This window comes from Dermacentor variabilis, chromosome 4, assembly GCF_050947875.1.
Source record: "Dermacentor variabilis isolate Ectoservices chromosome 4, ASM5094787v1, whole genome shotgun sequence".
NCBI classification, from domain to species: domain Eukaryota; kingdom Metazoa; phylum Arthropoda; class Arachnida; order Ixodida; family Ixodidae; genus Dermacentor; species Dermacentor variabilis.
Window position 1 is genome coordinate 159,824,186 of NC_134571.1, and position 144,179 is coordinate 159,968,364.

General features: G+C 45.6%; 1 protein-coding gene across 1 annotated transcript; it reads right to left on the bottom strand.

The window, feature by feature from the left end:
- Positions 1 to 18,580: 18,580 nt before the first annotated feature.
- Positions 18,581 to 107,535, bottom strand: LOC142579904 (uncharacterized). The gene is made up of 9 exons (XM_075690577.1): positions 107,390 to 107,535; positions 78,085 to 78,472; positions 63,023 to 63,319; positions 52,818 to 53,195; positions 43,169 to 43,416; positions 36,746 to 37,086; positions 30,120 to 30,331; positions 23,520 to 23,717; positions 18,581 to 23,108 (listed from the first exon to the last, which is right to left on the bottom strand). Exons 2-9 carry the CDS (start codon positions 78,469 to 78,471, stop codon positions 22,875 to 22,877), a joined length of 2,295 nt encoding a protein of 764 aa, XP_075546692.1. The 5' UTR covers position 78,472; positions 107,390 to 107,535; the 3' UTR covers positions 18,581 to 22,874.
- Between the last annotated feature and the right edge of the window lie 36,644 nt (positions 107,536 to 144,179).

Genomic DNA, 144,179 nt, shown 5'->3' on the forward strand with positions numbered 1-144,179 from the left:
AGGGGCAAAGGGGAAACACCTAAAACATGTAATGTGGGATGAGGACCTAAATCTCCCTTGCCCCTCGTCACCACCCACGCCACCCTACACCTCTCAAATAGTTCCGCCGCTGTCCTTTTCATAGAAAGAATGTGCTGCAGTGCCCAACAGTGCCTTCTATTCGACTTTTCTTTACCGTGATGGCAATTCGGGCGGGGGTGGATGAGTCTGATAGCAGATGATGATGAGTCTGATGGCAGAGTCTAGGCAGGAAAGAAAAGAAGACGTCACGCGTCCGCATGCCGTGGGGCATGGAATGTTCACTGTTCGGGCTAGGGTTGTGGAAGAGTGAAGGGGGAAGTTGGAGAGCTGGACACAAAGACCTGCCTCCAGGGCCCATTCCTGCCTCGTGGCTGCGCACCCTCGCGTGCCCTCGACGGAAACAGTAGGTCATACTGGCGCCGAACTTTCCAGAAAGTAGAAAATGATAACTCGGAGGCGACGGAGGGCGCGTAACTTCGCCCGCGCTAGGAGTCGCCCTCTCCCCTTCGTTCTCGCGCTCAGCGTCGACGGGGCGAAAGAAAAATCGGGAACCTCCCTGAACAGACGATTGCTCTTAGCCAATAGAAATACGAGACCAGAAGGTGAGGAGTGAGTTTGTACGGAGAAGGTGGGAATTTTTACAAGGAACTCCATGCGTATGTGAACGCCGGCTTTGGCGCTAGTAACAGACAGACGCGGCGTGCGTCTATAAAAAGAAGTTGATCGGGGGCTGCGATTCAGCCCCGAGCCGCCGGTTAAGCTTGCGTAGGCCCGCCCGCTGAGGAGCTGAGGAGCAGAGGAGGGGGACGCACCACTCTCGGCCACCCACGGACCATCCAGGCAGCGTGCGCCAGTCATCGGGACGGCCACCGTTGAAGAGCTGCGGTCGCGTCGGACTGAAGAAGTTCCCGGTGAACAATTAGCATCCATTCATGCGAAAACGCTCGGTCGGAAGCATCAAAGTGGTGCGTCTAAATGAAAGGCGAAGTTAGAAAGAGAAGAGAGTGAAAAGAAGCTACCAAAGATGACAAAGTTTCTACTCAATGCAGCTTCCGCGGAGCAGTATGATCGCTCTACCCAGAGTCCGTGTCAAACTCCCAATAGTACTGACTGTGCTGCTGTGGAGGACTTGCCAACTCCATCACCACGGTTTCCTGGCAATAAGCAAGGTTTGACTCATCTTGGTTCTCTGGATCCTGTGAAAACGGTGCCAACCTCGGTCGTCCATATTTCTGAGCAACCGACGCTAACCGAGCCCTGTCCTGTTCCTGAATCAGCAATGTCTATGCTACTCGGCCGGGCCCCTGCCACAGAGCTCCGGGTGTCCGGTCCGCCAAGCCCGACTTCTGCTCCTGCTGACCAACAGGTACCAAACCTCCCCGATGAGCCTCCTTCTACTCACGAGCGCCAGGAAACAACACTCCAAGAACCGACTCAATTGTTTCCTGTTAGTTTGGCTTCAAATAATCATTTTCACACCCACAAAGTGTGCCTCGAGTGGGCGAATGAGACAAGTTCTCGTTGCGGCAACAGACACCCCCGCAGGTACAGACACCCCCGCAGCAAGAGGTACGTTGCGAGATTCTCCGAAGTGACCCTGCTAAGTGGCCGGACGTTATTACTGACAGCTTTCGGAGTGTCGGCCTTGAGAAAGGGCCATTGTATTTCGAAAATCGGGCAGAAAATTTTCCGTCTTGCGAAAGGCAATACAAAACTCAGAAACGCTATATGTCACCTCATCTTTTCGTGCGAAAGGCTGTAAATGGGGAGGCGTACGAGCGACACTGGTTAACGTACTCGGAGACCAAAGGTTCCGTTTACTGTTTCATGCGCAAACTGTTTTCGATTTCAAGCTAACCCAGTGCTCTCACCACGCACGGCTTTTCTGATTGGAAAAGAGCCCAATAAAAGGTTTGCGCAGACTAAAATAGCGTCGAGCACCGGATCTGCGTGGCAGCATGGCGCGCCTGCTCTAACTCGAGCTGCACAATTGACAAGGAGCTGGTTAAGCATCTTGTCACTGAGACCGCTTACTGGACAGAGGTGTTGAAGCGCGTAGTTGTTGTAGTTAAGCATCTAGCTGAGCGTAACCTAGCGTTTAGGGGCAGTAAGGAGATTTTTGGTCCACCGAGAAATGCCAATTATATGGGAGTGCTAAAGGCCATTGCTAAGTTTGATCCCTTTCTAGAGGAGCTCATCAAACGCTACGGGAACAAAGGAAAAGGTCACCCATCGTATCTGTCAAAAACCATTTGTGATGAATTTATCGAGCATATGGCAAAGGCTGTCAAGGAACGTCTCGTTGACGAAGTGAAACGCGCAAAATACTTCTCTTTAATTGTAGATTCGACTCCAGACCTCACTCACGTTGATCAGCTGTCAGTTGTTTTACGATACTATTTGAATGGCAAAGTGTATGAACGCTTTCTTGGAATTGTTCCAATTGAATCGCATACCGGCTTGTATCTTTTCGATACCATGATGTCCCTCTTGAGGACCAATGGCATTTCACTTGATGATTGTAGGGGTCAAGCTTATGATAATGCGAGTAATATGTCACGAAAATACAAGAGACTGCAAGCTCAAATCAAACACCTGAACGAATTGGCAGTCTACGTGCCGTGTGATGGTCATTCACTGAACATAGTTGGCGCGTGTAGCGTTGACAGTTGCCTTGAGGCCGTCAAATTTTTCACTGTAATTCAGAGACTGTATGTGTTCTTTGCTGTCTCACCTAAGCGATGGAGGTATCTTTTGGACAGCATGGACGGAACTGGCCAGTAGCTTGTTTTGAAAAGTCTCTCTGAGACCAGGTGGACAAGACACGCTGAATCATGTAAGGCCATTCTGAAAATTTTCTATGCAGTCTTGTGTTGCCTTGAAGCTATATCAAAGAACGAGGAAGAAAACGGTGACACCAGGAACGAAGCGCACTCTCCAAGAAAATGACAAAACTAGAAACTGCGTTCATGGCGATTTTCTGGAGTGAAATCTTGGAGCGCTTTGACAAAAGGAGCCTAGCACTTCAGAAACCAAGCCTAGACATTTGAACTGCTGTAGACCTGCTGAGCTCTCTAGAAGGCTTTGTTTATTCTTTGCGACCTCTCTTTGATACCTTCGAAGAGAGAGCCCACACGCTAAGTACCCACCAATGTTATCAGGATGAGGGCAAACGCATCGTTTTGAGTAAGCACCCCGATGGAAAAAGCGATAGTGCGCAACAAGGTAGAAAAAACTTTAACGTAGAGACCTACAATGTTGTACTTGACAGTCTAGGCTCTGCTTTGCAAGTGCAAAAAGCTGCCTACATGAACTCTGCGAAAATTCGGATTCTTAAAATTGCTGACAGAAGTTGGGAGCAAGGCCTCTCTGGCACAGCAGGCTGAGAAGTTGGTGAAAACTTACAAAAATGATTAGGAGCCAGTAATTTCCGCTGAAACCATTCAGCTTGCGAACTTTCTGCACAACTTTGTGTGCCAGGACACGAGTCCCCTGGGAATAATGAAGTTGCTGCACGAATGAAAGCTTATTGTTGTGTTTCCGAACCTTTCTATTGCTTTGCGAATGTACTTAAGCATACCCGTGGCAAACGGTGAGACCGAACGATCGTTTTCCAAGTTGTCGCTGATAAAAAATCGCCTTCGTTCGAGCCTCCTTGACGACAAGGTGAACTCGCTTGCTATCATGTCCATTGAAATTGACCTCATCCGCGATCTATCCTTCGAACAGACTATATCCGATTTCGCCAAAGCGAAGGCGCGAAATATGCCATTTTAAAAGAGGACTGTTTGCGCTATACATTAACAGTTCCAATAAGTTCGTTGTGTCGCCTCCCAGCCTCTACGTTGCCAATGAAACTCTGAGCAGTGTAACTCAAGATATGCAAATCTTCGTTGTTCGTCTCTTGTTTGTTCTTCTCGTGATATTTAGCGTGCTTATAAAGAAGTGTGTTTTTGTTGTTTCTGATAGTGCCACGTTTATTTGGTGTCGTCCTTGCTTGTCTTACCTTCAACGAAAATATTTTCAAATAATGTTTTGCAATTACAGTTTGTAATTTTCGTCTGTATTCTAGTGCATTTTTATGGTGTTTGTATTGCCTTAAGTATTGTATATATCTATTGCATATTTATAGAGTAACGTGCATAACGATTACTGCAGTCTGATGCTTGAATTATAATAAAGAATGTTTTGGATACAACCATGCGTCTCCTCACGTGATTAAACTTAGTGACGCAAACAAAGCCTAGCTTCAGAAGGATCGACATCTGAGCTGTGTTGTCTTTTCTACGTTGTTGTTCGTCTTGAGTGCACTAAACTTTTCCTTGAAGCCTAGGTTTTGCTGCAAACAGAATGCAGATTAATCACACAGAGAACATATGTATTGGTGTTTACAACAGCACGCATTTCAAGCGTTTTTTTTTTGTTTTCCTTATAATAATAACGATAATAATAATCCCGTTGATGCACTTCGTTCTTTTTAATTTGGTGGAACTAAAATGAAACATGGCATATTTCCAGTAGCGTAGCAGGCGAAAGGGGGGGAAAGTCAGTATAGGGAAAGGGGGCCTGCATGCGCATTAGCCCAGGGCTCCCATTTTTCTTAACCCGGCCCTGAGGAAGCCACGTATTTGGCTACGCTGGTTGCAAGAGAAGCAGCTGCGGATTCGCTCATAGGTTTTATGAAAACCAAAGTGACTGGCAGTGTGGTCGTCGTGAATGTTCTTCAGTATCTGGGCCTGAAGTGATCGGGGAATGACAGGAACCCAAAGGTGTCCTTCGGGATGAAACCCGTACCGGTATAACATCGAATTTTCGATCTTGAAATTCTTCAACTGCCAACAGAGCCGAGCTTAAGGTGTGCGAGATTATCCGCGAATACGTTCCATAACGGAGTGGCAGTAGGAGTCATTACGTTGGCAAGAGGCAAACGTATGAGAATGGCTGAACGGGAGCCGGTCGAGAGCTGCGAGCGAAGGGAATGCAGGCGATGCGTCCTGCGGTTTCCTCACGGAATGTAGCGAGCATGCAAGCAGCGTTTGAATACGGTGGTAGGGGACAACGAGAGAGAGCATCGGCATCCTGGTGTTTCTTTCCAGACTTGCAAGTGACGTCGAAGTCGTATTCTTGTAAACGAAGTATCCATCGGCCGAGACGTCCCATTAAATTCTTTAGCATCGCCAACCAGCACAAGGCGTGGTGATCAGTAACGACCGTAAAGTGGCGGCCGTGCAGATAAGGCCGAAATTTTTGGACGGACCAAACAACGGCGAGACACCCTTGCTCTATAATCGCATAATTTTTCTCTGCAGCTGTTAGCGTGCGGCTTGCGTATGCAACCACACGTTCTTCATAATTTTGCTGACGTTGCAGAAGAATAGCGCCGATACCGTGGCCGCCGGCGTCAGTATGTGGAAGAGTGGATGCGGTGTTGTCGAAATGACAAAGCACAGGTTCGGAAGTGAGGGCACGCTTGAAGGCGTCAAAAGCAGTTTGGCATTCGTCCGACCATACGTAGGGAGCTACAGAAGGAAGGAGTTGATGGAGTGGCGCCGCAATGGTGGCAAACTTACGTATGAAGCGCCGGAAATACGATGCTAGGCCAAGGAAGCTACGCAAGTCTTTGGCACGTTGAGGCCTGGGGAAGCGGAGGACAGCGGTGATGTTAGTTAGTTAGTTAGTTAGTTAGTTAGTTAGTTAGTTAGTTAGTTAGTTAGTTAGTTAGTTAGTTAGTTAGTTAGTTAGTTAGTTAGTTAGTTAGTTAGTTAGTTAGTTAGTTAGTTAGTTAGTTAGTTAGTTAGTTAGTTAGGGTTTAATGGCACAAAGGCAACTAAGGCCATGCTGCGCCAGACACAAGGCAAAATGAAATGCAACGTTAGAGTAGGTAAACCTGTATTGCATTAAAGTTGGTGTAAATCACCAGTTTTTTTCTAAAAAGTCGAACAGGTTGGCAAATGGCACTAGGGGGTCATCTGCTATAGTAATAGGGCATGGTGTAATGGGGTGTGCAAATTATACAGGCTGTGTAAAAACTTCCGTCTCGGTGTGTCGATGTGTGGACATGTTATTAGGATGTGTATGACTGTAAGAGGTTCAAGGCATTTTTCGCAGGTTGGCGGGTTTTCTTTTTTCGCAGGAAGAAATTGTGCGTCAAATGTGCGTGTCCAATTCGAAGACGATACAAGATCACCTCGTAGAACCGTTGCTGGTGACTGCATGATTTTCACTCGACGATTATAGGTTTAATAAGATGCAGCTTGTTTTCTGTACAATGGTCCCATTCGTGTTGCCTCTTTGACGTTAAGGCCTTCCTAATGGCGCGGATACTATCTTTATATGGAAGCGCCGTGTTTGTTATGTATTTGCACGCTGCCATTGATGCACACCTATCCGCTGCTTCATTTCCCGGTATACCGACATGGCTTGCTACCCAGCGAAACCTAATTGACCGGCCGTATTTGTTTAATGTTACCAAGTTTAAAATATCGCCTATCAGCGGTTCACATTCGGATTTCGCGTGTAGAGAGCCTTCAGTGTGCTTAATGAGTCAGTGTATATGATTTTGTTTTCGTGTTTTTCAGCGATGATCTTTTTAACCACAATCCATAATGCATAGACTTCAGCTGTGTAGACAGAGGCGTGCTGTGGCAAACGAATACTTCTTTCCCAATGTTTTGTTACGGCCCCAACACCCACGTGTTCTTTTGTTTTAGAGCCATCAGTGTAAAATTTCGTGTAATTTTCATATTTGTCCTGTAGAAAGCGGAATTCTTGTATAATGTGTTCGTGTGGGGCGTCTTTTTTCTTTAAATGTGTCAATGTCCAAACACATAACGGTGCGAAATCGTGCCATGGGGGCCAACACTGTGGTTTTCTCGCAACCTGAAGGACTTCGCGAGGAATGTTATAATCCCGAATATAGTCCTCATATCGTAGGACAAGCGGCTTAATCATGTTTGGTTTGTTTGTATAGTGTAAGCGTGAGTTACACTGTGTGACAATGTGTTGTGGTGAGGACTGAATTCTGAGTACGTAAGAAAAGTTAGTAGCGCTCTGCAATGCTGTAAAGGAGGCTCATTACATTCAACATGTAAGCTCTGCATAGGTGATGTTCTGTAAGCACCACTTGCCAGTCGCAGTCCAAGGTTATGAATTGGATCAAGTCGACGTACGTAAAACTGTCTGGCTGAGTCGTATATGATGCTACCATAATCTAATATGCTGTGCACCAAAGTACAGTAGATGCGTTGCAGGCATTCACGGTCAGAGCCCCACGCTTCCGGGACAGGACTTTGAGGACGTTAAGTGCATTGTTCGTTCTTATTTAACAGATCTCTATGTGAGCGAGAAATTTCAACTTTTTATCAAACAGAACACCCAGAAACTTGTGTTCTTGTTTTACTGGTAGTGTGGCTTCTTGTAGCTTAAGGGTGGAATCTGGTTGTAGGCCTTTTTTTTTGTGTAAAGACAACACTAGCAGTTTTTTCATTTGAGAAACGAAAACCGTTTTCAGACGCCCACTGTGTTAGTTTGTTTAATGTAATTTGAATTTGCCGTTCGCAGGATGTTAGGTTGGATGCACGACACGCAATTTGTAGATCATCCACATATAATGAATGCATTACTGAGGAAGGAATTACCTTATTGAGCGAGTTCATTTTCACCACAAACAATGTAGTGGTTATTACGCATCCTTGTGGCACACCATTTTCCTGGATAAATACACGTGACAGCGCCGTTCCTAAACGCACCTGGAATGTGTTCGGTCCGACATGAAATCGGCAAGACATTTGAGCATTCTACCTCGGATTCCTAAATCTGCTAAGTCCCTTAAGATACCAAACCTCCATGTTGTGTCATACGCCTTTTCTAAATCAATATATATAATAATAATATTTGGGGTTCTACGTGCCAAAACCACTTTCTGATTATGAGGCACGCCGTAGTGGAGGACTCCGGAAATTTTGACCACTTGGGGTTCTTTAACGTGCACCTAAATCTAAGCACACGGGTGTTTTCGCATTTCACCCCCATCGATATGCGGCCGCCGTGGCCGGGATTCGATCCCGCGACCTCGTGCTCAGCAGCCCAACACCATAGCCACTGAGCAACCACGGCGGGTTTTTCTAAATCAAAGAAAGCAGTGAGATAATATTGTTTGTGTAGAAAGGCCGCACGCATCTCGTCTTCTAGCCGGACTAGGTGATCTGTTGCGGAGCAACCTTTCTTGTATACACACTGATGGTTATCTAGCATGTTCTCTGTTTCAAGGACGTATGTCAATCTTATGTTGATGATGGCTTCATAGAACTTTGCAACGGCCTTCCTGCTGACATTGTTAGCATAACTTGCCCATCTTCATTCCTGCAGCGTGTGATTGATCACATTGAATATAACTTATGAAGTGTACCAAATGTGGAACTTATGTTAAACCCACCCCTTATGTAATACCCCTCCGGGGGTCTTTAAGGACAATAAACTGAACTGAACTGAACAACTTGTGAGTGCTATGGGTCTATAGCTGGTTGCTGTTGTGGGAGGTTTTCCAGCTTTCAAGAAAGGGATAATAATAGCTTTCTTCCACTCTTTCCGCATTTTTCCCGTTTCCCAGATTTTATTAAAGAAACGAAGCAAGGTTTCAACTGCATTAGGAGATAGATGAGCGAGCATCGCGTAATGAACTCTTGCCGTACCAGGTGCCGTTTTTTTTTTTGTCAGTTGTGAGTACTCTATTGATTTCCGGTAGTGTTAAAGCGGCATTATGGAGTCTTTCTGAACTTCCTGTGGTTGGAAGCTTTAGTTTTTCTGCTAATTGCTTGTGTTTTAGAAATGCAGCTGAATAGTTTACCGAGCTTGATATATCATGGAAGTGTTGTCCTAATATGTCTGCTTGTTCTTCTATATTTGTTTGCGTGCCTGGAGGTGATAGTATGGGGATAATGTAAGAAGCGTAGTCGCCTCTAAACTTACGAACCTGATCCCAAATTCGTTTGGATGGTATTGAGCTATTTATACACGAGACATAATTTTTCCAGGGCTGTCTTTCGGCTTGTCTGCGTGTGTACCTGGTTTTCGCTTTTGCTTTTTTGAAAGAGAGTAGGTTATCTTGTGTTGGGGGGGGGGGTATCGCCGCAAGATACCCCACGCTTTGTTTTGTAGTTTTTTTGTTTGTGTACATTCCTTCATCCACCAGGGTTTCAGGTTTTTCCTTAAGCCAGAGGATTGTGGGATTGTCTGTTCTGCTGCAGCGAGTATGCAGGTGGTAATCTTCTATTCATATCATCTATGGTTAACTCATCTGATATGTCATCCAGAGTGGCCTTTTCAGTAAAGAGAGGCCAGTCTGCTAGGTGGTGTTTCCAACGGGGTGGTCTTAATGGTATGATAGGAGAAGGACATTTTCTTTCAATAATAGCAGGCATATGGTCACTACCATAGGGGTTGTCAATAACACTCCCATGAAAATTATCAAAGAGAGATGGAGAGCACAGTGCCAGATCTAAGCAACTTATAGCTCCTGTGCTTGGGGAGCAGTAAGTCGCCGCACCGGTGTTTAAAAGGCATATGTCATTTGTTAGGATAAAATCTTCAAGCGTTTGACCCCTAGTGTCAGTTGTTTGACCACCCCACAACGTGTAATGTGAATTAAAATCACCGGCTAATAAAAATGGTTCGGGTAGCTGGTTTAAAATTAACTCTAGGTCTCTTACGCTAAAATGTGAATGCGGCGGACTGCATACTGAACAAATGGTGATGGTTTTGTGAGCTAAAACGGTGACAGCAACGGCTTCTATGTGAGTGTTAATGGGAACTTCTCTGGCTGCTACACCACCTGGCAGGATAATGGCTACACCACCTGACAGCCGGTTAGCCTGAGTACGGTCGTGCCGTACAACAGTGAAACCTTTAAAAATGTTTTTGTTTTTCGCCTAGGTTTGTTTCCTGTAAGCACAGGGCTACAGGAGAGAAGTTTATTAATATGTCTTTGTCACCTAAATTGTGCAAAAAGCCCTCTACAATTCCAGTGGATAATAAAAGCCATCTTAAAATGGAAAGATAAGAAATGGAACTACGGAAAAATTAAGAGGTGAGGTATAGGTGACATGGATTTAAAAAGGCTAATATAAATGAGCGATAACCTTTAGGTTAACGCTTTCTTATTTTTAGTTGTTATTGGGATTTTGTCCCTCTTACCGCGCTCGAGAGCGCTTCTCCTTCGGTGTCAATGACACCGGGGTTTTTGTGTCGACCTCCATCGCTCTCTCCGAGGCGCTGGAGGACCGAGAGTTAGGCGCCGAGACACGTGCCTCGGGCCTTGGGGTTCGCTTGATCTTAGGGTCCTGCGGGACTGGTGTCTGCAGGGCCGCTGAAGAGGGCGGAGCCGTACTGACTGCTTCCACCACGGGGGCGGGAGGAGTCACTGCGGCACCACTGCGTGTGGGCTCGGAGGATTACGGAGGCCTCTGTGACGCTGCCCCCGCCCGCGTCACATCGGCATAACTTCTTCGGGGAAAGTACGACAGTCTCTTTCTGGCTTCGAAGAACGAGATTCTTTCTTTAACAGTGCAATTACTTGTTTTTCTTTCTTCCAGCAAGGGCAAGAGCGCGAGTAAGCGGGATGATCTCCTTTGCAGTTAACACAATGTGGCGAAGAGGTGCAATTCTCTGATTGGTGGTCGTTGGAGCTGCATTTCGCACAAGTTGTTTGCCCTCGGCATGCATGTGAAGCATGTCCAAATCTTTGACAGTTGAAACATCGTCTGGGATTCGGGGTATATGGTCTCACATTGACTTTGACATAACCTGCATCGAGTGAAGTAGGCATTACGCTTGTTCCGAAGGTGAGTATAACATGTTAGGTGGGGATTTCTTGGTCGTTTCTGCGGATTACTATTCTTTGTGCTTTGGTAACATTTTGTTCCTGGAAACCTTCCAGCAGTTCCTCGTCGCTTAAGCCAATAAAGTCTTCTTCAGATATTACTCACCTGCTTGTATTAAGTGTTCTGTGGGTTGAAACAGTCACTGTCGCCTCGCCAATACTGGTAAGTTCAGACAGCTTATCTGCTTCTTTATTATTCAGTTCTAGGAGGAGGTCCCCGCTAGACATTTTGGAGGCTTTGTATGTCGGTCCGATTTTATCTTTCAAGCGTTTGGCTACAAGGAATGGGGAGTTTTATTACTGGCATGTTGCTTTCGCTGTGTACTACATAGTATTTGGGGAAGGATGGAGCGTTGCTCCGAAAGGAGAAATGAAATGGTACTTCGGTGCGGCATCTCTTCAGGCGCCGATCATAAACAACAGAGGCTTGCGCTGCCATAGGAAAATATGTATGTTCGGCAACAGCGCCGACCGCCCACCACGGAGCCCAACGAGGGGACGCGGCAGAGCTTGTGTTCAAGCCTGCACGACGCCAGCCGTACGCCGTCACTATAACCAAATATGGCGTACCCAAGGTAGGATAGCCACACAAGGTTAACCCTTGCCGCCGTGGAGAAAGGAATAAATGGAAGAGAGAAGAAGACAGGAAAGATCAGAAAGTGAGCGAGAAAGACGAAGATTCGAGGAGAAAGAGACAGGAAGAGGCGACTGGCGATTTCCTCCGGGTGGGTCAGTCTGGGGGTGCCGTCTACGTGAAGCAGAAGCCAAAGAGGTGTGTTGCCTCCGCCGGGGGCCTTAAAGGTCCAAACACCCGGCATCGGCTCAACCTCCAGGATCCCCCTTTCCCCGGACACGGCTGAGCCGCGCACGGCTACACGCGGGAGAGTCCAACCCTCGTGTGCTCGGGTACGTGGTGTCGCAACAAACCAAACGCCTGCTGACGCAGACGCCCTGCGGGGGACAGCGGTAATCTCGTCGGGGTCGGGTCGAAGGCCTTCCTTGCTGACAAGGTGTCCGAGTACTTTAATGGTTTTGTTGGCGAATTGGCACTTTTTTGTATTCAGCTGAAGGCCAGCAGCTGAGAGGCATGTCAGGACTTCGTCGAGGCGCTGCAAGTGCTGATGGAAGGTCGACGAAAATATGATGATGTCGTGAAGGTAGCATAAGCAAGTCTACCACTTTACGCCCCGTAGTACGGTGTCAATCCTCCGCTCAAATGTGGCGGCAGCATTACACAGGCCAAAAGGCATTACGTTAAATTCGTAAAGTCCATCGGGCGTGGCAAAGGCAGCTTTTTCCTTGTCTGCTTCGTGCATGGGGATCTGCCAGTATCCGGAGCGTAGATCAAGGCTGGAGAAATACTCCGCGCCTTGTAATGAATCTAACGCATGATCGATTTGGGGCAGTGGATATACATCTTTGCGGGTTATTTTGTTCAAGGCACGGTAGTCTACGCAAAATCGCACTGAGTCGTCTTTCTTACGCACCAAAACGATAGGTGACGACCAAGGGCTTGAGGAAGGGCGAATTATGCTACGTTTCAGCATGTCGGCAACATGGGTATCGATGATCTGGCGTTCAGCGGAAGAATCGTGATATGGCCGCCGGCGCACGATGGAAGTTCCATCTGTGTGTATACGATGAGCCGTCGCAGAAGTCTGTCCCAGAAGAGGAAAGTGGACATCGAAGGAGTCTTTACGCTTGGATAACAACGCCAGTAACTCCCCTGTCTGCTGTGGCGTTAGATCAGAGCTGATGGCACTAGCGAGAACAGAAGCAGGGATCAGATCTATAGCTGTGGGTGGTTGTGAAACAGCAGTAGTCTAGGTAAGCACAGAGACAGGCTGAGTGTCCAAGACGCACATGAGAACGGCGCCTTTAGGAAGCAAGATTGGATCAGTGGTGCTGATTACAGCCAAAGTGGCCGTGCCGTTGGTGAAGCGAACAAGGCTGGATGCCAGAGCAATCCCTTTGGATAGGCAACGGGCTGACGGTACAACTAAAACGTCACCATCAGTGATGTCAGAGTTAACTACAAGGAATTGTTCGCGGCCAGGTGGCACCATACAATTGTCAGCAGTTCGTAAGCGAAGGCGCAGTTCATGCACGCCGTCGGAATTGTCGGTCTCTGTCAAGTTACCGAGACGTTGACGGCACGAGATGAAAGCAGACGCCGAAGAGAGAAAGTCCCACCCTAGTATAAGCATGTGAGCACAGGAAGTCAACACTGCGAACTGGATATGGTGGCGTATCCCGTCGATCGAAACTCAAACGGTGCATTGCGCCGATGGCCGAATAACAACATTATTTGCACCACGAAGAGCTCCACTGTAAGGTGTAGTAACTTTGCGTAGACGAGAGCACAAGCCAGCGTGAATAATAGAAATAGCTGCTCCCATATCGATCAATGCTAGAACTGGTGCACCTTCTACACACACGAACAAAGTATTGACCGGGCACGCTGGAGGAATTGTAGTCTGTGCGAGCCATGCAGCTTACTCCAAAAACTGCACCATCTAGTTTTCCGATCGGTAGTCAGGAGTGCGGGTGGCCGGTTGCAGTGGTGATGTCCAGCGTCGGAGAGGGGAGGGCGAGCGGCGGGGCCCTGGGCGGTAGTTGCGAGGCGCTTTGGGAGATGGAGAAAGTGAGCACGGGGGTAAAGCCGGCGCTGGTAGGAACTCGGAGGCAGCAACGGGTCTCTCATAAATATCGTAGCCAGGGCGTTCGCGCTGTTGTCGTCTTCAGCAAAAACACGATATATGCCCGTGAATACCGCGATAATAACAAATCGGGCGGGGCGTAGGCCGGGTAGTGTAAAATGCTGTGGCAGGCGGACGGGGCGCTAGAGTCGCCAGATGGTTGGGAGAAGTAGCAGGAGCAGGAGGCGGTGTCCGCGCTAGTTGCATAGCCGCAACCTGAGCAGCGCAGGTCATGGAGGACAGCTACTCTCTGATGATGCCGCGCAGGCCAGGAACCAAAGGTTGAGGCTGGAGAACGGGAGGACTGAGCAGGCCACACGCTTGGAGCTCTTCGCGTATGAGAGCCCGAATCAGCATGCGCAGGTCCGCATCCGAGGAACGAGGCGCGTCACCAGCGACAGGTTGGTAACGGATGGCCTGCAGTGCGTCCAGGTGTTGCCAAGTCGCGATCACAGCGTTAACGGTATTCGGATTTTTGATCGTCAGTGTGTTGAACGCGACGTGGCAAATCCCCTTTAGGATATGACGAACACGATCAGATTCCGTTATGGTGGCGCCAACACAGCGACAAATGGCGAGAACGTCCTCGATATAGGTGTACGTTTCCCCGGGAAGTTGCATGCGTCCATCAAGCTTTTTCTTGGCGACCTCAGAGCGGACGTTGGGGGCGCAAAAAATCTGCCGAAGCTGGTGTCTGAATGTCGCCCAGTCAGGCAAGGTGCTCTCGTGGTTAAGAAACCAAGTCCTGGCAACGTCAGTGAGGCATGCGACGTTGCGAAGCTTGTGCATATAATCCCACCGGTTAGACTCACTCACGCGGTCATAATTGTCCAGCCAGTCATCAACGTCGTCACTACGAAGGCCAGCGAACATGGTGGGATTGCGCTGCCGCGTGCTGACGGTCCATGAAGGAAAGGCCGGTGGGGCAGCGATGGTGACGCCGGAGGCTCCTGGTGGATCTTCCTGGGGCATCGTGGCGGACAGGCGGAGAAAGCCGCGACCTGAACGAAGCTCCAAGGAAACTCGAAGGCGTAGAAGACCAAGGGATAGAGGGCAGCCTCCATCACTTGCGAGACAGCTGTTAAGCTACGACGGTTTATTTAGCAGGTCGCGCGCTGAAGACGACGACGCTGACGCCATGATGATGAATATATACAAATGAAGATGAAGGGGTAATATAATGCTCACTATATATATATATATATATATATATATATATATATATATATATATATATATATATATATATATATATATAAAGAGAGAGAGAGAGGGGGGTGACTTGATCCCACCCACTCGAAAATAGTTGGCACGCCACTGTGCGTATAATCTCTTTTGCACCATCTCTGCACGCGTGAGGCGCGTGGCCGCGAGCTTTCGTGCGCCAGCACGCGCACATGGTTTTGCCTTTAGAAGAACGCCAGCAACACCTCAGACATGGCAAAACAGCGCGTCTCCTGTGCACTTTCACGCGACAGCGCCCAAGTCTCCCGTTTAATGCGAAGTCACGACGTGGCTCCTGGCCATCAGGGGCCCGTGAAAGTGTGTTGGGTGTGGAGATGTCATTCACTGTTGAAGAGGCTCCAGTTAAATCCGCTTGCTAATTGTGTGAAAGTGCTTTAGTTTGTTTTTATTTTTTGAGTTTCCGGGCGCAAATTCATTCCAATTAACTAGTTTGTTTTGTGTGCTTCGTTGAAGATTGCTACACTTCTGGTGGTGCCTATGACTGGAAGTCTCCAGTGCGCAAGAGAGCAGAGCCCCGACCCTCAGCAACTGGAACCCGGAGAACAGACTCCAGTACACAGGGTGTCTACCAATTTGACGTTTCCAAATGCCCCGAGTTTTCCAGGTTTACCCTGAGCGCCTTTGCGAAATTCCCCGAGTGACACAGAACGTTTTATGTCAGAACTGGCTGACAGGACAGGCTGATCTTGCCCGATGCTGTCAATCTAGTAAGCATGCTAAAAATTTTTTTTTTAAATACGACTTAATCCAGTTTGAATAGTGAGGAGTAGCATTTAGTTTACTTAAGAAGAGATCAGAAGGGAGGGGTTATTAAAATGCACAGCGAATAAAATATTTTTGAAAAAGAATCGCGAGACTTATTGCACATCGAGTTGAACATTATTAAATATGAATAAAAAAGAGATGCATAGAGAGCCAAATATTTTTGAATGTTCCCTTCAATCACGAATTATGATCGACTGTCAATGCATGTGCAAAACATAGATGTTGCTCGAGACTCCACTGAAAGCAAAAGAATAACTCTGAGGATTTTATGATGAGTCATTATAATTGCAGAGTAACTAAATATTTGAATATTGTAAAGCCAGTCATGCTACATTTCTTCATAAGGATTAAGTGCCCTGCTCGAATTACATGCGCAAGTTATTCATTGGCCTCAAGCATGTGGACGGTGTGACTGAAGGGGATGTTAGCTATTTCTATCAACTGATAGCCAGCTCATTGGTATGAGGCCCGAACTTTGTCACAAGTGAGATTCTCTTGCAACATCTGGTGGGTCAACTTCGACTGCCCTGACATACTCTCAGCCCGCGCACAACGCCTCAGTGTTGCGTTTCACTGCTTTAAAGAGTTTATCTTGGTTTGGATGAGGGACACGTGCATCTCAGCATCGGCCAACAATGTTTTTAGTCATGCTCCTTGAAAGAAGCGGCGGCAGGCTTCCTTTCCCATTAATTCCTCAATGTGTAGGTCCCTTCTGTTCTCGTCTTTCCACCGCGCATTCATCCCATGGACCATTTGAAGCATCCTCTTGGTCAGTTTTAGTCAACGTCCGATTTTTAGGACTAGGGGCACTGAAAACAAGTAACACAGCGGACCAAAGCAGGAAGCATTTGCGACGATCCACTTCAGTGATATTATCGCCTCGGCCCTATGTTGAAAGCGATCTGTGACAGGGACAGTCTACTGCCTGCTACGTTTTCGACGCTTATAGTTCGCTTTGGAGTGAGGCAGCTGCTGCCACGCTTCCTCACTCCAACATTTTGACAGCGAATTTCCACGGTCATCAAATGAGATATGTTCATGTTTGCTTGTGCATGTGACAACCATGTTTGTTAATTTAGTTAGTATTGAATTGTACGGGCGCGCACTAGAATCGAGTAAATATAGTATTTGTGCTTTGCGCGACTGTAGCTTCGACATATGGTATCAGCATGCATGGCAGGGCATTTTGGTTTGTGGCCTTGCCCTTTACGGCTCCGGTGCCAGCTCTGTTTCAAACTGGAACTCCATTAGCTCAATACTTTTGCTAGCTTTGGTCACGAATATAGGTCGATAGCTAATTACGAGTAACATTTCTGAAAAAAAAAAAAGGTTGACCAATATTTGAATAAGTACAGTAGTCAGCCCTTGGAAAGTGCACTTAGTACCTTAAAGATGCTAATCACATTTAAAAATCAGTAGACCTCATCTGACAATAACCGTTAACGATAATACATTTAGCATTGAATCAATATAGCAACACACTGTATTGCCACCATTGAAACAAGTTATGTATGAGGCATGTACTGCGTGGGAGTCGACTTTCCTGCTTTCCTAAGAACACTCGGCACAATGTAGCGGTGCTGCTGCGGAGCCTCCGAAACGCATGGCTTGCCAGTGCAAGTGAGCACTGAGAAAAGCGCAATGAGGCAACCTGGCTCCTCTCTCGCACTTCTCTCTAGACATGCTGTGTCATCTAGTGGCAAGTCTGCGAGTGGCCTCCGAGACACAGCGTGGCACGCCAATGCTTTGGAATGCTGAGAATTGCTCCTTTGCTTGCCATACACTCAGTGGCGCATACTCTGTGACCCAAGTCGGCGAGAGGTTCATTGAAGAGCGGCACACACCCAGCGCATTCACAGTGCAGCTTGCTAAAGTGGTGGTGTGAAAGATGTTCACTGAAAAGCAGCACAGACCCAACGCATTTGTGGCACAGCAGCCTGCAAGGACGTCGGATTGCTGCCCTTAAGGAAACCTTGTGATGTGGGTTCGTTTCCGCCCAGTATCAGGGAAATTTAAAGGATATAATTATTTCGTCATTGCAGAACGGCACATTTGCAGTGGCACATACCTAGTCACCTAAGTTCACATGAAAGAGTGGCACTCATCTGCTGGCACATAACCAGTCACCCAAGTAAGCGTCAGAATTTCTCCAAACTTTAGTACCTAGTCCCGCACCTACAATGACCCATGTCGGCATGGAAAAGCTTCATCGAAGAGCAGCACATCTGTACACATTGCCATGTACTCAGTGACCCAAGTTGGTCTTGCGGTTGGTTATGAACTCTGTTCCCTCGGCACAACAGCCTGATGCTCTACCCATTCGACCATGGACTACCCAGTGACCCAGGTAGGCCGGTACATGGTTAGAGACAAACATAGACATATAGTTAGCCCCTGGAAAGTGTGTGAAGTACCCTAATAATGCCAACTCACTTAGAGTACATCAGGAATCAAACCTACACTTTCTGCATGGGAGGCAGAGATGGTACCATTACAAGAAAATCCAACTCAAGATGGCAGCTCTCCGACGGATGTTTTGGCACACTGTAAAGCACGTTCAAGAGCGCTTTCAACACTTCATTTCTGGATCTCGGCCAGCTAGCATATTTTTGTGTTATCACAGTGGGTAAATCACATACAAAAATCAATTTTCTGACAAATGCGGAACTTATGGTTACCACTAGAAGCACCTTCCTTTTCAAAACTGTGGGTGATCGCTATGCTGACCAAGGAGGTTAGCATTGACACTGACGTGTAGCGCTCGCAATCTTCAACAGGGCATGGTCACTGCTGTTGACTCCCTGCACACACCTGTAGTGCAAGATGAGCTCAGTGCAGTGGCAGTACCATTTAGGTTCCTGCCGCCAAAGGAGACATCGTTGCTTATGTGAGAAGCCCTTGGCACCCCATCGGCCGTCAATGCCAGAGCTGTAGCAGACGATCCGCATTCTCAGGTGGAAGTGGGCGAATGGTTTCAAGAAACGTTGATTTATTGCATTTGTGCACTTAGATTTAAAGGTACACAAATAACAATGCATATATATGCTATTAAAAATAAGCTTCTATCAACCACTCCAGATGACTTAAAGGGACACTAAAGCGAAACAATAAATCAGTTTAGACTAATGAAGCATTGTTTGAGAACCCCGCAGGCAGTCATTTCAAAAAAATATTTTGATTATTAGATGAGATAATGAATCTACAAGTATCTGTATTTGAATTTCGCGCCGAAACCCCAGCGCCGGTACGTCAGCGTGACGTCAGGGATTCCAAAGTATGTTTTCGCATTTGGGCCGCGTTGGCTGAATAAAGGTTCCTGAAACTTGCCATGTTTAATATTTGGTTCCTTTAGAACACAATGTAGTCAATTTGTACCGCTATATATAATTAACAGGCCCTAGAAGATGCCATCCAAATCCAAGACGTCACAGCCCCCAGGTGCGAGAACTTAAGTAGGCGTCGCCACCCGTATTTCGTTCTTGCTCTTTTTCTGGCTTACCAAACATCTTTTCGTTGTAAGAGTGGCGTTTTTGGTGTTGTAGAACGGTAATTTATTGATGCAGAAGAAATCATTTTTCACTTTAGTGTCCCTTTAATGTTGGAAGCCAACCAGATCGCTTGCCTGAGTGACATCATTCACGCCACATAACCTAGGAATGGGCAGATGAAAATGCAGAGGAGCAGCACCGCTGCAATGGGCAGTGATGCACATTTTTAAAGCTTTGTAAAAAATGACATGGTTTATGCAAAGTGCTTAAATCTGTCTCTTAGTGCTCAGAAAGACCTTCCCTACCAACTCGGCACATATGTACACAATCGTCAAAATCATTCCAGGGTCCTTTTAATGCGAGCATAGTGTATTTACTAAGGCTTGAAGTTTTTCTTTGGCACAACAGCCACCACAGAAGAAAGATGACTACCCACTAAATCTGTGGACGATATCACAAACGATGTGCAGAATCACAATGAAAATGCTTGCTGCACACTACGCAAACACACACACACATTCATAGAAGATTCAAATTTTTTTTTTTGCTTTTACTCCCGAAGTTGCTCCCCTCTTCACTGGAGCTTGCTTCATCTATATCTTCAAAGATGGTCGTACTTGGAGCCATCGAAGCTATTAGATATTCCAGCAATCTTAAAACGTTTAGCGACGATGGAATTCTCTACAGAACACCCTTGGCCTGCTCCCATCTCGTGTGACAAAGGATGCTCATTATCACAATGTTGTGGCCTTTAGTTATAAAAAAGTTACTACACAAGTTACGTTGACAGTGTCCTGTACTTCCGTATAAGATATGGAAAATGTAATTAAATGTCTTTAAATACCGCACAGCACAGAGATAAAAAAATACCATGTGAGAGTAAACGAGTGTGTATGGCTCTGCTAACCTGCAGGGCTTCATGCTTTGACAGATTAGCATGTGGCCTAGCACCATCTGGCAACTACAGCCACAAAAGCAAGATGTACTGTATGGCTTAGCACAGAACAACCACCATATGATGTCACACGACCCAGGCAGGAGCAGCCTGACACAGTATGCACAATAATATATACAATGTGTTTCAGTGACGAGTGTATGACCGTCTCGAGTTACTAATAGGATGAGATTGCAGTGAAACGATAATTATTTTTGCTGGCCTTAATGCAATGCATTGGAAGGTTCCAGAAATTGTGTGACAACTGTCAATACACTATGTAAGTGATGGAAGTATGCAAATAACTTTTAATTAACAATTAACCCTGTAATGCCCCCACAGTTCCACATGAAGAAAAACTGGAATTGTTGGCATTTATTTCTGGCCTGAGAGTAGACCATTTGTAGAAAAGCAATCAAGAAATGTTTTTTTGATACAACTTAATTACTGTACTAATCAATTAGCAAATGGTTTGTTACACTATTCGCAGCTGAAACTTCATTTCAGCACATTAATTAAAAAGGCAACTATGAGCCTTGGATTAGGTTTCCCGCACTACAATCAGCATTTTCAGGCCTCAAACTCAGCGTAGCATATATGATACGTACTACATTGGGCATTACAGGGTAAAGCGCAACATAACGTAATTGCAGAACTGAATCCAGCCGGTGCTCGAGACATACAAAATTGAATATATCGGTATCTATAATCAGTGACAAAATACGCTGGCATTCGAGGCAGCTCTGCGACACTATGCTCAAGGAAAGTTTTCTCATAAACTCATAACTAAAACACAAATCCACATAGCCGCAAGCCTGAGGAGGGTCATCACAGTGGTGCCACCAGTGACGAACTGAGATTTGGAGCAATTTTTGGAGCAGCAAAATGTTAATTTTGGGGCAGTTTGGAGCACCCAAATACATATTTCCGAGTGATTTGGAGAAAATAATTGTCAACTTCTGGACACATCCTAGGCAACTTAAAACACTTAAAATTGACATGCATTATTCCAGAAAGTATATGCTTGCCGTAAAACAATGCTGCCCTGCCTCTACATAAAAAGAAAAAAAGAAAGGCTTAGACTTGAGTATCTGCTTAGAACTGAAGTGAAACAGCGCGAAAAAGATGAGGACACAAGGAAACAAATACCACAGACAAGCGCTGTTTCACTTCAGTTCTAAGTATGAACCAACTAGCCCTCATCAAGATCTTACTACTGAGTATCTGCTTACTTAGAATAAAGACAGCAAACCTGTTGATAAAGTGTGCTGAAATTAGTTTATTTAAAATTGAGTGAAGCTGCCGAGACATTGCCTTTTTACACCTTCTGAATTTTTTGACAGCTGCCAGCTTGGCCATGTTTTCAGCAAGGCTAGAGCTAGCATCAGTGAAAAACACCTGGCCAGACTCAACGTCATCAATTTTGTCTGAGCCAAGCCAGCCTTGACAAGCCCCTCGTGATGCTCATGCATTGCTTTAGACGACACCAGGAACTTTTCAATGGTCTGCTTTTAGTCATAAAGCTGAAGCCTCTGCTCGGCAACTGGTTGATTTACAACTGGCACAGACCGATTATTTTGACACCAGCTATTCAGACAAGCTTGATTATTCGGACTACCTTGAGGCACCATCACTGGCCTGTAAACGAAATGTACACGTATGACAGAAATTCAGGATACCTTAAGGCACGACGTTCAGTAATTGGGACTTCGCCTGCACGACTGCGTGCTGCTATGACAGCCGAGTTGACTGGTAACAACAATATTTTGGCTTTGATATATCACTGCAATCGCTGCTGCATGGTTGTCGGCCATCTTGCTGACATCTTCTCGAAACCAAAACTACCGGCACCAACTGCACCCAAACCGTAGGTAAAGCAAACTGCAGCGAGCCATTTGTTTAGGCAGTGGCGACTCCACCCTTGATGCCTGTGCCGACATGGACAATGACTGTTGCTAAAGAAACCTGTCGTCCTTCAGCTATGACAGCGCAGTGAAATTCTGTGCCGCAATTTTGTAGTGGTGCAATCCGCCAGATTCTATAATTCTAGTGCACTTCGTTACAAAAATGTGTTTCTTTATCAGGATGGCACAGGAAATCTCACTTGCTGCAATTTGGCGCATTTGAAGCATAAGTCCATCACAAGAGTAAAAACAGCACTATCCTCAGGATTCCTGCTTCGAGCTCCGACAGGTTTCAATTTCGCAATTCCAATATGTGCCTGAAAATAATTATTAATTAACTTAGTTAAATAACTACGTTATAGCCTGTTCACATTCCACCTTTGATGCCGGCCACTGCCATATATCTTTACCCTAAACCTTCCACTCTGTTTTCAATCCCTTCTGCTTGGCACTTCCGAGGCAGTTGCCACTGAAACAGCCGGTATAGATACATTTTGACAAAAATGCCCCAAGTTGCTTGCATTCACTGTCCAAAAAGCAAAGCCAGTTATCTGCAAGTTTGGCTGCATGTCCTTTGCTGTTCACGCTCACACTTAGGCAACAAGTCAACATTTAAAAAAGAAGTGTTCACAAGAGGAGGAGCATCGGCGAACAGTGAAACTGCTACAGGGACTCGTTCACAGTCCACAAACACCACTTCCACTGAAAACATATCATACAGCTACACACGGGTGTTTTCACAACAAGAAAGCTGCGAGAAAAAAAAAAAGGAAAATCACACACAGCTTTGGCACTTGACACAGCTTGACAACATCGCACACACAACAATGCGTTCCGCACTTCGGCTGCAAAAATGCACAGTGTTCTGGCAGCTTCCATAGTCAAAGAGCACCAGGGATCTCTGCAGGATTCCACAGAGCCCTGCCAGGATGTGTGCGCTTCTTATCCCGTCTTCTTGTGCCAGGACTCTTTCTTCGTGAAGCCATCATTTGCTCTTGCCTTGTCAACATCTTTGGTCACCAGCACGTCGCTGACCTTGAGGTAGGAGCAGATGTGCTCCAAGACTCGGCTGTTGAGTTGGTCGAGCTGCAGCGGGCGCCGAGCCGAGCCAGTCAGGTCGGGTGGCAACTCGTGGCAGACTAGTTCCTCGCACACGATGCCAGCAAGCTGCCAGAACTGCATGTCCCCGATAAGCACATTAACACCAACGTTAGCTAGGGCTGTCGCTACAGCAAATGTGTTGGAGAGGGCAGAAAATAGAATAAAAACATTTCCTCTAACTGAGAACTCGGTGAATGATCGTTTCTACATGATACCGCGAGAGCCCGTCAGATAACGTTTTTAAGTGCTTCCTTAGTTGCACTAGCAGCTTCCGTGGCTATTTACCTTGCTGGCACTTCTTTCGAAAACCAGCCCACGCACAAACCCTAGGTGGTTGCACTGAATATTTTGCAGCAACTCTGGTACATTTCGCAGCTGCTTTGCGGTTTTGGCGCAACAGGTTGGAAATGCAGCAATTTGGTGCAATCGGTGGAGCTGTACAACCCCCGTTAATCGCACTAAGAACATCTGTCAAAGTGCCTGTACCTTGGCATGAATGCGCCTGGCAGCGCTCTTGATACGCTTCTCTGCATCGATTCGAGTCAGAGACCCCATGCGCTGGACTGCTCCCAGCAGCTGCGGGTGCCATGGTGCAACTAGTTCGTAGCCCAGCGCAGCACGCGTCAACTCTGAGCCGAGGGCAAATCCGGCCGCACACTGCACCAGACCTGCATTGCGCTGTACCTGCAACAGGTGACGACAGTTTGCGTGCACAAGTTCACTTCCAGCAGATGCAGTGTAAATAGCACCAATGAATGAGCACAGGGTTTAATAAAGTACACTGACCAGAGGCCGGAGGCCATAAAAAAAAACTGACCACAACATGAAAATAAAAAGCAAAGACTAACCATCACAAAGCTTAATCATCATCATCAACATCATCATCAGCCTGGTTATGCCCACTGCAGGGCAAAGGCCTGTCCCATACTTCTCCAACTACCCCGGTCATGTAGTAATTATGGCCATGTCGCCGCTGCAAACTTCTTAATCTCATCCGCCCACCTAACTTTCTGCTGCCCCCTGCTATGCATCCCTTCGCTTGGAATCCAGTCCGTAACCCTTAATGACCATCGGTTATCTTCCCTCCTCATTACATGTCCTGCCCATGCCCATTTCTTTTTCTTTATTTCAACTAAGATGTCATTAACTCACGTTTGTTCCCTCACCCGATCTGCTCTTTTCTTATCCCTTAACGTTACGCCCATCATTCTTCTTTCCATAGCTCGTTGCGTCGTCCTCAATCTAAATAGAACCCTTTTCGTAAGCCTCCAGGTTTCTGCCCCGTAGGTGAGTACTGGTAAGACACAGCTATTATACTTTTCTCTTGAGGGATAATGGCAACCTGCAGTTCATAATCTGAGAATGCCTGCCAAACGCACCCCAGCCCATTCTTATTCTTCTGATTGTTTCCGTCTCACAAAGTTTACTGCAGTACTGTGCCTAGAAGAAAGTTTTGGTGCCGCCATCTATGCGAGTTTCTTCAAATGCACTGCAACACCATACGAATACAGCTGACTTCTGTTAATACATTCCTGGCGGGACCGGGAAAAAAAGAAGTGATTGAATTATCCGGCAGGTTGAATTAAACAAGATGCAGAAAAGACGACAAAACACACCACTGATTCATTTGGCAGTATTTGCCTGATTCTAACATGCGACCCAAATTCAAACGCATGCCCCCTTTCTATATGTCTAAAGTAGAAATCTAACATAGTGATAACAAAAGTAGAAATTAAACATGACCTGCTGTTATGGCATGTAAAATAGGCAAGTGTCTACTATGCATCGCACTATGGCGGCCAGTTTCCTAAAGTCAGCTTCACCACAGTGGATCCATGTTATATGGTAAAGCACAAGAGTGCTGGAAAGGAGATTCTGGTTTCGTATCCATTGCACCTTGAAATCAATTTTCGGTACAATTTTACAACTATACGGGCACTCCAGGCGAGTTTCTGTTGTCGCTGTTGGCGTGAGGTTCCGCATAAATTCCAAGTGCAATAAGATAGTGGCTGCTTCCCGTATGCTGTACATGCGAGGGAAAGCACGCGATGCTGAGCTTGATGTGACGGCATCATCTCGTGTGCTGCACAAGAGAGGAAGGCGGGGAAAGGGCATGTAGACTTTTTGCATGCGCAAAGGTGAGAGCGAAATGTGCACATGCTAGGAGGGGGGGGGAGGGTAGCACATGTCTCAGCTTGTACTCCGGCTGAAACTCGTCCTATCTTGGAGAAAATGTGCGTTGGGTTCGAAGACTGATGAGATAGCTGTTGGCGTCATGCACGCTGTATTCTTGCACGCCTAGTTCGTGTTGAAGTGAGAGGCAGCACAAAGGGAAATTCGCTCGCCACTGCTGCCACTCTTCATGATGCTAGCATTCCGACAGTGAGTCTCCAAGATCATTAAGTGAGATGTGTTCATGTTTGCCTGTGCGTGCATGATACTATACTTCTTAACTTAGTAAGCGAATGTTTGCAGCAGTCGATGCTTTCCTTCGTATAGCTGTCTAAAAATTTGTGATCGCAACGAATACTTTGCCTTTCGGGTGAAACTGCAATATTTTCTTTTTAAAAAATCGGTCTGTATTAAAATCGGGTAAACACTGTAATGACAGATTGTGCATTATGGTCACTGAAAAGCTTCCTGGGGCCGGACGAAAATAGGAGTTTTCGAAGGGAGATGACGCATGTTCAACACAATCACTGACCCCTATTCTCCAACGAGACAGATACTGCCACTAAAGAGCTCCATCCAGCCGCAATGTCTCCACAATTATTGCAAACAGTCAGCTTCACTGCAAGGCCATAGTCGCTATCACCCCTCACTAGCTGCAGTGGTCTGCTGCACGTTTCACATCCCAAAACTCAAATGAGCGAGTTGAGGGACTCCAGGTTCACTATCCTGTAAGGAGTGGTATGTTCATCTGACACTGGCGTCGTCGCTGCACCGTTTGCCTCTGCAAAAGGCTCAACCTTCCATGCCGTTGCCAGTACCGACGAAAGCCCTTCAAGTGCGGTTTTCCCACGGGCGGGCGCCTCACGCACTGCTCCGAAACCGATAACACTGGTGTCTATTCTCATGCAGATATAGGTTGAAATTGTGTGCACAGGCATGGGAATCGTCTTCGTGCACTTCGCAGTCGCCGAGAGTATCGCTGTTTATCCTAATGCGGCCAGAATCCACGCTGTAAGGGGAAACAATCTCACGCACATCCCCGCCGCCGATAACATCGACAGTTACGTGGCTGGAGTCCACACCGCGCATGCTTTCCAGGGAAACATCCTCGGTCACAACAGCGTTATCAGATGTTGTAGCTTGATTGTTCCTCACATGCTCCCACGACACAGTAGCAGCTCTAACACGCTTTCTGCCCCTGCTTTTCTTTCATGTACAGCAGAAATGATGAACAGATCAGTTCCTCACACCGCCATACATGGTGAACCTCACGATCACGTTAGAGGTAACACACCTTCGCAAAATAAATGCCTCTTCATAATGGTGGCGCAGGTGCGCCAATGTTGAAAGCAAGCTTCCCAACCAATCAAAAACTGCCATTTTGGTCATGTGCACCAACCAACCAATAGAAGCACACGCTATTTTGTTGTTTTTTTTCGCTTTCGCCTGGTGAGCATGGTTGCTTACTGAAAAAGAATGAAACGCTGGAAACACAAGCTTTCTAACAAGACCAAAATGGCGGTGGTGGAGCGCGTAGTTTGTGGGCTGTGGGTGGTTGAAATAGGGCGAGTTTAGACTTCAATTTAAAGGTCCGGGTGGGTGCATTCGCTGTTTTTATCTCATAACTTGTAAAATAGGCGTAACTCTGAAACCAAAAGTGGCAGATCGGTGCGGAAGGGTCTCGAAGAAATGAAAATGAAGAGACTGAAAAATACGATTTTCAGGTCGATTCTTGTCTTTCAAGTGCCGGGTCCCCCCTTAAAAGATGGCAGTATGCTTTAACGACACCACCACACACCATGTGAGGCAGATAGGTGAAGCTGTTTATCACAGTAGTGTTGGCGGTGATAGCTGCGAATGTGAAGTGCGACCACTCACAAGGAGATTTGCTTACACTAGAAGAGGAAACAGAGTTTGCTGTCATTGTCACATGACATGGGCGATTGAGTACAGTGGGGAAGTTGCCGTAATGGGTGCCTATTGCTTTCAATCGCACATGCCTCACGCTTGTTCTTTTTCATGCGTGGTCTCGTGACTGGAAAACATGTACGATCGCAGTTTGCCAACGTACTGAATGTTGATGCCAGAAGATTGTGTTCACCAGGGACATATTACCAGCAAAGAAGCGCAACTGTATCGGGTCACTTTTTGGTGCTCTCGATAACGAACGTTTGTGCAGGGAAATATGAAACAGCATTGTATGAAACGAGAGAAGCCAGCTCACTTAATAAACTTCGAGAGTCAAGCCCTCTGGCTTTGAAGTTTGCCCTGGGAACTCTCGCTTCCATAGCAAGGAGCCATGCTTGTTGCGTGGCCATAAGCAGCGACCGATCGCACATTTCCATGACATGTGCTGCAAGCTTGGCTTCCAGCTGTAGAAAGAGTGCTGGCCGGCGGAAACCTCTTCGCATGCTGTTACAGCTGAAAATTTTGCCTTGATGCAGGCGCTACTCCTGCATCACCCATTCTGAAATTTCAAGCTTGCTACTCAATGTGAAGAACCGGCAGGCTTCTTGAACGTTGCCGTGAATGAGTGCATAGAGCTTACCGAATGCGGAGCACCCATGACAATTGAAGAAGCACGACAATAAAATGCAGTCAGTAAACAAGGCAAACGCAACACACAGTGAGACAGAAGTATCAACTGTTCCATCAACTATCGATACTCCCTGAATGCATCGCCATTCCATGTGTCAGTGTCACCGCAATGGTAACAGCAGCCCTTCTATCAACAATGAAACTCCCATGTATACTGCGTGCACAGTAGAAGGTTTAAAACATAGAAAAATTCACTCAAACAAGCGCGCAGAATAGCCAAATGCTCCGGGTAGAGCTGTAGAGGGAACATAAGATATCATCCTCGCCGTAACGTCCCTAATATCTCACCAATATTGCCGTGCCATGAAGTGGTTTCAAAGGTAAGTTGACAATCCCCCCCCCCCCCCCCGCCGACTTTGGATTCCGAAATTTAGAAATAGAGGTGAAACTTACAATTTTGTAAACACGGTTACTGGCTGACCACTTAAACCTTAGTGAATCATCGTCTGCCTTGTGTTGAGACTCACCGTATTTACTCGATTCTAACGCGCACCTGTTTTCCGTGACAAAAAAAAAAAAAAAAAAAAAAAAGAAAAAGAAACTGCCCTCGATTGCAACGCACACCCGTTCCCCGTGACCTAAAAACAAAAGTCCACTACACCACTGCGCGCCTCATTTTTTCATACAGAAATACAACTTTCTCTCAATTGGAAAATCAAACATTTACTTCCAATGCGCTAAAGTTGCGATAAATAAAGAAAGTCGTGGTTTTGACGGAAAGGCACAGCATCGATTACGATAGCAAATTAGTAGACAGCTATACGAAAAGTAGGGATAGTAGTTTTATCAGCCATATAAACTTTTAAACATTCGCTTACTAAGTAAATTAACAAGCATGGTGTCATGCGTGCACAAGCAAACATGAACACGTCTCACTCAATAATTGCGGAAACTCTTTAAACGCAGGAGTGAGGAAGTGCGGTAGCAAGAGCGAGGGAATTGACCTTTGTGCAGCCTCTCGCTTCGACGCGAACTCAGCGATGAGAACACAGTGCGGTGTGCCTAGATGCGTAGATTTTTGTCTCCCTTGCAGATCACTTTCAAGATAGGGGATGTGCGGCAGCGCCGTAGCAGCCGCCGGTGCAGAACGCCTCTACTGTTAGCGTGAGTCCCGCACACAAGCTTTGGGAACTCCGAACGCTCAGGACGTGGCCCGATTTCCATCCATCTCAGCATACGTGATCACTTTCCTTTTAATTGCGGCATCGTGATGAACTCAGCATGTCTTTGCAGTCGGCACTTTCATGCTGACAGAGCAAACGCAGAAAACGAAGACAGACGGTGCACTAACCTAAGCTATGCCTAAGCCAAAGGAAGCATTGCCTAAGCACACATACTATAGCACATGGAGAAAGCTACGGCAGCTAGGCAATGTTGAAAACGTACGAGATGGCAGTGTTGAAATGCTGATGGCGATATGGTAACGCAGATTTAGGGTCATACTCGATTCTAACGCACACGCAATTTTTCAGCCTGTTCTATCGGAAAAAAAGTGCGTTAGACTCGAGTAAATACGGTATTGTGCCATCTCGACACATGATGTGGTTTCCCATTTTCTGTCAGAGAATGCTTCACAATGAAAAATTTAGCAAGCTGGTATGATGCACAACCTTTTCTGCTCTTCGAGGTTCTTAGGGAAAGTGAAGAGACGATGTGGGGATGCGCGACTCTCGTGCATCCCCTGATATGTTTTTCCCGCATGGTGCGTCCCCTGTAATCCGGCTTCGCCGCGTGGCCTGCGTGATGCCCACGGCGGTTGATGTGGTTGGGGCGCAGTGCGAGAGATGGCGCGAGTGCTGCGTTGCTAATGCCGCCTCACGGCAGGGTTACTTGGGGGCGCAGGGGAGGACGGGCTGTCTCTTCCCCGGCGCGTCAACGAACGGCGTGGACGTCCCGCACGCCGCCGACGGATGCTTTTGCGAGACCGCCTCGCGTGGCCGCCTTCGAACGCGCCACGATTCGCGTGACCATACACACGAAGGACCAGGCGTTGGGGTCCAGCATGGGGCGAACATATTCGCTCGCTTCCGGTCGCGGTGAGTCGGACTTCTAGATTTGTCACGCGCCCATCGGCATGTTTTGCGGATAGCAACTCGGCTAGCAGGCACTGATCTATGAAAGGTGCAATAAATGCCCTTGTGATTGTTTGCACTACTGTGTTGTCGTTCCTTTGTCCCAAGAGCACGGGTGTGAGAGACCCCACAACATGCATGTACCATACCAGTGATTCTGACTTCGGAACAGTGAACACTAGTGCCACAATTCTACCTAGTAGCCCTCTCCCCAAAAACTGTGCCAACAGCAATGATCACCAACCAGACTCCTAACTCGTTGCCACGACGACTTGTTCTTCCCGCATTCGACGACTTTGAACCACGTCAGCGTGTAGCTCTCCTCCAGTGACTCGGCCAGTGTGTCCACCAGCAGTCCAGCAATCGCACTGGTGGACCAGAACTCCAGGCTGTGCACATTCTGGCTTTCTGCCAGCCAATCACACAATTTCTCCACGTCGGCACTTGTGAATATACCTGCACAAGCAGATGCATGGTTCAGAATGATGACACGCTGAACTCACAATTAAACACATATAGAAAAGCGCAATATCAGAAACATTTATATGCTGAATGAATATTTTTAAAAAAGTGTTCCAGCAAGCTTGACGTGCTGGCTTTTCTACACAACAAGCAATCACTTTTATATTTTCAAACAGGAGAAGCACTGAAAGCACAACTTTCATGCAACGAATTTAGTCTCCATTCCCTCTCCAGGCAAAAATCAATGGTGTTACAATTATTATAACGCAAATTTTTTCATGGGTTGACCCCTATGTCGAGCCTAAACAATTAGGGGAAATTAAAGTTTTTGCTTTATGGTACAAAGTAGCTTTGTTTTTCTTTTTCAAATGCAGTTTGAAGAATCACAGCAGGATGTTTGGTTCTGCCCTTCTGTGCATAATAGGGGTGGACCCAGGGCAGGCTCAGGGGCTAGCCTCATCAAAGCATACATAGTAAAAGGGGGAGGGAGGGGCTTGCCGCATGCTCTGAATATGCAAGCAGTGTTAAACTGAAACTGTTCTTACACACACTTGTTTGCTTGCAAGGTACTGAACGTTACCTTAGTCTTTTGGTAAGAGTCAATAAAAGAAGTTATAGAAGATAAAGGTAAAAGAAGAGAACAAAGAAGACAGTCTGGTAGAGTAGAGGAAGAAGAAAAGAGTATCCATGAGACGATGGTGCAAGAACAGTGGAAAAACAAGAAAATCCACCTCCATTCTGCCCTGTGAAAGTGGATGTATAGCAAAGCTGCTGTAGACGTTAGACAAGTAACACCACCCCAGTGATATTAAGCGATGCTACACAGGCACCACCACCACAAGCGACATATGTTATGCATGCACGCACGTGTATGGAAGTGCGGCATACATTTTCATTCTTCTAGATCATCCACCAAGCGCAGGTGCCTGATTGAACTAAACTGACGTTTAAAATTAAATTGGATCAAAAAATGCATAAAGTATAATTTACACACAAGCTGCAGACATGATAGCTTCAGATTGTTATTCAAACATACGAGAAAACAAATCTGTTACGCAGAAACTGAAAGTCAAAGCGCTTTTCCAGCTGCCATTTGAGGTCTGTCTGAGTGGCCATGGCAGCTAGCTGGCGGTACCGTTAGCACAGCATACATCCTCATTCTTGCAGGCCCTTCACCTAGTGCAAGTGCATTATTTAACTAATTAGAATTTCTCAAGATAAAATACATCAGAAATCTGTAAGGTGTGACTTGAAGACAATCTACAGGCATGATAGCACCAGTATGTAATTTGTAATTTGAATAAAAGAAAAAACATAATTCTGTTACATCGAAACTTAAACACAAACCCCTTTTACAGTTGCCATTTTTTTGGGTGAGCACACCACAAAAGATCCTAACGAACTAGAGGCTAACAGTTTCAATGTAAAAAGGCTGCCCAAGGTGAGTACAACAAATAAACGGAAGACATGTTCAGGAATACGTACAGTTAAACCTGGATGCAACGAACCTCTACATAAGGAATTCCTGGATTTACTCAATTTTTTTCATTCCCCAACACCACCACCATAAAAGCCCATGTATATCTGACCTCCACGTAATGAAGGTATTGTGATAACTGACCTTGTTGTAACGAATTTTCAATGCTCATTGTTTATTATTGTGAGCAGTAGCTCTACTGAACATTTCTGCAAAAAATGCATAACTTTTGTGATTGATAAATAAGGCAAGCGACTGATCACAAGAGGAACACATGCGATTTTGGCAAGCCAGAGCAATCAACCGAGTGTGCCGCAATGATGATGGTGAAAGCCACCAGCTCCCTTAGCGCCACTTTGTGACAATCGAATCAGCCTCTGCATTTTTCGTTTATGGATCGGGACACCAGGTGTCACTACCATGCTGGCCTGTTTTAGTTTTTTTTTTTAGGCTTATGCATGTTGGCGTGGCACAGTGGCATGTGTGCGAACATGAGAGCTGAATAGATGCTAGTGTTAACTTCAGCAGTGTATCGCAAATTTCTCACAGTGTTTGCTTCGAAAATGAGTTTGGCAAGAAGTGCAATGTTTTGTCTTTTGAGGGCAAGCTTTCAATTGTGAATGCAGTTGCCAAGGGCACGAAGGATGTCGCTGCCCGGTTCAACATCTCAGCCAGTACCCTGTCAACTATCCTAAATGCAAAAGAAAGCATTCGCAGCGCAGTGGAGTCAGATACAAGTTCGCAGAAAACAAGATGAAGTTATTGACTTACGCCGATGTGGACACAGCCGTTTACGTGGCTTTTGGACACACGGGCACAAAACATGCCCATAAGTGGCACAATCTTGCAGCAGAAAGTGAAGAATTTTGCATGCATACTGGGCCACGACTTCAGAAATAGCAACGGCTGGTTGCAAGGATTTAAGAGCCGAAACAGAGCCATCAGGAAAATCATTAGCGGCGACTCTGCCTCTGCCGACAGCAATGCTTCTGCATCTTGGGTTGCCAAGAAGCTGCCTGGCATTTTTAGCTGCTACGAGGTGGCTGATATCTACAACACTGATGAGACAGCTCTGTTTTATCAGATGTTGCTAAATCGCACGCTGGCACTTAAAGGAAAAGACTGCCACAGTGGCGAGCAAAGCAAACTCTGAACGAGTTTTGCTTTGTGCCAACAACAGCGATGGTGGTGACAAATGAATCCCGTTATCAGGAAAAGTGCCCAGCCCAGATGCTTCAAAGGAAACAAGTGAATGCCAGTTAAATAAGTTGTCACTTCTAAAGTGTGGATGTTGTGAGCGATTTTTTCCAACTCGTTGAAAGAGTTCACACAAAACATCAAGTGACGAGGCTGCCAAATCTGCTTGCTGCTCAACAATTGCTCCGCGTACCACGTTGACGACCTTCAGCTGACAAACATCGAGTTGATATATTTTCCTCCCAATTGCACATCCCTGATACAGCCATTGGATAAAGGAATCATCAACAGCTGCAAATGCCGCTACCACTGTTGGGTGATAGACAAGATCCTTCTCGACATCAGTTTTGAATGGTAAGATAAGCATATTTAGAACATCATGATACATTCCCACCACATACATTTTCTCAGCGCTAACGTTCGCAATCGAGAAAACAAAAAATGACCCAATAGAGTTGGACTTATTTTTTACCAGTTCATACGTTCCCAGAACTCACGACCTTCTGGCACCAACGTTCAGTAAGTCGCAAACTGCGATCGTATGATACATTTTCCAGCCGCTAGATCCCATGTAAACAAGAAAATGCGTGAGGCGTGCGCAATTGACAACAGTATATAGCTGCCTGCTATGGCAGTTTCACCGCAATACTCGCCCATCCATCTAGCATGAAAGCACCAGTGCCCACCTAGTTTCTCATTTCGGTATCAGCAAATCTCCAGGGCCATTGCATGTGGCATTCACAGCTACCACCGCCAATCCTACTGCGACACGCATCTTCGCTTATCTGTTTCACAGTGCGTGGTGCCGTTGGAAACATAGCACATGCTTTCAATAGGCAATAACCGAAACACGACATTCCCTGCTTCAGACTGTGATCGTGTGTTTTCCAGCCGCTAGATCCCATGTGAACAAGGCACGAGGCGCATGCGATCGAGAACAGTCTATAGCCATACATCTCACGTGAAAATTACGGCGCCAGTTTCTTATTTCGGTACCAGCAAATCTCCGGCTGGGTCGTCACATGCTGCATTCAAAGCTATTGCTGTCAAACATATTGCAACAAGTGTCTTCACTTATCTGTTTTACAGTGCATGGTACGCAGTGCGTTGCACCATTGGTAGCATAGTGCACGGTTTTAGTAGGCGATAATCCAAACGTGCTGCTGTTCCCTGCTGCAGGCGGCGCAATGAGGGCATCGCATTTCACTTTGCTGGCATCTGATGTCGCCCACCAGCTCGATTTCATTTCGGTTTCTCATTGGCCTCTTAAAACACCACGCAATAGGAACACAATAAAATGCATCCCTGGCTGCCAGAGCACCACCATCTCAATGCACGTCGGCATCTCATGCCGTAGCGATCCGCACGACGCTTTGCATTACATAGATTTGAACAATAGTCGAGTCTGTCAATTTTTTTTAGTTAGTTCGGATGGTACATTTTTCCGGTTATTACATTTTATTTCTCACGGTTTTTTCAAAACGTATGGACAAGGTTTAACTGTATATGAAGCGATCGAGATACTTGCTACGTGGTGGCAGGAAGTTGGAACCTAGATGCTTTCAAATTGCTTTGCCAAGGCTCAAATAAAGGTAGTTCAAGCTGGAATCTGTGACGACGAAGAGGAGCCTGAAACCCCACCTGATGTCACCGAAGCATGGGATGTGCTACGTGTGAATGGCGTTGTGCCCGATGACATCGAACTTGGCATATTTTTGTATGCTGATAATGGTGCCGCATGTACTGAAATAATATCAGATGTGGCGCTTCTTGAAATCATGCAAGATAGCGGTGACGAGGAAGGTACATAAGAGGCAGATCTGCTGTTTGCTGTACCTGCCACAAGAGAGGTGATGGAGACGTTGTATGTCTTGCATCGTTCCGTTGGAGTGCAGGATGATGAAGCCGCATTGCATGATTTAGCTTCATTGGAGCGCCGCATGACGTGATCAATCATGCGGAAGAAACAATCTAAAATCACGCAGTTTTTTTTTTCTCCTGAATAAATGTTTGAGAGGTGAGCTCACATGCAGCAAAATTCATCTCATTCTGTTTTTGCATGATACTGCCCAGTTTTCATGTAAAATTACATGTAACGAAAACCTGTATTTATCAAATATTACATTAAATCCAGGTTTAACTGTTTAACTGTACAAAGAAATTGGTGCAATGACAGAAGAGAGAAGGAAGGAGCCCAGAAACTCTTAAGACACTTATCGTATTTACTCAATTCTAACACTCCCTCGCTTGTAACGCACCTTTTTTCCGTGACCTAAAAAAAAAAAAGGTCCTTCACAGTACCCCACACCTTATTCTTTCATACGGAAATGCAACTATCTCTCATTTGGAAAGACAAAGATTTACTCCCAATGCACTAAAGTTGCGATAAATTAAAAAGTTTGCAGTTTTGGCTGAAACGCAAAACATAGATTGCGAGAGCAAACTAGTAGATAGCTCTACGAAAAGTAAGGATAGTAGTTTTATCGGTCGTATAAACTTTGAAACATTCGAACTAAAGTAACAAGCATGGTGTCACGCGTGCACAAGCAAACATAAACATGTCTCCCTCAATGACCGCGGAAACTATCTATCAAAATGTGGAGTGCGGACGCAGAAGTGAGTGAATTGACCTTTGTGCAGCCGCTCGCTTCAACACGAACGAAGACTAGAACACAGCGTGGTGCACCTAGATGCATAGACTCTTGCCTCCATCGCAGATCGCTTTCGAGACAGGCTGCACGATACACAGCAGCCGCTGAAATAGAACGCCTCTCGTGTTTGCACCAGTCCCGCACACAAGTTTCAGGAACTCCTAATGCCCGTGACACAGACCGATTTCCGTCCGTCTCCGCGTACGCTGAACTCAGCGTGTCTTCGCAGGCGGCACTTCATGCCGATAGAGCAAACGCTGAAAACGGGAAGACCTACTACAGCACATGGAGGAAGCTACGGCAGCTAGGCTCGAAGTGCGTATGAGGCGGCCATTTTAGAATGCCAATGGCGATGTGGCAACGCACCATTTAACGTCATACTGAATTCTAACACGCATCCAATTTTTGGAGGACCTGTTTTATTGGGAAAAAAAGTGCGCGTCCGATTCAAGTAAACACGGTAGGCACAGCAGCACTCTAGCTCGGGCCACGGTGGTGCTACAGTTGACGCAGTCCTTGGTACGACTGTGGCTATAATTCGTGGGCCTGTTCAGGGACACAGCTGTCATCAGGAGTGCTCACAACGACTTCCCTTCATCGGGCGGCGAAGACATTGCCGCAGAACATGGGTTCCTTCCGATGCCATCTCATGCAATCACAAGCTTTTATGCAGTCCGGAGTTTTGTCAGAGCACATGCCAACATCATCAGAATGGCTCACGTGACAGAATGCAAAAGCTGCATCAAATCACTGCTTTCCAGCAAGTGCAAGTAAACCAAATTACACTTTTGCAGTTAAAACTTACTTTATGTATCACTAAAACACGTTTTATGGTTATTAGTAAATTTCACGTCTACAAGCTTGACACACTTACTTCAAGTTATTGCACGTTTTGTCTATTTAGGGCTGAAGGGTATAAAATACACTATTTTAAAGAATGCCCAGTAATTTCCTTGGCTTTCCTGTAACACTTGCTCCTAAAGCCCCTCGTAGCCATAGCTTTGAGAAGCAAAGTGCTTTCCTCTAAGCTGCCAAAAAATGACCCAACCACTACGTGGCTCCCCTAAGGATGTGGCCCAGCACCTTTGAGCTTCAGTTTTCGGATGCTGTTGTTCTGAGCAAGGCCAGCGGCAACCATGTGCGACCAGTGAGACAACTTGGGGAGCTTCAGGTCCAGCTCTTGCAGGCACTTGGTCGAGGCCAGGTAGGAGCCCAGCTCTTGTGCCGCCTCGGGTTCCACGCACAGCGTTGTGTTGTGCAGCTGCAGAGAGGTGACGCGCTGGCTCGAGTCGCTGGCCAGGGCCCAGCAGGCGTCGTGCAGGGATTTGTTGTCCACGCAGTTGAGCCGAAGCTGCCTGACGGCTGGAGGTGCCTTTCCTGCACCAATCACCATCGGCGCTAGGTACTGGGCCGATGAAGTGCAGCTGCACAAACAAGATTTCACAGTATACTGCCAGAGGTGCAAGCAGTGATTGCGAGAGCTAGGGAAATATGGGAATGCGTGTTGAGCACGAAACAAATGTCTTGCACTTAAGACTGCTCTGTTCTCGCTGAAATTTTGCAGCAAGATCGATTTTACAGTTGCAATTGTTACGTATACTATACGGCACTGTTACTTCCGTTCACGTCAAGAAAAATAAACTGTATTCGCCTTCACCTACGCCTCTCGGATGCACCATTGGGCTAATATTATAAGCTAATTTCGAAGGCCACGCTTTGCCATGCTGCAAATGCCAATACTGACCAGACTTGTAAAGTTACAGAAAAAAAAAAGTTATCGATCACAATTACTTAGTTCAGAAATGTAATTTATTACAATTACTAGTAACTGCCCCATAATAGTAACAGCAATTTCTAAAAAGTAGGAGTGTGCGAATACTCAGATACAGTATCACCCAATCGAATACATAGTGAACATCATCTTCTACTGTTTCATTTACATAAGAACAGGCTGTTTGCCTGCTTTTTGCATTGTTGCACGAGTTTTACATGACGTTGCAGGAGACTGTTGTCCCGGCCGCTACAGCAAGCCAATAATGTTAGCAACTGTACAGTTAATTACCATTTAAAAGCAAGGGCTAACACACGTGCAGCAAAGATGCCAAGTCCACAATACATTCAAGATTTATTGGTTTCTGTACAGGAAAAAGAACCAAAGAATTATTCATCAGAGAGAAGATACAACTTAACATGCACCAAGTATATGAAAATAAATTGACGACGCTGTTTATTCAAACCAAGGAGTTAAATATGCTATTGTAGAAAATTCATTACTATTGACTGCACCTTTGGCATGTCAAATTTATTAAGCATGTGAGGTAAAATAACCTTTCAAGATGCATTGGGAAATTTATGCGTCACAGGAAAACTGACAGGAAAAGAACGCAACTAAACAGTAGCACGTTGAGCGGCAATGTTGAAGCTTCAGGTACCTTGATGTGTTATCATTTACCCTTGCTGAGGTTGCACTTATTTAAACTCCTCCATACGCACAATTTTTGTCTGCTACTAAATTATTTTAAGAGTGACCGGGACCTTGTCAGGCTCTTGCCTTTTGCCTTGGTGCCCTCTTTTCGTTGAAAAGAAAATAAACTTTCACTTTCACTTTTCCTTATTTTAAAAACTGTGATGACCCGAAAAGGCAATTTTGTCTCATGGGGATTGAACATCTCGTAGTATTGGCAACTCACAAAGGTGTGTACTAAGTACTAGATCTACAGCATATGAAGCCAACGTGAAAATGCATTTCATTTGCCACGCAGTGTATTAACGAATGCATAGAAATGGCAGAAAGGAATCTGCGGTACAAGCTTTCATTCTCCCTTTGTGTGTCGATACAACCACGAAGGAATAATTTTTCTTTTCGCTTTGCATGCTAGTTGGTCGCAGTCAAAAAGGGGGGCGGGGGGAGCCGGCATTGCGACTGCAATTTCCACTGCATGCAATGAAAAGTGCATTTCCTTTGAAACTGCAGAAATGCACTTTCTGACGGGACCAAGATAGCAGCATTTAGTTGCGCCATTCTGCAGATAAAGTGGCTTGAGAAACGTCATTTTCTCGTATTTCCACAAAGCTCTTGATCACCATGGCTGATGCAACAAATTTTTAGAGCACTTCTACTTGGTTTTCCATTAAGATATTTGATACCAAATATGTGATTTTTAAAAAAATCCTCTTTTTTTCCATTTTTCAAAATGCATAAGCCAAGTCTCCCCCTTCTAAACGGTCACTGAAGGCAAATATTTATCAAGCTGAAGTGATTGATTAATGCTCAAGGAAGCTTAACGCACCAATATTATTGCAAACAAAGGTTTAGTAATCGAGAGATAGTGGTAAATGCAGCACACAATTTGCAACTCACCAGGGACATTCAAGAAATAGACCGATGACGAAGGCACTCCTTATTTTATTTACTTGTACTCAACTTGTTGTAATAAAAAGATAATTCTAGGTGTCTACCAAGTTGACATCTTCAAGTTCCCCGAGTTTTCCAGGTTTTCCACGAGTGCCTTTGAAAAATTCCCTGAGTGACACAGAACTTTGTTTTATGTCAAGACAGGCTGACACCATGTTACCCAATGCTGTCACTCTCTAGTAAGCTTGTTAAAAAAAATGATTTAATTCAATCTGAATAGTAAGGAGTAGTGTTTAGTTTATTCAAAATAGGAAATGAAGGGAAGGGTTAGTAAAATGCATAGTGAATAAAATATCTGAAAAGAAAATGGTAATGCCCATTGCAAATCAAGTCAAATATTCTCAAATACGAATAAAAAGGAGATGCATACAGAAGCAAACATTTTTGAAAATGAGCTATTTCTATCATATGAAAGCAAGCTCATCATTATGGGGCCTTTTCACAACTAAGATTCTCTCTCAGCAGCTGGAAAGTCAATCTCAACTGTCCTGACATACTCTCAGCCCGCGCACAATGCCTCAGTGTTGCATTTCATTGCTTTAAAGAGTTTATTTTGGTTTGGATGAGGGTCACCTGCATTTCGGCATCAACCAACACTGCTTTTTGAGCTCAAGATCCTTTGAAAAAGGCGGCACAGTTCCTTTCTCAATCAATCCTCAATGCAATAGTCCTTTCTGTTCTCATCCTCCTTCCACCACGCGTTCGTCCTACGGACCATTTGAAACTTCCTCTTCGTCAGTTTTACAGTCAACGCCCGATTTTTCGGACTCTCTAGGGGCCCCGAAAACGTCCGAAAAACCATGTATAAAAGTTCTAAAAATTTGTTAGATCAGCCAAAGTGGCAAAACAGTTTGACGAAATCACGAAAGAACAGCGTTTTTCAAGCCACATATTTCCTGAACGGCACAAAGGAGCGGCATCTTGGTTTCGCCGGAAAGTGCATTTCTCAATCTTCAAGTCTGCTGTTTCGGTGATATCCTCGATACAGAGACAAGTGCACAAAAAGCAAATGATTGAAGGTCATTCTGGAGTCCTCGATTGTCTGCAACCGCCACATGACTCCACTGCGGTTCACCCTTGGTCCAGCGCTCGCTCCGTAGGCGCGTCGCCTGCTCTCTGCACCTCGACCACTGTTATCTCAAAAAGTGTTGAAACGGGCGCAATGCAGACTGTGCCGAAGCGTGGCTGACCCCTCCGTTGCTGGATGTCTCAAGCATACGGCAAATCATTCCAAGCATCGGCAACGCAGACTTCGCGAACAAGTACTTCACACATGGTATCTTCGGACTTCGCTTGCAAGTTTACATCCAAACACATCGTGCAAGCAATCCTAGGACCCACGGCTAAGCATTTCGTACATCGGCCTCTCGGACTCCACCATCGAGCGCATTGCGCAATGATGTCGGGCATTTATTTCACTCATTTATGTATTACTTCGTTACTTATATTTATTGCTTGCGATATTTTGACCTATAGTGCAGGTTGGACCTTCATTATTTTTCTTGATTACTTTAATTCGTTCCCACCCAAAGTGTGAGTCTGATGTGAAGGTGCTAAGAAAAATGAAAAGTGCAAATTATCTTGGGGGACTAAGAATGTAATTTAGCCACGCTAACAATATATAAAAAAGATGAAATCTCATGATGAGGCACGCTGTAGTGGGGGGACTCCGGAATAATTTAGACCTCCTGAGTTTCTTTAATGTGCACCTAAGTCTACTTTACATGGGCTCTTTCATATTTCACCTCTATCGAAATGCGGCAATATGGTAATATGGTAACTGATCCAAACATTGTAATTGTACTCTATTGTAACGCCAGCTTTTTTTTTTTTTCAAGCTTTTCGCTGCTTAAACTTGACCTACGCATTACACTCCAATAACAGTAAAATTCACAATTTGAAAACAATTATCCTAAATTGCTCAGTTTTCAGCATTGCGTTCGCAACCCGTACCTTTACGTCTCTATCTAATCCATCCACAAGCCAAATGAAAAGACAAACTTGTTTTTATTGCGACAGCAATTATACAGACACTCCAGGCGCATTTAAGACTTCACCGTCACCATGAGGTTCCGCATAAAACCGAAGGGCGACAAGACCGCCACTGCACGCCAGATGCTGTACGTGCAAGGGAAAGCGTGCACGAGTGAGCCGGCAATCACTGCTCAATCTTGCGCGTGCAACAGAGAAAAGCGGAGAAGTGCACCGTCTCCTGTCGCGCACAAGGTTCAGGCGCATTCTACTCCGGGTGGACCGAGCAGGTGGGTGCTTGCAGCTGCTCGGACCGCCTGGAGTACAACAGTCCACGCCCAGCGTCCGTGCACAGGTCTGAAGATTGCCGAGTACAGTCCTGGTGCATTTTGATAACTTGAAATCTAAGCTACTATATTGAAAGTCATTTTCTCAAAACTGTTTTTCTCGCCTTCTGCTCAGCTTGTTCCACTGATTTTTTCACAACTGCTACGTCCATTTCAATTCTTTTTTTTTTTTACTATGTTCTTTGCGGTGCAGTTCAGGGCATGACATTCTTGCTTTTCCCATGCAACTTTTTCTGGATTAATGATTCAACTAGTTTGTTCAGAGTTTAGATGCCTGTTGTACAGTTACCTCACAAAACATTATGCAGAAACTCCACTGCAGTTGTCTAATTATGTGTAACCCCCGCCCCCCATGCCCCCAAATTTAAGTTGGCCCACAACCAAATTTCAAGTTGGCCCAACCCCAAATTTTATGTTGACCTACCCCTATATATCAAGCTGGCCCTACCCCAAATATTTATTAAGCTAGCCCTCCCCCAAATTTCAAGTTGTCCCAAACCTAAATTTAAAGTGACCCACCCCTACCATAGACTTCCCTATGCATTTTCTATGGAGCCCTATGTATGCCTATAGGTATGCATGAATGTCATCATATAGGTGTTCTCTCTGATCATTTCTCTTGTTGTTGTTTTTTTGGTTTCAATTGTTCCTTATCGTTTATAAAGGTGCAAATCATCCACATTTACACAGTATAATAATTAAATGCGTTAACTTTGCAAATTACACATTTTTATACAGATACAAGGCGTTACACTTTATACTTGATGGATAGATTTTGCTGGGGTACTGGCCAAAGAATGCTTAGGTGGCCTCTTATTCTCTGCACTGGGGCCTTAAAACATAAAGTAATCTTATTTAGATACATTTGTTTTTTTTTTGGACATTCAATAGTTTGCACTCATTAACGTTTCCGGTGGAGTTAGAATTATCGGTTGTCGACTGTAGTGCAGTACCACTTAGGGCACGGATATTCACGATTCCGGCGAGTTCTGTTATAAGCGGTCTACACTGTAAATGGCACTAGCTGTCCAAAAGCGCTTGGAAAGTGGCGAAATACAAATCTGCAATCATCGATAGCCCGCTATCGATGGGATAGAGGCGGACAGGAAAGTGTAAAAAGGGAGACCATTCATGTCACTGAAAATTGGAGGCAGTGGACACGTGGTACCACAAACTACTCAAAAGGACATCAGTCAGCCCAGTGTAGTGGTCGAAGGTCATGCAGTGACCGCGTTAGCAAGAGATGCCAGGCTGGCTCGTCCAATCGTGCACTTCTCATGGAAACGCAGGAGAACCCGCTCTCCCCTCTCGTCCCGTTGAGCACTAAAAGGACTCGGCTTTCGGAAGCACTCGCAGTACGTTTAAACGCATCAGTGCTGCCGGGTACAACAACACTACCACAACACTGCCACATCATGTTTCAGTGAGGTGAACAGTCTTTTCTTTTATGGTCGGAGATGCCCTGCATCTGGCATAAGTTTTTAAAATAATTATTTGCTGGATTCTCAGGGCATAGAGGCTAAACAATACAATCAGGTATCCCACAAAGAAATAAAGATGGTAGAGAAGCTTTCTGTCAGTACTCCTTCAACAAGGCAATGTTAACACGGACAAGCAGGCTGGCTGGTTCCTTATTTCGTAGTGCATAGCAGATTCAGTGACACTTCTTGTTCTTTTTTGGTTGTTGTTTTTTTGTGCCGAAACCATCGTGCACTCGGAGCCAAGCCCCTTACTGCAGGTAAGAGATTAAGGCCAGCAGCAACTTGTGCTCACCTCCTGACCTTCACCTTGTGGGACATGCCTGTCTCTTCAAGAGCCTGGCAGTACGGCTCCAGGTTGGTGAGGCGCAGCGAAGCAATGTGCAGTTCCTTGAGTGACGCGCAGTCGCGAGCTGCTTCTAGCAGCAGGCGGACCTCGCGCAGCGTCAGGTTGCAGTCGACGTCCAAGCAACGCAGTGACCTGGTGCGCTTGAGAGCGTCGGCCAGGGCATCCACATGCCACGACATGCGCACCTTTTCTCCCTGGATGCACAAAGTTATCCTTATGTAGCACTGAACACTTCTTCGGGTCTGACAGCTATGTCAGATGCTGCTGCCATGTGGCTAGGAGTTGAGATCATCATCAGCCTATGTTATGTCCACAGCAGGATGAAGCCCACTCCCAGCTATGACCAACTACCCCTGCCCTTCACCAGCCGACTCCACACCCACCCGCAAATTACCTAGTTTCATAACACCTAATTCGCCGCATTCCTTACCTGCGCTTCGCTCTCCTTGGCACCCAATGTGTTACTATACACAAAACTAGAAGCTATATGCCCTATGCATTATGTGATTATGTGACCTTCCCAACTCAACCCGAATATCAGCTACCCATGTTTGCTGTCTAAATCTTAACGGAGTACTGACACAAAAATTTTCCATTTTGGTTTTTCTGCTGCAATAAGTAGCTAATGACCCAGTAATCAGGACACGAAACATCATTTGCTCCATTTCGAGTTCGAGTCTTGTTGGTAGCGATCAGTCTAAGTTTTGGTTTCAGAGAGCAACGAGATGGCCAAAGAAGGAATGTAAACACAGCTGGGCACGTGATCGTACAAAACTGTGAGGCCCGCACACCAGCGCGCTCGCCGGCGCGTGAGCTTCGTGTTGCTAGTTCGTCTGCTACTTCTACGCGTGCTTTGCGATGCCCTTGCCGTCATCATCGTCCTTGTTTTTGTCCTCCAGCAGTGACTATTTCCTGCAGGCGGGAGTTGCCACCATATTAGATGTGGCCAACCATTTTTGATTGGATCCACCGCAAAGCAGCGACTCGGAAAGTGCGGCCAGCAACAGCTATCAATATGCGTATGCACTGCTACATGTAGTACAAACCATTCGTCGAGGGCACTTTGGGAATGAAGCATATTCCGGAGCAGGACGCAAGGCAGGTAAAAGTCGGCACAGCATCAGTCTTGGGGGTACGTAGTCTTGGTGGAAGATCATCGGACTACTCTAAGCTCGGTGGGTCTTGTTTATACCAGCAGGGTTCGTACAGGCTTTGAAGTCACAAATTCAAGGGTTTTTAAGGACTTTCAAGGCCCCCAAAAATGTTTCTTTCGAGGACTCATTTCAATACTCAATTTAGTACCCTTTATAGTAAAACAACTTTTTTAAAACACGCTGCAACAAATTTATCGAACACAAAGAAAAAGACACACTTACAGACTAGACTAGTTTAATACTAAACTAAGACAGGTCGTAGCAAGCATTCATGAAAGCTCCTGAAGCTTTGTGATTATTTCTTGCTGATGTTTAGAAGTTCTTCCGTCTTGCTTTTTGCCGTTTTCCTAATGCAATTTGACTTCACAATGTGCACGGCGTCGCCTGTCTCTTCTGCTTTCTCAGCCAAGTTGTCTGCTGAAGCTGTCAGATCAGCAACGGTTGCTTCAAGTCTTGCTTTGTTTTGCTTTAAGGTATCAATTTCTTCCTCAACAAGGCGCCTCTTTGACTCCTCTGCTTCTTCAAGTTGCTCCTTCTTCTGCGCCTCCAGATATGCAATCCAGTCTTTGTACTCGTCATGGCTAAGCCACGATCGCTGGAAATTGCGCTTCCCGGGCATTGCGCGCACACACAATTACGTCCACGTCCAGCGCGTGCCGCAATACACGTGCTCTGAATAAGCCAACGGGAGGCGATTAACAAGCGGTATGAGGACGGTAACTATAAAAAGTGAGCGACTGCAAAGAACAAAAAAAAAAGAAAAAGACACACAACACAACAACATGAAGGACGAATGCCCGAACCCGACTGGATTTTCTTGGCTTGGATCGGGAGGCAACCCTCGCTTTCAATGTGGCCAGTTGATCAACGGGCAATCGCTGAACGGCGCCAATGACTATCATCAGGGAATTCAAGGGTTTTTCAGGCACCACTAAATATTTCAAGGTTTTCAAGGCCTTGAAAATCACATTTTAGAATTCAAGGGCTTTCAAGGTTTTCAAGGACCCGTGCAAACCCTGTACCAGGCACGCTCGAAACGAGCAAAGCTGGCTGCTCTTCAACGGGGTCCATTCTAAGCGTCCTGCGGCGCGCACAAACTCGGACTACTTCTGCCACTCGGCGACGCTGACAGCAGCGAACAAGCAAGCCAGGCGAGCTGGCGATCGCTAGGAAATGGCACAGGCCTAGCTCGCTGGCCGTCAGATCCGAGGCCGACGGCACGTCCAATCCGTCCGCAGCTCGTAATAAAGCACCTATATTCATCAACACAATCAATGTGTGCACATTTATGCCGCTTATAAGTGACAATACAATTAGTTTTCCTGACGCCGTTGGTAGCGATAAGAACAAATTAGCCAGGCGAGTCGCTTTGCAGAGACGATTGCTACGGCGGCTGAGCTGACCACTTACGTGTCAAAATCACGCCAATGATTAAAGATTTCGTGCAACGTTTTAGGACATGCACACTTTCGAGGTTACTTTACTCCGAGTTATTTCGTGTTGGAAACAAACTTTAGCTGATTTTCCACGCTGCCGTCAGCAGTGAAAAAAAGAACATCGGAGCTACCGGAGCGGCAAGAAACTTGCTCACAGGGCCCGCCCCGACGGCAGCGCAAACTCATGACGTAGTGTTTCCTCGCTTGTTTACATTCCTTCCTTAACGTCGATGTTGCGAGGTGCTACATTTTGCAGTTGGCTGTGCGCATGTGCACTTTAAGATTGATTTTAAATATGTTCTAAGCTATATTCGCCATTCATATATTTTGCAGAAGATGTGTGGGTGCCCACATAAATCAATCTCGCACATTAACTTGACCTCGAATTTTTGGGTCAATACTCCTTTAATGTTAGGCATGTCAATTTAGTTCAATCACTTGCACTGCAGACCTTGGCTTCATTTCAATTTTCTTTTTTACCCTCCAAGTTCATGCTGAACTGAGATGCCAGTTTCCCAAATCCACTGCTCAGTGAGGTTTCATGCTGTGATCACAGCAGCAGCTCAGAAAACTAAATGATTGGTTATACTGACACAACAATGCGAGAGCCCTTGACTTGCGTAAAGTAACCCTAGGTCTATGGCCCAAGAGTTACTATTTGTCCTCAGTATTGCAGGAGTGTCTATAAGTTTCATCACAGAATTTCGACTGCCGACTTGACAATACAGTCAAACCCACTCGTAACGATATTAAAGTGCCAAGAAAATTCCATTTTTATAACTGCTAATTGTTATAAATGGGTTACACAGAAAAATCAGAGAGAACAGACATCCAAACATTTAAATTAGAAAGTAGTACTGTCCAACCAACTTATAACATTACTGGTTTTAACCATACCACTTGTATGTAACAAGGAGCAGTCGCGGCACCATGAACATGTGTGCGTATTTTATGGTAAAATAAACTGCTTATTACAATGTCCCCATGCCGCGTAATTGATTATTATAATTAAATGTGAGGCTACTAGGTACCTGCACCAAAAGGAAAAGGAACACAATATCCTAGAAAAGAGAGATAAAAAAAGTCACAGGCCTGCGCAGTACACAAAGCACAGTCACACCGTAAACTGGAGGACCACCTCCATAGCAGTGCCATTTTCGGCAGCACGCACTTGAGGGTTTGTACCTTGCAAGAAGGAGCTATAATGTGCACCGAAGAGTAAACACAGGTATTGATACTATGCGGCGCACATATCAGATCCCTTGACCCATGGCATGATATGATACTGTTGATGATGATGATGACGATCTATTTGCATCCCCTTTGAAATGATGCGGTCGCAAACAGTTACCCAGCCTGCTTGAGTTGACCAGGTCCAGCTATAATGCTACAAGCGACTGCTACATGTCGGGACACATGGTGGAATAAAACGCAACTGCAATGCAAAATTTGCACTTACTGACACTACGCAGCATGCATGTGAAGTTGTGACATGTGGCACGATACAATGCAAATGATGATGATGATTTATTGGCATCCTCTTTGAAACGGGGTCGTGACAAAGAGTAACCTAGCCGGCTTGATTTATTCAGGTAAGCTATACATGTTTTTCATTCCAGCTTTTTTGTATGTGTCTCCCTAACCTTCCTTATTTCCTCAATCCTTCTCTATCTACCTTGTACTGCTACCCAGCATTTTTGTATACGTCTCCTTAATCTTTTTCTTCCTCAAACATTCTCTATCTACCCTGCTGCATGGCATGCCACCTGGTGTAATATGCAACAGCAATGCAAAGTGTGCATACATTGAAGCTATGCAGCGCGCATCTCACATCTTGTGGCATGTGGCACAATTTTATGTTAATGATGATGATGATGATTTATTGCCACCCCCTTTCAAAGGGGGTGCCGACACAGTCAGCAAGCCAGCTTAATTTAATAAGGTATACTGTACATGTTTTTCATTGCAGCATTTTCGTATGCATCACCTTAATATTCTTTTGCTTCTTCAAACCTTCCGGATGGATGGGTGGATGGATGTTACCGAGCGTCCCCTTTGGAACAGGGTGGTGGTTTACACCACCAAGCTCTTGCTATTATACTGCCTATTGTCCTACCTAGGTTAAACAATGAAAGAAGAAAAAAAAAAAGTCTGAACTACCACACCCAAATTTTCTGATCCCCTATTGCGAACTATGCTTTTGTACGTCTCCCGTCTTTTGTCGTTTCCCTATCTTTCGTCCACCAATCCTCCAATCGCCTCTTACTAATGCCTATTGCGGACATGTTTGGTTTACCACTGCTGCTGCTGAACCCAAGGGCTTGAAGGAGGCCAGTGGTGCCTAAATCGACCGCTGGGTAGACGTATTCACATTCTAATAAAACATGCTTCGTCGTTTCCCTAGCTTTACCGGAGCAAGCACATGCTTCTTCTTCCTTCTTATATCTCACTTTATAGGTGCGTGTTTCAAGGCATCCCGATCTCGCTTCAAAAAGTAATGAGCTTCCCTTTGAGTTATCATAAATGGTTTCTTTCCTGATTTCGCTTTTTCCTCTGAAGTAGTTACTCACGGCAGGTTTCTTTTCCATTGCCGCCACCCATGAGATTATTCCAGCCTCTCTGACTTTCCGCTTGACCTTCTTTGTTGATGTGTTGCCCACCCTAAGGCCGCATACTTGCTGGTAAGCTTCCTAGTTCTTTTCCTCCGCTGTGAATCAATGTTTTTCCTGCACAGATACCTGAACACACACCCAGACCATTTACTTTCTTCCATAATCCTCAGCAGTTCTTCATACTCAATTTTACTGCGAGCTTCCCTCACTTCAAAACTAGTCCAGCCCATATCACCCTGCACAGCTTCATTTGTAGTCTTCTTGTGAGCGCCCACTGCGAGGCGACCCACTGACCTTTGGTTCCCGTCGAGTCCTGATTGTACCCCTGATTTCAAGCAAACAACCGCATTTCCAAAAGTAAGTCCTGGAACCATTACACCTTTCCACATACCTCGGAGTACCTCGTACACCTATTCGATGCCCACAGCGCTCTGTGCTTCCCCCCCATTATGGCTGCATTTCTCTTCCCCTTCACTGTTATGGTTTTTTCCTGTGTTTCCATATATCTGTTGCCTTCGTTTATGCATATACCAAGGTACTTATATTCTGTTACCCGAGGTATTTCTTGGCCCTGCATCTCCACTGTCTGTTCACTGTTTTTATTGAATACCATAAGACCTGATTTTCTAACACTAAATCTCAAACCTAAATTGTTGCCTTCCTGTCCACAGATATTAGCCAGACGTTGCAAATCACTTTGCTTGTTAGCTGGCAACACAATACCGTCCGCATAAAATAAACCTGGAAGCTGCTGCTCTACTACTCAACCTGCCTGTTTGTATGAGAGATTAAACCCGATATTACTTCCTTCTAGCACCCTCTCCATCCTCACCATGTACACGATAAACAACAGTGGGGATAAAGGGCACCTTGCCTCAGTCCCTTGTTGACATGAACTTTCTGCTCGCTCCTCATCCCTTCCCATTCAACGCAAATGGTATTTTCTAGGTAAATCTCTCTCAAAAGGTGTAGACAATCGTTACCTAAGCCTTCCCCTTCCAGAATATCCCACAACATGTTGTGGTCTACGTTGTCGTAGGCTCCTGTAATGTCTAAAAAGGCCACATACAACTGTCTGCTTTCTGCTTTCGATATTTCAATACACTGAGTAAGAACAAGTTATCATCCAAACGTCTACCTATTCTGAAGCCATTCTGAAGCTCTCCCAAAATGCCATTATTCTCTGCCCATGCTTGAAGCTTTACTATGATTGCCTGCATTGCTAGCCTGTATATTCCCAAGGTAATGGTCAACAGTCTACACAAGTGAATTCTGTCTTTCTCCCCCTTACCTTTATAAATTAAATTCATTCTACTTTGTCGCCAACTGTCTGGTATTCGTCTATCTTTTAAAGTTTTTTCCACTGCTTGCACCAGAGATTCCTTACTTTTTGGTCCTAGTTCATTTATCAACCTAACGGGAACCTCGTCCAGCCCTGTGCCTGTGCGCTTAGGAATTTTCTCTTCCGCTTTCTTCCAGTTTAAATTTGTCAGCAGCAGCTCCTTTTCCACTTGGGTCTCTTTCATGCTCTTTTTTGCTTCAAATAGAACCTCGTCATTGCCTTGGAAAGATTCGGGTGCTAATTTTCGGATGTAATTTATTGCCGCTTCTCCTTCCAGTCTATTTTCATCTTCGTCTAGGATATGTTGTTGTATTGTTGTTGACTTCCTGCCTCATAGTTTTATGTAGTTCCAAAATATTCTAGGTGCAGCCTTCTTTTTCTCACGTATTTCTGACAGCCAACGTTCACTTTCACCTTTTAATTTTGCTTGCACCAGTTTTTGAACCATAGAGTTTTTCTCTCGGTATATTTCCCATTTACTGGTTACTTCATCCTGCGCCAACTGCGCCTTCCTTGCTTGCATGTGCTCTCGAGATGCTTTCTGTCATTCGGCGATCACTTCTCGTATCTCCCTGTTCCACCAGCTTTTCGGTTTCTTTTTTCCTTTCCAACGAACATGTTGTTTCTCTTTCCGTATTTCTGTCGTTATTACACTTAAAAGCTCACCATATTCCCACTCTTGGCCATTTGCCAAGTTCTTCCTCAACTCTAGAGACTATTTTGCTATTTGTTCAGCGTTCAAATATGGACTGGCAATTTTGCTCTCCTTGCTCTCTTTCCCAACTACATATCCGATTTTTAAAAGGATGCGTTTATGGTCACTCCCTATGCTGCTATACCCTTCCTCATCGATAACCCTTTCACTCAAGTTATCATGAATTCCTTCTGTCATCAGACAGTAATTAATGGTCGATTGCCGGTTTCCCACTTCCCATGTGATCTGCCCTTCACACTTAGGCCCTGTATTCACGATAACGAGGTTATGTTGCTCACAAAGGTCTAGCATTGATTTCCCAGTATTGTCAGTATAGCTATCTAAATCCTGTATGTGGGCATTCATGTCATCTAATAGGACAATTTCAGCACCATTCCCGAAACCCTTAATATCAGCGCTTATGCATTCCACTAATTCTTTATTCTTGTCTGTGCAATTTTTTCCGGTCCACATATAAGTAACGCCCAGCCAAGTTTTTTTCCCACTCATTGTACCTGATAACCAAAGATGCTCTTGACATTGTGAATTTACTCTTTTCCATTAGGCTCCCTGATAGATGAGCATTCCGACTCCCCCACCCTTTCTTTCCGGCTTAGTTCTGCTGCACCCTTCCCAAACATAATTCTCAATAACTGGCGGCTCTTCTGAGTCTCCAAGGTTCGTTTCTGTTTCCCTGTTTACCTTGAACCGCTACCTATAAACTGCTACATGGTGCACCACCTGGTGCCGTAATTTGCAACTACAATGTGAAGTGCGCATGTATCGACACTATGCAGCGGGCATTTCACATCGCATGACAGCTGGCACAATGTGTTGCTAATAATGATGATAATGATGTTTTATTGGCATCCTCTTTGAAAGGGGTGACGACGAGCAGTTACTTAGCCTGCTTGATTTAACCAGGTATGCCATACATGTGTTTAATTCTAGGATTTTTTATACATCTTCATCTTCTTTTTCTTCCCCAAGACTTCTCTATCTACCTTGTATCGCGCTACCTGTGGAACTGCTACACGGCGTGCCACCTGGTGTAATGTCGTGCAACTGCAATGCGAAGCATGCACGTATCGGCGCTATGCAGCGTGCATCTCACATTGCATGTCTCCTTGCATGTTAGACCATGTGTGCAGGGCATTTTTGCGCTACAAGCTAGCAAGCGTTGGCGTGACTCAGTGGCAGGGCAGTTGACTCTCTCCCGTGAAGCGGGCAGGGTTTTATATTGGAGGGAACTAGGTTTGTTTTTTTTTCGCATTTCCGGCGATAGCTGCAACGGACACCGGTGGGGGCAGACACCATCGCCAACCAAAACGGCTATTAGAATGAGCCCATAACAGCTTACACTGTAAAACATTAAAGCCACCACACCCATTTGTGTGCAGCGCATCTACACCTCCGTCGCACTACTAGCCTCGTGCACCTCTCTCCTGTCCCTCTTGGATCTGTCCAAAGCACGAGTCCACAGTGCCAACGCGTGCTGGCAAAGGCTGCTACCGGCGCTGTTGACTCGTGTTCCAGAGGGCTGGAACGGAGACACGAGAGAGGCACGCGACCCTGGCAATGCAGCAAATGCTCACAGCATGTGCAGCACACAGATGGATGCAGCAGCGCGAGTTTTGTTTGTTTGTTTTTTTTTTCGTTTTTTTTTTCCTTTTGGCATGGACACCCAGTAGCCGCACATTCAATTGTTGCAGTAAATTACACAGCGTAGGAAGACTGTGGTACAAGTAGTTTAGTTTATGAAGCGAAGGTGGTTTTGGTTTCACATCCAAGTGCACTGCGCAGATAATTTTTGGCCGAATTTTCTGGATAAGGAGCCCTTCAGAGTCAGGTAAATACTGTAATCAGACATTGTGAGCTATGGTTATTGCCTGAATACCTTCCTACGGCAATCTGGAAATAGGCATTTACAACGAGAAACGATATGTGCTCAACCCATTCACTGTCCCTAAGCTCTGCCAAGACATACACTGGTTATTATTGGAATCATTACAGGGATCAAGTGCATGTGCGCGGACTGGTCAAGCTTTATTTATTCAGTGAAGGCCACTTCTAGGATAGAAACAACTAAATTTTGGTTCCAAAGAAATGTGTAGATGCCAGCTGGGACATTCAGTCGAGATCGAATTAACCGAAAAATTGAATTAACAGTAGTAAAATTATTGGAAATATACTGTAGTTTAAAAATAGTAAGGAAGGTGCTTCAGAATAATTAAAACATTTTAAAAATATTCTTAGGATGTCATCATCCCTAGTGGCTCTTCGCACAAGATGGAACGTTTTGACCCAACAAATATGTCCAAGTCAGAAACACTGGGACTAATTTGTGCGACAGTTACCTGCTCATTACGTTCCCAGACGTCCCATGTGCAGTCAGTGAAGCAGACCCCTTTCAAGGTCCTATTCCTAGCAAGCAACTTGACAAGGGACTCTCCATCAGGCTGGCTCATGCTGAAGCCTTCGAGGACAAGTTCAGTGATGCTGGAGTTGCCGGCCATCGCCTTGAAGACTGAGCTTGCGTCATGGATGCGCCTAGCACACAGCACGCTGAGCTCGCACAGGGACGTGGAATCAGCCAGCAGTTGCTTGAACGTTTCCTCATTCTCGTGCACGGTGAACCAGCTGTCTACGGCGAGGCTGCACACGCTCGTGTTGGCAGCCAGACCATCCAGGATTACTGCGGCAATGCTGGCCGAGCCCCCTGCTGCACCTTCTCCCTGCAGGCAACAAAAACTAGCGCTAAAAGCGCTTTGTTTTCCTTAGCTTTGGCTGCACATCCATCACTGAACTTCTGTTCGTTCTATCTAAGCCGCTAACCCTTAGCCAGAGAAACCATGGCTCTAGTCTGCAGTTCCTGTGCCAGTCAACTGAACAGCATTAAATAATCAGCATAACAAATATAGTTAACTTTTCATCTGGCTATGGCACCCCGCAATAACATCACTTTTCAATAACACCTGTTAGAGAGGGAATTATTTTAAAGGGGTGCTCACACAAAATTCCGACTCGGAATAACTGATAGATTACAATGCTTCGAGCTCATAGGTATCATCTGTAGAGTATCAATAACAAATGCAGCTTAGAGCATATTTTAATTTTAAAGTTTGTGGGAGCGATGAATCGGAGAGTGCGCCGCAAGCTAGCCTACAGCTCCGGAAAGCGTCCAGACTTCGGCACGTGGGAAATTTCTCACTTGCCGTCACAGGTGAAAATTTCGCTTCGCTGCAGTCGCCACCTACTGACGTAGTCACCAGCATAGGTCATATTTGTAAAAAATTTGAAGTCATGAGTCCTAACGAATTATTTTGGTGACTAGCAACGTCATTGGCTAGTTTCACCATTCTGAAGATGTTTCAGCATTGTTTGCATTGAATGTCTCGCACTGACCACATCCGAAGCATCCAGCAAGCTACTTCTTGTTTATGGATTACCAGGTTAGTAGTGCCATGGCCGGCAGCAGCAAAGCTGGTGGTGCCATCTTGTGACGATTTGCACAACTACAACCATTCAAATAATTTTTGTGTTGTGTCAGTGTTATTGTCGAAGGAAATTATCGTAATAGTATGATATGTTAACGATTATGTTGCTACCAACGCTTTACAGCAGCCAGTCAGGTAGGATGTTAATTGCAGTATTAGTTTTGCATGCTCTCCAGTTAGATGCTGCATAAGCAGATGTCACAACCAGCATTGTTCTTGCCGTACATCTCTCCAGTTGCCCAGCAAACTGCGAATGTTAAGAAGTTTGCGGATACACAAAGTATGGCTAAAGCTCTCTAATGTGCTTCATACTAATGTCAAGATCATACTGCATAGAGGATTTCTGTCCAACGAAATATCACGACAGTGTAACAATGCAGAGGTTTCCGACCAAATTAGCAGACAAAACAGGAGCACAGAAGGCATTGTAGATGGTGTGCTAGCGTGTGTCACAGGTCTGCACACTCAAGTGGTCATTGTTGCTTACAAGCATGCTGCTTGCGTCATGGGGCACAAAGAAAGAGGGCAGAACCATAAACAAGGCAAAGTGTAGACGCTCCCAGCTGCCACGATGGTAGGCACCATGAAGCAAAGTGAGAAATTAGTTCTAACAGGAACCGCGAGGCAACGTCATAATAGAAAATCTATTTTGGAAGTCACAGGAGGTAGCAACAACTCCCACAAGATGCTATACTCCTAAACAACTTTCTGTGGGTATAAAGCAAATGCTATGAGGCTTGCATGTGTGTTACTGTGCCAATTATTCTGGTAGCATTTGAGAGTGAATTTGTTTTCTTGGAAAAGACACCGAATCAGTATAGCTTCCACGTGCGACGATTTTGCATTCAACCAAACGTAGAAATAAAGAGCAGAAAAAATAAGAGACATTTAGCATTTCGTAGCCCATTTTGTCTTACTATACTGTTGTAAATAGCATGTCCATGTTTTCTCTTCCCCAACATACAAATGAGAATATGGGAAATTTTTCAGGAGCACTCTTAATTGTGCATGTTTGGCCTCCGCAGCTTTCCCTCATTGCCACAGAATATTGTCTGCAAGCATAGGGGACACTTTCTACTAAAAAGGTGTGTTCTTTCAAATATACAGCCATTGATGTACAGTCATGTTCAATGTGAGCTGCAATGCAGCGCCCATGGTCAAAGGGGCTTCTAGATAGCACGGAAGCACCAACATACTAAATACTGGCTTAATGAATACCAGCAAGACCATCTCTTATGTAACCTAAAAGACTGCTCAAGAGCCTGCTTACTTTCTATATAAATGTGCAAAACATACTGAGAATAACTACGATCAATGGAATGACAAAATATTTTGCAGAAACTTTTTAGCAGTTGGGGAGGAACCAAAGACAGAAGACTGGAAGTGGGCTTTACCCCAAGCCACCTATGGTTTTGTTTAAAGGGCGCCCTCACCAGGTCTGGTTATATTGAGCTGACAAGTGCGGAGCATACAATGCGCACCAACAATCATGTTTGTAAAGAATTACATTGCTACGTCCCACGGAAACATCTGAAATATCAATCCGAACGCAATTTTCTCTTCTGCTCACGGCCACTGCGCTAGAAGCCGGACAGTGACGTACTCGCGTCCCTGCGCCTATTTACTCGGGCCCGCAGTGCCACATTGCTCGTGGTGACATGCAACTTTGAGAATTATTCAAGGCACCATCGTGTGCTCTGTTGCTTGAATTGACAAATTAAAGTTTAGAGAAATAATAAAGCACACAAACAGAATGTCTGCGTGTTTTTTGTTTTACTTTGCACCGAAGCAAGAGAGATGTACTTCCGCTTCGTCTGCTTGTTCGCACGGTCGTGCAGTCACGTGCGCAGGTACCGAAACTGCCATTTTCTACCGTGTTCTAGCGTGTGACCATGCTCTGCGATCCGCCTGTTCTGCCTCAGCATTACCAGACAATCACAACAGCTTGTGCGCGGTGCCAAAAAAGAAAAGAAAGAAAAAGGTGAGGAGAGAAAAATAATCAAGGCGGGGCCCGTGTTGTATGCATCACGCAATCCTCGAGGTCCGGTATGGGGCAACACAGGGAAGGAATTTCGCTTGCGGAGGCTAGACGGAGCGAGTGGAGAGAGCGTCTCGCTGTGCAGAGGAGCTCACCTTCTGAAATCATGGGTTCGCGGCACTGAACTATTTCTATCTCGGCTATTAAAGAGCCAATTTGAAAAATTTTTGCAGCAGAACACTCCCTAGAGGACATGTAACAACTTTCACTGTACAGTAATACATCATTACTACGAACACCACATTAACAAACTTTTCAGATTTACAATTTTTTTTAAACCTTGCCAATATGCCTATATTTTCTATGTGAAAAACTTTCATTACTACGAATTTCACATTACGGAATATTTCAGAATAACGTACGTAATTTAATCCCGTAATCACCAAGATGCTTCGTTATTATGAAGTTCCATAGAACTTTTGCTACCGAATCCCTGAGGCCTACACCTATCAACATCATTCGCAGCAGCAGCAGCAGCAGCAGCAGCAGCAGCAGCAGCAGCAGCAGCAGCAGCAGCAGCAGCAGCAGCAGCAGCAGCAGCAGCCATGAGCTGGGGAACCCGTTTCAACGGGCACAGCCCCAGAAGCATTGGCATCAGCACGAGCATCGCGTATGGTCATGTTTGGACTCTCCTACTAGAGTGTACTACACTGGGAGAGTGGGTCCAACGAGGGCTCCGTGCTAAGGAATTTTTTATTGAAAATCCAGATGGCGCCACCGTCGCATTCTTATGGACGCCACGCCCCCGCGCGCGGTGGAGGCCGTGGAGGCACCGGTCGGCAGCGTCGCGTGCCGAACAGAAGCACGGCCGCAGTCGAGCGCAGCGTTGCAGTTGCGTTCGAGGATGACCATGCCCGGATTAGCCGGAGCCACGCAGTCAGATGGATCGCGTTCGCAGTTTGCTTTCCTTTTTAAACCTTATGTGCTTGTTTTCACTGAGTCAAGAGATAACGAAATGCAGAGCTCATATTCCGAAGAAATGGGGATCATGCGCAGTAATGGGATGAGGCACAGGAGTAAATGAACTGTGGCATAATTAGGGGTAAAATAAAAATTGGTAAACCTCTGTTTTCTTCCTTTCTCAAGGCGATATATTGAATGCCAACAAAATTTTCCTGATGCCCTCATAATGGCAGCAATTTGACATTTAGGGAGAATGTGGGTCACGCACATTATTCGTTAAGTGCAGCCCATTTATTTTTGTAGGTTAATTGTGTGTTTTGAAAGTATTTACGGAATAGCCATTTTCTTCCCTATTTTCATGTGTCATACGCCTGAGATGTAGTTGCTTTTCCAGTTACCCTGGGTGAATAAAGCAAAACACATTGTTTATATATATTTGTTTGGATTAGAAAGCATGTTATCAGTTGTCTATGTCTTCGAGCTCACTCAGGTTTCCATTGTTACATGCCTCCAATCTGAATGGTGGTTCAACTGAGAGGAGGAACGTTCTCTTTGATGACCGGCCTTTATCTGTTGCATACGAGGCCATTCTCTTTCACGTGGGCTGCTTGGGTGTAGGCTGCTTGTAGAGATACTCCGGAAAATATGACAAAAGATTGTGGGTATCGCATTAAACCGAAGTGCAGGCTTTCCACGCTGTGTAGATACTTCCTGGCCTTCGATGATATGCACATAATGCCTCAGTATCTACTTTGCATCAAAGTGCAGCTCACAAATGGAATCGATGACTTCCAAAAAGCCGATCGGTGCGGTGAAGATTGAGCTCTAACAGGCGTCGCCTTTCTTCATCTTTAGGGACTCCGAAGAGCGAGAGCTTGGCCTGACCTTTCACAATCTACTGTATACGGTTTTGCAACCCACTACACGACAGTAGTTCTTTCGCCGAGGTGTGCTCATACTCTCCTTCTTCGAACACTCTGCCAAGTCGCCGAGTTACGAGACAAACTATAGACATATGCGAGGGCCATCTGCGTGCGTAAACATCGAGCAGACGGCATCGTTTGACGGAAGCGAGGAACCTCAATTCATGGCAAAGCAGTAATTTTATTGTATTCTTTTTCTTTTTCGCACGAAACAAACACAAGAACGACGGTGCGTCGAGCAGGCGACGGCACGTCGAACAGACGACAGCTCAGCGCCGCCGTAACCACCGTCCGTAGGAGTGGTTCCGCCAGGCCGCCAAGGCACAGGATAGGCCGGAACGCCAGAAGAAGGAAAGGCTTCAAGAAGAAGGCGGCGGTAGCACCGTCGCAAATTTCATTTTTTTGGCTTCACTCTTGCCGCTTGCCATGGCTTCCATTGGACCCACTCCTCCATTCTAGTACACTCTACTCCTACCACGTCGTAGGCCTAGGATCACCACATTGACAGCGATAAGCAGGAGCTGCAAAGTTATTGGTGTTGTGATTGTGTTGTGCGTTTGCTTTGCTGACAATGAGTTCTCCTGGGCCCCGCGTTAAAAAGATGCGATGCCAGTTTTCGCTCAAAGAAAAAGTGGACATTTTGACGCAGCTGAATGCTGGAAGAAAGCAAGTCGACCTGTGCAGGGAGCGCGCTATTCCCCCGTTAACAATGGCAACGATGCTCAAGGATCAGGAAAAGATCATGAAATTGCATCGAGAGTCACAGCTGGCTCCCTCAAGGAAACGCTTGCGGCTTGGCTACCAGAACGTCGACAACACCGTCCTCACATGGTTTAAGGATGCCACACAAAATGATGTGCCCTTGTCAGGCCCGATTATTCAAGAGAAGGCGCTACAGTTCACGGCTGCCTTGGACATCTCCGGTTTCGATGCAAGTGCCGGATGGCTTTACCACTTCCAGCAAAGAAATGGCATTTTGCGTGGCAGGTTGCTTGTGGCGAAGAAAAGGCAGCAGATGCCGAGAGTGCGATTGCCTGGTGGAACGAGTGCTTTCAAGAGATTATCGAGTCTTTCTCTCCAGATGATGCTTTCAACGGCGATGAAAAGGCTTTCTTTTATCAGTTGTTGCCTGATAAAACAATGAACTTTAAAGGTGACAGGTGCAAGGGCGGAAAAAAAATCACGTCTTCGCATATCGGTTCTGTTCTGCTGTAACTCCATGGGCACGGAAAAACTCAAGCCGCTAGTTGGCAATTCCGCTAAGCCGCGTTGCTTGAAAAACATCTCATTGCCTTGTGACTACCAAACCAACAAAAAAGCATGGATGACGCGCAAATTGTTCACTCAGTGGCTGCTGCAGCTCGACGATGCAACGAAGAAGAAAGACAGAAAAATTCTCCTCATCGTTGACGATTGCTCGGCGCATATCGTGAACGTGCGATTGAGCAATATGCAACTTGAATTTATGCCCCTGAATTATGCTTCTTTGCTCTTTTGGACCAGGGCATCATCCGATGTGTGAAGGCCGAATTTCGGAAGCGTCTGGTGAAGCGCCTCCTGATCAATATTCGACTGAAGCTGCCCACACAGGTAAACATCCGTCAAGCTGCAGAAATGCTTACAGAGTCGTGGTGGAATGTGAAGACAAGCACAATCAGCAACTGCTGGCGAAAGGCAGGCCTTTCAAAGGCTTCACCTATGTCACAAGACTGCGAGGACACAGAGGAGCTCAACCCAGAACTGTGGAATGAGCTTACCGAGAAGCTCCCCGTAGACACCCCGGTGACCTTCGATGATTACATTGACAGCAACTCCGCGACTGCATCCACGGAGCTCACCAACAAAGACATCGTGAATAAAGTGCATGAGCAAGAAGATTGCAGTACAGTGGAATCTCGATGATACGAATCTCACGGGGTCACGAAAAATATTCTTATTAGCCGAAATTCGTATCATCGAAACAATTAAAACTAGCTAAATTAAAGAGTCAGAGGTGAACTCACTCGGGCACACATACGTAAAAAGCATTTATTTCTTGAAGAAAAAGTCTTTAATGTAATTCTGCTCTTTTTCTTTGTCAGGTCACTTAGCAGACTTCGTTCAAATCCATAAAAGCGCGTGCACATGTAGTCGCTGATTTCATCCGCGGCCATAGCACGCCTCAGAACTTTGAGCGCGTGCAGCGTTTCAGCCGCCGGTGATGGACCTTCGCCGTCGCCCACGAGTAACACAAAGAACGCGGTCCGAAGCACAGCAGCTACTCCGTCCGATGGCACGAGGAAAAGGAGGAAAAGCAACAAAAGTGCCACCGCTTCAATATCTTCGCGCCCAGTCGCGGCCTCCGCGTTGTCCGGCGCCGCGTCCGCGCCTCCGAACCAAAAGAGAGGAGGGGAAATCGGAGAAATCGTCTAACACAAAGAACGCGGCCCGAAGCACAGCAGCTACTCCGTCCAATGGCACGTGGAAAAGGAGGAAAAGCAACAAAAGTGCCACCGCTTCAATATCTTGGCGCCCAGTCGCGGCCTCCGCGTTGTCCGGCGCCGCGTCCGCGCCTCCGAACCAAAAGAGAGGAGAAGAAATCGGAGAAATCGTCTAACACAAAGAACGCGGCCCGAAGCACAGCAGCTACTCCGTCCAATGGCACGTGGAAAAGGAGGAAAAGCAACAAAAGTGCCACCGCTTCAAAATCTTCGTGCCCAGTCGCGGCCTCCGCGCTGTCCGGCGCCGCGTCCGCACCTCCGGACCGAAAGAGAGGGGGAGAAATCGCGTGACTGCGTGCTGTTCTCTTTCGCGGCAGTCGGTGGGGCGGCATTTATTAAAGCGAGAGCTTTGGCTCATGCTTGCGGTCGCGTTCGTCCGTGCGCTGGAATAGTGTCAACTGTGGCCTCTCCTCCGCGCAGCGGCGCAATCTCCTCCCCTCTTTAGCAACCGGCGCGCCGGTGGGGGGGCGCCGCTGTGCACAGCAACTGTGACGTCAAACAGCGGTAGTGGCAGTAGAATGAGCACGCATGCGTCGGCCATGCGTCGGCGTTGGCAGCATGATGGCAGCTGCACCGCCGCTACTTTGACAGACATCTCGTTGCAGTCGAGTGAGTGAGACACATGGCTCCGAAGCGGCCCAGTGATTCCGCCAAGCGGTTCGGGAAAGCGGCAGCGGATGCTAGAAGAACAAGGAGCGAATGCGCATGCGACGACTGAACATGTCACCAGATGCAAAAGCAAGGGAGGGAGAACGAAAGCGGCAGCAGCGACAGGCGATATCGCCGAACAGCAAAGCCAGGGAAGCGAAGCGCAGACAGCAGCAGCTTCTGGCTTTCGCCAAGCACACTTCAGAATTTCCAGTGCCTTCGGTAATTTTCGTATCAACCGACGCGGGTGGAAAATTGATTCGTAACAACCGTTCTCTAGCATGTTGCAAAGTAATGGGGCTCGGCCGGAACCACAGAAAAATTCGTATCATCCGGAAATTTGTATTAGCCGTGATCGTATCATCGAGATTCCACTGTAGTGACAAAGACAATGCCAACACTGGACCAACACATGAAGAGGAACAGACTGCTTCCAGCTCGGATGTTTCAGTTTTTCTAGAAAAGACGTGATCATTCCTCGGGCACTGTAAAGATGCCTCCGATGACGTTCAGAGGAAGGTCGAGGATGTGGAGGCATTCGTCCTGCCGCGCTTGCTGTCTACTCGCCAGAAGAAGATTACAGACTTCTTCAAGCAATAAACTGTAACGAATTTGCAACCATCGATAGTGGGTTATCTATGGGAATTGGCAAGGACAGGAAAGTGTTAAGAACAAGCACAGTCAGGGTGTCTACCAAATTGACATTTCCTACTTCATTCCCGAGTTTTCCAGATTTTCCCTGAGTGCCTCTGCAAAATTCCCTGAGTGACCCAGAACTTTATGTTGAGAGGGGCTGGCACCATGTTGCCCAATATTGTTACTCTAGTAAGCATGCTAAAAAACAAAGAAAGCTACTTAATTCCGTTTGAATAGTAACAAGTAGTGTTTACTTTATTCCAAAAGAAAGCAGAAGCCAGGGGTTAGTAAAATGCACAGCAAATAAAATAACTTTGATAAAATGCTAAAGCTCATTGCAAATAGAGTCTAACATTCTCAAGTATGAACAAAAAGAGGAGATGCATACAGAAGCAAATATTTTGGAATATGAGCTATTTCTATCAACTGGTAGCAAGCTCACTAGAATGAGGCCCTAACTTTGTCACAAGTGAGATTCTCTCTCAGCAGCTGGAAAGTCAACCTCAACTGTCCTGACATACTATCAGCCCGTGCATGCCTTAGTGTTGCGATTCACTGCTTTAAAGAGTTTATTTTGGTTTGGATGGAGGACACCTGCATTACGGTGTAAGCTAACCCTTTGTTTTTTGAGCTTATGCTCCTTGAAAGACCCAAACAGCACCCAACGGCAAGAAGTTCAATAGTGAGCATCGGAGCAGCTAGGCCTAGCATTGCCGCACAGGTGGCTACAGCTGCCAGTGGATCTATGTGCGAGAGCACCGGCTCGAGGCGGAAAAGTAATCAAAATGGCCATGGTGGGGGCTTTGATTAATGCCATGTTGGACCTGTGGTCAAGGCAAAAAGTCCGAAAAATTGTACAGCGAAGGGTTCTTCCATTCAAAATTTCAAACATTCTTATGCGTGGACTCTATGGGGTATGTGATGGTGCCACGAAGCTGTCCGAATTATCGGTCGTCCGGAAAGTACGCCGTTGATTGTACACTGGCAACTCCTCCAGCTGACAATACGGCGTCAAAGACCATTTGTTAGGATTCCTTTATGTTACTCGAGCCAGCATTAGCGCAACATTCGTTCCATTTCAACAAAATTACAGCTAATTATCCCTGATAGAAGCACAAATTCCCCTAATTTCTCTTGAGTATTTTCACAATACATATCCCTGGGAATTCCCAGTTTTCCCAGTTGGTAGACACCCTGCACAGTGTAGCCAGAAGTCTATGTATATTTCCTTGTGAGCAAAAACATTATACTAGTTTCTATCACCATCAGGCAAGCTTTCCATCAGCACCACAACCTCTGAACACGTTGCCGATGGTTTGTGGTTTAACGGGATGCTGTTTGCAAGGTTTCCTTCACAGATGCACAGACACACAAATAGCACTAGCATTGTGGAAGTCACAAATATGGCATCACAACCATGGAGGCAGAGTTTCTCACCGTTCCAGTGACGTGGATGTCGACGACCTTGAGCATTTTGAGCGTTCGAGTCGCAGCCAGTCCGTCCCTGAGGATCTCCAGCGATGTCCACACGTCGCCAATGAGCTGTAGGGAATCCAGCGTCAGCTCACGAAGCTGGGTTGCCAGCAGACGGCAGACGACGAAGATGGCACAGGCTGTGATCCTGGTGCGCAGGTCACACTGGCTCAGCCGTAGGCACGTCAGCGACTCATTTGAGCGCAGGGCTTCACAGAAGAGGAGCAGGAAGGTACTTTGGCGAGCTGTTGGAAGCACAAGCTGCAACAAAAAGGAATCAAGAGCTGGTAGCCCCTACGTAGCAATCCACCTATTGACAGCTATTAACAATGCTAATTAATGCAAAACTTCCGTTTATTAAACTTCAATATACCGAGGGGTGAGGTTGGCCACTGCGATAGCACAATTGGCAAAGGCACCGCATGCTGCATTCATACACATTCATTTACTTTGTCCTTACTATGCCTACTTTCAATTAAGAAAACAATTAATTTTCCCTGTGGTTTCCTTGCCTTCACTGTCTGTTTTGTTTTTCAAATTATGGGTTTTTACGTGCCAAAACCACTTTCACTGTCTGTTTCCTTGACCCACTTGTAATTAGGAAAAATCAAGCATCTCAAATCCACTTTTCTCAACTGAACTTATCTAAAATGCACCACAGGCACTAGTGTGACCATATAAGAAAAGAAAACATAGCAATAATAATGTTTTCGAGATACAAGCGCACAAGTTCTCACATTCAGTGGCAATACTGCTTAATGAAACAAGCTTTTACCACGTTATGCAGTGGTGTTCACTCTGACAGTTCCTTGTGACTACGCAATACAAATCCACATTTGTCAAGCAGTATATTTACAGTTTTGAATCATGCGCACAATTCAGGAAAATTATACGATTGGGATCTGCTCATAAATAGGTAGATAAATGTTTCAGGTTCTATTTGAATGTTCTGAACATCTTGGCAACTGATCACGTCTGTCATTTAACGTCTTTTTTTTTCCGCTCTTTTTTGGGGACAGTTGGCAGATACACTCTAATAAAATTCCTGAAAGGGAGTAAAAAACTAAATGTGGCCAAGAAAAAAAATTACCGCGGGCTTTCCGTGAAGAGTGCCTGCTCTACATTGATATGCTACTGTTAATTCGAAATTCTTTTTTCATTGTGAACAGGCAACTAACATTTCAGTTTATGAGCTAACATTTACTACCTTACTCAATCAATGAGTTTCCAATGCAAAGGTTATGGAATATGACGAGAAATGACCGATAACAGCACATATAGCAACTTAGGCCTTGTGTGGTCCTTTTTTTCGACAAAAAGAAAACACACACACAAGGAAAAATCTGCGAAATCATTTCTAAATATCTTCGTCAAAATACATCCCTGCACCAGTAATAAAAGCAGTCTCAGATGGAAACATCGTCATCTTGTACATTGTGTACATTACAAACATGTAAACCTGGGGCGCAGTCTTGCAACGGTTCGAAAAGGAACCGTTACAAAATCGCGCTACCTCACGTTTGATAAGGACCGAAGATGCGCGCCAAAATGTGCTAATGATTTAGAAAAAAGTGCGGACGCTCATTTCCAGTGTTTGACAAGCTTTGCATAAAGTTTTATGAAACAACCTTTGTGCACAGGCATTATCATTGTCACACTGGGTTCTTTCTTTATTTCATTGATTTACCTTTTACACTGGCTTTCCTTTTCATTAAAAATAAGTCTTCAAGATTCTTAGGTAACTTTAAATGCTGTTGTTCATTAGGTAAATTTATAAAGTTAGCTAATTAAACGTTTTCGTGCACACTGAATGAGAGATATTTGCAGCAGCCACCATAAACAGCACCCATCAAGGTACAGTGAACGCCGTTCCCGTAGTAACTTCTGGTAATTTTCAATTCTTAGCAACCTTCAGTTATGATGGCAGAATACTGCAGAATAAATGTGAAGTTACATACTGGTCATTGCATGTCGGCCAGTATTTTACATCGCTTGCCAAAAAATAAAAAAAAACTCTAAGATACTTTTTTGAACAATAAAGGGATAAAAATGTTCACTGGCTTTCCGATCTGCTTCATAAACCTATATTCTGAATAAGCTAGATTATTTGAGCTCATGGAGAAAGGAAAAATCGGAGGAGAGGCTCTATCCCTTGCATGTGCTGGGACAAAAGTTTAGAGGAAGTCGCAGGGTACTTTTCAACTGTGGTGGCCATGTTGTCGGGGCACAACGGCAGTTTTGTTATGGTGATGTGTGTCCTGCATGTGCTGCCCCATAGGTCTCATACTGTGGCAAAGGCACTGTGTGTGCGAGATGGTGTTTGTCTCCGTGTTTTGTTCCACTGTGTTATACAGACCGTGCCCTTCCGACTGTTGTTGTGGCCAGGTGTGACTGGAAGAAGTAATAAGCGCGAAATGCGCACACAAGCAATGCCTATACCATGTACCACGCCACGGATGAAGGACGATCTGAGAATACATTCCAGATTGCTGTTATACTGTTATAACTAGACAGAAGTGTATACAACAACACATCTCCAAGCTACCACAGTATATGCGACGTGCCGGCACACCTTGAAGGGCTCCTCATCAGGTCTGGCAATTTTGAGCCGACAAGCACAGTGTCCACAATGCGCACCAACGACCGTGTCTGCTAAGTATTACACCCCTACTTGCCGCGGAAAGAGCTCAAAGTTCAAAGCAAGCGCCGTTCATGCCCCGAGCGCCGCGCTCCCAGCTGGACAGCAGACATCGATTGCGCAAGTGCGCCTACATGCCAGTGCTGTGACGCCACTCTCAGTGACACATGACCTCGAGAATCATTCAAGGCAACATCAGTTATTTGTATAATCTGTTGCTTCAACAGACCCCTTAAAGTTTAGAGAAACAATAAAACATACAAAGCGACTGTCTGTACATTTTTGTTTTGCTTTGTACAGTAGCAAGAGATGTACAGGGGTGGTCAGAAGTTCCTAGGCCACCCCGCCCGACTGAGGAACAGCACCTCGCCTCTAGTGTGGCGCTGCCATTGCAAGGCCGCCTTGGCACGTGCTGGCTTCGAGCATATGCCAGGAGGGGGGTGCATCCCTCTCCCTTTCCTACTCGCCTTGATAACAAACTGAGAAAAAGGACAGTGCGGCATGTGCCCTCACTGTTCGCACTTCGAATTCCACGGCTGAGCAGCACGTGGCGTAGGAGGCGAAAGTGTTCCAGAAAGTGATGCGCCATGCTTGCGGCCATATTTAGTTAGACACCGTATATACTTGTCCATAGTTTTTGGCTTCCTGGAGAGCAATATAGTAGTGCATTTAACTTCCCATGGTCCGTGCTGTGGTTCTCTCAGCCATCTGTGCAAGGAAATTCGCTGGATACGAACATAGTAAGAGCCCGAAATGTGCTCATGTTGTCGAAGAGTTCTTGTTCGCTGCGATGTTGCCAGTGCGCTGTCCAAAGCTGCATGTTACTGAGTGCATTTACAGCCACTTAAAATGCAAGGCTAATAAAGACGCTCATAGGCTCGAGCAGCTAGCACTTATGGTACACTTTTGCGAACTGTTCGGTTCGCTCCTCGGCAGTACCTTCGATCTATCCATGCTATGTTTTTCTGCGCTGATGCTCGTCCGTCCGTGCTCCCAAAGCAGAGGACTCACGTGCTATAATGTTAGAAAATAAATGCCTTACGTATATGCGTTTCACAAAGCGCCATCAAATGCCCAATTAGTGTGTTGAGGCCTTGCATGATGGTCTTGAAACTGCATGTTACCTCGATTTTATTTTGCCCGCTGGTCATGTGACGCACAGATAGATTCGCAATCTATCTGCGCCATTCTACTATAATCCAACTTGCATGCTCCTGGCTGCACCCACTCAAGTGCCATTTGCACCAACTGCACAAAAGTGTGGTATATTTGCGTTTTCACGGCAATGCAATGTTTCCAGTAGTAGGGTTATGCAACTACAGTCAACGACCGATTTTTCGAATGTGCCCGATAATTTGGACGCTTTCGCAGCACCGCCACGGTACCCCTAGAGTCAATGTATAAAGAAGCCTCAAATTTCGGACACGAAAACCCTTTGCCGTCCGATTTTACGAACTTTTCAGGTCCGAAACGGCATTGATGGAAGCCACCGCCACCGCCATTTTGATATCTCACCACCTTGAGCGGCGCTTTCGCAAGCAGGTCCGCTGGCAGCCGTAGGCACCACCGCAGCAACGCTAGGCCAACCTACTTCTACGTTTGCTACCAAGTTTCTTGCTGTTCGATGCAGCGTTTTTCACCAAAACAATTCGTCACTGTTAGCAATAGCACCAACTCTGCCTTTGTAACCCTCGCCAATGGCTTCGAAGCTCGGAAAACATAACGCGTGGCATTATAAGGGTTCCCGAAAGTCAGCTTCGCCTCAATGTAGCCGTGTTAAGCGGTGAAGCACACGCAACCTGTTGCGGTGAAGCGTACCAAGAGTGGGAAGAGGCAACTGTCACGGGACAGTACGTATTCCTTAATTATACATGCGTGCACCCGCCATATCCTGTCCCAGTATGAGCATCGATACGCCTAATAAATGTAATGGCCGGCTTTAACGGCTATTTCAGACTTGCCTGCGGCAATTTGAGCTAACGGGGCCAGTAACATTTAGTGCTTCGAAAAGTCGTTCGGGTATCGGCGACAAAAGTTATGGTTTTATGCCGCAGAGGCCGCACACACAAGGGAAGGCGACAAACTGCCTCGCAATGTAAGCGAGTGTATGGGATGGAAGAACGTTGCTCTCAACTGCCATCACCCTCTTTAGGACACACCGTATGGAGGCATCTCGTCTCGGCACCGTTCGTAGATGCATAGTCTTTTGTTGAGGTTCTAGCATTGCTATTAGGCATAATACACATTGTCTACTGTGGGCAAGCATATCATAAGCACATCTGTTATTTGGAATGCATGTAAGACGTTCGCCATCATTTTTTGTCTCGTACCTGATGGTGCAAATTGTTCTAGCTCATTTGTATCTTTATACAGTAAAACCTCGTTAAACCGTACCCGCTTAAACAGTAGTTTCGTTTTAAAAGTAGTAAAGTCAAATCCCCGACTCAGCGGCCATTGAACATAATGTGTTTCGTATCCGCATAAACCGTACCAGCTTACTGCGTACGCATCGGTTAAAACGTAGCATTTGAACTTTTCGTCGTGCAAACACGGCGCTGCGCCGTCTCCATCGGGCGGCCCGGCAGAACAACACGCCTCAGAGATCGGAACAACGGCCTCGAAGCGCCCTGTGCGTTTGCGCGTGAAGCCACATCAACATCAACATCATTTCGACGCGGTGCCAGAGAGCGTTATGGCGTCGTGCAAGCGAGGACTCGCGTCGTTCCGAAGCTTGTATAAAAAAGACGCCGGGTACTCAGCATAGAAGAAAAATTAGACATCGTCCGTGCTATCGAACGTGACACGAAGAAGTCGGCGCTGACACGCAACAGGGATCTGCTGTTGACTACAGTGTGTGGCATTTGGAATGCGAAGAAGTTGCTCGGCAGCGCTGCTGCGACCGCGAAGATATGTCGGCTACGAGATTCGACTTTTCGCCATCGTTGCCTCTGTTGTTGCCGAAGTGTCGACTAGCGACAGTGACGAGGACGACACGGAAAGCGATAGCACGGGCGATTCAGGCCCGACAGTGGCATAAGCTGCGCGTTGCGTCAGCCTCATGAATGCAATCGTCGCGACGACAATAGGGGCGCGATAACGTAACTATATTCCAAATGAAAATTATTCCAAACTCCGGCACCCGTAATGAAAAAGGCGCCCCCGGGACTTCTGCAGCACTACTGCGCACGTGCACGGTGAATACGTAACGCCAACGAGGAATCTGCCATGCGAGTGTTTGCCAAGAAGAGGGTGCTGGCTGAAAAGCTGGCACGCAGCTTCAGTAAGTTTGAGGCCGCTGTCATCGGCGTGCTAGGCCGCCGCGGCATCAAACGAAAATAACCCCTTTGTCGCGCGAAGTGAATAAATACTGCATGTTTTTTCCCCTTTCATCGCACTCTCTCTGAGTTCCGTTTTCGACAGGTAGGTAAGTGGGCGATCTCATGCTATTCGGTTAAACAGTACTACCGTTTAGTACGTACCTTTCCCGAGCTCCGGCCAACTACGGTTTAACGAGGTTTCACTGTATCTATTTTGCACCCAGGTGCATATCTCTGTTCTTCCTGGGCTCCAAAATTTTATTTAATTGTTTAGAAAATTAAGTTTCTTGCCTACTCAAATAAACATGTTTGCAACATACCGTGCATGGTATACTGTCCATGGGAAGGCAAGATTAATTGGCCGCTGTTAGCACTGCCGTCTTGCTTCACTCTTGAGCAGCACTTACTGATTACACATTAATAACAACCTTTGCCAAATGACTACAGGTTAATGCTGTACTACTCCAAATGTTTCAAATACATCTATTTTTCTGCTATGAAACTGCTCCAGAGCGCTGGTGTGGCTGCTTCTAAACCACTCCAGAACGACATTTTCACTGCTCCAAAAATTTCTCCAAATCCTAAAATGGTTGGACCACCACTGTTCATGCTTTTTATTAGTGGCACGAGCATCGAGTGACAATCTTGTTTCTTGAGCAGCACTTCCAGTTCCCCTCCCGAGACGACCGGGGACAAGATTCAAAATAAATTAGAAAAAAAATTAAGTACAAAATTCATGGGTTTCCTTATAGATATGACATCACAGCATAAGTTTAGTTACAAGTTGAGTTGCTGAAGTGTCTGGAATAATTATAATTAATTAGAAATCCCTGTTTACGACACACCAAACCACAGAACCGTAGCCTTGAGACCTCCCACATGAGCATGACTTTGGCAAAATTCCTGGAAACCCGGAAGTAGAAAGCGGAAGAAAGCAGAAGCAATGACGTCAGACACAAGAAGGTGACATGATATTTAGCCAGCTTTAGTACATATATATAGAAATATATATACATAAATATATATACATATATATAGAAAAGTATCAGTCATAACTCTCGTAGTATAGCCTTCTGAGCCGTTTCCCTTTCTTTTCTTTTCTTTTTTTTCTTTGAAAGAAGTCCTATTAGGGTTATTATAATTACACGAAGGTATTTCGCCCTCGCCAGCAGCAGTACTTGAGATAGCTATTCCGGCGGCTAGCTTCCCACGCTATGCGTGCCGCCCTCGCACCTGTTTAAGCTTTTTCCTAGACGCTAGAGCTATACAATGTCCGCGCAACCTTGAGCGATCGGAAAGCGCGTTTTCCACTCTTAGCCGGGGAGAGGGGAGACTTCGTTCCGGCCGCGAAGCTCTCTACATCTCAGTAAGGTGCCTGGTGGTGGTCTCGTGCTGACGATGCCCTCTCGGTGAGCGCATATTTCCCCCCTCATCTTTTAAGAGATTCAATACATACCAGCATTTGTCTCGCAAACCAGATTTATTTCAAGGGAATTTTCCACGTCTCAATAATTTCTCTCGTCGTATTCGAGTGCTGATTGCCGTGTTAAGTTTGTTAACGAAGCTTCCCCTCAAGTCTAAATATTGTAAGGCAGTTTGTCGTGTGCGTATCATGGCCACGCATGCTTATATCGCCTTCCGTTTCCCTACCACGGTTGCACTTTAAAACCACGGCGCTGCAATATTGCTTTCCTCTCCTTCCTTCTTCTCCGCCCTTAAACTGACTTTCTTAACTACTACACGCAGAGCAAAAGCAACAGCGCGCGCATGCGATCCCATAGATGAGATGAATACATATATATAGAAAAGTATCAGTCATAGCTCTCGTAGTATAGCCTTCTGAGCCGTTTCCCTTTCTTTTTCTTTTCTTTTTTTTCTTTGAAAGAAGTCCTATTAGGGTTATTATAATTACACGAAGGTATTTCGCCCTCGCCAGCAGCAGTACTTGAGATAGCTATTCCGGCGGCTAGCTTCCCACGCTATGCGTGCCGCCCTCGCACCTGTTTAAGCTTTTTCCTAGACGCTAGAGCTATACAATGTCCGCGCAACCTTGAGCGATCGGAAAGCGCGTTTTCCACTCTTGGCCGGGGAGAGGGGAGACTTCGTTCCGGCCGCGAAGCTCTCTACATCTCAATAAGGTGCCTGGTGGTGGTCTCGTGCTGACGATGCCCTCTCGGTGAGCGCATATTTCCCCCCTCATCTTTTAAGAGATTCAATACATACAAGCATTTGTCTCGCAAACCAGATTTATTTCAAGGGAATTTTCCACGTCTCAATAATTTCTCTCGTCGTATTCGAGTGCTGATTGCCATGTTATAGTTTGTTAACGAAGCTTCCCCTCAAGTCTAAATATTTTAAGGCAGTTTTCCTAGTCTCTAAAGCCGCTCGAGTTCACGCTGCTCCTCTGGCGGCCATTTTTCCAAGAAATTATGCCTTCCAACCACTCAGACTGCGCGGACAACATCAGTCCCTTCCCACATAAGTATGAGGCTCGGAGCAGGAGCTATGGCGCTTGAAAGTAACCGTTGGCTTGACGAACCAACCGACTGAGCTACCTTTCCGGGCAACATTGAAGGATCACGAGCTCAAATCACATGTTATGTTCCTTTTTTCCCCCCTTTTTTTTTTCTTTCTTTTAATGTATTTTCCTTCATTTTATCACTGTACGGAAACCCTCCTAAACAAAAAGTTATATATCCTCAATTATGTGTGGCCACACATGTGCAGGTCATAAATACCAGGTTCTCTAGCCGAGTGCCATACATGCGGTATAACCGAGCTCAGATTGGCCCACCTTGACTGATCAAATAGGGCACCACTGTAGGTTAAATGAGGCGTACAACTCCTGCGGGACCCGCCGTGGTTGCTCAGTGGTTATGGTGTTAGACTGCTGAGCACGAGGTCGCGGGATCGGACCCCGGCCACGGCGGCCGCATTTCGATGGGGGCGAAATGCAAAAACACACGTGTACTTAGAATTAGGTGCACGTTATAGAACCCCAGGTGGTCGAAATTTTCGGAGTCCTCCACTACGGCGTGCATAATCAGAAAGTGGTTTTGTCACGCAGAACCCCATAATTCAATTTTTAATTTAACTCCTGCGGGGACGGTAGAGTATCCGTCTCCAGTGCAAGAGGACTGTGATTCAAATCCCAATGCCGCGCAATTCTCCACCGGAAAATACAAAAAAAAAAAACCGTGTGTTGAGAAAATTGCACAAACAGGCCTGGAGTGCGGCCTGATCCCGGTGACCAGAACCGGTAACGCACTCTCTCACCAGAGCAGGATTGGCCACCCTGGTGCAGTACTTGGCCACAACCTCCTATATGAATACAACAATCAAACCCTGGCCCTCAGTCCCCAGCAGCCGCGAAGCAACTGACCACGGCGGCGGTCAGATCTGTGACGCTGCAGAGGGTGCTAAGAATACCTGGCTCCGGACAGGCCGCCATTGGAATCTGAACCTGGCAACGTTTAACGTTAGAACGCTATCTAGTGAGGCGAGTCTAGCAGTGTTATTGGAGGAATTAGAGGGTAGTAAATGGGATATAATAGGTCTCAGTGAGGTTAGGAGGACAAAAGAAGCATATACAGTGCTAAAAAGCGGTCATGTACTGTGTTACCGGGGCTTAGCGGAGAGACGAGAACTAGGAGTCGGATTCCTGATTAATAAGGAAATAGCTGGTAACATACAAGAATTCTATAGCATTAACGAGAGGGTGGCAGGTCTTGTTGTGAAACTTAATAAGAGGTACAAATTGAAGGTGGTACAAGTCTATGCCCCTACATGCAGTCATGATGACCAGGAAGTTGAAAAGCTTTTATGAAGACGTGGAATCGGCGATGGGTAAAGTCAAAACAAGATACACTATACTGATGGGCGACTTCAATGCCAGGGTAGGCAAGAAACAGGCTGGAGACAAGTCAGTGGGGGAATATGGCATAGGCTCTAGGAATAGCAGAGGAGAATTGGAGAATTATTAGTAGAGTTTCCAGAACAGAATAATATGCGGATAATGAACACCTTTTTCCGCAAGCGGGTTAGTCGAAAGTGGACGTGGAGGAGCCCGAATGGTGAGACGAGAAATGAAATCGACTTCATACTGTGCGCGAACCCTGGCATCATACAAGATGTAGACGTGCTCGGCAAGGTACGCTGCAGTGACCATAGGATGGTAAGAACTCGAATTAGCCTAGACTTGAGGAGGGAACGGAAGAAACTGGTACACAAGAAGCCAATCAATGAGTTAGCGGTAAGAGGGAAACTAGAGGAATTCCGGATCAAGCTACAGAACAGGTATTCGGCTTTAACTCAGGAAGAGGACCTTAGTGTTGAAGCAATGAACGACTATCTCATGGGCATCATTAAGGAGTGCACAATAGAAGTCGGTGGTAACGCCGTTAGACAGGAAACCAGTAAGCTATCGCAGGAGACGAAAGATCTGATCAAGAAACGCCAATGTATGAAAGCCTCGAACCCTACAGCTAGAATAGAACTGGCAGAACTTTCTAAGTTAATCAACAAGCGTAAGACAGCGGACATCAGGAACTATAATATGGATAGAATTGAACAGGCTCTCAGGAACGGAGGAAGCCTAAAAACAGTGAAGAAGAAACTAGGAATAGGCAAGAATCAGATGTGTGCGTTAAGAGACAAAGCCGGCAATATTGTTACTAATACGGATGAGATAGTTCAAGTGGCTGAGGAGTTCTATAGAGATTTATACAGTACCAGTGGCACCCACGACGATAGTGGACGAGAGAATAGACTAGAGGAATTCGAAATCCCACAGGTAACGCTAGAAGAAGTAAAGAAAGCCTTAGGAGCTATGCAAAGGGGGAAAGCAGCTGGGGAGGATCAGGTAACAGCAGATTTGTTGAAGGATGGTGGTCAGATTGTTCTAGAGAAACTGGCCACCCTGTATATGCAATGCCTCATAACCTCGAGCGTACCGGAATCTTGGAAGAACGCTAACATAATCCTAATCCATAAGAAAGGGGACGCCAAAGACTTGAAAAATTATAGACCGATCAGCTTACTGTCCGTTGCCTACAAAGTATTTACTAAGGTAATCGCAAATAGAATCAGGAACACCTTAGACTTCTGTCAACCAAAGGACCAGGCAGGATTCCGTAAAGGCTACTCAACAATAGACCATATTCACACTATCAATCAAGTGATAGAGAAATGTGCAGAATATAACCAACCCTTATATATAGCTTTCATTGATTACGAGAAAGCGTTTGATTCAGTCGAAACCTCAGCAGTCATGGAGGCATTACGGAATCAGGGTGTAGATGAGCCATATGTAAAGATACTGGAAGATATCTATAGCGGCTCCACAGCCACCGTAGTCCTCCACAAAGAAAGCAACAAAATCCCTATAAAGAAAGGCATCAGGCAGGGAGATACGATATCTCCAATGCTATTCACAGCATGTTTACAGGAGGTATTCAGAGGCCTGGATTGGGAAGAATTGGGGATAAAAGTTGATGGAGAATACCTTAGCAACTTGCGATTCGCTGATGATATTGCCTTGCTTAGTAACTCAGGAGACCAATTGCAATGCATGCTCACTGACCTATAGAGGCAAAGCAGAAGGGTGGGTCTGAAAATTAATCTGCAGAAAACTAAAGTATTGTTTAACAGTCTCGGAAGAGAACAGCAGTTTACGATAGGTAGCGAAGCACTGGAAGTGGTAAGGGAATACATCTACTTAGGGCAGGTAGTGACCACGGATCCGGATCATGAGACTGAAATAACCAGAAGAATAAGAATGGGCTGGGGTGCGTTTGGCAGGCATTCTCAAATCATGAACAGCAGGTTGCCACTATCCCTCAAAAGGAAAGTGTATAACAGCTGTGTGTTACCAGTACTCACATATGGGGTAGAAACCTGGAGGCTTATGAAAAGGGTTCTGCTGAAATTGAGGACGACGCAACGAGCTATGGAAAGAAGAATGATGGGTGTGACGTTAAGGGATAAGAAAAGAGCAGATTGGGTGAGGCAACAAACGCGGGTAAACGACATCCTAGTTGAAATCAAGAAAAAGAAATGGGCATGGGCCGGACATGTAATGAGGAGGGAAGATAACTGATGGTCACTAAGGGTTATGGACTGGATTCCAAGGGAAGGGATGCGTAGCAGGGGGCGGCAGAAAGTTAGGTGGGCGGATGACATTAAGACGTTTGCAGGGACAACATGGCCACAATTAGTACATGACCGGGGTAGTTGGAGAAGTATGGGAGAGGCCTTTTTCCTGCAGTGGGCGTAACCAGGCTGATGATGATGATGATGACTAATGGAAAACATTTGACTGGCATGAACTGAACATCTGCCTAGCAAAGTGGATGTGACGTCACTCCCTCCTCTCTCGCGTCTCCCGTTGCTCACCTGCTAGCTCGCTCACTTGGTTGTAACAGCTGCGTGCGTGCACTCGTTACATGCTCGATATCAGCACCAAAGAGAGCGCTTAAGGTGCACTTCGTGTGCTGCTCGCTAGGGGGCTATGCCCCACCAGGTGGGGCGCACTGCGCTTCCCCCTCGCCCTCCCTCACTCTTCGCCCGCATATTGTGCCAGGGGAAATACGTTCACTCACTTAACCTAAAGAACACCAACACTGAGGTGCGAGTGCCACTAAGAGACGCCCAAGTCGAAAATTAGGGTCGCCTCCCATTATCTTATCTTTAACTAGTCGATTCTCTGAAATTTTTGTAAAAATATATTTAACATTCTGCTTCTACAGTTACAAGAATTTAACTTTCTCAAATGCAACAAACTTAGTGCAATCGATCTCGTAAAAGGATTTGTGCATTTTACATGTATTTGAGTAGGCAAATCTGTGTTGAAATCAAGCTATACTTACGGATAACTTTTCTTGGCTATGAAGCGAAGGCTATGGAAACTAAGCCCGCTTCTTTCACCGCTGCTGGAAGTCCCACAGTTTTGTTTGCGCTTTCTTACGTGGGAAATAGACAGCAATATCCTTTTTGTTTTTGTTTTGACAGCACCTAATTTGAAACAATGCGTAATATTCACCAGTGAGCTATAGGTATTTTATTTATTTTTAGTCCGCTCTTTCGAGTTTCCGCACACCCGAAACCGTCGCACGTTTTGCACGTTTACCAAATGCGAAATGGCGCCCATGTCTTCTGGTGAGTGTTTGTCACTTGCTGTCCCGCCAATCAACTCCCTGAGAGGCCGTTGATCAACTTCAGCAAAAAAAGAGTGTTGAAGCGCACACACACATACATACACACAAAAAGTGTTTGCAGCGCCTGCGCGGAAGCCAAGCGAATCCATCTGGACATCGCAACCTTCGGCATGTACAAAGGAGTGAGCAAGCAAGCTGAGTGCTGCACCAGCTCTACCAACGCCAGAGTCGGTTGTGCGTCCAAGCCCTAACCGACGTCATACGTCTGCTTCGGAGCTCTTACGGAGGCCAAGGCTCGTTGTTCGGAACTTGGTACATATCGAATGTGAATAAACATTGATTTACGCCGAGTTAACTGTATCTGCCTTCACTAAAGAGGTTGTGCGAGGTTTGCGAAACCAAAACCGGTGCCAAGCGCATGGACTACATTGCGTACGAATACAGTCATGTACAGAAGCTCCGCCCCTGTAGCTTTCACTTCCTAGCCAAGAAAAGTTGTCTGCAAGTAAAGCTTCCTCTTAGCCGTACACTCCCACGATAACTCGCACCCACACTCACACTGCCCCAAGCGCTCCCAAATGTATTCCTTTTGTGTTTTCAGTGCACTCCCTGCGCCTCCAGGTGCAACTCATGCAGTAGCTAACATTGTTTACCTGTTGCACCATCCGTGGAGAGGTCATCCAGACACACAAATCTTGCAAAATAAATTTCTGACAGCAGGTGGAGCTAATCTCTTGGTACACTGTCATTTTTTCTCGGCAGAAAAGCCATAGCGAACTTCTGTGGTAGGGTTAAGTGCACTTTGACAGACGAAGACATTTATTAACAGCCGAAGTCTGAATCCCAAGAAACTGACGAAAAGCAGAATTGTGTAAGAAATAAACGGGGCTGAGATGCAGTCATGAAAAAGAAACCCAGCAGTCAAAAAGTTCACGTTGCCATAGGAAAGTGCATGTCACGGCAACAAAAAAAATCCTGACTCCCGATTGTTACAGGCCACTGCCTCGGTACTCGTGCCCATTCACTCCTAGTGAGGAAGCACACAGTTGAACACATGTACTATTGCAGACAAAAGTTTGTGGGCTACAGATGTAACAAAAAAAGAAAACCAACTATGGTTTCAACCTAACAGCAAAGTTGAGAAATCCAGGTTGTACTACCTCTTTTGAGCATCTCCGAGGGTGCAAGTCCCCATTTTAGCCTACTGAAGTTATAAGGGAGCAATATTTATTTTTTATGAAAACTGTGGTTTGTAAACATTTTTTTCCTGACAGAACAAATCACCTGCAGGGCGGCAGCTGATCTGTAAGTGAGATAATATTTGCTATAACATCATCATTGCTCAAATTGGTTATATTTGGTACACCTTACTAAAAAAAGCAGATTTACAGAGCATGTCTTTGAGCTTGTTTCTATGCCCTGTGTCGTGTTGTTAAAATCTGGCTTTTTCTACTCTGCTGGGATAATTTTTCCTGGTGATAGCAGAAGGATAAAAGAATCTGTACTGGTGAGGTCTGGCAGTTACAACCATAGGAATGAAGTTATAGGAGATACGATGGCACAGAGGAAGCTCTCGGTCATAACATCTTTAAATAAGCTCTTTAGAGACAAGCAAAGAAGCAAAAATAGTTTAACTGCTGCCCACCATGCTCTACCCAAAGCAGCCAGTCAACTCATCCTTCCAATGCAGGTACTAAAACATAACAGTATAGCTCGCACACTCTTCTATTCTCTAGCATTAAATATTATATAATTCAACATCAAACAAGATTTGTCAGCCAGAACATGGCTGTTGTGATTGAATGTGCTAGGAAGGAAATGGTGCTGCTTGTCACTGCTTAACAAGTTGAATGCATCGAGAAGCAATACTCGCTGCAGCTAATCCGGCTGGTAATAAGACCACTGAATTTCCCATACCGCTACGCTCCTGACACAGCGGTGCTTAGCCAGAAGACAGTGCAACATGATGGCTCCGTATTCGATGGAATCCTTGTCACAGTTCTTGCCTGTAACTGTGGCATCCTCCAGGTGACCGATGGCAATTCTCCCCGGTGCAACCTCGGTGACTTCGAATCCGATGAACCAGAGCATCTCATTCACCACGTCCAGATGCTCAAAGAGACAACAAGCCCTCGTCAGGGTCTCAGTGCATTGCAGCGGAAGCTGGAACCTGGTCCTGCTGAAGGGTGAGCGCAGCAGCAGCAGCTCTCGCTCGAGAGCGGCAGGATCCGGAAGGTTGGGCTCCATTCGCTTGACCCGCAGGACATAGCTTGAGAGCGGCGTTTCAACGGGACAGGACGCCATCCTGCGGCAAGAGAATTCACAAGGAAGTTGTGAATACGAATGGCAGAATGGGCTCCACTAGCATGCCTTTCCTGTTAACCTTTACGAGCCTAGGTGCCAGTGTGTGCACATGACAGCTCGTCAATCCATGCATCCTCATTCTCCTGTTTGTTGTGGTTGTTGCTCATCTTTACTGACCTGTACCCTTGTCCTTTTCGTGCCCATATTTTGCTGTGTGAAAAATAAATCTCAAGTTGGAAGTCAGCATTGTGTCTGTCTCTTTCTTGCCCCATTTTTAAAGTCATGTACCAACTGGCCCTACAACAAACTCTCCTGAATCAGGCAGCTGCTTATTTAAAAGGCTAACTGGGGTCAAAGAGCGGTGAAATGAAAAGGGATTTCAAACTACTGTACATTTACGAAAGATGTCAAAATCGTAAGACGACAGATGAAGCCAAGGAAAGCACAGTGATTTAAACTAGTTTTTCTTTTTGCTAAGCTGTAAAATTCGAGAGACAAATTTGCAATAGACTTCATATTATGCATATAAACTTTATTATATTTACTACTTTTTTAACTGGGAGATCACCATGTATGTCAAGCAGACATTCTGTGTTCAGCTCCCACTGGCAGCAACAGTTGTCTTCCCTGCTGCCTTAATTTCCCTTTCTTCTGAGAATATTTAAGCTATCCCAAACTGATTAGTTACCTATTAAATGTGCAATTACATTTTCCCAGAAACGCAAATTCCCATTAGCCTTTCTTTGCTTCGTGTGGTAGTTACTAAGAATCAGGCCCTCTGTTTCTCAGATTCTTCTTGTGTGAACATATCAGTGTTACAAATTAAAAGCCAAACAGTGCACCAAACCATATGGTATTCTAGTAGCTTAAGCAGGACATGGACACAAGAAGACAAACGCACTAGCCTTTTTTTGTGTCTATGTTCCTGCTTGTGCAACTAGAATACATCACAATCTCGTACCAGCAAGATCCTATGGCGACCAGGGCATCGGAGCAAAATCTTTTTCATTCTGGTTTTGGTTTCGTTCCACTTAAAAAAGTTCCAGTTCTGCTCCAGAACAAAAAAAGAATGATCCGTAATGTTTCATAATAATTTTGGTTCACATGCAAAAATCTTTCAAACCAAAGTAATGATAAAAACATTGTATTTATTTTTCTCAATGAGTGAATTATGAGATCATGCTTAGTGCTTGAGTCAAGGCACCGAGTATGATCTCCGAAGCAGCACATCATCGAGTGTACTTGATGAAATGCGTGACCGCTGTTGCGATAAAATGAGTTTCAATTAACAAAACAAACGATAAAACTTTGGTAATAAATCTTCGTACCCTTAGATAACAAAACGATAAGCTCTTCAGGATGCAAGCGATGGGTTTTGCTGCGGTGCCCATCTGCTGGTGCACCAAGTGGCAGGATTGGATAAGTGGAGTGCTCGACCAGCTATCGCTCGCACTATCCCTGCTTGAGATACGCGCTTACATGGACCCTTGAGATACGCACTAACACTGATGTTGCCTGACGTCGGTTGTTTTGGAGAGCAAACTTTCCTCTTGAACCAAAAACCAATCAAAAATATTTCGGTTTTACTCCAATAGTAAATAATCTTTTGGTTATATTTTTGTTCTGGTCAAAAATATCGTGTTTTTTTTTTTCCATTCCGCTCTGACATACTGACAGTAACTCTCATCCGCTTAATAGGTCATGCTAAAAGCACTTGTATATGAGCTGTGTCTAAAATCTACGTCACAAATGAGATTAGCACTAACTCGTTTTCGTGTGCTACTACTCCATTCTGCATCATAAGACAGGCACCACTGTGTGAATGTATGACACAGATACCATTGGTAGCCAACAGAGTGCTTCGGTCCCAACCCATAGCCCAGTTTACTTGCACGAAAGCTGGAAGCAATCAGCATATCACCCAAAACATCAGTGATGCCGAAACTTTTGATCAATCCACACAGTTATTGATGATTAGTAGGGTTTATTGGTGCAAGGGCCAGATGTGGCCAAAGAGCACTAAGGCGATGATAACGGCTTGTCAATGGTACATGAACTCTGAATTTTGAGGGGTGGATGAAACATTGCTGTATTAGAGGCCTAAATAGCACCTGCTGAAAAGTGCATAAAACATATATGTATAAAAACTATGAGAATGATAAGTGACGTGTGCTGTGAACAAAATATATATTACAGACAGGTTACATACTAAAATATGTTGCTGTAAGTAGCATCAATGTCTCAACAGAGCCCTCAAAGGGCTCCTCACTAGGCCACATAGCAAATTTTGGTTATATGCTGGAAGTCGTTACGTGCCCTCTAGAGAGTGTTCTACCACAAGAATTTTTCAAATTGGTCCATTAATGGCAGAGATAGAAATATTCAGCACCGCAAACTTATGGTTTCAGGAGGCGAGCATTACCGCCAACATAGACATTCTCTCCACATGCCCCCGTCGAATCCACAAGTGAAATTCCTTCCCTGCGTTCTCCCATACCGGAGCTGGAGGATCGCGTGTATACATTACGAGCTCAGTCTTTTTTTTTTTTTTTTTCTTGCTTTTATGCTGTGTGGCGCACTTCTACTGCGGCCTCGTGCACAAGCTGTTGCTTTTGTCTTGTTTTGTGCAGCGCACAATTTTGCGCGCTGTGCATGAGAATACCTGCCTAGCGGTATAAGTCAGTGCTACACAAATATTGAGGCAGATGCAAGCAGATCAAAGAGCATGATCGCACACTGGAACAGGATAGAAAATGACAGTTTCGCTCTCTATGCGTGCAACTGCATGACCTGAGAACAAGCAGACGAAACGGAAGTACATCTCTTTTGCTACGGTACGAAGTAAAACAAACACACGCAGACATTCAGTTTATAGGTTTATTTCTCTAAACTTTAATTTGCCTATTGAAGCAACAGATCAAAAATAAATGCTCTTGCCTAGAATAAGTCTCAAGTTCACATGCCACTGAGAGTGACGGCACAGCACAATGAACTACGTAGGCACACTTGTACAACTGTCGACACTCTGGCTCATGAGGAGAAGGTCACAGAGCATTTGTTTTGAAATTTCAGCTCTTTTCACGCTGCATAGTGGCGTAATACTTTGCAGGCACAATCACTAGCACACACTGTATGCACTGCGCTTGTCAGTTCGAAACAGCCAGACCTGGTGAGGGGCCCCTGTGCTGACACGTGCCAAACAAAATGCTACTATCACAGCAAGAGCCTCTGGTGAGAGGATGTGTTCAGCATAAGGTATCAGCATAAGGCATATAGGCCCAGTTTATACAAGTGCTGCAAAGTGCAGAACGATTTCTCACGCTGCTATATCGACCTTTTACCATGTAATGGTTCTATCGTATATGCTTCTTTCAAACAAAGGACACGGGTTGGCTCCGTGAAAAGGGGACACGGGAGACATGCACACATGGAAAGAAATTCCCCTTAGCTGTACCATAGAAGAGTTGCCGAAGGCGCACCCTCATTCACCACAAAAGGGAAGACGGGCGTGAAGAGGAGAGGAGAGGGTGTGCTTGAAGTTACCGCTAACACTAGATGCCTCCAGGCATCCCAGATGTCACAATGACATTCCTGGCCTCTGCTGTAGTTCGTTTACGGACCTCATCACTGGACGGAGAAGCGAATTCATGGAAATTGGGCAATGCGATATACGATTTCCGTGTCACTGCTTGTGGCATCCGTGCACTTTTTCAGAATGCTTGAGAAAACGGAGATCTTTCGACAACCACTTAGTAAGCTGCAATCAATGGATGCATTTGTGTGCCATCGCCATTAGGCCACAATTAATATGTTTGGAACATTCAAGTTAACTTTCTTAGCGCTGTCCAAGCAGCTCTCCATCAGTCACCCATATCGTCCACAGCCATGACTTCTTGTGGACATTCTCGCAGTTGGCATGCTGGCTTCATGGAGATGTACAGCCCACGAGCTTGTGCATAGACAAATGGGAACAATGCAGACAATTTATGGTTACAAGTGCGAGCTCGAGCCTGGCGCCGGAGGACATCAAGGCCAATACTCTGTTTCAAACATAGGGGAGAGTGAGATGACACGCGTCTTTCAGTGTACCTATCCCCTTGTGTGTTGTAGATTGTGTCGTTGTTTTGGCCAATGCTGTGTCCATCCTGAAAGCTTTGGTGCTATTGGTTGCAATGGTGTGAACCCCCATGTGTGACTGACTGGTTTGCTACGCTTTGTGCAACTGAGGGTATAGTTATGTTTTGGTTGTGTGAAAGATTGGAGATTCGGGTTAGGACCCGGCCTTGGTGTTTGAATAAAGTGTTTCTTTATCGGACAATGGTTCTTTCTTTGCGCTGCCAAGAAATGTTGTGAGCATGCATTTCTTAGCATATCATCGCTGAAAACGAATACCATTGTATAACCATTCCGCAGTAAAGAGTATTGGCACGTGCCATTTTGTCGTACTGAGCATGGGCGGCAAATGTTAAGTCATGCACTTGCAGTTCCGTTGAACAGACTAATTTTCGAAGACATTGGTGTGGAAATGTGCAGCATATGTAACATAGGAGAGTATTTCATTCCATCATGTCAGTACTCTTTTACCACTGCTGTTAGTATTTTTATCTATTTATAATAATTGTCAAGCTGTTTGTATTACACTGTACAACACTAGAGGTTGACCTGCAATGATATACAGTTAAAATGCCTTGTTAATGCATATTGTAGCGTTTTTTGTATGCCTTGTGTATGGGGGCTCGGGCACTTCTCAAGTGAATTGATTTTCACTTTTTGCCTGAGCATTCCCGCATTGTGATGATGCAAATAAATTTCAACTTCAACCGTGCACTTGAGTCAATCGAGGGGCGCCAACTTCAGACTTTAAACACCTTCCCTCCTGAATAGTGTTAAAGATAGCAGAGGATAAAGGGGCAAAAAAAAATTAATTGACGTGCTACGAGTCTCATACTTATAACATGTATTTTCAACTTCTCTTTCTGGACACTGTAGAAAGACATGGAGGATGGTTAGCACCTCACAACATTTACTGCAGATAGGAGATTCATCACCGATCTAAACGTAGGAGTGCATACCATATATATGGCTTATCCAAGGTGTGCAGAAAATGACTTCAGTTCATATTTTTGTTGTTGGTGGCCAGTTTCCTAAACATGCCTTAATTAAATGCAGCTTATTTGAGGTTTGAATATTCCACATTCTATGGCAATAACTTCACTTTTTTTCGCCAGAACGATTCAAATCTGTGGTGGGGATAGCTATGGAACAGCTGTTACCTTTCCTTGCTATGGACATGGAGATTTCATCTGTGAGCATGTTGCCTTGAATCCTTTGGTGTCCGGGCACCCAGCATATTATGACATGCTGCTCTGATGTATAGTTTGCATACGGGAGCAAATAAAAATAAATAATTACAGGATTCTTATGCTTTTTCAGAAACAATAAAGCTCTCATGACGCTTAATGAGTCTGTATATATGATCACTCTTGATAGTTTCAATTAGTTACTGTGTTTAACCGCCAATAATACTGCTTAGGCCTCTGCTGTGAAGATACTCATTAGTGGTTGCAGGACGTCATATTATGATAAAGATGGTGCAACTGCTGCACGAGAAATGCATGTGTGACTAATGCATCAGTGTAGAATTCAGGACATAAGTACATTGACTGAAGCTCTAAAAAGTGCATTTGGATGTGTGCCTCTGATGCATTCTTTGTCATGTCAACAAACGATGTCACATTCGACAAGCTGCCACTTACATAGCAACAGCTTCGCTAGCACCATTAGAGGATTTAGAATCAGTGAAACACCCGCTTTAATGTGATAGCAATTATATGGACACTCCAGGTGCATTTCTGCCGTCGACATTGCCGTGAGGTTGTGAAGTTCCATATCAAGTCCAAGGGCGATAAAACTGTCGCTGCGTGCCGTATGCTGTATGTCCGAGTGAAAGTATGCGGGGGGGAGCCAGCGATCGCAACTCAATCTTGCGCACACAAGGGCATAAAGTGGGGAGGAAGCATGCCGTCTTCCGTAGCGCACAAGGCTTCGGGGGTAGCGTAGAAAGAAGGTGCACGTTCTATTTCGGTAGCCCAGGCAATCATGCGTGCCATGTCGGGCCACTGTATCTTGAAAGCCACCTGCGACGGGTACAGAGTCCGCGCTGCACTGTGTTTTCACGGCATAATTCATGTTGATGCAAGCAGGAGCATGAAGGTTAATTCGCTCGATGCTGCTGCTGCATTTCCTCACTGCAGCGTTTTGACAGCGAGTTTCCGCGGTCGTCGAGTGAGATGTGTTCATGTTTGCTTGCAGGCATGTGACGCCATGCTTGTTAATTTAGTATGTCTGTGTTTATATAACCGACGAAACTACTATCCTTACTTCACATAGCTGTCCACTAACTTGCTATCACGAAACTGCAACTTTTTTTTTTGCTGTTTTTGCCACGCGCACTGAGAAGGGTTCAGTGCCTGCAGATTGGTTTCATAAAAAGTGTAGCACATGTCAGTTCATTCCCAGTTAGGTAACAAGGACGTTCAGAGCTGGCATGTGCCTTTAAGAAATACATGAAACTGGCAAAACACTTTTGCAGATAAAGTCATAAAGTCTTTGCACATTAAGATTTAGCAGAGGACTCATCCTGAAGGCACCTGTGGCCAGCTGGCTTCCTAAGTGGTGAACAGGATCAAGCATATTCAGTGTGCACGACGTAGCGGACTGGTACGCTATAGCACCATAGTCCAAATGTGTAAGTATGGGGCTCTCATACGGTTTCACTAAGCACTTCCTATCACTGCCCCATGTTGTATGTGATCAAATTTTCAGAAGGTTAGTTGTTTTTAGACATTTGTGTTTCAGGTGCTTTAAATATGGAATTAAGGTTACTTTTAGGTTGAATACTGTGCCTAAAAATTTGTGCTGTGTGTTTAGTGATAACTGCTGTCCATAAAGACTGGGATCGGGACCATGCCTCTTTGTGAAGAAAACACAAAGAGGCATTTACTCGCATTCAGATAAAACCCATTCTCATTTACTCATTTGGATACTTTGTTCAGACCAAGCTGAATTTATCTTTCACAGATGGCGAGGTTGCAAGACTATTTACCCAGCTGAACATATCTACACACACACAAAACATTATTGGTGGTAATGAATTATACAGAGAATTCATTTTAACTACAAAGAGAATGCAGCTTAGTAGATCTTCCTGAGGCACTTCAGTCTCCTGAATATAGGTCCGGGACAGAGTATTCTCAATCTTTACACAAAGCGCTGAATTTGGCAGGTAGCTTCCCGGATTCCCACAGCAGACGAATCTTGCAGGATTGATTCAATAGTGCCATGTCGTATCACAGCATTTTTCTAAGCCTAGAAACATTGAGCAAAAAAATTTTTTGCATATAGACATGTCTATAACGCTTCACTCAATGCAGACAAGGTGGTTATTGACCTACCTTTTCTGTAACCACACTGGAATGGACCTAACAGCTTGTTGGTTTCTATTAAATGCGTTAGGCACCGGTTTATCATTTTCTCAAGCATTTTACAGATGCAGCTAGCCAACGCTAACTTTAGGACAGGTCCTTTCTCTCCTTAAGAATAGGAATTACTATAATAGCCTCCCTCCAAGAGGCACGAACATATAGAGCTGCTCATGCAATATTAGGCAGTGAAAGAAGTGTCATAAGACTTACCGGGTGTAGGTGTTTTCTCGTACCGTATACAATGCAGTCAGGTTATGGTGCAGACGCATTACAGGAGTTAAGTGCTGCATGGAGTTCGGCTATATTAAATGGACTCTTATACTCCTAAGGTGACCTGCGTTTGCGCTCATGTGGCTTCCTTTTGAACAGCTGCTTACGTATTAAAAATTCACGTGGATAATTGGCAGTACTAGATATTTGCTCAAAGTGAGCTGCAAAAGAGTCCGCCTTATTTTCTAGTCTGTTACCTTGACGACTCACTAATTGAATTGGATGTGGAGGCCGACCATTTATTTTCCTAACCTAGCTCCAAGCTTTTGTTTCTGATCTGTATAAGAGTTTATTTCTGCTAAGTACTTTAGCCAGCTTTCACGCTTGGCCTGTCTATGCGTTCTCCTTCCCTGTGACTTGATACATTTGAAATTGATTACATTTTCGGCAGTTGGACACTTTTGTAGGTGCCCCCAAGCTTTCTTTTGGTTTTTACAAGCATTCTTGATTCCACCACGGGACCCATTGTTTACTAGGACCTACATTTGTTCGTCGAATGCATTTGGATGCCGCATCAATAATGAAATATGTCTAGTATGCAACATCCTCGTTTATGCTAAAGGTTGCTATGTCAAAAAAAGTTTAAAAATTAGATTATGGGGTTTCATGTGGCAAAACCCCGATCTGTTTGTAGTGGGGGACTCCATATTAATTTTGACGACCAGGGGTTCTTTACCGTGGACCTAAATCTAAGCACAGGGGTATTTTTTCATTTAGCCTCCATTGAAATGCAGTCACCATGACTGGGATTTCATCCCGCATCTTCGAGCTTAGCAGCACAAGCTGCTATGTCACTCGCCTCAGAAGCATAAATTGGCGATAATACTTCCAGTCAGCCAATTACATTTTCCAGCAGGTTGCATACGGAGGAAATTCAGTGCGTGGCGTGGCTGAGGACTACTGGAAAATGGCTACTTCCCAGGGGATTCTTGATTACTTTCCAGCCAAGATATGGCATTATTTCAGCTGAAGCTATACTTAAATCTAATGGAAAATGTGATTTGTGCGCGGCACTATATAAGATAGGCTCCTTTTTATTCAATAGGACCGCACCAGAACGGAAGGAAGTTTTTGATTCTACAACCTCTTGCATCACAATGAGGGTCACCCTGGAGACAGTTATGGGCACTTAGGTCATTTGTTAAGATGTAGGGGTCAGGGAGCTGCTTAACTAGCGACTCAAATCCTCCAAGTGCCAGGCCGTAGTTGGGTGGGGCATACAAAGAGCACACTGTCATAAGTCTGTCAAATAGAATGGCTCTAACAGCTACTGTGTCTAGATTTGTTTGAAGGCGTATGTGCTAGCAAGCAACCGAACTCTGAGCTATAGTTGCCATGGCACCTGACGCAGCGTGGCTGTCGTTACGATCCTTATAGGATACTGAGTGTTGGTTCAACTTTGTTGTTAACTGATTTCAGGTGCATTTCTTGAACACATAACAGCGACAGATTAAATTCTTATATTATCTCTCTAATGTCATCTAAATTGTGTAGAATGCCACAAGCATTCCAGTGAATTAATTGTGTAGCCATTTTATTAAAGAAAGAAGATGTGTTCTGTGTTCAGAGTTGCACTTTGTAGGTAGCAGGGCCACCTTTCGGCCCTGTTAGGGGGTTTTTGTTTTTCCTGGCATGCTCAGAAAGCCCCACCTTTCCCTTGGTACTAACGACACTGAGGTGCTTGAGCTAGTGTCGATCACCATGTCTTGACGTGCTGGATGTCCGCTGTTTCTGCAGATGTGTTGGGGGTCTGAGCGTCTGCCGCCTGGGCAAGAGCCATCAGGCCTGGCAACCCAGAGGCTTGCTGACCTGTCTTCATGGAGTGTAGGGCACCTTTTGCTACTCATTACATCCACCACGAGGCAGGAGGTGTGACTGTTGACCCACTAGACGTGGCATGGGCGGGCACGAAAAGCTTCTGCGGCACCGCCTACCAACGTTGCTAGATTATTTTCAGTTGTCAAACTCCGCCGCGGCACCTGGCCCCTTTCTGTCGCGCCCGCGGGGCGGCGCGCGCGACACTGTCGGCCCGAAGGCGGGCGGTGCGAGCAACGTTTGTGTGAGCGGACAGAGTCGCCTATGTGTGCAGCAGCGTGGCACGTTTTGCTCGTGTTTCTTATTTGTGATCCAGGAAAATGCTGCTCGCCTTGTGAGCGCAAACATTCCTGCAATGAAACAATGAAACGATAAAAACCACGAGAAACAGACAAAGTGATAGCTAGGGAGGATGCAGCGCCCTTCCTAACTATCACTTTGTCTGTTTTTACTGCTGTTTTTTTTTTTTGTTAATAAACCCTTCCAAGCATTTTACGACGAAATAGTGTACCAGACTATCGCCTTTGAACTTCGTGCGCATTTCCTAAGGGCTATAAACTTGTTACACTAATCATTTCAGGTCATCAAAGATTTTTTGGAACTGCTAAACTTGACAGAACAGAATGCAATTCAAAAGAACCTGAAGCTTTTTGCATTATAACAAACGACAGAGTCGCTGCAAGTAACTCTGATGTCGACTTTAAACATTGTCAATAATCTGCCGCGTCAAGGTGCGCTCTACGTTTTGACAGCCAAGTTAAATCAAGATCCATTGGAGGTAAGGCACACTGTTCACATGTGTTGTGACTGCATTCACATTGCACTGTTTGCTAGGAAATTCACTCACTCGTGTTTCTTCAGCGACACTTTGGACTAGTGCTTTCCTTCGGTGGAGATGAGTCCTATCCAACTATAATCAACTTCACGCAGATATTCCGCCTTCTAAGCCTGTATACACCTGTTAAAACGGCGCTACGTGGGAGTGTGGAAGGTGTGCCAGACCCTGTGCTCGTCGGCGTCAACGACACATTCAAGCAACCCAAAGAAGCCTGCAAGTCAAAACATAGTCTTCGCAATGCCATCGGGGCGACGTTGAAAAGTTGCGTGGAGCCAAACAGCCCACCAGAATGTGCTCGCAATGAGCACATTTATGCTCGAGGAAACATAGAGGACAACGTTGGTTATTATCTGTGTGGATAGGTCATTCATAAAGTCAGAAAGGGCGCACCATGTGATCTATGTATAGCGAACATAAGTTCTGAAATCCCAGCAGTTGGCTGCGACAGTTCATTAATTGAGCACAGAAGTCTCAAGCAAGGTTCCTTAAAGCACCCGACGCCGAAGGTGCTGGGCTTTATGAAGACTGCTAACAAGAGAGTGTCAGCTTCCCTGGATGAAGCAGGCCTTTACGGAGCGATATTTTGGAAGGTTTTAGATGATCTAGAGGGGTACTGCCTCCCTCTTCTTGGTTGTCCAGAGCATATGTTCGCGTTCACGTGCGAAGTACTGAATTTTTTCATTGTTATGCAGATGCATTTTTACTCCAGGGATACAAACTCTCAACTAAAAAGCAGTCACAAGGTAGCTGTAGCAACTAAAAAAGCGCATCTTTTGTGAATATCGATGCAGCATGCTTAGATTCATCAATCCGGCGTTGTACCGGTCGTATTCTTTTTTTCATGTGTACATAAAACAACATGCCACAACCGAAAGACTTCACTCTCCTCTATTAGCTGCGTCTTACAGAGTGCACAATGTAAAAAGGCTATTCTTTGAATATTTAGCGCCACGAAGAGCAGCAAAAAAAAAAAAAGAAAACTGGCATTGAGTCGGCGGCGCGCTGGCTGCCTTGGGAAGCTTCCGTAGCCAACCGGGCCAACCGTGGCGGCAGCGCCACCTCACGAGAGGAGACGGCAGAGGGTCACGTTCGCGCGCCGCTCCCAGGCGGAGTTTTACAACTGAAAAGTATCTAGTAGCGGTGCCGCCTACTGTCGTGCCAAATCGGTGTAATGTGCGAGTGGAAACCACGACCCACAATTGCATGCTTTCTGAAATGTCAAGTTTTTCATACTTCAATGGTTATTTCTTTTCTTTTTTTTCCACGTGGGACACGACCAAGAGCATGCCTGCCCGGTGCCTTCCTTCACAGTTGGGACAGTGGAGTGTTTCTTCGCAATTGTCGGAAGCATGGTCTTTCCCAGCCCATTTTGCACAATTTGGCCGACCTCGGAAACTGGGACCCATGTCCAATCTTTTGGCACTTAATGCAGTGCCTCGGGTTTGGTATATGGCTCATACTCTGATCTCTACATATCCCTTTTGAACTGTTTCTGGAAGTGCACTGCTGCCGAAAGTGAGTATCAGATGTTGAGTGGGTATAATCCTGGTCATTGCATCTGATCTGAATTCTTTGAACATCAATGACGTTCTCTCCATCAGTCCAGGAGTTCAGAATTACTAATATTCATTAAGTCAACTTCTGAGACAACACATTTGGCAGTTTTCATGGCACAGTGTGCAATGACTATCACTGGGATGTCATCAAAACTCACAAGACTGCTTAGTTTGCTCTGCTGGGCTTTGCTGCGTACTTCTAGAAGTAAGTCTTCATTTGCCATCTTAGTAGCTTTGTAGCCTATGACAGCGGTCTCTTTCAGGAATTTTGCAACAACAAAAGGAGTGATTAATCTGGCTTTAGCCTCACATCTTTTGCAGTGGATGAGATGTAGTTAATGAGGCTGTTGTAGATCTTGCCAAAAATTGACAGGTTACATCAGTCCGGCCGCTTTTCAGAGGTCTATTTGAGGCAGGGGGAAGTGCCATTAGCCACAAGAATGAACTACAGGGGCGCTGCGAGTGCCTCTCGCATGATGTCAGGGCACGGGCTTGCACCTGTCGTCTGCTGCAGTTCGGGCGGTGCCTGGCCGCCTTTCTGCAGTTTGCTCTCGTTCCCTCCGCTTGTATACTTGTGGCAGTCACCTCAAATATATTTTTTTGACGTGTGCGTTCGCGAAAATTTATTCGAAGAGCTTATTTCTTAGATGGCAACACAGTTCTCAAAGGCAACACTACAGTGCCAGCTGAAGGAGCCCACTGCATGTTCTTCATGCACAAATAGACAACTGCAAAAACATAGCATATAAGGATACAGTTATGATACCATACTTGCCGCAGTGTAACAAGTATGTCACAAACGCTGCCTATATATGACTTCTACAACAGCTACCTTGATTTTAATCCACTAAAACAGGTTTGTCACACTGAGTTCATGGTACAATATCGAATTTTTCTTCACAATATTGTTTCTTCACAGAAATACTCAGCAGTAACACGACAACTTAACATTGCTGTTTAGATTCTACCAGCACCACTTGCTTCTTTATAGGGACACTAAAAGCTAAGAATAAGTGGTGAGTAAAACGGCGCCCAACAGATGTTGGCCCCGAGCCAAGAGGATTCGCCGCTGCAGATGCTTTTTGATCAAGTGGCGTAGACTGTTTGGGCATCCCGCGACATAACATGAAAGTTGAATTCTCTGCTACTTGCAGTTTGTGTGAGCCAGCAAAACCAGCGCAGCACTACGCGATAACGAAACTGCTGAAAAACAAAAGCGTAGGTGACACAGAGACGAGCAAACACGAAACCTTTCGACCACCCACGTCGTTGTCAAGGGTAATTTCAATGAGTTCTTTATTTCTAAAAATGAGATAGCACTGGAGAAGTAACATTTTCACTTGTCTTATAATAAAATATGATTCCTTATGCAAAAAAAAAAATGTTGTCTTTTGCAATGCCAGGTTGTGCACTAGTGACATAATTTAACTTAGGAGTGCTTTCATCACCGGGCAAGAGTTTGAATGTCCCGGGAGAGTCTCTAATCACATCCTGCATTTACCTCAGTTTCTCCATTATTAAGGCCCTGTTCGTGATGATATTGTCACATGGTGATGACGCTGAAGAACACAATAGCAATACTGTGAAAGACAAAACTAACGTTTTATTGGGCGAACCTGTGCCCACAAAAAACAGGCTGCACTTATAGCACAACGATAGCGGCGAACACGGTTGGCGATCGTCAAAAATTTGATCAGCGGGTCAAGCGCGTCGACTTTTATACAACAGTCATCGAATGTTCGAGACTAATCGTTGAGACCCGCATGCCTTCTACAGAGTTCTACACCATTCAAGTCACGCGATGAAAGCAGATAACACAAGGTTCGGCGACAACAGACAGCGAATAGAAGCACTGATAACTTTCCAGAAACTTCGGATATATGCAGGCGCATCCCGCGCTGTGCGATAAGATTTTTTAGGCAGCGAAACGTGGTCACCCCCACAAATATAAGTATACACGTGTCAATACCCCCCTCTTAAGAAGCATCGACCTGATGCTGCAAACGAATGAAAGTAATAAAGAAAAGCACTCGTAGCAAAGAAAACAAAAATAAGGAAGTTCGTCAGCGTGCGTGAAAGGGATTCAGACGCACTACGTGGACCACTTCAGATCGTGCCCGGCGCCGCTATGACTGCGAAATGCCATCTGGCACGACCTCATAGACCAGTTCGCCAACACGTCGGATGATCTTGTAGGGTCCGAAATAATGTCGCAATAGTTTCTCACTAAGTCCTCGTCGACATATTGGGGTCCAAACCCAGACACGGTCACCGGGCTGGTACTCGATGAGGCGTCGTCGAAGGTTGTAGTGTTGGCAGTCGGTACGCTGCTGGTTCTTGATCCGTAGGTGGGCGAGCTGTCGGGCTTCTTCGGCGCGTTAGAGATAGGTAGCGATGTCAAGATTCTCCTCCTCCGTGACGTGCGGCAGCATGGCGTCGAGCGTCGTCGTCGGGTTCCTGCCGTAAACCAGCTTAAACGGCGCAATCTGTGTTGTTTCTTGCAGCGCCGTGTTGTAAGCGAATGCTACGTACGGCAGGACGGCATCCCAGGTCTTGCGTTCGACGTTGACGTACATTGCTAGCATGTCGGCGAGGGTCTTGTTCAGGTGCTCCGTGAGACCATTCGTCTGCAGGTGGTAGGCAGTTGTCCTCCTGTGGCTTGTCTGGCTGTATTGCAGAATGGCTTGGGTGAGCTCTGCTGTAAAAGCCGTTCCTCTGTCGGTGATGAGGACTTCTGGGGCACCATGTCGCAGCAGAATGTGCTTGACGAAAAATTTCGCCACTTCAGCTGCGCTGCCTTTTGGTAGAGCTTTAGTTTCAGCGAAGCGGGTGAGGTAGTCCGTCGCCACGACGATCCACTTATTCCCGGATGTTGACGTCGGAAACGGCCCCAACAAATCCATCCCAATCTGCTGCAATGGTCGACGACGAGGTTCGATCGGCTGTAGTAATCCTGCTGGCCTTGTCGGTGGTATCTTGCGTCGCTGACAGTCTCGGCATGTCTTGACGTAACGGGCAACGTCGGCGGTCAGACGCGGCCAGTAATACCTTTCCTGTATCCTCGACAGCGTCCAGGAGAATCCGAGGTGCCCAGCGGTTGGATCCTCGTGTAGGGCGTGCAGTACTTCTGGACGCAGCGCTGACGGTACAACAAGAAGGTAGCTGGCGCGGACTGGTGAGAAGTTCTTTACGAGCAGGTTGTTTTGTAGCATGAACGAAGACAACCTGCGCTTAAATGCCCTAGGGACAACGTCGGTTTTCCCTTCCAAGTACTCGACGAGGCCTTTTAGCTCCGGGTCTGCTCGCTGCTATTTAGTGAAGTCTTCCGGGCTTATTATTCCAAGGAAGGCATCGTCGTCCCCGTCGTCTTGCGGCGGGGGATCGATGGGGGCACGTGATAAGCAGTCGGTGTCAGAGTGTTTTCTTCCGGACTTGTATATTACGGTGACGTCATATTCTTGCAGTCTGAGGCTCCACCGCGCCAGCCGTCCTGAAGGGTCCTTTAAGTAAGCTAGCCAACACAACGCGTGATGGTCGCTGACGACTTTGAATGGCCTGCCATAGAGGTAAGGGCGGAATTTTGCTGTAGCCCAAATGAAGGCGAGGCATTCCTTTTCAGTCGTAGAATAATTGCCTTCCGCTTTTGACAGCGACCAGCTAGCATAAGATATCATACGTTCAAGTCCGTCTTTCCTCTGGACTAGGATGGCACTGAGGCCTAGGCTACTGGCGTCAGTGTGGATTTCAGTATCGGCGTCCTCGTCGAAGTGTGCAAGTACCGGCAGCGACTGCATGCGACGTTTCCCACTTCAACTCGACATCACATTTCGTTAGATGTATTAGCGGCTCCGCGATGCGTGAAAAGTCCTTGACAAAGCGCCTATAGTAGGCACACATGCCAAAGAATCTGCGCACTGCCTTCTTGTCGATTGGCTGCGGGAACTTTGCGATAGCAGCTGTCTTCTGCGGGTCAGGGCGTACTTCAGATTTGCTGATGATGTGGCCTAGGAATAGAAGCTCTTCGTAAGCGAAGCGACACTTTTCCGGCTTCAGAGTGAGCCCTGATGACTAGATGGCCTCTAATACTGTAGCAAGCCATTTAAGGTGATCATCGAAATTTCCAGCGAAGACGCCGACATCATCCAAGCAAACAAGACAGGTCTGCCACTTCAATCCTGCTAAAACCGTGTCCATCACGCGCTGGAACTTTGCAGGCGCCGAGCACAGTCCAAATGGCATAACCTTGAACTCATAGAGGCCGTCTGGCGTGATGAAGGCGGTCTTTCCGCGATCCCCTTCGTTGACTTCTATTTGCCAGTAGCCAGACTTGAGGTCCATCAATGAGAAGTATTTAGCATTGCAGAGCCGATCCAATGTGTCGTCTATCCGTGGGAGGGGGCATACGTCTTTCTTCGTGATTTTGTTCAGTCAACGATAATCGACGCAGAAACGTAGGGTTCCGTCCTTTTTCTTCACTAAAACAACTGGAGACGCCCATGGGCTTTTCGACAGCTGGATGATGTCGTCGCGCAGCATTTGTCGACTTGTCTTATAGCTTCGCGTTCTCGCGTCGAAACTCGGTAAGGGCTCTGGCAGAGTGGTCGAGCGCACTCTTTGCTTATTATGCAATGCTTTGTGACTGGTGTTTGTCGAATCCTCGATGACGCCGAAAAGCAGTCTTTGTATCGTCGAAGCAGACTTCTGAGCTGTTGCTGCTTAATCACGGGGAGACTTGTATTTATGTCGAAGTCTGGCTCGGGAACTGAAGTCGTCGGGGTAGATGCGACAGAATCCGAGAGGACAAACGCATCGCTGGTTTCCTGAATTTCCTCAATGTATATGCGATCATCGTGCCATTGTTGATGTGCTTGAACTCCTGGCTGAAGTTAGCAGCAACACTTTCGTGTTTCCTCCGTGCAGTCGAGTGATCCCTCTTGCGACGCAAATTTCACGGTCGAGCAATAGACGTTGGTCGCCTTCGATGATGCCTTCTACGTCAGCGGGTGTTTCGGTGCCGACCGAATTGACAAAGCTGGAGCGAGGCGGGATGCTCACTTGATCTTCGAGCACTCAAGGCGTGGTGACTACGAGGGCTCTTCGGCGGTATCGCTTGATCTTCCGACAGCGTTATTGACTTCGACTTCAGGTGGATGATTGCGCCATGTTGGTTCAGGAAGTCCATGCGAGAATGACGTCTCGTGAACACTGTTGCAGGATAACGAAGTTAGTTAAATGGCGTTTAATAGCGCAAAAGCGGCTGAGGCTATGCTGCGCCAAACACGAGGTGTTTTAAAATCCAGTTTATGAAGGAAAAAGCTGTGTTAGAAATCTATATTTTATGTAAAAAGCCAGTGTCATCTAGAAATTTACGTACGTCACATAATGGTACTAGTGGATCATCACCTAAAATCAGAGCAGGGTGTAAAGGTATGTGTAGTTGATATAATTTGTGCAAAAGTGTTCGTCTGTGTGTTTCAGTCTACGTACATGTGAGTAATATGTGCATGACTGTGAGTGGCTGTTGACATTTCTCGCATGTTGGTGTGTCTTCTTTCGTAAGCAAGTAATTGTGTGTGAGGTGTGTGTGCCCAATGCGTAGTCAGCATAAAACTATTTCGATGAACCGCTCCTGATGATAGCATGACTTCCACTCACCAACTATGGGTTTCGTGAGATGTAGCTTGTGGGCACAACGGTCTTATTCGCGTTGCCATTTTACTGTTAAGGCTTTTCTAATTGCACGGATGCTATCTTTATATGGGAGTGTTGCGTTTATAATGTCTTTGTACGCTGCCATCAATGCATATCTATCAGCTGCTTCGTTACCCGGTATCCCAACATGGCTTGGGACCCAGCAAAAACGAATTGACCTCCCGTACTCGTTAAAAGCCACCATGTTTAAAATGTCTCCAATCAGGGGTTCACACTCAGATTTCAGATGTAGAGCCTTCAGTGTGCTTAAAGAATCTGTGTACATGACTGCATTTTTGTGTTTGTCAGCGATCTTTTTCACAACCCAAATGGCGTAAACTTCGGCCGTGAAAACAGAAGCGTGTTGTGGCAGTCGAATACTTGTTCCCCAATTTTCCGTTATGGCCCCCACACCCACGTGATCTTTTGTTTTAGAGCCATCAGTGTAATATTGCATGTTATTTTGATATTTGTCCTGAAATGCACAGAATTCTTCTATAATGTGTTTGTGTGGGATGTCTCTTTTCCTTAGATGTGTTAACGTCCAATCACGTAAGTGTGTGAAATCGTACCACGGGGCTAACCGTTGTGGTTGCTTGGCAACCTGGAGGACTTCATGGGGAATGTCATAGTCACGACAGTATTGCTCATACCGCAGGACCAGTGGCCTAATCACGTTCGGTTTATTTATATAGTGTAGGCGTGAGTTGCATTGAGTGAGGATGTTGTAGCATATGTGTTGCGGTGATGACTGAATTCTAAGTACGTAGGAAAAAGTGAGTAATGCTCTGCGCTGCTGTAAGGAGGTTTCATTACACTCGACATATAAACTTTGAATAGGTGAAGTTCTGTAGGCACCACTTGCCAGTCGCCGTCCAAGGTTATGTACTGGATCACGTCGTTGGATGGAGGACTGTCTGGCTGAGCCGTAAACCACGGAACCGTAGTCTCAAAGGCTACGCACAAGAGACCGGTAAATACGTAAAAGACAGGTTCGGTCGGAACCCCAGTGCTAACGAGATAAAACTTTGAGGATATTCAATGCTTTATTTCCCTTAATCTTTAGTGTTTTAATGTGGGCTAGGAAGTTTAGTTTGGGGTCAAAGGTTACTCCTAAAAACTTATGGTCTTGTTTCACCGGCAGTATGACGTCATTCAATTTTAGGGCTGGATCGCTGTGTAGCCATCGTTTCTGAGAGAACAAAACAGTAACTGTTTTCTGTGTGGAGAAACGGAAACCATTTTTGTTAGCCCATTGTGTAAATTTATTTATTGTGAGTTGAAGCTGCCTTTCACAGGTTAGCAAATTTGAGGCACGGCAAGCCACTTGGAGATCATCTACGTATAAAGAGTGCATAAGAGACGACTGTATGATCTTATTAACTGAGTTCTACTATAAAGAGTGTCATGCCGAGAACACAGCCTTGTGGAACACCATTTTCCTGTTTAAATGTATGAGATAGTACTGAGCCCAGATGTACCTGAAATGTTCTATTAGACATAAAATCAGCTAGGCAGTTCAGCATTCTACCCCGGATGCCGAGGTCAGCCAGGTTTCTTAAAATTCCATATCTCCATGTGGTATCATAGGCTTTTTCTAAATCGAAGAAAACTGCAAGACAGTGTTGTTTGTGTAAAAATGCATGTCAAATTTCATGTTCAAGATGGACAAGATGGTCAGTAGTTGAACAATCCTTTTTATATCCGCACTGGTGGGGCTCTATGAGGTTTCTTGATTCTAGAATAAATGAGAGCCTTATATTGATGATGCTTTCATATGATTTTGCCAAACAGCTTGTGAAGGCAATAGGTCTGTAGCTGCTTGCGGATGTGGGGATTTATCGGCTTTTAGAAATGGTACGACTGCCTTTTTCCACTCTTCCGGCACTATGCCAGATTCTCAGATTAAGTTAAAAAATTTAAGGAGCGTTTACAGATGCTTGAGATAGATGAGCCAGCATGGCGTAGTGTTTTTCCCTGCAGAAAGAACTCTGTTTATTTCACGTAGTGTGAGGGGGGCAATTGCACGGTTAATTTGACGCGCCAGTAGTGGGCAGCTTCTGTTTTTCAGCGGACTGTTTGTATTGTAAAAATTCCTTTGTAAAATTCCCTGAACTGGATACATCGCAGAAATGTTCTCCAAGTATATCTGCCTGTTCTTGTATTGTTGTTTGTGTGCCTGGACTTGTAAGTAACGGTAATGTGTAAGATGAGTACTGTCCTCTAAATTTCCTCACCTGGTCCCACATTCATATCGATGTTACAGTACTATTAATTGAAGAGATGTATTTCTGCCATGATGATTTTTCAACATGTCTTCGAATGAATCGTGCTTTGGCTTGTTTGAAGTTTAACAGGTTGCTATAGGTGGGGTACCTCCGTAGGATTCCCCAAGCCTTATTTTATTCTTTTCTAGCGTCGGTACACTCCTTCGTCTACCAGGGGTTTAGCTTTTTGTGCACTATACCCGATGACAGGGGTATGGCCTTTTCTGCTGCACAGATTATAATCTCAGTGATTTTTTTATTAAGCTCATCAATACTTAGCTCTGGTGAAAAGACATCTTCCAGTATCGCGTTCTCCATAAAAACCGGGCAGTCCGCGAGCTGTAATTTCCATCGGTGTGGTCTAGATACTAGGGTTTGTGGTGATGATAGGTGTTTGATGAGTGCGGGTAAGTGGTCGCTACCATATGACGTGTCGAGAGATTCCCATTTAAAATCAGTAAAAAGTGAGGGTGAACAAAAAGCTAAATCTAAACAACTAAATGTGCGGGAAGTCGGTGAGAAGTTGGCGCACCTGAGTTTAAAAGACAGATATTATTTGATAGAATAAAATCTTCAACGAGTTGCCCTCTTTGGCCAGTTTTGACACTGCCCCAAAGAGTACAATGAGCATTAAAATCTCCTACTAAGACAAATGGCTCCTGTAACTGATCTGTTAGATTTTCTAAGTCTTTAATAGTAAAATGTGTGTGGGGTGGTATATACAGTGAGCAAATGGTGATGGTTTTGTAGCATAGAATGGTGACAGCTACAGCCTCTAAAGATGTATTTAATTGGACATTTCGGGTAGGAGTGCCGCCCTGCACGACTATAGCCACTCCACCTGACAAACGGCTGGAACATTCGCGGTCCCTTCGGACAACAGTGAAGCCTCGAAGGAATCAACTGTGTTTAGGGCCTAAGTTTGTTTCCTGTAGGCCAAATGCGACTGGCGAAAACTTATTTGTTATGTCTTTAATGTCCCCCAAATTGTGAATCAGTCCTCTACAATTCCAATGGATGATGAAAGCCATAGTGGCAGAAGTGAGAATGTTAATCTATATATGTGTACTAAGTAACTAAGTAACTGTAGGTGACATTTATTGGCGGAAATATACTATTGTAAGAACAGTAACCGTTCAGGTTACCGGTCCCTTTGTTCGCGTAGTTATTGTGATCTTGTCTTTCTTAGTGCGCTCCAAGGAGTGCTGATCTTTTGGTGTCGATGACGCCGGAGTTTTTTTTGTCGACCTCCATAGCCTTCTCCGAGGCGCTGGATGATCGAGAACCAGGCGCTGAGACATGTGTCTTAGGCCTGGGTGTTCGATTTAGCCTGGGGCCCTGTGGAACCGGGGTCTGCAGGCCGGTCTGTGATGATGATGATGGAGCAGCACTGGCTGCTGCCACCAAGGGGACGGATGGAGTTACTACTGGGCCACTGTCTGCGGTCCCTGTAGACTCCTGAGACCACTGCGGTGCTGTCCCCTGTCGCACCGCACTGGCGTAGGTTGTTTGAGGTAAGTGTGCTAGTTTCTTTCTTGCTTCATAGAAGGAAATCTCTTTCACCATAAGTGCAATTATCTCTTTTTCTTTCTTCCAGCAAGGACAAGATCGTGAATATGCTGGATGATCTCCTTTGCAGTTTGCACAGTGCGGAGCAGCATTGCAGTTCTCCGATTGATGGTCATGGGCGCTACACTTTGCACATCTTGATTTACCTCCGCATGATTGCGATGCATGTCAGAACCTCTGGCACTTGAAACACTGCCTCGGGTTTGGGATATATGGTCTTACGTTGATCTTCAGATAGCCTGCTTCAAGTAGTAGGTACAATACTGGTACCAAAGGTAAGTATAACGTGTTTGGTCGGGATTTGTTTGTTATTTCTTCAGAGAGTTACTCTTTGAACCTTGATTACATTCTGTTCTTGGAAACCTTCCAGGGTTCTTCATCGCTCAGGTTTAAGAAATCTTCTGATATTACGCCCCTGCTTGTGTTAAGCGAATGGTGTGCTGAGATTGTGACTTTGATGGCACCAACAATGGCGAGATCAGCAAGCTTTTCTACTTGGTCTTTGGTTTTGAGTTCAAGGAGGAGGTCCCCACTTGACATCTTTGAAACCTTGTATTGTTTTCCAATTTTTTATGCTAGGCATTTTGCTGCTAGGAATGGGGATATTTTTCTCATTGGCAGAGGTCCTTCACTGTGGATCACATGGTAGCGTGGGAATGTTTCTACGTTGGTTTTTAAAGTAAAGTCAAAAATTGCTTCGTTGCGCCCTCTTTTGTTAGGACGATCTGGAAGGGGGGGGGGAATGCATTTGCCATGTCATTCTTAGAATATTCAGCGGCGACGGTAGCCACCCACCACAGAGCCCAACAAGGGGACGCTACGAGGTTAGGAATACACCTGTACTATACGTCAGCTATACACCGCCGCTATAACCTAACATATATACCCAAGGTTGGGTAGATACACACGGTTAACCCTTGCTGCCTGGAAAATTAGAAGTAAAATGAACTCAGTAGAAGACAGGAAAAATTCAAAGTGGGAGAAAAAGACGAAGAGTGGAGAAGGGGACAGGAAGAGGCAACTACCGATTTCCCCCGGGTGGGTCAGTCCAGGGGTGCCGTCTGTGTGAAGCCGAGGCCAAAAGGATGTGTTGCCTCCACCGAGGGGCCTTAAAGGTCCTGACACTCAGCATCGGCTCAATCCCCAGGATCCCCTTTTCCCCGGACACGGCTAAGCCACGCACGGTTAGACGCGGGAGGGTCCAACCCCCATGTGCTCGGGTACGCTATGTCGCAACACACCAAACGCCTGCTGACGCAGACACCCCTGCGGGGCAGGATAACGAAGGTGGCAGGATAAGTCCGGTCATGAATGGTAATTCTGGCCGTGCAGATTCCACTCGGCGTGATGAGGTGTCCTCCAGCGGTCCGAATTAACAGGCCTTCCCATGCAGTCTTAACTTTCTTCATTGGGCTGCGATGGGTCCACTCATGACGGAGCAATCGGCTCCTGTGTCTACTAAGGCGGTGACTGCGTGGCCATCGAGAAACACGTCGAGGTCGGTGGTTCTTTGTCTTGCGTTACAGGTAGGCCTTGGCGTCGGATCACGGCTGCGTCGTGTTGACCTGTGGTTGGTAGGTGGCATCGTCAGGTGGTCTTTCGTCAGCGTGTTCTTTCCTGCTAGACTTCGCCGGGACGGCGGTGTGTCGTCATTATGTCGTCGAGATAAGTCTTTTTGGCGTCTTTGGAGGATCGTCGTCAGTTTGACGAACAGCAACCGCACCTCCATCGGTCGCTGCTTTTAGTTTTCCGGATATGGGCTGACGAACCGGCCCCGGGCTGGGTCAATATATGGTCGGTGCTGCAGCGACAGGTAGCGGCCTGTTGACGGTGAACGAGACGGTCGTTGAGGGCTCCACTGAGTAGCGGCGAGGTATTCGGCGATGTCACAAGGCCGTTCACCTTCCTTTGGGCGCTGTGCATTGACGGCGAAGCCTCGCAATCCAAGGTCAGAGTATGGGCATCGGCGGTACACATGGCCGGCTTCGCCGCAGTGGTAGCAGAGCGGGCGTTGGTCTGGGGGGCGCCAAATGCCCGTCTTCCTCACGTAAGTGCGCTGGGCGACGGGTAGTCGTGCTGGCGGCGGCGTACGACGGAATTGCGGCGTTACAGGGCTTTGGCGCAGTAGCGGAGGGAGACCTTGACGGCGTGCGACAGCAGCATAAGTCATCGCTTCTGGCTGGGGCTGCGGTAATTGTGGTCACACCTCAGGCACTCCAAGCGATCAGTGCACCTCTTCTTTCACGATGTCGGCGATGGAGGCCACTTGAGGCTACAACGATGGCAAAACCTTGCGCAGTTCTTCGCGCACAATGGCCCTGATGGTCTCGCACAGATCGTCCGTGGCCAGTGACTGAACTCCGGCGTAGCTTGTCGAATTGCCAGTTCCGCATTTCCAGTGTCTTCTCGATGCTAGTGGCCTCGCGAAGAAACTCGTCGGCAGTCTTCGGTGGGCTTCATACCATACTGGCGAAAAGTTCCTCCTTTACGCAACGCATCAGTAGCCAGACTTTCTTTTCCTCGGGCATTTCCGGGTCGGCGTGGCGGAATAGGCGGCTCATTTCTTCTGTAAAAATTGCGGTGGTTTCATTAGGCAGCTGCACTCGGGTTGCTAGTACTGCTTGGGCTCGTTCTCGGCGTACAATGCTTGTGAATGTCTGCAGGAAGCCGCTTCGGAAAAGGTCCCAGGTCGTTAAGGTGGCTTCCCTGTTTTCGAACCACGTCCTGCCAGCGTCTTCCAAGGCGAAGAAGACATGTCGCAGTTTGTCGTCGCCGTTCCAGCTGTTAAATGCAGCGGCTCTCTCATACGTCTCGAGCCAGGTTTCCGGGTCCTCGAATGTTGAACCGCGGAACGTCGGAGGCTCCCTAGGCTGCTGCAGCACAATGGAGGACGCTGGGGCTGTCATTGGAGTGGACTTGGTGGCAATCTTCCTGCTCGTCTAAGGTAGAAGTCCGCGCTCTGGAGGCAGTCCTTGCAGTCGGCGGCTAGCACGCTGGTCTTGGGCGATGTTGGTTTTGTCCTCAGGCTTCGGGCTTGGATCGCGGCTTTGCGGGGACGTTCGGTACAATAACGCACAAGCACCTCCACCAGATGTCACGTGTTGGTGATGTTGAAGAACACAATAGCAATACTGTGAAAGACAAAACTAACGTTTTATTGGGCAAATCTGTGCCCACAAAAAACAGGCTGCACTTATAGCACAACGATAGCGGCGAACACGGTCGGCGATCGTCGAAAATCTGATCAGCGGGTCAAGCGCGTCGACTTTTATACAACAGTCATCGAATGTTCGAGGCTAATCGTTGGGACCCGCATGCCTTCCACAAAGTTCTACACCATTCGAGTCGCGCAATGAAAGCAGATAACACAAGGTTCGGCAACAACAGACAGCGGATAGAAGCATCGATAACTTTCCAGAAACTTTGGATACATGCAGGCGCGTCCCGCGCTGTGCGATAAGATTTGTTAGGCGGCGAAACGTGGTCGCCCAATAAATATAAGTATACACATGTCAATATTGATACCGTAGAGATTCTCAAGCACTGATCTATCACTTTAGCTTGACTTAATATTCACCTTTATTGTCCCTTTAACACACTTCTCAAAACTTAAGATAAGGCAGTTCCTCACGTGTTTAAGTGGCAGCAATTTACAGCTGTTTGCAGAATACGAAAAGAAATGTGCCTATATATATGCCCTTTTTCATGCTACCCGTTCAACTCACTTAAGCAATTTACTGGTGTTTGCTGCTTGAGGAATATACACGACAAATCTGTTTGGCGAACTGACACAGGCTGGTCGGCCCAAATTCTTTAAGTGAGATAAGCCTTTTGGACCGTATGGCTGCAGCCAGAAAGAAGCCGAAGTGTCATTCATTAGTAATATGGGACATATTGAAGATATCATTCCCTGGTGAAGGGTCAAAAATCAAGTCAAATATTTAAGGGTTGTGGTGTCTTCCTTATGAAGGTTTGCGAGGTTCTCTTTTACGTACTGACGAAGCAAATATTTCTCCATTTGTATAATCAAACAACACTGGATCGAGACATGGTGAGGGAGAAGGTGCTTGAATTTGTCTTTTCTAGGCACCCTAGCTGCACTGTAGTACCACGAGTATACTTTGGGCACCACAATTGGCACTGTAAAAAGCTGACTCATCGTCTCAATTCGAAGTTGTAATGAACTAATGGGTTTCGCGAACAATGCATGCCTCACCATACCGAAGTCTGTTCTACTATTGCGTGAGAGGTGTGCCAAATTGTCGATAAAGGCTACTGAGGGCCACCATGAAACATTTCATCACTTGCAATCATTGGCTCTCAACCACAAAACTTTTCTTTCAGGTGATTGCTACTATGGTATTTGTGAATTAACTATGTAAATACCATCATTCTAGCAGCCATGAGCAATTCAGTTTATGGGGGGCCTGTTTCAGAAAGCGGTGAAAGTAGCAGAAAACGTTTTCATACGAAATACGCGCCTAACTTTATCTTTTATCCATTAATAAAGTGGCCATATTTGACTAGAACCAACCAACCATAGCAATAAGAATCATGACAACAGCTTCGCTGGGCAGTCTTTCTAGATAACATGTTGACACCAAACACCAAGATTTTTCTTCCATGTAAAATGCAATGTCTCTCATAGCTAAGGAGATGTTTAGTGTTTAGCAAACCATCATACACAACCTTAAGTGTCGAATTTGCCGACATTCCTTTTACACAAAACTTGTGGACAGACACAGCGCATATATGCAATGCGAAACCAGTAGACCCCTTCAACGCTACATAGCTTGCAATATCCAAGCTGCAGATTTTCTCGACTCACATACTTTTGAAGAAGGAACTGTGGTTCAGGTATGGCAGCAGAAATAAGCCGACATATCCTTCAATAAGTACGGCTCGAGCCACCCATACCCCAAGGATACACGAAGGGAATGAGCGTGCACAGCAGCCGAGCAAGCCAGAGTGATCGGCGTCCTGACCATGACGTCACTCGCAAGAGGGCGCTACTCCAAGTTCTTGTCGCTAATAGCCATAGCATGTCTTTATTCAGAAACACTGCCAACCAGCCACCGAGCTCAACGCAAGACATGACAGGAGTTTCTGCTAGGGAAGCCCTGTCATGCCAGCTGTACATGGCTGCTATAACCTAATACAGCATAACCAAGACTAGTTCGCCCCACATGGCTAACCCTTGCCACCCAGAAACTCGAGGTGGGAAGAATTCGATAGAAGACAGGAAAGATGAAACAGTGAAAGAGAAAAAGTGAAGAGGGGGACAGGAAAAGGCTACTGCCAATTTTCTCCAGGTGGGTCAGTCTGGAGGTGCCATCTATGCGAAACAGAGGTAAAAGAGGTGCATCTCCTCCACCAAGACACCTTAAAGGTACAAACACCCAGTATCTCCCTTCCCCCAGACAAGGCTAAATGCGAGAGGGTCCAACCACCATGTGCTCAGGTCCATGGCGGCGTAACATACCAAACACCTGCTGATGCCCCTACGGCGCCAAACAGTTATTAAAGTGAAACCCACAAGAGAGTTTTATACTCTCCTCTCGAATGAAATCACAGAGCAGAGATAGGAAAGTCTTGAAATCATCAGACCACAATGGTAGTAGAAGCTGTGGCTATAGAAGAAAGAAGAGCAGTCAGTAAGCCTTCCATAGCCCCGTCCCATAAAGAGCTATCATTCTGGGGATGTGTGGGAAGTAGTGTACCCACCCACTTTGTTCTAACAAAGTTTTTTGATCCCGGCAAACAAAGGTGTGTCATTTAAGTGCATCTGAGTGATTGTGAAACCATGAAATCGCATGCGGCCTTACCTATATTTTTATGTGCTGCTATCTAAAAATAAAAATTGGTTGCGACTCAGTGCTTGTCTACGTTCCTAGTTTGTATTCTTCGCCTGGTTATGTGCTGTGTAGCAAGAAAGAAACCACACGAACACAAATCCTGTGCACTGGGCTCAGCAACAACTAGTAGACATGGGCATTTAAGAATACACAAGAAGATTGTCCCTCTAAATGTATGCCGTGCCTGGTCGCCACGGTCCCTGAAAACAGTTCCCTGATGGGTCCCACAGCCATAGAAAGGTGGTAAACCAGTGACAGCTAGTAACTAGTAACAGTAACTAGTGACAAACTCGTAACAGCTACAACAAATGAACCGTGGCTATGAACAGTATTCAGAGACCTTTGAAAAGGAATCAGGAGGCAGATATCTGACCTTGCCTAGCATCCCGTCCCTAGCTTGGCACATACATGACCACAAGGTGGAACCAATACATGTGCGTATCCTTTGTACCTGGCGAACACCTCCGTCACATTTTCAATATGCAGCAACTTCCGATGCCCATTTGCTATGGGGGGCACAGATACACTCTTGACCTGCCAAGAACTATAGACCAGAGAAAACTCCTGAACATGTGCAGCATTGTATTTCCTTGCCTAAAATTTATAAGCATTAAATTTTGTGAAAAATGTTTTGATACTCAATATTCGATTCAAAATCTACTATTTGGAATTCACACACCCATCCCTATCAGTGATGCTGCTCCATCTATGGTCAGGATAACACGAGTTGTAACAGGACTCTCTTCGGGTGGCAACGAAGCTGGTTGCTCATTACCGAGATAGGGGCTCCAGCATCGAGTGTTGGCCCATATACACTGTCAACTTCTACATTTACTATATTGTGTGTTTCCTGTTCGGAAACGGCATGCACGACGCTTGTGAATATTGCAGCGCTAAGAAAACTGTGTTCGTCTTTTCTTCTTGCTCTCTTTATGTATGATGAAAGACGACAAAAACAGCCACGACGGCACGTACGAGCCAGAGGGTACTGATTATCTAGCCCATCATATTAATTGCGTAGGGGAGCATAAATACTAGCTTCATTTCTGGTCACTCCCGCAAGTAGCTGCGTAGTGGCAATAAAAACAGCGTCAGGCAAATGTCATACAAAACCTGTGGCAAAAGCCACTTCATATTACCAGCATGTTTTGCGTGGAGTGGCCGTAAAGTTATGCGCAAACTGTGTGGCCGTAAAGTTATACGCAAAATATGTGATTTTCAAAACTACTCCTCAGTAGATCGCACAGTGCTAAAACGCTCTTACTGGTGCAGTTGCGTGAGATTGCTCGACACTACAGTTCTTTGTAATGCCACAAGAACTGTCACAAAATAAATATTTTCGCAGCTGTCAATGCATTGACAGCTAACAGTGCTCTCAGCGAAGTTTCGCACAACAATGTGTTTTGAGTAAGTGCGTGCCTCCTAACACGACAAGTAGACATGACAGCAGAAAATGACATGAGCAATGACAAGACCGCGGAGGCATTTCATTCCGAAACAACTGAGGTTGTTCAGTGACGGTACGTCTTTTGTCTTTACGCGAGAGTACTACTAGCCCGCGTCTTCGGCTTACCTCTCGAGTTGCTGATGTGGTCAGACGATGTAAGTGGAATGCAACGACCAACAAAGCTGCATTAAAACGTTCACGCAGCAGAAAAACACAAGCACGACAACAAAGCGCGCAGCGCACCTCAAACATGCCGCGAAAACGCCGCCATAGATGCCGCTGCGAGTGCGGCGACTCGTGTTGTGCGCAGGGTTGCCATGTCGAAAAAGTAAAAAGTAGCCAGGAAATCGCGAAATGGTAGCCAAACAAATGGCTAGTTCATTGCACGTGTTTCAAAAGTAGGCAAAAAAGTCGCCATGCGCCGCCGTGACAAATAACTTACGAAGAAAACATTGCTAGATTTTCTGAACGCGGCTTTTTTCAGCTGCGGATAATTTGAAGGTACTACACTGGAATATTAGAAGCTTAACTAAATATATTGACTCTTTGCTGGTTTTATTAAAGTCCCATTCCTTTGAGTATGATATAATCGCGTTGTCAGAAACGTGGTTAAAACCTGATGAATTCTTTAATATTCCAAATTTTAATTCAGTTTATCTCTCGCGACCAACAAAGACGCGTGGCGGAGGAGTTGCTTCGTATGTACACAAGAATATTCCTTTCAAGCATTGTCCCAAACTGACATGTCAGGTTCCCGAAGCATATGATTCCTTATTCCTTGAACTGAGTTCCATATTAACTGTAGGTGTTTTATACCATTCCCCAAGTTCGCACATTAGTCTTTTTCTAGATGCCTTTGAACCTGCTCTAGAACATCTCGCTTCTATGAATAATACTGCAATAATATGTGGAGACATTAATATTGACACTCTTAATGACAATGCAGCACCATACGTGAACCTGGTTGAGTCCTACGGGTTCCTTAATCAAATAACACAACTAACTCGAGTCACCCCTTCCACGGCGACGCTCATAGACCATATCCTATGCAATTTCGAAACCTCACCGTCTTTCTCTGGAGTTATTGAAGCTGATATTTCTTACCATTTTCCAGTGTTTTTTCTAGCATCGTGTTCTCCTCTCAAAAAAGAAATTAAGAAACGCGTGAAAACAACTATTGATCACAGCCTGTTAAGCTCCCGTATACGCACTCTAGAGATCAATGTTGAGAACAGTAAGAATATTAACAAAGAATTCGACCACGTTATAAATGTTATCTCATCTTGCTTTAAAGAAACAATTATTAATGCAAAATATTATTATTCTGACCCAATATGTCCTTGCTTAAAGACTGAGGTCTTAGCTGCTAAACAAACTAAAGATAAATGGTATAGAAAGCACAAGCAGTTCAAACCTAATGAATACTATCCTATACAATATAAAATACATACAAATAAAGCTGTGGCCTTACTTCGAAAATCCAAAAAGAAGTATCATACAACTCCTATAGAAAGCAGCCAACATGCTCCGCGTAAAATGTGGAAAATAGTTAACTGGGTCATTACACTTCGAGAGAAGGATCATATATTGCCAGAAATTATCCCACCTACTAGAACCACAGAAAGCCTTGCGGAAGACTTCAATCAATACTTTTGTAATATAGGTCCAACTCTTGCGAAACAACTAAGTATGCACGAAGCCCCCGAGCTCCCAGCTCCTGTGCTTAATTCTTTTGTTTTTGATGACATTACTCATGATGAAATCATTTCTACTGTTAAAACAATGACTGGATGTAGAACACCAGGTAAAGATAAGATCCCCTTACTCCTCATTAAACAGCACATCGAGGAACTGAGTGGACGTTTAGACAAATTATTTAATGCATCCTTCTACATGACCACATATCCAGACGCATTTAAAATAGCGCAAGTCACACCAATATACAAGTCCGGTAGTAAGGATGACATCCAGATCTACCGACCAATATCTATACTTAGTGCCCTTAACACAGTATTTGAGAAGTTCTTGATAAAACGTTTTACCCATTTTCTAGATAAATATAACGTACTATAGTAGACAACCAGCACGGTTTTAGGAAAAACAGATCTACTTTCATGGCTGGACAGTGTTTAAGTGAATTTATTAACAAAGCATTAAATAACAAAGAGTATGCAATTGGAATTTTTGTTGATATTAAAAAAGTGTTTGACACTGTGAACTATGATATACTACTATGAAAACTACATCGGTATGGATTCAGAGGTCAAGCGAAGCGGTTTTCCGAAAGCTATCTTTCTGGTCGCAAGCAATGTGTTAAAATCGACAAATCCGTATCAAGCGTTCATTCCATCCTTCATTCCAACCAACTGCCTGCTAACTTAAACGTAGGTCAATTCTCAATCGCCGATATAAAAAAAAATTTTCCGGAGCCAGCAATGTTCGACTCCACTATAAGTCTGTGTTTTTCCTTCATGCATTCTTCCTTTTATTTTGTCCTCCGAACTATTGTACAATTTCTCGAGCATTTTGCCTTTCTTTGTGTATAACTGTCGCATAACGGCTGTTACATGAATCCTGTGTAAACTACTGAGTTGTCTCGCTACAATTATTTTTTCGCACTTCCTGCATGGGCCCAAGTCTAGCCGAGAAGGCTAAGGGGCCAGATGATTCACATGTACTTCTTATTAGTCGTTTGAATAAACTGATATTGAATTGAATTGAACCGCGGCGGAAGTGCAATTCGCGCGACAATAACGAGCCCATACATACAGCTTCGCTGGTCCTTTTTCGCAGAGGGAAAGGGCACTGAGTTTTTGTTGCATTGATAATTAATATTTCTGTGTTCTCTGTAAAGAAGTTTCATTTACTAAGGATCCACTGTATTCGTCATATTCACGGCAACCATACTAAATGACATTTGTATTTATGAAATAAACTGCACTTTTTTACTCCTCCCTTAGGCACCTATGAGCCATTATGGAGGGTCGCGTCTGTGTAGAAACAGGAAACAGCCTGTCTGCATGCTTTTTCATCGTGCTTAAGATGCACTCTGAACACACTTGCACTCAGCTCGGCTGCTATTAGTATTATATGCAGCCATTTAGAAGGCAGTTTGCCTAAGGTAGAATAGTGGTATTTATTGGCTGTATTCGGTTGTGGAAATGATATATTTGGATTCTGCATATCAATCCATGTATTTTCATATCAGTGCAAGTCTACTGGCCCATAAGATGCGCATGCAATGAACCTTCTCGTGGCCTGTGGAACAAGGGAAATCGAATATTGTACATTTGCTGCGCTATGTCAAACAGACATGCTTATTAAGTGCACTGCTAAAGCCTGCATGCATGGTATAGTGTGCTAATACTTATCCACTTGTTTCACAAAACAATGATCCCTTCTGACTATGAAAATGTAGGTCTATTTACAGGCATGGGGCTCGAACGTTGAGAATGGCTGAACTGACTGAGCTGATTGCAATGTATTATGCGCACTGAGTGTGTGCTTAGGCGGAACTGCTACTCTTGTTTGAGCTGAATCTTAAATTTCTTAAAATTAAAAGGGCATAATGGGAAATCGCTTGTTCTTCAGCACATGCATAGCAGCAGGTGTCATACTTTGTATGAATGAATGAATGAATGTGTATTGTTCAGTGGCGCAAGGGCCAGGTATGGCCAAAGAGGGCCATGACTTTTAATGTTGTGTTAAGCGCTGATTTGTGAGATGCGATGGTGGGATGTAACATGGCTGTAAAGTGGCCTAAAATCAATCCGTATCATAGAAGCGTAAAATGATATATAGAATAAAATTATGATAGTGAAACATTTAGTTGTCTATGGACATAGTACACATGATAAGTGATCATGGAGCTAAAATGCAAGAATATGGAAATAACTCATTTGCCTCCTGGAGGCCTTTGAGCCCAAAGGCTGGGAGGCAGGTGCTTTCCCTTAATGCAGTTACCGCAGCAAAGACCTCAGTTTAGAGGCTGTGCTACGGATACTTTGTATGAAGGCCTCCACTTATGTTTCATTAGCAACTTTGGTGCACACTACAGTTGGTTAGTGCTGACGCCATTTGATCACTAGAAATGAATATACTTTACGAGCTTAAGCGAAAACTGTTGTCGTTGAGTTTATATGTAGGGGGAAAACAATACATAGAGCACAAATGCATTTCTTTGTGAACGTTGGGATAACAATTTCGGTACTGCAGTGCTAGGTATTGAAAAAAAGTATTTTGTTGCACAGGATTTATTACTTCTTTAATTGGTTATCAATTTGATATTTGTGCAATATTACAGTGGCACGACATCAAGGGATGTACAACAGCTCATCTGGTTGGGAATTGGCACAAGAAAGACGCTGACCACCGTCAAAGTGAAAATTTTACTGTGGCCATTGCCTTTCTTGCGCTTTTGTAGGGTCATGTAAAATAGAAATTAAACCATTCAGGATCGTAAACAAGGTAAGCAGAGCTCACTATAGCAGCTGCGAAGCTGAAACAAGCCTGGATATTGAATGTCTGCACAGCAGCTACAGCAGTGCTTCCCAAGGTGGCTACTAGCCGTAAGTGGAGGGAGGAGAATTAGCTGAGCTTCCAGCTGGCTTATAGATGTCTAGGTATAGACTACAACTTACAAAAGACAGCTACTAACTGTGACCTTAGCTAGATCAAGCTGAAAGGTAGACGTCTACTAGCTGGCTACGTGTTTCGTGGGTACGACATTTATTATGTGCACTGTCTCTTGCTTGATTCTTCGTTATCTTCAAATTGGATGATGGTGCATTTGAATGATGCCGCTGCTTCGTGGAGGATGAGCGCTGGCCGATACGCGCTGTAGTGCGTGACACAACTGAACAGTATCACGTTCGGTCGACTTAGTACGTAGACGTGGCGGATGACACTGCCTCCTCTCGATGCGAAGCATTAGAAACCATAATCAACCGTACTCCGGCTTCGGCTGCCTGTGTCGGGGTTGCGCGGGCCCTATCTTGAAAGTGATCCGCTATGGGGAATAAGTGCACCGAGTGCCGATAGCGTCGTCTGCTTTGTGTTCTCGCCGCCTAGTTCGCGTTGAAACGAAAGGAAGCAAGAAGGTCAATCCACTCGCTGCTGCAGGCCTCTTGAAAGCGATCGTCTTACGTACGTACAATGGACGGAGGGACGGACGAGCGGGTTTCCTCGTTGGGTAGGCATATAAATGCTTACAAATTTAAAACTTTGTTTATTACAGTGGCACGACATCAAGGGCTGTACAACAGCTCATCTGGTTGGGAATTGGCACAAGAAAGACGCTGACCACCGTCAAAGTGAAAATTTTACTGTGGCCATTGCCTCTAGCTGTGGCCACAGTAAAAGCTGTGGCCACAGCTGTGGCCATAGTTACTGTGGCCATTGCCTTTAATGCCAAGGTAGGCAAGAAGCAGGCTGGAGACAAGGCAGTGGGGGAATATGGCATAGGCACTAGGAATAGCAGGGGAGAGTTATTAGTAGAGTTTGCGGAACAGAATAATATGAGGATAATGAATACCTTCTTCCGCAAGCGGGATAGCCGAAAGTGGACGTGGAGGAGCCCGAACGGCGAGACTAGAAATGAAATAGACTTCATACTCTGCGCTAACCCTGGCATCATACAAGATGGGGACGTGCTCGGCAAGGTGCGCTGCAGTGACCACAGGATGGTAAGAACTCGAATTAGCCTAGACCTGAGGAGGGAACGGAAGAAACTGGTACATAAGAAGCCGATCAATGAGTTAGCGGTAAGAGGGAAAATAGAGGAATTCCAGATCAAGCTACAGAACAGGTATTCAGCTTTAACTCAGGAAGAGGACCTTAGTGTTGAAGCAATGAACGACAATCTTGTGGGCATCATTAAGGAGTGTGCAATGGAAGTCGGTGGTAACTCCGTTAGGCAGGATACCAGCAAACTATCGCAGGAGACGAAAGATCTGATCAAGAAACGCCAATGTATGAAAGCCTCTAACCCTACAGCTAGAATAGAACTGGCAGAACTTTCGAAGTTAATCAACAAGCGTAAGACAGCTGACATAAGGAAGTATAATATGGATAGAATTGAACATGCTCTCAGGAGCGGAGGAAGCCTAAAAAAACAGTGAAGAAGAAACTAGGAATTGGCAAGAATCAGATGTATGCGTTAAGAGACAAAGCCGGCAATATCATTACTAATATGGATGAGATAGTTCAAGTGGCTGAGGAGTTCTATAGAGATTTATACAGTACCAGTGGCACCCACGACGATAATGGAAGAGAAGATAGTCTAGACGAATTCGAAATCCCGAAGGTAACGCCGGAAGAAGTAAAGAAAGCCTTAAGAGATATGCAAAGGGGGAAGGCAGCTGGGGAGGATCAGGTAACAGCAGATTTGTTGAAGGATGGTGGACAGATTGTTCTAGAGAAACTGGCCACCCTGTATACGCAATGCCTCATGACCTCGAGCGTACCGGAATCTTGGAAGAACGCTAACATAATCCTAATCCATAAGAAAGGGGACGCCAAAGACTTGAAAAATTATAGACCGATCAGCTTACTGTCCGTTGCCTACAAAGTATTTACTAAGGTAATTGCAAATAGAATCAGGAACACCTTAGACTTCTGTCAACCAAAGGACCAGGCAGGATTCCGTAAAGGCTACTCAACAATAGACCATATTCACACTATCAATCAAGTGATAGAGAAATGTGCAGAATACAACCAACCCTTATATATAGCTTTCATTGATTACGAGAAAGCGTTTGATTCAGTCGAAACCTCAGCAGTCATGGAGGCATTACGGAATCAGGGTGTAGATGAGCCATATGTAAAAATACTGGAAGATATCTATAGCGGCTCTACAGCCACCGTAGTCCTCCATAAAGCAAGCAACAAAATCTCAATAAAGAAAGGCGTCAGGCAGGGAGATACGATATCTCCAATGCTATTCACAGCGTGTTTACAGGAGGTATTCAGAGACCTGGATTGGGAAGAATTGGGGATAAAAGTTAATGGAGAATACCTTAGTAACTTGCGATTCGCTGATGATATTGCCTTGCTTAGTAACTCAGGGGACCAATTGCAATGCATGCTCACTGACCTGGAGAGGCAAAGCAGAAGAGTGGGTCTAAAAATTAATATGCAGAAAACTAAAGTAATGCTTAACAGTCTCGGGAGAGAACAGCAATTTACAATAGGCAGCGAGGCACGGGAAGTCGTAAGGGAATACATCTACTTAGGGCAGGTAGTGACGGCGGATCCGGATCATGAGACGGAAATAATCAGAAGAATAAGAATGGGCTGGAGTGCGTTTGGCAGGCATTCCCAAATCATGAACAGCAGGTTGCCGTTATCCCTCAAGAGAAAAGTATATAATAGCTGTGTCTTACCAGTACTCACCTACGGGGCAGAAACCTGGAGGCTTACAAAAAGGGTTCTACTCAAATTGAGGACGACACAACGAGCTATGGAAAGAAGAATGATAGGTGTAACGTTAAGGGATAAGAAAAGAGCAGATTGGGTGAGGGAACAAACGCGAGTTAATGACATCTTAGTTGAAATCAAGAAAAAGAAATGGGCATGGGCAGGACATGTAATGAGGAGGGAAGATAACCGATGGTCATTAAGGGTTACGGACTGGATCCCAAGGGAAGGGAAGCGTAGCAGGGGCGGCAGAAAGTTAGGTGGGCGGATGAGATTAAGAAGTTTGCAGGGACGGCATGGCCACAATTAGTACATGACCGGGGTTGTTGGAGAAGTATATGGGAGAGGCCTTTGCCCTGCAGTGGGCGTAACCAGGCTGATGATGATGATTTTACCGAGCGGTTCAGCACGCCACTGCCCGGCGTGTTGATACAACCCGGCTACTGTACTTCCGCGGACGCGCGTGCGTGAGTTCGCACGAACTCTCGCAAATAATTATCCTGTCTAGTAATTGCACTCGGGCTGTTGTCGCTCGCTGTGCGTAATATTCTCCTGATGTTCAAGCCATGCTCCAGCAAACACTACAGCAAAGGCACCGTCGATCCGTGAAACGCACTCCGCGTATGTCACATGCAAGAATCGAATTGTTAGCTGGATGCAAAAAGTGCGGAGGCGATCGCGAGAGGGACATAAACCGGCCTTTGGACGTACTCGGCACATTCTAAGTATGTTCTTAACTGCAGTGGATGCACGTCCTAAGGATTAAACGCTGAAGGCCTTCAAATATATAAACGAGGAAAGCTCTCATCAACGTGCGAGATATGCAAGGGGTAAGCGTGAGCGCATGCGAAACTGCATTCTTGCGTCCTCTGTGGCAATAAGCACGCCTGGCTACGAGTACCAGAGCCTGGTGTCGAGACATGTTGCGTTACACATGCGTGTCCTTTCGTGCTCGGGTGTTGTGTGAGAGCGATGTCTGTTTCGGCTGTTGCGACGTACGGCAACGCACCGCATGCACCGCCAGACGGAACACACACGTAGCGTAATCTTCTGCACCGTTAACTGCGATTCTGACAGCAGGTCGAACAGATATGAGAGGGTACTGGCAGGATGAGCATGCGCAATTCCATCAGGCGCTTGCTGCGACAGAGGGCGCAAAAAATGTAGTTTCGCATAAGCCTCCTAAATAAAACTAAAAGTAGGGCCATGTTTTGAAGATTGCCGCTGTTTTCCTTCCCTGCACTTTCCCTCGGCGCTGGGCCCTCCCATTGGCCAAACGCTGTCGCGGGCTCTCAAGCGCTTTTTTTTTTTTGCTTGTTTTCTGCTTCCGCCGCCATCGCGGTGCGTATGCTGCAGGCACCAGGTTTGGGCCGTTCTTTGTGCTTTTGTAGCGTAGTTCCGGGTTCGAGATGCAGTGTTGCTGTGTTTTCGGGTGGAGCACACGTGATAGAACTTGACGGCAAGCGACTCTTCTGGATTCCATCTGCGAAATGAGACGCGGCGCGGAGGAAAATGTCATATGAACAGCGATAGCTTACGCATAATTTCAAATGCGACTTCCGAGTGACGACAAAAGCTCCGAAAGAAAAAGATTAATATGCTCGGAACAACAAAAATGGAAAAATCTGCAGATTATGTTGACTCCCACACTACTCTGTACAACACTGAAATCGGCACAGCGGTCTTGACAATCACATGGGATAGTGCAGCGTATAAACCATACAGTAAAAAGAGAATAAAGGTCAAGTAACGGTTAGAGTATCTTACTTAAAGAAATTTAAAAAAAAATTATACCGATTCTTCCTAAACAACACACGAAAAAGTAATTTAAAGTTCACCATGATTTGCGGATAGGCTTTTTACACTACACTCGGGAGCATTGAAACGAGTCACTCAGTACTATATTTCTTAACCTTGAAATTGCAACTTTCATTTAGCTAACATGTGAAGGTGTTATATTTTTCGCACTCAAAATAGCATGCACTGCCCGTAAGATTTTTGAACCAAATTAAAAGTTTGGTTTTCATTAAATGTTGCATATGTATACTTAGGAGCTGCTGCTGATTTTTACTCCCTTGTGGCTTCCCTTGAGGCAGCATCATAAGCGTCTGCTCTTTTCTGTCATCATTGTACAAAAGAGGTCACAGCCACAGGTGCCCGTTACCTTCGGCGACAGCACTAATTGTTTGCTGCCTGCCGTTGCTAGTATTTTATTATTTGCATTGCCTTCATGCCTTGTAGTGTAGTGGACACACTTCAATGAGCTAAATGTGAGGCAATTAGCAGTTTCCTTCCCGATTTGGGTCAACAAACGGTGTTGAGACGACTTTCATGCGATATTTTTTTACGGTTTTGCTTATTTTTCGTGTGTAGTCGCAGCCTGCGAGTATTATTAACGCGATCATGTTTTAATACAGTGCATGCATAATGATGAATATAGTATCGCAACCGCATAGCCAGTCGGTAACGGAATTACACAGCTCCCGTCGTAGCCCCTAAGCTAGTACAAGATTGAAGTTGCAAAGAGGCAAAAAAAAAACATGCTGCTAACAAGGCTATAAAAATTTGCAATCTGAAAAAGCCTCCGTCAATAAATGCATGAATGCCACAATCTTAAACGTTAACTGATGTTCACGCCGTTCAAATCGTGCAACATGATTCCCAGCAAAGTAGGAACCCTTCAATAATATAATAAAATCACTTATCGAGCTCAAATAAAGTGTGGTTGTTGCTGCCATTCTTGCAAACACGGTCCGAAGTTCTCCACTTGAAAACACTTTAAGCAAGCGAAAAGTATGAACGAACCACCGCCACCACTGCCAAACATTTCAAAGTTGACAAAAGAAGAGCGCTAAGCGACACCGTTGCAGGTGGTGTCGCCTTCGCTGCCGGCGCTGCGCTTGAATAAAGCTGTCGAGTCTTTTCTCATGCATGCATATCTTCACTTTAAATCAATGTTAATGCAAAGCTATGTTTTTGAACAGAATGGAGGGAGGAATAAATATTATTTGTAAAAATGAGCAGACGGTGGAGTCGAACGGGGTGGACGGCGTCCCTAGTCCAGGATGCCGTGGGCCTGAGCCGATAGCTTGGCCCTGCATGCTTAGCAAAAATGCTTAGCAATGACCAGTAATGACTAATAATGACTGAAATGACTTGTAATGGCTATTAATGACTACGAAATGACCAATATGTCTAATGACGAATTGTAACGACTACAATTAGAAATTATTAAAATTCTTAGTAATGACCAGCAATGGCTAATAATGACTGAAATGACTTATGATGACTACTCATAACTGATATTACCAACATGTCTAGCGACGGCTTTAATGACCACAATTGATTACAAATGACTAAAGATACTTAGTAGTGAGCAGTAATGACCGAAATGACTTGTAATGACTAGTAATGACCACTAACGACCAATATGTCTAACGACGAATTGTAACGACTATAATTGATTACAAATGACTAAATATGCTTACTAATGAGGCGAATGATAAGAGGAGGAAGAGTACGCTATCGCCGTTCACTTCTTAAGAGCAATCTTAAGAGATTCTGCCATTTTTACGCCTAATCTCGTGCAAGTTTAACATTTCTAGTGATAAAATGTCCTTAGCACTAACCAAATTTAATATATACCAAAGTTGCTAATGAAACATTACTGAAGGTTTTGATACAATGTATGACATCTGCCGCTGCGCAGCGGCAGCTAGAAATCGACATACCATCGTTTTGATGCCGTTGTGGTCGTACTATTGTCGTCATTCCAGGTTTGTCAACCGATTCGCGTCATGCTGTCGTCATCACCCCATCGTCGTCTCACCGTCGTCCTCATACCAGTGTTATCATGCTCATGATCGCGATGCCATCATGGTCATATTCCATCATCGTCATTCAAGGTTCGTCATTTGGCTCTCGTAATGACGTCATCGCCATGGCTTAGACGCCGACATAGTAGCCTAAGTTGTATAATAGGTAGGGCCACAAAGTTTGTGCGCTTGGTCGTGATTACGTCCTAGTCATTGGACTGCCGTTATTGCCGCTTTGTCATTCAACTATGGTCCTTCCTTCGCTTTCATAACGCCGTCGTGATGTGGTTGTGGTCATTTCATTGTCGTCACTCCAGCCTCGTCATGCCATCGTCGTGATGCCATCGTTATCAAGGCGCAGTCTTCATACAGCAGTCGTCATGCATTCGTTGTCATACCGTCGTCATGACACCGTCGCGGTCTTTTCATCTTCGTCATTCAACCTTCTTCATCTGGCTCTTGTCAGGTTGGAGTCACTCCACCGCCGTCCCATTCAACCTTCTTCATCTGGCTCTTGTCAGGTTGGAGTCACTCCACCGTCGTCATACTCTTCGGCATAGCAGTGCCGTCATGCCCTCATCAACGCACTGTTTGAAGATCCTCATCAATTCAGAAACGTCAACACATTGTTGTCATGCCGTCACCACTGTGCTGCCTACGTGTTCCAATGACGTCACTCTGTCATTGCAATTCTATCGTAATCGTGTTGTCACTTAATCCAGATTCTGCTGTCGTTGTCTTTCCATCGTCGTCATTGTGTTGTCATCAGACAGTCATTCACATGCACCCATTGCCATACCATAACAGTGATTTACCTACACACCCCCTAGGGAATGTGTAGACACCCCTAGTTTTTCTGCACCCCCCCCCCTTGAAGCTCTAAATTTTACTCATGTCAATTCTTGTATTCAACGTCTGAGCAGTTTGGTCAAGCGCCAACAAAAGGAGTGAAATACCACGTTACCATCTAAACCGAGACAGAAAGCGAAAATAGGCACCGGCCTACTTTAATCTAAGGGGCTTTACTTCCAACCAAGGACCAAATTTCTCTGAAAATATGAAGCCTCATAGGAAGCTTTAGCTGCAGTACGTGGGCGTCAGGGGAAAAGAAAAAGGAAGGGATGTGGTTCGAGGCAGGAAACGAGAATGTTTTTAAATAGAAACAATGCTAATAAATATGGAAACACGTGATGCAACCTAAAGCAAATTTTATAAAAAAAAAACAGCGTGTAGCCGTAGTGCTTCCAATATAGACCCTTCTAAGAAAGAATCCCTACAGGTGGCGCCACAGGCTTCAGCCACCGGAATACGTCCCAGAAAACTTCCGGTCTTTGATGCTTACCAGTGTTTACGCTTGGTATACGTGTCTGCGTCTCAGCTTTTCTGAGTAGGCTGCCGCAGTTTTTTCGCTAATATCTTTTCCTGTAGCGGTCCTCTTTCCTGTGCCCGCTTTATAAGTGCTGCATAATTCGTGTACTCCCTAAACATTGTTTCAAAAGCTTAAATCTCGTCATTAGCCCTGGCAACAAGTTTGAAAACGTCGTTATACAATGAAAAATGGCCAGACATTTAAAAACTGAGTACTGACCTTTTTCGGTAAAAACTAAATTTCTAAAAGATGAGTGTTCTGTCAGATTAAATAAAGAAACACCGCCTACCAGGTGTATATAGAGAAAAAAGGGAAACATACGTCACGGGGATGACCATTTGGGTAATAGACGTCTATTTTTTAACTAATGGACTAAAATAGAAACAGTTTGTACAGTTTATCTAGCATCCTGCCTCCCCCCCCCCCCCCCCCCAATACACTGAGACACCCTCCCTTGATTTGATCCCGGGGAAATGCCTGTACCATCGTCATTACCCTATCGTAGTTGTGCCATCGTCGTCACTACACTTTTTTATGCGATTGTCATCATACCGTCGTCACGCCATTGTCGGCATACACACGCTGCCATCGCATCGTCGTCATGCCTGCGTCGTGACGCTGTTCTGGGTATAACTTCGTCATCATCTCAGAATCTCATCTCATTTTAGTGACGCCCCCGTCGTCGTACCGCATTTGCCGTTCTATCGGCGTCATTCCATCTTCGTCATCCTATCCCCAGCATGCACCTCCATCATACAGGCGCCGTCGCACCGTCATGCTCATTGGTGACAGTGGCGAGCAAGTGTGACCGAAATATGGGTTGATACCGGAGACGGCGCATATAGTATGTATCCGAAGCAAGGGCAGTCTCAGAATGACTCTCTCAAATAATAGGTAAACGTGACTTAAACAGTGCTATTATCGCAGCGTTTTATGGTAGTCATTCTTGGATGATGAGCATGAAGGAGAGTAATAGCTTCCTCTCCATAGCCATTGTGGGAATCACTGCCTGTGTTCCCCACAATACGCAACGTTGGTGTATTGATAGCTTCGGGACACAACGTTTGTAGGTTTGAAAGTCTGTACCTCACCGGGGCCCACTATACACTGTTTGCAGGCCCTTGCGAACTCCAGAGAATGTGGAATCTTCTATTGTCAGCTCTGGTATGTTTCGTGCGCTTAATGGTGGTTTTCGTAGAACTTTCACCTTCAAAACATCACCTAGTGCCGTTAGGACGGGACCGTGCCTTATAAACAAAGGTAACCAAAGTGATTTGGGCAATTGTGGACCGGTATTTATTATGCCTCGGTTCTCAAAGGTCTTCGAAGAAATTCTGGATATTACATTTTCTAGTTTCATTAATTGATAAACTTATTTTGCTATCTTGACTTCCGCAAAAATAAATAGGCGGAATTGGCACTGTTGGAGCAAAAGGTTATATCCTCAGTGAAATTGAAGATAAGGCGTTCGTTTTTGGCGAATTTGTAAAATTTTCTAAGGCCTTACATTTAGTTAACCATGCAATATTATTGAAAAAATTACCTTGCTGTAACGATCGTGGATAAGTCTTAGCAGTTATTGAATCTTGTTTTATATGAAACAGGTCGCAACAGAGAAAAGTATGAGCAGCATTTATTTGGTCATGAAACCTGCGCTGTGCGGAGTACCGCAGGGAAGCATTTGAGGTTAATTATTTTTAAGTATTTTTATATGACGTAAATATTATTAGCAAGCCAAAACCGTTATATACACTGACGATACAAGCATATATACTTTGCTCAGCACATGAAATTCACGAGATTATAAGAATACTGAACTGCACAATGAAAATGCTAGAGATGCAGTCGACAGAAGATTCATGCGTAATAAGGATAACAAAGAGAAGGTCTTATATTCAAGCCAAAGAATAAAACAATTACATCTCATCAAGATTTACTAAATGCGAACGCCATTGAAATTCAACATTTCAAATGCCTCGGCACAACCTTTTCGGCAAAGATCAGCTGGTTTCGCCATGCAAGTCGTAATGTACAAAAATGAGCTAAAGTTACAAGTGCAATTTGTTGGCTGCGATAGTTGCTTTAAAAGGGAAAGAAGCTTCTGCTCTGTCACACGCTCTTCATTTCTCGTTTAAGTTATTGCTCACATGTATGGGGCACAATGACGGTCAGTAATCTTAACCAACTATGTTTGGTTAAAAAATGTATTGGGCATATTTTCAGAGCACCTTTTGCTTCACCTACTTGCATTTTCTTTTGTAGTACGTAGATAGTTAGGTACGCCAGATACACAATTGAAAAGGAAATAACTCGGAAGAATATAACAAATTGGCACATCTTAGCAAACTGACGGAATATATACGAAATTACTGTCCGCGTCATGGAGCATATGGGGAGGTACACACAGCACGTTTCAACTCCCGAAAAGGGCGCCTATTTTACACACTTTCTTCACTTTTATATTAGTGTCACCTTAGAAACTTTCACATGTAAATTTTCATACGAAGATATCCGCACAGGTCACAGATGAGTGAGTGAGTTAGTGATTAAACTTTTATTGGGTTCTGCAAAACGTAATAAAACGCGCACCGGGCTAATTTCAGGACGGGATCCAACAGGTCTAGCCTGCCGGCCCGATCGCGGGCGCGCTGGACAGTCAGGATTTGGTCTTTAACAACGGGACTTTGCCGAAGCCCGTCCCACACTTCGTTGGGGAACTTCGGACCCAACGACCAGCACTCTCAGAGCAGGTGAGACAAAGTATAGCAGTCTCACTACAGGCCACGCAACAACAAGTCGGGTAAATGTTAGGATATATGCAGTTAATGGAAGCCGGATTTGGGTAGGAGTTAGTTTGCAGGAGTCTGAGCGTGACCGCCTGCCGCCTGCTTAGCTTGTAACGAGGCGGTGGGAAAACCCTTCTCACTAAGAATTTAGTATTTTCATTGTGCGTGGTAGGAACGTCTCTGTGTCCGGGTAGAAATGCGCCCGATCCGAGGGCAGCGCAGTCGGTAAAGCCACGCGCAGCCTCGTGGGCAGACTCGTTGAAGTTCAGAGGAACCTCCTCAATCTCCCCGACGTGGGCAGGGTGACAGATAACATTTGACAGATGACATTGTTAGGTCATAGAGTGAACGTTAACTGCGATTTGCAGCTGACATTGTCCTGTTCGGCAACATTGGGGATGAATTGCTATACATGATTGAGGACCTTAACCGAGAAAGCGTAAAAGTAGGGTGAAATAAAAATATGTACAGGACAAAATGTAATTTTCTATACCTTGGTAAAAGAACAAGAATTCATAACCACCAATCAGCCTCTAGAGTCCTTGCAGGAGTACATCTATTTAGGTCAATTACTAACAGGGAGCCCGGATCATGAGAATGAAAGTAACAGAAGAGTAAAAATGGGTTGGAGTGCATTCAGTAGGTGTTACTAAATCCTGACTTGAAGCTTACCATCATCATTGAAAAAAAGTATTACAATCATTGCATCCTACCTGCGGTAACGTATGGGGCAGAAACACCTAGGTTAAAGGGCCCCTGAAACGGTTCGGACAAATTTTGTAGACGCGTAGGGTACAGCTTAAGTAGAACATTCGCACCACAATTTGATTGAAGCGTTACGTATTAATGGAGCTACAAGCGATTAGAAGTTACCCTCCTCCCGATCCACGCTTTTCCTCCTCAACTCGTTCGCCGAGCGAGCGGGGCTACGCTCCGCCTTCACTGGTTCTGCGTCACGATGCGACGTCACATCGTCCACTTCCGGTTGTTTTGGAGCCCGCCCCCGCCCGCGCGAGACCTCTCCGCTAGCCGCTTGGCTGGCGACCCCAAGCGAGAGCTATCGAAGCAGCGTGCGTTGCGAGAATTCTGTCGTAGCACCGAACGTGTCCGTTAACCACAGGCAAGCTGGTCATTTCGGCAAATCACTGGAGGCATAAACTCAAGCTGATGAAGGAACTTTGGCGTAGACGTACGTGAGCGGCCTGATCGGTCTACACGGTCCAGACACTTGTTGGCGCAGCGCTTAACCAGCCAAACAAAGCGCTAATATTGCTCTAACCAAGTGTAAAACATTTTAAACATTCATAAAAACAACGTGTCGATGATTACACTCCTGCGAAAAATACGCACCAGCAGCAAAGAAGAATACGCTTCGTTGCTGCTACTGTGTATGGTTGAGCTCTATGCCACCAGGTGGCTGCACCGTGCAGACCATTCACATTTGCCCTTCTGCTCATCTCGGCTCATCCCGTTACGGCACAGTCAAGCGGCCAGACCCTGTCCCCTTGCGCTTACGTTTGCCCTAATACGGGACTCGCGAAACGCTGTTGCGTTAGTAATCTTCCGGTGTAAAGTGACGGCCACAAACGCGCAAATCCTGGCGCCGATCGGATAGCGGTAGTCCGATGCGCAGCAGCCAGTCCGCTCGTACGCTGCCTTGCAGAGGGACACGATGTCGCAGCTTGACATATTGCCAGTCGCTACGTTTTCAGTCCACAAGGCAACAAAGTCGAATCATAGTGCTCGCGAAAAGACTGAGACCAACTGTGACCGCGGAGCTCTCGTCAAAATGGAGTACGTTGTAACACAAGCAGACGACACTTGCTGTGTGCCGGAAGTGCTTAACGTACTGAAAAATTGTTCTTGTGCATTCTCTTTATGTTACTTTCTTTTCATAAAAACAAATTAACTAACATTCCAACTATTACGAAGATCATTTGTTTACCATAAAGTTGGAAAAATTATCGATCACGCGCCCTGGTCAGGCAATCGGATAGCTCGCCCCACTGACGTCATATGGGTGATTTTGGTCATATGGGTAGGGGCGGCTTAAAATTCCGCCGATCAGTGCGCTGTGATCGGCAGCGATGCGCATTTTTAAAACCTTATAATAAATTACACGCTGTACGCAGAGCACTTAGATGTGTCAATTAAAGATCAGAAGGACCTACTCTAACGACTCAGTACGTTTGTAGAAAATCGTCAAAAGCATTTCAGGGTCCCTTTAACAAAAAAGCTCGAGGACAAGTTAACGACCGCCAAAGAGCGATGGAACGAAAATGTTACGCGTGACTTTAAGAGACAGGAAGAGAGCGGTGTGTATCAGAGAGCAAACGGCGATAACCGATATTTGATTTAACATTAAGGAAAAAAACATGGAGGTGGGCAGGTCATGTAATGCGTAGGGTAGATAACAGGTGGACAATAAGAGTTACAGAACAGGTGCAAAGAGAAGGGAAGCGCAATCGAGGATGGCAGAAAATTAGATGAAGTGATGAAATCAGGAAATTTGCAGGCTCACGTTCGAAACAGCTAACGCATTAGCGGGGTAATTGGAGATCGCTGGGCCAGGACTTCGTCCTGCCGTGAACATAAAAGTAGGCTGATGATGATGAGAACAAACCCATAGCAGGCTTTTTAAAGCGAAGCTTTCTTTGCCGCTTCTCCCGAGTTTCCGGGCGCTGTGGTGGTCATGCCGTGCGTGCCACTAGGTTTCTTGCAACACCACCAGATGGCGCTCTCTTCCGCACATCCCGCACATTTTTGTTTAACTGTGTTTAACAACACAGTTAAACAAAAATAAAAAGCTGGGCATGGCGGCAACTGCCATCACCCCGTTTCAAAGGGACGCTCCTACCTTCCCTCCATCCATCCACCCGCACGTGACTAACAATAGTCATGTAAATAAATATGCGGTGGAAATTAGCAAAAAGTGATTGGAAAATCGGTGGCTCAAAACCAGAGAGGTGAGATAAGGTTAAAAGGGTAGGAAGACGTATTTAAAGAAAATAGCGAATTTTGATAACTTACAACACAGTTACACAAAAATAAAAAGCTGAGCATGGCGGCAACTGCCATCACCCCGTTTCAAAGGGGACGCTCCTACCTTCCCTCCATCCATCCACCCGCATGTGACTAACAATAGTCATGTAAATAAATATGCGGTGGAAATTAGCAAAAATCGATGGGAAAATCGGTGGCTCAAAAGCAGAGAGGTGAGATAAGATTAAAAGTGTAGGAAGACGTATTTAAAGAAAATGGCGAATTTTGATAACTTACAACACAGTTACACAAAAATAAAAAGCTGAGCATGGCGGCAACTGCCATCACCCCGTTTCAAAGGGGACGCTCCTACCTTCCATCCATCCATCCACCCGCATGTGACTAACAATAGTCATGCAAATAAATATGCGGTGGAAATTAGCAAAAATCGATGGGAAAATCGGTGGCTCAAAAGCAGAGAGGTGAGATAAGGTTAAAAGGGTAGGAAGACTTATTTAAAGAAAATAGCGAATTTTGATAACTTACAACACAGTTACACAAAAATAAAAAGCTGAGCATAGCGGCAACTGCCATCACCCCGTTTCAAAGGGGACGCTCCTACCTTCCCTCCATCCATCCACCCGCACGTGACTAACAATAGTCATGTAAATAAATATGCGGTGGAAATTAGCAAAAATCGATGGGAAAATCGGTGGCTCAAAAGCAGAGAGGTGAGATAAGATTAAAAGTGTAGGGAGACGTATTTAAAGAAACTGGCGAATTTTGATAACTTACAACACAGTTACACAAAAATAAAAAGCTGAGCATGGCGGCAACTGCCATCACCCCGTTTCAAAGGGGACGCTCCTACCTTCCCTCCATCCATCCACCCGCATGTGACTAACAATAGTCATGTAAATAAATATGCGGTGGAAATTAGCAAAAATCGATGGGAAAATCGGTGGCTCAAAAGCAGAGAGGTGAGATAAGATTAAAAGTGTAGGGAGACGTATTTAAAGAAAATGGCGAATTTTGATAACTTACAACACAGTTACACAAAAATAAAAAGCTGAGCATGGCGGCAACTGCCATCACCCCGTTTCAAAGGGGACGCTCCTACCTTCCATCCATCCATCCACCCGCACGTGACTAACAATAGTCATGCAAATAAATATGCGGTGGAAATTAGCAAAAATCGATGGGAAAATCGGTGGCTCAAAAGCAGAGAGGTGAGATAAGGTTAAAAGTGTAGGAAGACGTATTTAAAGAAAATGGCGAATTTTGATAACTTACAACACAGTTACACAAAAATAAAAAGCTGAGCATGGCGGCAACTGCCATCACCCCGTTTCAAAGGGGACGCTCCTACCTTCCCTCCATCCATCCACCCGCATGTGACTAACAATAGTCATGCAAATAAATATGCGGTGGAAATTAGCAAACATCGATGGGAAAATCGGTGGCTCAAAAGCAGAGAGGTGAGATAAGATTAAAAGTGTAGGAAGACGTATTTAAAGAAAATGGCGAATTTTGATAACTTACAACACAGTTACACAAAAATAAAAAGCTGAGCATGGCGGCAACTGCCATCACCCCGTTTCAAAGGGGACGCTCCTACCTTCCATCCATCCATCCACCCGCACGTGACTAACAATAGTCATGTAAATAAATATGCGGTGGAAATTAGCAAAAATCGATGGGAAAATCGGTGGCTCAAAAGCAGAGAGGTGAGATAAGATTAAAAGTGTAGGAAGACGTATTTAAAGAAAATGGCGAATTTTGATAACTTACAACACAGTTACACAAAAATAAAAAGCTGAGCATGGCGGCAACTGCCATCACCCCGTTTCAAAGGGGACGCTCCTACCTTCCATGCATCCATCCACCCGCACGTGACTAACAATAGTCATGTAAATAAATATGCGGTGGAAATTAGCAAAAATCGATGGGAAAATCGGTGGCTCAAAAGCAGAGAGGTGAGATAAGATTAAAAGTGTAGGAAGACGTATTTAAAGAAAATGGCGAATTTTGATAACTTACAACACAGTTACACAAAAATAAAAAGCTGAGCATGGCGGCAACTGCCATCACCCCGTTTCAAAGGGGACGCTCCTACCTTCCCTCCATCCATCCACCCGCACGTGACTAACAATAGTCATGCAAATAAATATGCGGTGGAAATTAGCAAACATCGATGGGAAAATCGGTGGCTCAAAAGCAGAGAGGTGAGATAAGATTAAAAGTGTAGGAAGACGTATTTAAAGAAAATGGCGAATTTTGATAACTTACAACACAGTTACACAAAAATAAAAAGCTGAGCATGGCGGCAACTGCCATCACCCCGTTTCAAAGGGGACGCTCCTACCTTCCCTCCATCCATCCACCCGCATGTGACTAACAATAGTCATGTAAATAAATATGCGGTGGAAATTAGCAAAAATCGATGGGAAAATCGGTGGCTCAAAAGCAGAGAGGTGAGATAAGATTAAAAGTGTAGGAAGACGTATTTAAAGAAAATGGCGAATTTTGATAACTTACAACACAGTTACACAAAAATAAAAAGCTGAGCATGGCGGCAACTGCCATCACCCCGTTTCAAAGGGGACGCTCCTACCTTCCCTCCATCCATCCACCCGCATGTGACTAACAATAGTCATGCAAATAAATATGCGGTGGAAATTAGCAAACATCGATGGGAAAATCGGTGGCTCAAAAGCAGAGAGGTGAGATAAGATTAAAAGTGTAGGAAGACGTATTTAAAGAAAATGGCGAATTTTGATAACTTACAACACAGTTAGACAAAAATAAAAAGCTGAGCATGGCGGCAACTGCCATCACCCCGTTTCAAAGGGGACGCTCCTACCTTCCATCCATCCATCCACCCGCACGTGACTAACAATAGTCATGCAAATAAATATGCGGTGGAAATTAGCAAAAATCGATGGGAAAATCGGTGGCTCAAAAGCAGAGAGGTGAGATAAGATTAAAAGTGTAGGGAGACGTATTTAAAGAAAATGGCCAATTTTGATAACTTACAACACAGTTACACAAAAATAAAAAGCTGAGCATGGCGGCAACTGCCATCACCCCGTTTCAAAGGGGACGCTCCTACCTTCCCTCCATCCATCCACCCGCATGTGACTAACAATAGTCATGTAAATAAATATGCGGTGGAAATTAGCAAAAATCGATGGGAAAATCGGTGGCTCAAAAGCAGAGAGGTGAGATAAGATTAAAAGTGTAGGAAGACGTATTTAAAGAAAATGGCGAATTTTGATAACTTACAACACAGTTAGACAAAAATAAAAAGCTGAGCATGGCGGCAACTGCCATCACCCCGTTTCAAAGGGGACGCTCCTACCTTCCCTCCATCCATCCACCCGCATGTGACTAACAATAGTCATGTAAATAAATATGCGGTGGAAATTAACAAAAATCGATGGGAAAATCGGTGGCTCAAAAGCAGAGAGGTGAGATAAGATTAAAAGTGTAGGGAGACGTATTTAAAGAAAATGGCCAATTTTGATAACTTACAACACAGTTACACAAAAATAAAAAGCTGAGCATGGCGGCAACTGCCATCACCCCGTTTCAAAGGGGACGCTCCTACCTTCCCTCCATCCATCCACCCGCATGTGACTAACAATAGTCATGTAAATAAATATGCGGTGGAAATTAGCAAAAATCGATGGGAAAATCGGTGGCTCAAAAGCAGAGAGGTGAGATAAGATTAAAAGTGTAGGGAGACGTATTTAAAGAAAATGGCGAATTTTGATAACTTACAACACAGTTACACAAAAATAAAAAGCTGAGCATGGCGGCAACTGCCATCACCCCGTTTCAAAGGGGACGCTCCTACCTTCCATCCATCCATCCACCCGCACGTGACTAACAATAGTCATGCAAATAAATATGCGGTGGAAATTAGCAAACATCGATGGGAAAATCGGTGGCTCAAAAGCAGAGAGGTGAGATAAGATTAAAAGTGTAGGAAGACGTATTTATAGAAAATGGCGAATTTTGATAACTTACAACACAGTTACACAAAAATAAAAAGCTGAGCATGGCGGCAACTGCCATCACCCCGTTTCAAAGGGGACGCTCCTACCTTCCCTCCATCCATCCACCCGCATGTGACTAACAATAGTCATGTAAATAAATATGCGGTGGAAATTAGCAAAAATCGATGGGAAAATCGGTGGCTCAAAAGCATAGAGGTGAGATAAGATTAAAAGTGTAGGGAGACGTATTTAAAGAAAATGGCGAATTTTGATAACTTACAACACAGTTACACAAAAATAAAAAGCTGAGCATGGCGGCAACTGCCATCACCCCGTTTCAAAGGGGACGCTCCTACCTTCCCTCCATCCATCCACCCGCATGTGACTAACAATAGTCATGTAAATAAATATGCGGTGGAAATTAGCAAAAATCGATGGGAAAATCGGTGGCTCAAAAGCAGAGAGGTGAGATAAGATTAAAAGTGTAGGAAGACGTATTTAAAGAAAATGGCGAATTTTGATAACTTACAACACAGTTACACAAAAATAAAAAGCTGAGCATGGCGGCAACTGCCATCACCCCGTTTCAAAGGGGACGCTCCTACCTTCCATCCATCCATCCACCCGCACGTGACTAACAATAGTCATGCAAATAAATATGCGGTGGAAATTAGCAAAAATCGATGGGAAAATCGGTGGCTCAAAAGCAGAGAGGTGAGATAAGATTAAAAGTGTAGGGAGACGTATTTAAAGAAAATGGCGAATTTTGATAACTTACAACACAGTTACACAAAAATAAAAAGCTGAGCATGGCGGCAACTGCCATCACCCCGTTTCAAAGGGGACGCTCCTACCTTCCATCCATCCATCCACCCGCACGTGACTAACAATAGTCATGTAAATAAATATGCGGTGGAAATTAGCAAAAATCGATGGGAAAATCGGTGGCTCAAAAGCAGAGAGGTGAGATAAGATTAAAAGTGTAGGAAGACGTATTTAAAGAAAATGGCGAATTTTGATAACTTACAACACAGTTACACAAAAATAAAAAGCTGAGCATGGCGGCAACTGCCATCACCCCGTTTCAAAGGGGACGCTCCTACCTTCCATCCATCCATCCACCCGCACGTGACTAACAATAGTCATGCAAATAAATATGCGGTGGAAATTAGCAAAAATCGATGGGAAAATCGGTGGCTCAAAAGCAGAGAGGTGAGATAAGATTAAAAGTGTAGGGAGACGTATTTAAAGAAAATGGCGAATTTTGATAACTTACAACACAGTTACACAAAAATAAAAAGCTGAGCATGGCGGCAACTGCCATCACCCCGTTTCAAAGGGGACGCTCCTACCTTCCCTCCATCCATCCACCCGCATGTGACTAACAATAGTCATGTAAATAAATATGCGGTGGAAATTAGCAAAAATCGATGGGAAAATCGGTGGCTCAAAAGCAGAGAGGTGAGATAAGATTAAAAGTGTAGGAAGACGTATTTAAAGAAAATGGCGAATTTTGATAACTTACAACACAGTTACACAAAAATAAAAAGCTGAGCATGGCGGCAACTGCCATCACCCCGTTTCAAAGGGGACGCTCCTACCTTCCCTCCATCCATCCACCCGCATGTGACTAACAATAGTCATGTAAATAAATATGCGGTGGAAATTAGCAAAAATCGATGGGAAAATCGGTGGCTCAAAAGCAGAGAGGTGAGATAAGGTTAAAAGTGTAGGAAGACGTATTTAAAGAAAATGGCGAATTTTGATAACTTACAACACAGTTACACAAAAATAAAAAGCTGAGCATGGCGGCAACTGCCATCACCCCGTTTCAAAGGGGACGCTCCTACCTTCCATCCATCCATCCACCCGCACGTGACTAACAATAGTCATGTAAATAAATATGCGGTGGAAATTAGCAAAAATCGATGGGAAAATCGGTGGCTCAAAAGCAGAGAGGTGAGATAAGATTAAAAGTGTAGGAAGACGTATTTAAAGAAAATGGCGAATTTTGATAACTTACAACACAGTTACACAAAAATAAAAAGCTGAGCATGGCGGCAACTGCCATCACCACGTTTCAAAGGGGACGCTCCTACCTTCCCTCCATCCATCCCGGCCAGCGCCACCGGGATGCATACTTTGTGCGTATGGCACGAGCTGTGCTTGCGCTCCTATGCTACAAACATGCAGATGCTGGGCTGTGGAGGTAGCGTGCGGGGCTGTGGTAATGTAAAATTGCAGTCATTCATATCCTGAAGAGAGCGCTTGAAGCTGGCGTCTCAACAGTGTGCTGGTCACGTGTGGAGAAAGAGCACGTTAGCAGGCCCCAGAAAAATGGCTCCAAAGCGCGCACTCTGCGTCGAGGACACTCAGGCCCGCAAAAAGTGTCGCGGGGAATAGGAGAGTGTTCGCTGGGCAGCGAAATGTGGTGCCGACCGCGAATGTATGTATACAGTGTATACGTACAATTTTATGATATTCATTGAATTACGTGCAGACTCATAATTCAATTTAAGTTGAACACCTCTGCCACGATATGATGTGCCATGTAAGACAACGATAATGCTCAACTCTCAGAGATTATGAACAATGACGCACATCAACGCCTCAAACAAACGCGTCTCCCTATGTGTTCTGTGGACTACGCACACAAACAGCAGAGGTGGACGCAATCTAACGTTTAACATCAACTCACCACTGTCGTATTAGACTAAACGCTGAAGAAATTACCCATTCGGTGCGAACATCACCGCTAATTATGGTCAATTTAAACAATCAGCATACAAAGCTTCGCTTACAGGGATTTCCACAGTGCCTAGGATCCGCAATGTTTTTCAAATATTACGCAATGTGTTTCTATATTCTTCTTTCTAGATTTTTTTAGCTGTACTTAGTGTTTTTTCATCTAGCCTTGAGCTTGTTTTTCTGCTCTGCAGTGTTGTGATTCGGATATCTTGTTTCTAATTGTATCTTTGCAGGTCACTGCATTTCAATTTGTTTTGTTTCACTTTCTCTTTATTTTCTATTCATGTTTTTTTATTTTCTATTTCTGGGCTGTTACAGAAACAACGTGTTGTTTTTTCACAGTCATTTTTCATGTGTCTCAAAAGAATGAAAATTAGGTTTGATTTCATTTCACTAGAAAATACCTTGGTTCAGCTAGCGTAACGTAAATGGAAACTACTCTTAACATCCCATTACTAACTGTCCACTTGAAGCTAGCTCAAATGTAACTTTTTTATAAGTTTTATTATAATAATGCAGCTTTCCGCTCTCGTTATTCTCACCATTTCAATAATCTCGTCGAGATCATGGACATAAAGTCAGTGTAACCACTTGTATACTAAGACGTGCTCACATTCATTATCGTCCCAAAACTCCTGTTGAATAAACTACCTGCTTCAATAGTAGATATATGTGGTCCAAATCGTCTCAATATTGCTGCAGTCAACACGTGTGAGTGCGTTAATGTCGTTGTAGTGTTGATGTTTTTATGAGTAGCACCTAAAAAACACTTGTATTGTTTACTACCAATTCCTTTTGTACTTCCGACACTGGCGTTCCGAAGTTTAGGCTTCCTGTGTTTTTAAAGATAAGCATTCTTAACGAGCAAAACCCTGTGATACCTGCAGGTTTGTGCTCGTCCCATTACAAGTTTGCGAGCAGCTTAATCTCTACACGTGGGCCCGCATGGGACGGATGGGGCGGAAATGCATAAAGTTTCATAGACATGACATTTGTCTACAGAGCAACTGTAACGCATTGTCGTATTTAATAAATATCATAGCCAGAAATAAATGACCATGCTCTTTCAAGCACACATGTGGTTAGATTAAGGTTATTATTCATATAGTTTTGCTTCATTACAAATAACTATCAAGCGTTGGTTGTTTTTGTTGCTGCGACTTTGTGATGTCAGGGAATTGAATTCTGGGGTTTCAGGCGCCAAAACCACGGTTTTATTGTGAGGCACACCGTAGTGTGAAACTCCGGATTAATTTCGACCACAAGGATATCTTCAACGTGCCCCAAAGCACTAGACACGGGCCTTTTCGTATTTCACCCCCATCGAAATGCGGCCGCCACGGCTGGGATTTCATCCCGCGACCTCCTGCTTAACTGCGCATCATTAGCAGCGAGAAATTGTAGTGGCCACCGCTCGCTCCAGCTGGCTCGGCTGCCGCGCGCACTCGTTCCTTTCGTGCATGCTTGGGGTATTGGTGGCTCTTGTACTTATTGAATAATATGTTGGATTCTTTCTGCTGCCATGCTTGAACCGCAGTTTCTTCTTCAAAACCACGTGAGTCGTGAAAATTTGCGGCTTGAATGTCGCCATCTATTTAGCGTTGAAGGGGTCTAGTGGTATTGCAACGCATATATGCGCCGTGTCTGTCGATAAACTTTGCGCAAAGTGAATATCTGCAACTCCAACACGTGAAGGGGTGTATGATGCTCGGCTAAGCACTTAACATTCCCTCAGTGCTTAGCTATAAGGGACATTCCATTTTACATGGAAGAAAAATCTTGGTATTTGATGTCGACATTTTCAATCCGTGTTAGAACACTGCCCAGCATTTGATTCTCATGATTCATGATTCTCATTATTATGGTTAGTTGTTCAAGTGAAATACGGCCACTTTATTAATGCGTAAAACAAATAGTTGGACGCGTTTTGAATTGAAAAGTTTGCTATATTTTCACCGTTCTCTGAAACAGGCACCTAGAAAACGCATTGCTCATGGCGGTTAACACGACGGCGGGTGCCGTAAGCACTTCAAGAATACCATAACAGCAATCACACGAAAGAAAAGTTTTGTGATTAAGATCGAGAGCCAATCAATCGGCGCTATGTATATCGTATCATAGTGGCCCTCAATAGCCTTTATCGACAATATGACATACCCCTCACGCAACAGAAGCAATCGACTGTCGTTATGGCGAGGTACGCATTGTCCGCGAAATCCACAAATTCATTACAACTTTGAATTCAATCCTTGATGCAGTTTTTACAGTGCCAATTGCAATGCCTAAATCATACTCGAGGCACCACAGTGCAGCATAAGCTGCGTTGAAAATGAAAAGTCAAACACATTCTGCCTCACCATGTATCCAACCTGCGTTGTTTAATTTTAGGAGCTGAGAAATATTCGCTTCATCAGTATATTAAAGCGAACATGCCATACCCGCCTTATAAGGAAGGCACCACAAACCTCACACGAATTCACTTGATTTTTGACCTTCCCCGCGGCTTCGGTTTCTTTCTGACTGCAGGGGCCAAACTGCCCAAAAGGCATATTTCACTCAAAAATTTGGGCCGAGGAGTCTGTGTCAGTTTGTCGAACACATTCGTCATGTCTGTTCCTCAAGCAACAAGTACCAGTAAATTGCTTAAGTGATTTGAACGTGTAGAGCGGAAAAAAGAATAAATGTTGGTACATTCCTTCCCGTATGCTGCAAGTAGCTGTAAGCCTCAATAAACTTTACTTCAAATTATCGCCACTTAAGATAAACCGGTGAAGAACGGCCTAATTTTGAGAAGCAGTTAAATAAGTAAGAGGTGTTGGTAGAATCTAAACTGCAGTGTTGCTCTTGCAGTTAATAAACAAGAACAACGACAACGTGATGAGTACTCGTATTACTTCCACACGCTACTGTGAAGAAATTAAAAAAAAATCATAATACCATGAGCTTACCCGTCTTGAGCAAGCACGTTTTAGCGGGTTAAAATCAAAGTATATGTTGTAGAAGTCATATATCCCCAGCGTTTCTGAGATGCTTGTTGTAGCAAGGCAGGTATGGTATCCTAACTGGATTTTGATTTATGTTTTTGCGTTTATGCTTTTATTATTCACGTGAGCTACCGCTGGAAAGCGTAGATCCGCGCATGAAAAACCTGCAGTGCGGGCGCCTGGGCTTCTTCAGCTGGAACTGTAGCGTTACCTTTGAGAAATATATTGTCGACTAGGAAATAGGCTCTTTGAATAAATTTTCTGCAACGAAGACGGCGTAAAAATACATTTCAGACGACCGTAATAAGCATATAAGCATAGGGAAGAAAAGCGAAGAAAACGAAACTGCAGAAGGTACCCGGACACCCCAACCGCAGCAGATGACAGGTGCGAGTCCGTGCCCTGACGTCACGCGAGTGACGCTCGCGGAACCCCTGTAGGCAGTTCTAGGGGCTAATAGCCGCTAAGCCACTGCGATGTTTGACATATCAGGGAAGTTTATCATCCGCTATAAAAGAAAATTTAACAAAGAGCAAGCGCTGCCACAGTTAGGTGCACTCTGAACTATTAGTAATAAAATGTCACGCTTACGCAGAAAAATCTTGCTCTCGAGACATTTTACCAGGCCAAAAACTCAATTCCTTAGAAAATCTCTTTTGACATTCAGTTCAGTAGCTCTTGTCTTCCACCTTTTTATTTTCTGTGCCATTTCAGTAACCTTACTTCGGACGTAGGGGGGATCCGAGTCGCTATCGGATCTCCCCGACTTATTGGAAATACGGGATCTTTTAGGCTGCACGCAACAAAATGATTAATAGATTGTTAGTGCTGATCTTTGTCAAATTTTCAGCAGAAGGGTGTACTTATCCTGGCCCAGTGAGCTTGTACGTTGGCCATGACCAATTGGACCATTTCGACCAATTTTCTTGAAGACGCTGCACCTGGGGTACACTTGCATGGACATATAAAAGGATTTTCACCAATATCTCTCTATATGAAGTGGCTCTTGCTGTGTATGTGTTTTCTTTCTGCTTCTTAGACATATAAACAGGCGAAAACATCTGCAAAGTGTGAAATCAGATGCACAAAATGTTTTTGTCCAATGAAAATTTTCGAATCGGACATAGGTTCGACAAGCTCAAACATGATTGCTGTAGTGCCGGATCGTAAAGAACCAGACAGTAACCGTTTTCTCGTTTTCTTTTGCTTTGTCGTCTCTCCTTTATCTGAGCAGGTGCTGTCGTCATGCCGAATAATCGAATTCATAAGCCTCCTTGACGCCATGCACTTCTGTACTTTGTCTTTGTTCTCTGAAAAAAATAATATATGAACAGAAATTACACCCATAAAAATCACGCTCATTGTCTTGAAAACGCTTACGTGGTAGGCTCAGGATTCAAGCATTTAAATGCCTGCTGTCTTCACCGTCGACTAGGTCACCCCAAAAGGACGAATACACGGCGCACTCATAGAAGTGCACTTACATTTTCCTTTTACGTATTCGCATTAAGTGAGGCAAAAAATATTTTTTTGCAAGGCTCGTGCCAGGAACACTGTCTACAAGCAAAATTTGAAAGTAGAGCATGCGTAATTTGGAATGTGGAAGCTTTTCTTCCCACTTGTAGAGCTCTTTTGAACTTTAATAAAATCTTTCAGGACAAAACTTCATAACAAATAAATTTTGTGTAAGAACTTCAAACTTGGCTTTTCAGGTGCCTCAAGAAAGAGTGTTTTGACATTTTGTTTGAATTTAGAGAATGTGGTTTGTATTGCTACGTGCTATTGGATGAAGATGATGTGGACACTTGGATGTAGTGGGACGTAGCTACAAGCGGTATCTGCTAATCTGAGGACGACGACGTGCTTGCTTGATGTTGGCGGGCTTCCATATTTGCCAGTGCTTGCTACACCTTGTAATTACACCCTGTAAAATAGGCTATCTACTATGCTTCCACGTAACATTTATTTGGTGGAGGTGTGTGGTACTTCTTCTGATGATGGAGCTTTGCAGTAGACTCCACCTCGAATATTCCACCATGGCACCAGATGATGACACGTCGCCGCCAGCTACGCCTGTAGCCCCTACCCAATTTATGTCCCCTCAAAGCCCCGTGGTGCCGGCGGCTTTTCTGGGAAAAACAGTGTTGGCGTGGTGAGTGACTCAGCAAGTAGAAGCATGTCAGCAAACAGAATGGTTAGGATCGAACTATAATGCTGGCCAATGCCACATTTTACCTCGGCGGAACATCTCACGTCTAGTTTTGGGCTCACGAAGGCAATATAACCAGCTGGGATACGTTGAAGTAGGAGCTCCGCGACCTTTTCGGCAGCCCGTTTGGTCGACAGTTTGCCACCATGAAACAACCGGTGGTACGTAGGCAGAAGCCAACTCAACCTCACTTGTACATACAGGACGTGCTGGCTTTGTGTCTACAAGCTGACCAGAATATGTCCGAGGCTGACAAGACCACCCACATTTTGAAGGGTATCGCACACGATGCGTTTAATCTTCTCGTTTTCACCAACGTGACCACAGATGACAGTGCGATCAAAGAATGCCGTTGTCTAGAGCAAGCGAAATACCGGCGTATCTCGCCTATATATGTTCAAGCATCTACTAAATAACGCTGCAACATCGTCCTGCGGACCCGCCGTGGTTGCTCAGTGGCTATGGTGTTGGGCTGCTGAGCACGAGGTCGCGGGATCGAATCGCTAAATGCGAAAACACCCGTGTACTAAGATTTAGGTGCACGTTAAAGATCCCCGGGTGATCTAAATTTCCGGAGTCATCCACTACCTCATAATCATCCGTGCCTCATAATCAGAAAGTGGTTTTGGCACGTAAAGCTCCATGTATTAATTATTAATTGTCCTGCGAGGCAACTCATTGTCAGCCATCCCCAACCGACGACATGACGCGCATCGTCCGCCGATAACTCGAGGCTGCATGTCCGACTTATTTCAACCCACTGCATCAGATACCTCGACAATGGCTGTTTCATTGCTGCAGGCCATTGTTCGCCACGGATTTGGGAACCTTGGCCTCCTCTTTACTGTCTGTGCCATCGGCACTCCTGACGCCACCCTACCTTCGGCGGACAGGCCTCGTCGCGGGCCTTACGCTCTTCAAGGCTCCAGAAACACGTCAGAATAAAGAATAGCCGATGCTGGAGCTGAGCTGTCACATTGCTCACTATTGCCGCAGGAATTGGTCCTCTCAGTCTCATAGCCCACTTCCCGCTTACTCTACTTCCTTCCGTACTGCAAGCCTCTATCCTACCCGCACCGAATACTTTGCGCCCAATATCCCTGAGCAAGGTAGCCGCTGCGCCCAGGCACATCCACCACATCGCCAGCCACCTCGTTCTCCGACTCGCCGCCGCTTTCTTTCGCCGTCTTTTAGACGTCGCTTTTCGCTGGAAACCATGAATGCGCAGCTTCTGTAGGTGAAGCTACACTGTCGACCTTGACCAAGAATCCCATGTTGCGCTTACGCTCTCACCGGAACAATCTTGAAGTCCACGTCAACGGCGTCCCTGTCAGAGCCTTGGCCGATACTGGGGCGCACGTTTCTGCCATGAGTGCCAGTTTTTGTCGCCGCATGAAGTTCCTTACACCTCCTATGATCCGAGTCGTACGCATCGCTGACACTGCGACGGTTGCAGTCGTTGGCATGGGCTCAGCTACGGTTACCGTTGATGGTCGCTAGGTGGTGTGATGACCCTAATATGGGGACAAAGGCTCGTGTACTCAAAAGGTTCTGATGGTTCTCTTAGGCGGAGCCTCCGAGAACCCAATTGAGGACAAAGCCGTTCGTTTCGAACACACACACAAATGTTTATGGAACTAAAGAAGGCTAAAAAATAAATAGAAGAAAATAGCAAACATAAAAGAAACACTCAAATACACATCAAGACAACAATTTGGGGCTAGTATGGAGCTAAGTAGTGCGCGAGTCCGGGCTTGCCACGACGGCAGGGATACATAACAGTGTCGAAGCTGCGACGCTGCGATAAGCTGGTGAAAGGAGTGACGCCGGTCTCACCAAAGGTCGTGTTCTAAGTTGGTTGACCGGGCGACCGGAGCTGGCTAGCTCTGTCTCGGAGAAGTAAACCAGGCGGCTTGGTGGCACGAGTAGACGGCGGCGGCGTTCTGGCCGGGCAGCTGGGTGTAGAGTTCGGGCCCGTAGCCCGACTGCTCTTGTCCTGTCCACGGGCACAGAAGCTCGGACGCCGGCCTCGGGCAGCAGGTGGCACGACAGACGGGGGCGGCGTTCTGGCTGGGTAGATGGCGTAGAACTCGGGCCCGTAGCCCGACTGTTCTCGTCGTACCCACGAGCACAGAAGCTCACCGGCCTTGAGGAGCTGGCGGCACGCTCGGGTAGACGGGCGACGCACAGGAACAGGTTGGCAGGAGACCCTGGTCGGGTGAAGTCCTGGTGGCTGGGGTACGGAACCCGACGGCTCGTCTTCAATGCCCGCTTCGGTGGTTGACCTCCTCCTGCCGTCGCTTCCTGGAACTCTCCTGGCGTCTCCCCGGCGTCTCCTCTGCGTCTCCTCCTTCTGCCAGCGCACCACGGTTTTTCTTCTTTCTGTCCGATTAGGCATTCTCCGATTGGCTGCCTGATACCCCGTGGTCTACCTAATTGGTTTGCTTTTCTTCTTTTAGTTGTTTTTCTTGCGCCGCGCGTTGACGTGCCGGACGCTCTTCGGCGTTGTCGTCTTTCTCCTTCCAGCACGGAATTTGCCTTGGCGCGCGCACTCCTTGTTGTCTGGGTGGAACGCAATTCACAAAAATCGCAAAGCTGACACAACATTGGCCAAATTGCGTAAGGTGGGGGACCAGGTGGGCCGGATGGTCCGCCGGGTTTCGAACAAGCGCGGGGGGTTACGATGCAAAGACGCCTTGCGGCTGGCGCATGCATTTGTAACCAGTCGAGTCCTTTACTCGGCTCCATACCTCCACCTACGCAAACTTGACGAGAATGCACTCGAAGTCATTCTCCGTAAAATCTACAAGCGTGCCCTCGACCTCCCGGTCAGTACCTCCAACCTGCGCCTCCTGGGCCTGGGGATGGTGAACACCTTTAAAGAGCTGCGAGAGGCACACTTGATGAACCAATACATGAGACTCTCTAAAACGCCGTCGGGTCGCCGCCTCCTTGCCCGAGTACACATCCATCATTCAATACATACGGAAGAGCACGTACATATCCCATCACACTGGAGGTATGCCCTGCACGTGCGTCCTCTTCCGGTCAACATGACACGAGAGGACCATAGTGGCAGACGCCTCGCGCGGACGGAAGCCTTCGCTCGCCACTACGGACACAAACGCGGAGTCTTCTACGTGGACGCCTCCGGCCCGTACCATGGGGGTTGGTACACGGCCGCAGTCGTCCACCAAAGCACAGCAGTAAACGGACTCACTTTCCGTGCACACAACATTACACACGCGGAGGTGGTTGCCATAGCCGCCGCAGATCAACACTCACGGGTCATCATCACCGCCTCGAGGGGTGCTTGCCGCAATATTGAGCAGGGGCACATACCGTACCTTGCCTACAAAATTTTGCAAAACAGCGACTATCTCGGTGCCCCCTCGCACCGTAAGATTATCTGGACTCCCGCTCCCGATGCCGTCGCCCGCGCGCTCACTTTCCGGGCATCACCTTCGTCCCCCACCGATCCGGACCCCGAACCCAATCCCGCCTATACTGTCAAAAAGATCGTTCAGCTCTACCAATCTGGCCATGCGATCTATCCCAAGCCCTGTAAGGGCCTCACAAAGGCGGAGGAGCGCATTCTCCTTCGCCTTTATACCAAAACTCTGCTGTGCCCGGCAGCCTTAACATACTTTGACCCCGCTTGCACGGGGGAGTGCCCGCACTGTGGGGAAAAGTCCTCAGATATTTTCCACATGCTATGGGCACGTCAAGAAACCCCAAATCTAACCCCCCTACCCAACCCTTCCCGGGAGGACTGGGAGGCAGCCCTGCTCGGCTGCTCTGACCTGACGGCCCAACGGGCCTTGGTCGAGCGGGCCCGGGCGGCGGCCGACGCCAATGGGCTCCCGTAAGGGGGAGCCCACCTAGTGTTGATGCAAAACCTATCTAAATAAATGTTTTTCAGACAGAGACACCGGCTCGAGGCGACAAGACGCGCAACGGAACGGCTTCGTTGAAATCACTTGAAACACCAGAAATATAATCAGAATTGGTGCCATTTTCGGCACAGAGCAACGCGTAGTGGACCGGCACCTCAGGACGCATTTTGTGGTGAGTTGAATGGTTTTTCGAAGCTCTACGGCTGCTCCTCCGAAGACTACGTGTAAAAGGAGTCGCTAACCCTAACCGCCGGAGCCTCGCCGGCGGCTGGGCACGTCGACGCCTGAAGCGTCATGGACGAAGAGGCAGCCATGGAACCGCACGATCAAAACGGTGAGGAAGAATTCATTACTATGCCAACCGTGATACGCCACGCCAAGCCCAAGATCGTCATTCTGTGGCTGGGGACTAAAATCAACTTAAGAGGAGCCATGCCCTACCATGTGAGCGCTGCCATCACGGCAGCAGCTGGACTTACCACAACCGAATCTCGGGACGTCACTACCCAAGTTAGACAGCTGCAGAACCTTGTAGTTGCGGAAAGCCGGCGGGAATCTGCGACGCAGAAGCTCGCCGCACTCAAGACGTTGCAGTTCGGAGGGGAACAACACGAAATAACAGCATACCTGGCGCATGAGCCGGATAACGCAAGGGGTGTGGTTAAAGGGCTCCCACTTGACGTCCCGGACGACGAACTGACAACAGTCATAACGCTTGAAGATCGGGAACTTCTAGCAGCGAGAAGACTGGGCCGATCAACAGCTATACTCATCACTGTCAAGGGACCAGAACTACCCAAGAGAACCCTACTTGGGAGATCAGTCACCAAAATACAACCATTCCGTCCCAAGGCGGTCCAGTGTGCAACATGCTTCACCATTGGGCATCGAGACGACGTCTGCCCCAACGCGCGGAATTTTGTGCGGTGTGAACAATGCGGGCTTCCATTCCCACCGGACCAAAGACCGGACAGAACACTGCACGAGTGCGAAATGAAGTGTGCGAACTGCGGCGGGCCTCATGGGGCAAGAGATCCCGATTGTCCAAAGAAACAACAAGCAGACCGCATGGCCAGATTGGCGACCGAAAAACGCAAGCAACACACGTCAAGGAAAGAAAACACGAGCAATCAACACCCGAAAGCATACCGCGATAAGCCACCACCTAAAAACGACACCAACTACCCAACGCTGAAGACACAGAATCGCTTCGTCTGCCTAAGAGAACCAACACCTGAGAACGTGCTGAGGCGCTCCGAAAACTACGGCAGCCTACCTGACCTCAGTAGGCGACAACCACACAAGGGCACTACACCACCAACCAACAACGCCAAGAACAAGGCAAACAAGAAACCTCAACAAGGCAGTGCAGAAGTCAAAGGAGCATGGAGATCACAGGCAGAGGTAAGTCCGCCAGCTCCCACTCCTCAGGGCCGTACTGACGACAAAAACATAACTAATCCTCCTCATAACCCCACTCAGTCACATGCACGACAAGAATCATGGTCAGGAAAGCTGCATACAGGAACACAGCGAAACCCAACCCACGAAACAACCAATTACAGCACGCTTGCCTACATTCTCAAAGAAATAGCAGAAATTCGAAAAGAGCAAGTAGATTTGAAAAAAGAAGATGCAGAACGCGACAGAATAGTAGCGGAAATGCAAAAACAACTCGTTGCTATTACACAACAACTTGCCGCGCTAACGCAAAGCGTGGAAACTTTACAACGCACCTTGAAAAAACGACTTCCCGCCAGGGAGGAAGCGCACCCCTATAAACAAGGCCATTCTAGCAGTTATGGAGATTAATGACAGCAAACGTAACTCACTACACGAAACGGCTGTTACAATATGGCAATGGAATTGTAGAGGAATACGCTGTAAAAAGAACTCTCTAATACAATACCTCACACACACTGCGCATAAACCGGACGTAATAACTCTTCAGGAGACCAATGCACCGATCTCCCTACCGGGTTACACGGCCTACCACAATCCAAGCATTACACACCAGTCCCGAAGGCGAACCGACGATGATCCGATTAGTTATCCTACAATGACGGTGACACTGGTGGCGAACCAACATACGGCCTTACACGAGGACCTCAGTCATATGAACAACGGGGAAGAGGAAAGCGTATTGGTTAAATGCCGCTTCTTCAAACGATACGACTTACCCATTATTAACACCTACCGTACTCCTAAAGGAGGGGCTTATCGCAAAGCATGGACGAGCTTGCTCAAAGAGCATGGCAAGAAGGACTTGCTATGGGTAGGCGACTTCAACAGCCACCACGAGGCGTGGGGCTACAATCATAGTACGCCAAATGGAAGGCAGCTGCTACGAAACGCAAGTGGTGCCCACCTATCGCTTCTGAATGACATAGAAACTCCCACTCGTATTGGAAATTCAGTGGAAAGAGACACAAACCCAGACCTGACCTGGGGCCGGACAGCTAAGGAAGTGGAGTGGAAAAACACCGGGGGAACGTTGGGTAGTGATCACAGCATCATAGAAATAATCATTCCCGTACCACAGAAGCAATGCACGACTAAAAGAAATCGCACTACAGCCACAAATATCACAGACTGGGATGCTTTCAGGAGTCTTCTCCAAGGAGCGCGTTCTGATAACCCGGAAGAATGGGCGAAAACACTACGCACCGTGCACAAGGGCACAACCAAGACAGTACAAAGAACTGAAGAC

What these genes read in the sequence shown, in the direction of transcription:
- LOC142579904 (XM_075690577.1), bottom strand. Translation starts at nt 78,471, where the DNA reads ATGGCGTCCTGTCCCGTTGAAACGCCGCTCTCAAGCTATGTCCTGCGG. An exon ending in ACATCCACGTCACTGGAACG is followed by an intron (nt 53,196 to 63,022) that starts GTGAGAAACTCT and finishes TGTTGCCTGCAG; the next exon opens with GGAGAAGGTGCAGCAGGGGG. An exon ending in CCAGGCGCATTCATGCCAAG is followed by an intron (nt 23,109 to 23,519) that starts GTACAGGCACTT and finishes GGGGACATGCAG; the next exon opens with TTCTGGCAGCTTGCTGGCAT.